Source organism: Balaenoptera ricei, chromosome X, assembly GCF_028023285.1.
Source record: "Balaenoptera ricei isolate mBalRic1 chromosome X, mBalRic1.hap2, whole genome shotgun sequence".
NCBI lineage: Eukaryota > Metazoa > Chordata > Mammalia > Artiodactyla > Balaenopteridae > Balaenoptera > Balaenoptera ricei.
The window spans coordinates 75,800,947-75,922,842 of record NC_082660.1 but is presented as its reverse complement, the minus strand read 5'-3'; the positions used below and the strand labels follow the sequence as shown (position 1 = coordinate 75,922,842).

The 121,896-nt window shown below is 36.5% G+C and overlaps 1 protein-coding gene across 1 annotated transcript; it reads right to left on the bottom strand.

Moving 5' to 3' along the window:
- Positions 1–247: 247 nt before the first annotated feature.
- Positions 248–99,922, bottom strand: APOOL (apolipoprotein O like). Its single transcript, XM_059910322.1, has 9 exons — positions 99,818–99,922; positions 64,430–64,534; positions 36,250–36,369; positions 33,291–33,345; positions 31,716–31,814; positions 25,519–25,610; positions 12,249–12,362; positions 11,925–12,042; positions 248–804 (listed from the first exon to the last, which is right to left on the bottom strand). The coding sequence occupies exons 1-9, from the start codon at positions 99,830–99,832 to the stop codon at positions 716–718; spliced, it is 807 nt and encodes a 268-aa protein (XP_059766305.1). The 5' UTR covers positions 99,833–99,922; the 3' UTR covers positions 248–715.
- Between the last annotated feature and the right edge of the window lie 21,974 nt (positions 99,923–121,896).

Genomic DNA, 121,896 nt, shown 5'->3' with positions numbered 1-121,896 from the left:
TTATTTTTTTCTCTATGTAATAGGAGACACAGTCATCTTTGGCAGGTATAGGAGGCTTGAGAATAAAAGGTCTGTAATGCCTCTCCTGGAGAACAGAATAGGAAACCACCCAGGAACCAGTAGAAGGAATGCTAAGCAGCATTGGGGGTCCCGTGTAGCATATGTTCCTCTCAAATAGTTAGAGGTATTTTGGGACATTTAAGAGGAGTTAACATTAATAAAACAAAGAGACAAAGCCAAGCCCAAGTGTCATAAAATATGGATATTTTATTCTAGCTCTGGGAAATGAAAAACAGAGAGGGAGGGAACACATCCTTCCACACACAATTCTAAGTTAGCTGACATTAATTCTTAAAAGCTAAAGCAAATATATATGTGCATATGTATACATAATTATATATACACACGTATTTTTTCAGATTTTAGTCTCATCAGTGTTCATATATTTATTTTTATTTTTTTATAAATACTCTTAAAAATCACAAATGCATCCTAATACTTCTATCTCTGCCTCCTCATCGATCATTTAATATTGTTCGGATTGTATTCAATTTGAGTTTTAATCACTTATGTGATTTGTCTAACTGTACATTAGAAGATGTAAGGGAAAAACTTGGCTTAAACTATACTCCATGCATCACAGTTACCCATTACATGTTTTTTTTCATTGTTATTCGCAACTTCACACATCTTGTAGTTCTCTATGCAGACTATTTCAGCTTCTAGTGCTGTACATATCTACATCTTCTGGATGGGACTGCCCGTGATCCATGAGCTTGGGGTCAGGCATAAACTGTGTAGCACCTGATAAAGTATTAAAATGAAAAAAATTAGTCATTCATTTAACAAATTTCTTGTTGATACGGGGCACACATCAGTGAACAAAACAGATAAAAATGTCTGCCAACATGGACGTAACATTCAAGTTGGGTGAGAGAGACAATAAACTAAATGACATATCAGAAGGTGGTAAATGCTATGCAAAAAAAAAAAATCAGGAAGGAGGGGCATATGGAGTGCTTGGGTGATTTGCAGTTTTAAATAGGGTGGCCAGGGAAAGACTTCTATATTTGAGCAAAGAACTGAAGGAAGTGAAGGTGTGAGCCCTGTAGATATCTGAGGGAAATGCCTTACAGGAAGAGCAGGCAGCAAGTGTAATAGAACTTAGGCATGTCTGAGGAGCCATAAAATGGCCAATATGGCTAGAACAGAGTTGGCAAGATATGCTAATGGTGGGTACAATGAGAGTGGTAGGAGGCATGATCAGAAAACAATGGAAGGCCAGGCCACATAGGGCCATGGCAAAGTTTTTCTCCTTATTCTAAGAGATGAGAAGTCTCTGGACAGTTTTGAGCAGAGTGACATGATGTTATGTTTCTTAAAAGATTACTCTTGGCTATGGGGAGAAGAGAGTATAGGGAAACAAACATGGAAGTAGGGAGAGCAGTTAGGAAGCTATTGCAGTACCCCAGGAGGGAGATGCTGATGGCTTTTATTAGGGCAGTAGCAGTGGAGGTGGTGAAAAGGTATTGGATTCTGGATAACTTCTTAAGGTAGAATGGACAAGATTTCCTAAATGGACTCAATATGTTGTGTGAGTGAGACTCTTTAACTTGAGAAACTAGAAGAGTGGAGTTGACATTTACTGAGATAGGGGAAAGTGTAGAACCATGTTTGGGAGAAGGCAAATGAAGTGTTAAGTTTTGGATGTGCTATATTTGAATTGCTAACTAGACATTTGAATACAAATATTGAGTAAGCAGTTAGAAATGTGAATCTAGAGTTCAGCACAGGAGTAGCCTGTGCTGGTTTATAAATTTTACGTTCCTAGCCTATATATGGCATTTAAAACTATGAGACCATATGAGGTCTTCCAGAACATCAGAAAAGAGGTCCAAGAAATGAGCCCTTTGGATACTCCAACTTTTTGAGGTTAAGAACATTAGGAGAGGAGATTCAAGATGGTGGTGGAGTAGGTGTACGTGGAGTTCACCTCTCTCCACGGGTGCAGCAGGACTACATCTATAGATGCAACAACTCTCATGGAACACCAGCTGAAAACTAGCATAAGACCTTGGACATTGGAAAGGACTATAAAGATCCCTGCATAACTAGGTAGGATGGAAAAAAGAAGGGAGAAGGAGGAGAGAGGAGGCGGGATGGGACCAGCACCCCGGGGTTGGAGAGCTGAAGCAGAGAGATTCCTGAATTTGGGGAAACCCCCTCTCTGATGGGGAGATCAATTGGGACAGAGGGAAGCATTTGAGGCTGTCGGAAGAGGGTGATGCAGCCTTATCTGTGGCAGACAGGACAGAGTAAGAAATACAGATGGTCCATACCATGGCCCTACGTACCCCAGACTGGGACATATGTTCACAGGTGTGCAAGGGGGCTGGGAGTTGGTGCGTGGGGATTGGAGAACAGGCCCAGAGCGAGAACTGCTGTTGGCTGTGCAGAGATGGACTGAGGAGACAGGAGGGAGGAAATCCACAGCAGGGAATGCCTATGGAGGAAGACCAGACTACCATGGAAGCAGGGCGCTATTGCTGAGTCACACGCAAGGGGAGGAGCCAGTATTGTAGCCTCTCTCTCCCAACATGCCAAAGCCTGCCAATGACAATAAAAGAAGCCTGCTCAGAGATGGCTCCTGTGCACTGGCTGCTGAGCAATAAAAAAAGCCCCCTTAGAGCTGGTCCTCACGCACTGGCTGCAGGGTAATAAAAAAAAAGCCTTCTCAGGGCTGGCCCTCACACACATGCTGCCAGGTGCCAGAAAAACCCCAGTGAGGGCTGGCCCTCATACATCTTACACTGGGTGCCAGAAAAGGCCCTCACTAGGGCCATATCTCTTTTGCCTGTAGCCGCTGGCTTCCCTGCGCATTTGGTGCCACCAGGGCTCCTGCGATCCAAGCAGTCATACCACCTCTGTGCCTGGTCCTCCCAGGGATGACCCAAGAGCTCCAAGGCAGCCTCAGGACCAGACATCTGTGGGTGGACCACACGTAGAGGTGGGGATAAAACCAAAGCTGAAACTCAGGGATGGGGTGACTAAGGAAGAAGACTGAAAATCTTTCCATTAGCTGTACAAGCTGCAGATTAAATCCCCACAATCAGCTAGGTAGACCCTGCATCTATGGAATATCTGAGTACACAGTGAGTGTTCCCACAAATGAAAATGGTCTAGCTCTGGCAGCTGTGGAATTTGGGGGCAAGTGCACACAGGAATTGGGCCAGATCAGAGTCAGAGTGGTACCCACAGTGCCCACAGCAGGTCCAGAGACCAGTCCAGAGGCAGAGGAGAGCCTCTTGGGCTGTAGTTCACAGCGTGTGCAAGGACAATTACCGTGGAGACCCCAGGGAAACATAATTATTACTATTAATTTTATTATGTTTTGATTCCTTCTGTTGTTGGTTCTAGCTTTTTTTTTGGTTTCTTTTTCTGTTTTTGTTTGTTGTTGCTTTTTTTTAGTCTTTTGGGATCTCTGTGTTTTATAACATATTTTTTAATATATTTCTATTTTTACTTTGCTTTTCTGTTGTGTTCTTTTCCCTTCTTTTCCTCTTTTTCTTTAATGTGTTTTTCTTTTTTTTAAAATATATTTCCATTTCTACTTTGCTTTTCTGTTGTCCTGTGTTTTTTCCCTTTTTATTTTATTTTATTATTATTATTTTTTAAAATCATTTTTATCGGTTTGTTCTGTTTCCTTCCTTTATTCTTCAGTTGGCTGGCACACTGCTTTGGTTTGTGTTTTTGTTAGTTTTAATCCTAATTGTTTGATTTCATTTTTGAGTTCTTCTATTTGTCTGGTTGTTCTCTTGCTTTTTGTTGTATTTGGCTCTGTTTTTGTTTCTTTTACGTGTGTGTGTTTCCTTGTTTCTGTTTTTGTTTGTTTGATTTTGCCTTTACTATTTCTCTGGGGTTTTGTTTGTCCCTTTTTTTTCTTTAATATATTTTCTATTTTATTTTTTTTTATATTTCTGTTTCTACATTGCTTTTCTGTTGTTCTGTCTTCTTTCCCCTTTCTCTTTTTCAAATATCATTTTTGTCAGTTTGTTTTGTTTCTTTGCTTCATCCTTCAGTTGGCACTCTGCTTTGGTTTTGTTTTTTGGTTTTGAGTTTTTGTCAGCTTTCTTCTTAATTCTCTGATTTTGTTCTTGGGTTCTTTGGTTTGTCTGGTCTCTTGCTATTTGATTTATCTGGCTCTGTTTTTGTTTCTTTTGTGTGTGTGTGTGTGTGTGTGTGTGTGTTTGTGTGTTTCCTTGTTTCTGTTTCTGTTTGTTCGATTTTACTCTTTACCATTTGTCTGGGGTTTTGTTAGTGTTTTTTTTTTTAATCCCCTTTATCGCTGGGACGAGCGACTTGTGGGGTCTTGGTCCGTCGACCGGAAGTCAGGCTTGAGGCTCCGGAGTGGGAGCACCGAGCCGAGGATGCTGGACCACTAGAGAATTCCCAGCCACAGGGAAGATTAATCACCTAGAGCTCTCATGGAGGCCTCTATCTGCATCTAAGACCCGGCTCCACCCAACTGCCAGCAGCTCCCAGTGCTGGATGCCTCACACCAAACACAAACAAGATAGGAACACAAACCCACCTGTCAGCACACAGACTACCTAAAGTCATGCTAAGCTCACAGACACCCCAAAACACACCATCTGACATGGCCCTGCTCATCAGAGGGAGAAGACCCAGCTCCACCACCAGAACACAGGCACCAGTCCCTCCCATCAGGAAGCCTACACAAGACACTGAACCAACCCCACCACCAGTGGCAGAGAACAGAAGCAAGAGGAACTACAACCCTGCAGCCTAGTGAAAGGAGACCTCAAATACTGTAAATTAGACAAAATGAGAAGACAGAGAAATACCTTACAGGCAAAAGAGCAAGATAAAAACCCACAAGACCAAATAAAGGAAGAGGAAATAGGCAAACTACCTGAAAAAGAATTCAGAGTAATGATAGTAAAGATGATCCAAAATCTTGGAAATAGAATAAAGACAAGAACGTTTAACAAGGACCTAGAAGAACTAAACAGCAAACAAACAGTGATGAACAACACAATAACTGTAATTAAAAATACTCTAGAAGGAATCAATAGCAGAATAACTGAGGCAGAAGAACGGATAAGTGAGTTGGAAGATAGAATGGTGGAAATAACTGCCCCAGAGCAGAATAGAGAAAAAAGAATGAAAAGAATGGAGGCCAGTCTCAGAGACCTTTGGGACAACATTAAGCACACCAACATTCGAATTATAGGCGTCCCAGAAGAAGAAGAAAAAAAGAAAAGGTCTGAGAAAATATCTGAAGAGATTATAGTTGAAACCTTCCCCAACATGGGAAAGGAAATAGTCAATCAAGTCCAGGGAGCACAGAGAGTCCCATACAGGATAAACCCAAGGAGAAACACACCGAGACACATATTAATTAAACTAGAAAAAATTAAACACAAAGAAAAAATATTAAAAGCAGCAAGGGAAAAGCAACAAAAAACATACAAGGGAATCCCCATAAGGTTAACAGCTGATCTTTCAGCAGAAACTCTACAGGCCAGAGGGGAGTGGCAGGACATATTTAAAGTGATGAAAGGGAAAAACCTACAACCAAGATTACTCTACCCAGCAAGGATCTCATTCAGATTCGACGGAGAAATCAAAAGAGAATTCAGCACCACCAAACCAGCTTTACAACAAATGCTAAAGGAACTTCTCTAGGCTGGAAACACAAGAGAAGGAAAAGACCTACAAAAACAAACCCAAAACAATTAAGAAAATGGTAATAGGAACACACATATCAATAACTATCTTAAATGTAAATGGATTAAATGCTCCAACCAAAAGACACAGACTGGCTGAATGGATACAAAAACAAGGCCCGTATATATGCTGTCTACAAGAGACCCACTTCAGACTTAGGGACACACACTGACTGAAAGTGAGGGGATGGCAAAAAATATTCCATGCAAAGGTAAATGAAAAGAAAGCTGGAGTAGCAATTCTCATATCAGACAAAATAGACTTTAAAATAAAGACTATTACAAGAGACAAAGAAGGACACTACATAATGATCAAGGGATCAATCCAAAAAGAAGATATAACAATTGTAAATATCTATGCACCCAACATAGGAGCACCTCAATACATAAGGCAAATGCTAACAGCCATAAAAGGGGAAATCAACAGTAACACAATAATAGTAAGCAACTTTAACACCTGACTTATACCAATGGACAGACATCATCCAAACCAAAAATAAATAAGGAAACACAAGCTTTAAATGACACAACAGACCAGATGGACTTAATTGATATTTATAGGACATTCTATCCAAAAACAACAGAATACACTTTCTTCTCAAGTGCACATGGAACATTCTCCAGGATAGAGTACATCTTTGGTCACAAATCAAGCCTTGGTAAATTTAAGAAAATTGAAATTGTATCAAGCATCTTTTCTGACCACAACACTATGAGACTAGATATCAATTACAGGAAAAAAACCTGTAAAAAATACAAATGGAGGGTAAACAATATGCTACTAAACAATCAAGAGATCACTGAAGAAATCAAAGAGGAAATCAAAAATTACCTAGAAATAAATGACAATGAAAACATGACGACCCAAAACCTACGGGATGCAGCAAAAGCAGTTCTAAGAGGGAAGTTTATAACAATACAATCCTACCTCAAGAAACAAGAAAAATCTGAAATAAACACAACAACCCTGGCTCTTCTGTAAAATGCGGCTTAGAGCAGTAACAATGTTAATTATTTACTTTTAGTATTCAACATAATGCACACAAAGTGGTACATACAATACCCTGTGCATGGTAAGTAGGTAAGAACAATTTTTATATTTACTTTGTGACATAAGACTAAAAATATTTTTTTCACAAACTTGTTTTTATTTTAAATGTTTTTCAAACTCTGATTCATTTTGAAATGATTTTTTTTTTAACATTTGGGAGACACACCTTTTTTCCATAGAGGAATTTAATTTCCAGTTTTATGATGAAAATGAAGGGGAACAATTTACATACAGTTATTTATTTTACACCTACCTTTTCAGAAACAGTTTCTGCTTTATAAACTGGGATAGACATATATGTAATTTCACCACTAAGTATATTTTAAAAACAGCCAGATCTTAAATAATCAGTATCTATGACATTAATACAGTTCTCCACAGACAGATTTTTAACCTGGGATCCCTTTGGGGGAGGGAGGTCTGTGGATAGAATTCATGTGATCTACGAACTTGAATGGGGGAAATTTGTCTTTATTTTCATTCACCTTTGACTGAAGATGAACGTTTTCTTCGATAATGAATGCAGGCAACAAACCACAATAATATTGACGGTACCTTAGACTTTGTCACTAATAGAAATCACAGATAATCACACTGCAGTTGCAGGTATCTTGAAATATTTACACTTACTACTACTTCAAAATTATAGCCTTAATCAGATATGTTGTTAGATACTGTTGATTAACACAATTAAGGAAGCTCATACATTACTATGTATTTTAGTTTATGCATTTAAAACATTCTGAGAAGGGGTCTGTAGCACACAGAAAAGGTTAAGCTTAGTGGTTCTGTCTGCTTCTTTCCCAAATGCATCTTTACTGCCACCTGGTGGAAGCCTTTGCTCAGTACAAGTGAAAAGTATACTACGAAATAGTTTAATCAATGGTTTTTTTTTAATCAAACAGACATACTATAGTAAGTATTGACAAATAATTATTTTATATAAGTCTGAGTGTGTCTAATTTTCTTAACAATGTCCACCAATTGACTAAGTTCTCTAACACTTCTACTCACTACCTTAATTTATATTCTTGTCCAAAATCTGGTCAAAAGGTCAGATCACCTAAATTTGAAAGGCTCCTTTGCCTTTAGGGCTCCACCTCTCAAAATTTGTTGAAAGGCTTCAAATTTTTAGTTTATCCATAGCTTATGTCAGATATTATTAACTAGAGGAATATACATAGAGAATTCCCTGTGGAGCTTTTCCTACAATCCACCTGCTTGGAGGCCTCACCACTGGAGATTCTGCTTTATAATTCTTGTTAGAGTGAATTTTAGAAAAAACACAAACAAAAACTCAAGAAATTGTGATGTGGATCCCTCTGGTTTAGAACCATTCAACCTAGGTCATTTGATTTCTGCCTTTTTTTTTTTTTAAAGGGTCATCTCATGCTATTCTGAGTAATTAAGGATTATATCTTTCCTCTTAGAAATTTCCTCATCCCTTTTGATCCAGGGCTCTCTGTCCTCCCAAAGAATTACCAATCATAAAAACTCTTCTTGAATCTCAATCCCCTAATCATTGTAATGATTTTCTTTGTTCTTTATCATATTTTAAATCTCTAATAAAAAACAATTTATGCTTAGTTTTTTTTTAGTAGACTTTAAAAAAAGCTGGTGTTATACAAACAGGAAAGGAATAAAGATATTTAAAGTTATAAAACAGCAATGAATTATTATCTCAAATAGCCATTAGGTGTTATCTGTTCACTGATAATTTAGTTCACGCCTTATCTCATTTATATTTTAAGCAAGTTAGGTACAAAAAAAATAGGACAGATCACTAATAAATTGCTGAGTGAAGTTACGAATGTTAGAGATTCTATTTTTATTTCTTTTGTATAAAATTGGGATGATATTCAGTATTCAGCTTTTCAGTAACTGAAACACTAAAAGATATTAGTCATTGCAAAGTACTTTCACATGCTGTTCTATTCTTTCCATTCTTTTTTCTCTCTATACTTCAGTTTGGCTATTTTTTTATTGTCCTGTATTTGAGTTCATTATTTCTGTCCTCTTTTTTGTATACGATCTGCTATTAAACCTGTCCAATGAGTTCATAATTTCATGTACTGTATTTTTCACATCTAGAATATCCACTTGATTTTTTAAGATTTCAACTTTCTGTGAAATTCTCCATCTTTCTATCCATTTTGTTCATCACGTTTTCCATTTGACATATTAGTCATAGTTAAAGTGCTTTTCTGCTAACTTCAATATTTAGATCACCTGTGGGTCTGCTGTTATTTTTTTTTTTTCTCTTTTGTTAGTCACATCTTCCTGCCTCTTTGCATGACTAGTATTTTATTTGTATGGTGGACACTGTGTAAAAAAGAACTGAAGAAGCTCCAGATGATATCATCGGCCAGAGGGGGGACCCTTTTCCTCTTTTAGGAAGGGTGAAGTACTTAACATATCACTCCAATCAGGCACTGAGCTGAGCTGCAGTTATAGTAAGAGTCAGTCAACCTCTGGTTCCTCCCTCCTCCTCAGGTATGATACTCTCTAGCTTCTGATTGACAGCCTGAGTTTCTGTCTCCCTCACACTAAAAGACTGTAGGAAATTTGGTTTTGCCCTTCAGGGTTTTGATTTTGACTATTTAGTGTTATGACCCATAAAATAATCTGGGAAATATCAAGAGGGGAAGATGAGTCATGTATGTATGGCACACATCATCCCTCTAAAACAGAAATCAGCAAACTTTGTTTGCACAGGGCCAAAGTAAACATTTTCAACTTTGTAAACCATAAGGTCTCCATCACAACCACTCAACTCTGCCATTTTAGGGTGAAAGCAGGCACAGACAAGACAATACACAATGAGTGTGGCTGTGTTCCCATAAGACTTTATTTATTTATGGACACTGGAATTTGAATTTCATATAATTTTAACTTGTCATGAAATATTTTTCTTTTGATTTTTTAACTATTTTAATCACATAGGAACCATTTGTGGAATGTACAAAAATAGTCCATGAGCCAGATTTGGCACAGGGTCCATAGTTTGCCAACCTCTGAGAAGGACATTAATCTTGTGAGACTGTGAGAGATTTCATTCTGCTCTCATCAGATTTTGAAGAGGTCCATGTCACCAAATTTCCAAATTTGTGATTCCCAAAATAAGTTATTGGCATAAATGTATATGGATGATAGAGAACAACCAAACTCATATTCAGAACCATGATATATAGTTGGACAGTACACCCAATGTATTCTGTATGGTGAGAAGTGGTGGCCATGGCTAGGTTCCCTAGCTAAGTAATGTGCTCCCAAAGCGTGCTCAGTGACAATAAATTTGTTTATCGGTAAAATGGCTAATTACTCTAGGCCAATGATAATGATATCTTCTAACACTTACTGAGAACTTAGTATGTGCTTGACATTGTACTTTTTGCTTTACATGCAATATCTCATTTAATCCTCACAACAAGTGTGTCAGATAAACACTATTATTGTCCTACTTTTACAGATGAGGAGACCGAGGCTTGAGGTATTAGATAACTTGCCCCAGGCAATAAAACTAGTAAATGTTGGATTTAGGATTCAGATCCAGGTTCTATTCTAAAACCTGTACTCATAACCACTACTGTTTTCTGTGTCTTGGACCTTTGGGATTGCATGTGAAATGTGGAAATAGTGAGTCTCAAGGGTCTCAAGTATAATCAACTCTGAATACTATATGATAAGGATGAATAGTACTGGGTATCTCTCTCCTCTACATGTCTCCTTAGAATGCTTTTCATATACCACATTACCCATGACAGGCAGGCAAAATGTTCCAGAATCCAGATGTGTGAAGAAAAGACATTGGCTGGGGATGGTTTGGTCCCATTGTGAAGTTGCAACATCTCCACAAAGATCTCTGGAGTTGACAGGCATGTAGAGAAATGACCAGATATATTATATGCCTGTGGGAATACGATCAACTGGGGATTACTCAGAGAGAGTCTAAAAACTGTATAACTTATCTTGATTAGAAAGGAGACGTGACAGGGAATAGTAAAACTCAAATCCGGTTTGTTACTCAGTGACAGCTTTTATAAAGATTAAGTAAGAGAGGAGGAGGCTGAAATTAGAGACTAAACTCTGGCTTTGAATTAGATAATCTATATGCAATGGAAAGAGCTGGGACTTTGCTGTCAGGAATATCTAGACTATAAACACAACTCTATTCATAAACTATAATTTTGGGCAAGTTACTTAAGCTCCCTGAGTCTCAGTCTCTTTATCATAAAACAACTATAATTACATATATACCAGAGTTCTTTTGTTTCGCTTTTTGGGAGAGAATTGAATAACATAACATACTAACAGCTCTTTGCACCACTGTAGTTGCTCAGTAAAGGGGAGATATTTTCATTATTCCCTAATTCTCTACCTCTGAGTTGGTCCTGTTTCCTTTGTAATAAGACAACTTAATGCATAGTACCATTTACTTGGTACAGATAAACAAACCTACATAAACCAGTGACTGGTGAGTTTATGTGAATACACTACTGAAATGGTATTAAACACTCTGTTACTTTCTTTTTGATCACAGTAAAACCATGGTAGTATTTGCCTAGGAAGTATAATTGTCACTATTTGGTCCCACAAAGTATTAATTGCCTGAATCTAATACTAGCAAAGATATTAGTATTATATAACTTATGTTATTTTTACTATTTGATGCTGAAAGTTCTCCTAGTATCTAAACTAAATAAAACTGATGGTAGAAGAGAAGACTGATAGGGGTATATAGCACAAGAAATGGAAACCTGATATTTCTTCTATGTAGATGTGACTCGTTATAGCATGTAAACTGGTAGAATCCAGAAAGACACATTTTCCTCCACCTGATTAAAAATCTCTCATCTATAAATTGATTAAATGCTTCACTCACCCAACCAGCCAGTGCTATTCTCTACTCCCATATGCCAAGAACTATGTTATGAGCTATGTGGCAATTAGAAAAAGTTCCACGTACCTGAGTACCTCATAACCTAAAAAGATACACAGACTACAGATGAGAAAGACAAAGCATTTATGAGGAAAACACATAAATAAGTTCAAACTATTAATTATAATACTATAAAATTATTTAAGAAAAGAATGAAAACAAAATTGAATTATTCCAAACAAACCTGAGGTGGATTCTGATTTGGTCTTTGTTTCAGAGCTGAGTTCTGCTGACAAAGGCACTGCATGTTTCAGGTTGTGAGTTGTTTTTGCAGGTATTTCTATTTCATCAGAGCTTCCTAGCTGTTTACCAAAAAGGATTTTTCCTTCATAAGTAAATTATTTTACTAAAATAATAAAATATCCTAAAAAATTATAGCATGCAAAGGTAGTATATTCCTTCATCTCTTTTCAATCCATCCTTGACGTCTGTCTAGGACTCTCATTACAAGCTAAAACCCACCCAAACAAAACTCAAAATCTACCTTTTTGGTCCATTTAAACTCTACCTTAGTTTTTTCTTTAGGTTCAGGAAGTGACTCTTTTTTGTTGTTTTTTGTCCACAATGATTTAACTGCTTCATAAATTTGCTGGCTTGCAGCATATGCCTTTTTCCCAGTTACCTAATTAAAACAAAAAGTGAGTCAAATAATATACACTTTTAAAAGTTAAAATAACAAATACTAAAAAATTTACACCTGGTATTTTATATGAACACTCAGGTCAGAATCAATAATAAAGATATAAATCTCTAGATCATGATAACACAAAGCCTTATTTTCTATATCTTATATGAAAAATTATTTGCCTCATGTAAAAGGCTAAAATATATATAGTTAGTACAACACCAAGAGTGAATCCTAATGTAAACTGTGGACTTTGGGTGATAACAATGTGTCAGTGTAGGCTCATCAATGGTAAAAAATTACGTGACTCATTAGTGCAGTAGGTAGTGTACAGCCTCATAATTGTAAAAAATGTATCCCTCTGGTGAGGATGTTGATAACGGAGGAGGCTATGCATGTGTGGGTGCAGGGGTGTACCAGAAATCTCTGTACTTTCTCCTTAATTTTGTCGTGAATCTAAAAGTACTCTAAAAAAAATAATAAAGTCTTAAAAATGTATTGTTTGCATTCACACTGTAACGTGAATTTAAAACTATGTCTGTTTAACAGGAGTTTGGGAAAGACAGTTTGAGATAACAAACAGCTGACTGAGAAAATGAGATTTTAAGATGCTACAAAGTTAATGCTTTTGCTTAAATTTTTATGTTGCTTTCTCCAATCATAAAGAAAAATAATTAATGTATTTCTCTAGAGAATAAGACTTTTTTGGTAGAAACGTGAAATAAACAATGAACTACAAACACACTAAAGCAGAGGCTAGGATGCTGACTGAATTCCTGAAGCTGCTATTATTTTCATTCATATCTCTTTTCCTTTGGAAAAAATCTCTGATTCCTCCTTTCTATTCTTTTCCCACCCTTTTCTTTCTTAGTTAAAGTAATGTTAATAGCTATTGATTTTTCAAACTTTAAAGAGGTTTTGAGGCGCTTTCTAGTTTTACACTTTCTATAAACATAAATTTTTAAAAACTATGTTTTTCTTCCTTAAATAGAAATATTTTTATTATTTTTGCTAAGTATATATCTATACTTAAGAAAAATCAGTCAATCCACTAGTAATGAAAGTCCTCTTCCTCCTCTCAGTGTAACCTTTGTTAACAACTGTATGGATATTCTTCTTGAATTTTTACTCTTTTATGTTCATTATATATGCACACACATAGCATTTTAAAACAAACAGAATGTTGATACTTATACATCTACCAAAGGGATGACGTAGATCTATATGCACTGACATGGATAGAAATCCATGATGAACCACTGAATTGCAAAAAAGAGAACAAAGAATAGATTATAAACTACAATCTCAATTATGTTTTAAATTAACATTTAAAATAAACTGCCCACACATACACTTTTTTTCCTTTTTAAACACAAATGGAATCACGCGATATATATTATTTTGAGGTGTGATTTTTTAAAAGCTTAACAATATGTCACAGGGATGTTTCCATATCAGTTTATATGCCAGTAGATCTGCTTCTAACAGCCGCACAGCTAGTATTCTATATGGATACATCACAATTCGTTTAACAAATCCCTTGTTGATGGGCATATGGAATACTTCCTTTTTTATCCTGGCAATTATAATCCTGCTGTAATTAGCACCCTTACACAAATAACTGGGAACATATACCGTTGTGGTATTTCCTTGGAAAAATTTCTAGATGTGAAATATCTGGATTAAAGATTATATACATTTTAATTTTTGATAATACTGCCACATTGCCTCTAGAAAGTCAGCTCTATACTGTAGCAATTTACACTCCCAGCAAGAGTATATATGTTTTCCAACCCCATTTACCAGCAGAAGTGTTATGATTTTTAAAAATCTTTGTCAAAAGGAAAGGCTAAAAACCAGTATCTAAATGATTATTTAAATTTTCATTTATTTGATTGCTGATGAAGTTAAGCATCTTTCATGTATTAGGCCATTTATGTTTCTTATTTTGTGGACTGCTTGTTCATATACTTTATTTTCTTAGAGGGCATTCATCCTTTTCCTATCGATTTATAGAAGCTTTTAATATACGGAAGGATATTATTTAATCCTTTGTTAATATGTTGCAAATAGTTCTTCCAGTTTTTCATTTATCAATTAACTTCGTATATGGTATACTGTGGTCAACAGAAATGTATGACTTTGATGTAGTAAAATATATTCATTTTTTTTTTCTTTGATGGCTTCTGGATTGTGTATTGCTTAAGAAAGCCTTTCCTATCTCAAGATTACACAAAAATTCCTCTTTTCTCTTCTAACATTTTATAGCTTTATATTTTATCATTAGATCTTTATTCCACCTGCAATTTATTTTGCATGATTTTTAGTAAAGGTCTAAGTATTTTTCCGAAAAGCCAATTATTCCAACACATTTCTTGAATAGTCCATCTTTTCTTTACACATTGATCTGAAATGCCACTTGTACCATAACCTCCCCGTCCCTCCACAACGTATACGAAGACATACTCCACATATTTGTTCTTGGACATTCTCTTTGTTCTCTTGGTATATTTTATTATCTATGCTATAGCTTAGTATCATTCCCAATACATGGTACATGGACAACAAATACTGGTTGAATGAATGTCACGTTTCCTCCAAATCCAGGAATTTTGTAAGAACCGAATTAAATATATAAATTTGAGAACATCTGCCATATTCTAATATTGAGTCCTTTCATCCAGAAAACTACACATATCACTAAACTTATTGAATTAAAAAAAAACGCCCTACAGTAAAGTTTAACAGTTTTTAAAAAATATGTTTTAAAACACTATTTAATAAGTTTATTCCTAGATATTTTATAGTTTTCAAATAAAGATTTTTTGTTACTCTTTACATAAGTTAATAATGAAAATATTGTGAAGAAAAAAATATAAAAAAGCAAAGAGTAATTCCATTCTGAAGTGTATTTCCAAAATAGTGAATAACTGGAGTGTGACTTTCATTTTTCAAAGAACCTTCTGGACTATCATTTTGTAACCTTTTTAACATCATAGACCCCCTTGGACAATCTCTTGAAATGTATGAGCCATTTCCTTCCGAAAAATACACATATACCTGACGCTCTTTTAAGAGACTTGTCTGATTAACTAAAGCTGTTTTAAAAATGTATAATAGGAGGAGCTTCAAGATGGCAGAAGAGTAAGACGCGGAGATCACCTTCCTCTCCACAAATACATCAGAAATACATCTACATGTGAAACAACTCCTACAGAACACCTACGGAACGCTGGCAGAAGACCTCAGACCTCCCAAAAGGCAAGAAACTCCCCACGTACCTGGGTAGGGTAAAAGAAAAAAGAAAAAACAGACACAAAGAATAGGGACGGGACCTGCACCAGTGGGAAGGAGCCGTGAAGGAGGAAAGGTTTCCACATACTAGAAGCCCCTTTGCGGGGGAAGACTGCGGGTGAGGGAGGGGGTAAGCTTCGGGGCAACGGAGGAGAGCACAGCAACAGGGGTGTGGAGGGCAAAGCAGAGAGATTCCCGCACGGAGGATTGGTGACGACCAGCACTCACCAGCCCGAGAGGCTTGTCTGCTCACCCACCGGGGTGGGCGGGGGCTGGGAGCTGAGGCTTGGGCTTCGGAGGTCGGATCCCAGGGAGAGGACTGGGGTTGGCTGCGTGAACACAGCCTGAAGGGCGCTAGTGCGCCACAGCTAGCCGGGAGGGAGTCCGGAAAGAAGTCTGGAGCTGCCGAAGAGGAAAGAGACTTTTTCTTGCCTCTTTGTTTCCTGGTGCGCAAGGAGAGGGGATTAAGAGGACCACCTAAACGACCTCCAGAGACGGGAGGGAGCCACAGCTATCAGCTTGAATCCCAGAGTCAGGCATGAGGCGCTAAGGCTGCTGCTGCAGCCACCAAGAAGCCTGGGTGCAAGAACAGGTCACTATCCACACTGCCCCTCCCGGGAGCCTGTGCAGGCCACCACTGCCAGGGTCCCATGATCCAGGGACAATTTCCCCAGGAGAACACACGGCGTGCCTCAGGCTGGTGCAACGTCACGCTGGCCTCTGCCACCGCAGGCTAACCCCCACTCCATACCCCTCCCTCCCACCGCCCTGAGTGAGCCAGAGCCCCCGAATCAGCTGTTCCTTTAACCCCGTCCTGTCTGAGCGAAGAACAGACGCCCTCAGGCGACCTACACGCATAGGCATGTCCAAATCCAAAGCTGAACCCCAGGAGCTGTGCGAACAAAGAAGAGAAAGGGAAATCTCTCCCAGAAGCCTCAGGAGCACCGGATTAAATCTCCACAACCAACTTGATGTACCCTGAATGTCTGGAATACCTGAATAGACAACGAATCATCCCAAATTGAGGAGGTGGACTTTGGGAGCAACGAAATATATATATTTTTTTCCCTTTTTCTCTTTTTGTGAGTGTGTATGTGTATGTTTCTGTGTGTGATTTTGTCTGTATAGCTTTGCTTTCACTATTTGTCCTAGGGTTCTGTCTGTCCATTTTTTTTTCCTTTTTTTTTTCCTTAAAAAATTGTTTTTGTTAATAATTATTTTTTAATTTTTACTTTAATAACTTTATTTTATTTTACTTTTCTTACTTTTATTTTATTTTATCTTCTTCTTTCATTCTTTCTATTTTTTCTCCCTTTTATTCTGAGCCGTGTGGAGGACAGGCTCTTGGTGCTCCAGCCAGGTGTCAGGGCTGTGCCACTGAGGTGGGAGAGCCAAGTTCAGGACACTGGTCCACAAGAGACCTCCCAGCTCCACGTAATATCAAATGGTGAAGAACTCCCAGAGATCTCCATCTCAATGCCAAGACCCAGCTTCACTCAGCGACCAGCAAGCTACAGTGCTGGACACCCTATACCAAACAACTAGCAAGACAGGAACACAACCCCATCCATTAGCAGAGACGCTGCCTAAAATCATAATAAGGCCACAGACACCCCAAAACACACGACCAGACGTGGACCTGCCCACCAGAAGGACAAGATCCAGCCTCATCCACCAGAACACAGGCACTAGTCCCCTCCACCAGGAAGCCTATACAACCCACTGAACCAACCTTGGCCACTGGGGACAGACACCAAAAACAACAGAAACTATGAACTTGCAGCCTGCAAAAAGGAGACCCCAAACACAGAAAGTTAAGCAAAATGAGAAGACAGAGAAACACACAGCAGATGAAGGAGCAAGGCAAAAACCCACCAGACCAAACAAATGAAGAGGAAATAGGCAGTCTACCTGAAAAAGAATTCAGAATAATGATAGTAAAGATGATCCAAAACCTTGGAAATAGAATGGAGAAAATAGAAGAAACACTTAACAAGGACCTAGAAGAACTAAAGCACAAACAAAATGTGATGAACAACACAATAAATGAAATTAAAAATTCTATAGAAGGGATCAATAGAAGAATAACTGAGGCAGAAGAACGGATAAGTGACCTGGAAGATAAAATAGTGGAAATAACTACTGCAGAGCAGAATAAAGAAAAAAGAAGGAAAATAATTGAGGACAGTCACAGAGACCTCTGGGACAACATTAAACGCACAAACATTCGAATGATAGGGGTCCAGAAGAAGAAGTGAAAAAGAAAGGGACTGAGAAAATATTTGAAGAGATTTTAGTTGAAAACTTCCCTAATATGGGAAAGGAAATAGTTAATCAAGTCCAGGAAGCACAGCGAGTACCATACAGGATAAATCCAAGGAGAAACACGCCAAGACACATATTAATCAAACTCTCAAAAATTAAATACCAAGAAAACATATTAAAAGCAGCAAGGGAAAAACAACAAGTAACACATAAGGGAATCCCCCATAAGGTTAACAGCTGATCTTTCAGCAGAAACTCTGCAAGCCAGAAGGGAGTGGCAGGACATATTTAAAGTGATGAAGGAGAAAAACCTACAACCAAGATGACTCTACCCAGCAAGGATCTCATTCAGATTTGATGGATAAATTAAAACCTTTACAGACAAGCAAAAGCTGAGAGAGTTCAGCACCACCAAACCAGCTTTACAACAAATGCTAAAGGAACTTATCTAGGCAAGAAACACAAGAGAAGGAAAAGACCTACAATAATAAACCCAAAACAATTAAGAAAATGGGACTAGGAACATACATATCAATAATTACCTTAAATGTAAATGGATTAAATGCTCCAACCAAAAGACATAGACTGGCTGAATGGATACAAAAACAAGAACCGTATATATGCTGTCTACAAGAGACCCACTTCAGACCTAGGGACACATACAGACTGAAAGTGAGGGGATGGAAAAAGATATTCCATGCAAATAGAAATCAAAAGAAAGCTGGAATAGCAATTCTCACAGACAAAATAGACTTTAAAATAAAGACTATTACAAGAGACAAAGAAGGACACTACATAATTATCAAGGGATCAATCCAAGAAGAAGATATAACAATTGTAAATATCTACGCACCCAACATAGGAGCACCTCAATACATAAGGCAAATACTAACAGCCATAAAAGGGGAAATAGGCAGTAACACAGTCATAGTAGCGGACTTTAACACCCCACTTTCACCAATGGACAGATCATCCAAAATGAAAATAAATAAGGAAACACAAGCTTTAATGATACATTAAAGATGATGGACTTAATTGATATTTATAGGACATTCCATCCAAAAACAACAGAATACACACTCTTCCCAAGTGCTCAAGGAACATTCTCCAGGATATATCATATCTTGGGTAACAAATCAAGCCTTGGTAAATTTAAAAAAATGAAATCGTATCAAGTATCTTTTCCAACCACAACGCTATGAGACTAGATATCAATTACAGGAAAAAATCTGTAAGAAATACAAACACATGGAGGCTAAACAACACACTATTTAATAACCAAGAGATCAGTGAAGAAATCAAAGAGGAAATCAAAAAATACCTAGAAAAAAATGACAATGAAAACACAACGACCCAAAACCTATGGGATGCAGCAAAAGCAGTTCTAAGAGGGAAGTTTATAGCTATACAAACCTACCTTACAAAACAAGAAACATCTCAAATAAACAGCCTAACCTTACACCTAAAGCAATTAGAGAAACAAGAACAAAAAAACTGCAAAGTTAGCAGTAGGAAAGAAATCATAAAGATCAGACCAGAAATAAATGAAAAAGAAATGAAGGAAATGATAGCAAAGATCAATAAAACTAAAAGCTGGTTCTTTGAGAAGATAAACAAAATTGATAAACCATTAGCCAGACTTATCAAGAAAAAAAGGGAGAAGACTCAAATCAATAGAATTAGAAATGAAAAAGGAGAAGTAACAACTGACACTGCAGAAATACAAAGGATCATGAGAGATTACTACAAGCAACTCTATGCCAATAAAATGGACAACCTGAAAGAAATGGACAAATTCTTAGAACTGCACAACCTTCCGATACTGAACCAGGAAGGAATAGAAAATATGAACAGACCAATCAAAAGCACTGAAATTGAAACTGTGATTAAAAATCTTCCAGCAAACAAAAGCCCTGGACCAGATAGCTTCACAGGCGAATTCTATCAAACATTTAGAGGAGAGCTAACACCTATCCTTCTCAATTTCTTCCAAAATATAGCAGAGGGAGGAACACTCCCAAACTCTTTCTACGAGGCCACCATCACTCTGTTACCAAAACCAGACAAAGATGTCACAAATAAAGAAAACTACAGGCCAATATCACTGATGAACATAGATGCAAGAATCCCCAACAAAATACTAGCAAACAGAATCCAACAGCACATTAAAAGGATCATACACCATGATCAAGTGGGGTTTATTCCAGGATTGCAAGGATTCTTCAGTATATGCAAATCAATCAGTGTGATACACCATATCAATAAACTGAAGTAGACAAACCATATGATTATCTCAATAGATGCAGAGAAAGCTTTCGAGAAAATTCAACACCCATTTATGATAAAAACCCTGCAGAAAGTAGACATAGAGGGAACTTTCCTCAACATAATAAAGGCCATATATGACAAACCCACAGCCAACATTGTCCTCAATGGTGAAATACTGAAACCATTTCCCCTAAGATCAGGAACAAGACAAGGTTGCCTACTCTCACCACTATTATTCAACATAGTTTTGCAAGTTTTAGCCACAGCAATCAGAGAAGAAGAAGAAATAAAAGGAATGTGAATTGGAAAAGAAGTAAAGCTGTCACTGTTGGCAGGTGACATTATACTATACATAGAGAATCGTAAAGATGCTACCAGTAAACTACTAGAACTAATCAATGAATTTGGTAAAGTAGCAGGATACAAAATTAATGCACAGAAATCTCTTGCATTCCTATATACTAATGATGAAAAATCTGAAAGTGAAATTAAGAAAACACTCCCTTTTACCATGGCAACAAAAAGAATAAAATATCTAGGAATACACCTACCTAAGGAGACAAAAGACCTGCATGCAGAAAATTATGACTCTGATGAAAGAAATTAAAGATGATACAAATAGATGGAGAGATATACCATGTTCTTGGATTGGAAGAATCAATGTTGTGAAAATGACTCTACTACCCAAAGCAATCTACAGATTCAACGCAATCCCTATAAAACAATCACTGGCATTTTTCACAGAACTAGAACAAAAAATTTCACAATTTGTATGGAAACACAAAAGACCCTGAATAGCCAAAGCAATCTTGAGAAAGAAAAACGGAGCTGGAGGATCAGGCTCCCTGACTTCAGACTATACTACAAAGCTACAGACATCAAGACAGTATGGTACTGGCACAAAAACAGAAATATAGATCAATGGAACAGGATAGAAAGCCCAGAGATAAACCCACGCACATATGGTCACCTTATCTTTGATAAAGGAGGCAAGAATATACAGTGGAGAAAAGACAGCCTCTTCAATAAGTGGTGCTGGGAAAACTCGACAGCTACATGTAAAAGAATGAAATTAGAACACTCCCTGACACCATACACAAAAATAAACTCAAAATGGATTAAAGACCTAAATGTAAGGCCAGACACCATCAAACTCTTAGAGGAAAACATACGCAGAACACTCTATGACATAAATTACAGCAGGATCCTTTTTGACCCACCTCCTAGAGAAATGGAAATAAAAACAAAAATAAACAAATGGGACCTAATGAAACTTAAAAGCTTTTGCATAGCAAAGGAAACCATAAACAAGACCAAAAGACAACCCTCAGAATGGGAGAAAATATTTGCAAATGAAGCAACTGACAAAGGATTAATCTCCAAAACATACAAGCAACTCATGCAGCTCAATATCTAAGAAACAAACAACCCAATATAAAAATGGACAGAAGACCTAAATAGATATTTTTTCAAAGAAGATATACAGGTTGCCAACAAACACATGAAAGAATGCTGAACAACATTAATCATTAGAGAAATACAAATCAAAAGTACAATGAGATATCATCTCACACTGGTCAGCATGGCCATCATCAAAGATCTACAAACAGTAAATGCTGGAGAGGGTGTGGAGAAAAGGGAATCCTCTTGCACTGTTGGTGGGAATGTAAATTGATAGAGCCACTATGGAGAACAGTATGGAGGTTCCTTAAAAAACTAAAAATAGAACTACCATACGACCCAGCAATCCCACTACTGGGCATATATCCTGAGAAATCCATAATTCTAAAAGAGTCATGTACCAAAATGTTCATTGCAGCTCTATTTACAATAGCTAGGACATGGAAGCAACCTAAGTGTCCATCAACAGATGAATTGATAAAGAAGATATGGCACATATATACAGCAGAATATTACTCAGCCATAAAAAGGAACGAAACTGAGTTATTTGTAGTGAGGTGGATGGACCTAGAGACTGTCATAGAGAGTGAAGTAAGTCAGGAAGAGAAAAACCAATACCGTATGTTAACACATATATATGGAATCTAAAAAAAGAAAGAAAAAAAAAAGGTCAGAAGAACCTAGGGGCAAGACGGGAATACAGATGCAGACCTACTTGAGAATGGACTTGAGGATACAGGGAGGGGAATGGTAAGCTGGGACAAAGTGAGAGAGTGGCATGGACATATATACACTACCAAATATAAAATAGATAGGTAGAGGGGGGCAGCCACATGGCACAGGGAGATCAGCTCGGTGCTTTGTGACCACCTGGAGGGGTGGGATGGGGAGGGTGGGAGGGAGGGAGATGCAAGAGGGAAGAGATATGGGGACATGTGTGTATATGTAACTGATTCACTTTGTTGTAGAGCAGAAACTGACACACCATTGTAAAGCAGGTATACTCTAATAAAGATGTTAAAAAAAAGGTATAATAAATGATGGTCATAGAATGCTGAATATTCATCATTAGTAGGTACTCTACAATATACGCAACTACTGTCTTTCACAAGTGATTTGTATGCTTATCAAGAATAAGTTGTATTTGTTTCCAGATCTCTAATCAGCTTTACTATAATTAAATAGTTTAAATGTAACATAACAGGATGAAATGTAAGTGTAAAGAGAATTGTTCTGTTTACAAAAATTAAGTGGTTTGTAAAGACTCAAAAGTGAATTACTAAAAAAAAAAAAAAAACTACTGTCAAATTAGAGGTGCTCAAGATAACTGTAAAAGGCTAGGAGAAATAAAAAATTAAACAGGATTCTGCACTCATATTATTTAAAAAATGTTTTTAAGTGTTCATTTGATTTCTGGGACTTCCCTGGTGGTCCAGTGGTTAAGACTCCTTCCTTCCACTGCAGGGGGTGCTGGTTAGATCCCTGGTGAGTGGAAGTAAAATCCCGCGTGCTGTGCGGGTGTGCCCCCCCGGCCAAAAAAAAGCGTTCATTCGATTTTAAAGAAACCTCTAAACTGAAAACAGTAGAAGACATATTACATATATGGATAATTATAAGAAAGATGTTATGGACCTTCAACTAGGAGACTCATACTCATAGAAAAGTCCTACTTCAAAAGACAGAAAAATGAACATACATTTATGTTTTAAATTGAAATATAATATTTAAGGTACATATCTATGATTTTTAAAAAACATCTTGCTTTAACAATTTCAATTAATTGTTAACTACTGGTCCTGACAATATCAAATTAGAAGGCACCTATTGTATACCTACAATTTTTCATATAGTTTTGGGCAGGGGAGTCACAGATTCTCTGAAGTCTATCATGGATCTCAGGATAAGAACCCGTGTTCTCTCTCTCTTTCTCTCTCTCTCTCTCTATATATATATGTATATATATATATATATATTAGAATTCACCAAATATTACATGTGATGCTGTTATATGACAGTCAAAGAAAAGCAAAGGTCTCAACTCTAGGAATTTAAGTAACAATCATTATTTAACTACAGAAACTTTTAGGAACTCATATTAATATCTTTTACCATAGAAATTTTTATTTGAAGTCCTGCAATTCTTTTGTTTTTATTTTCCTTCTGTTAAAGTAAAATTAAACTTCATAGTTTATTTTTAAAATTAAAAATAAGATGCATACTATACTATGATCCTGTTCTTACGAAACTGTATCTATTCATCCATCTATCTTTCTATGTCTATGTATGCATGAAGAAATGTCTAGAATAACATTCTATCAAATTTTAACACTTATTTTTCTGGATGGAAAAATTTCAGGTGGTTAGTTGCTTTTTTTCTTATACTCTTTTGTAATGCTTAAATTATTTAAGAATAAGTAGGTACCAATTTTATTTAAGAAAAACCCACAGGGCTTCCCTGGTGGTGCACTGGTTGAGAATCTGCCTGCTAATGCAGGGCACACGGGTTCAAGCCCTGGTTTGGGAGGATCCCACATGCCACGGAGCAACTGGGCCTGTGAGTCACAACTACTGAGCCTGCGCGCCTGGAGCCTGTGCCCCGCAACAAGAGAGGCCACGACAGTGAGAGGCCCGCACACCGTGATGAAGAGTGGCCCCCGCTTGCCGCAACTAGAGAAAGCCCTCGCACAGAAACGAAGACACAACACAGCCAAAAATAGATATAAATTAATTAATTAATTAAAAAAAAAACCCCACAAAGTCATTATTCTAAACAAACAAAAACAATCAGTGGCAGCATCATGCACTGGGAAGAGAAATGGACAGGGAAGCAAGATGTCTGAAGCTGAATAGAACCCTGGAGAAATCAGTCACAGAAACTTCTCTGGGCCAGTTTCCAAATTGGCAAATGAGAAAATGAGGAAGTTGAACGTAATGAGCTCAAAGGTTTCTTTTAGTACTAACATTATATGAACTTAAGTGGCTAATTCCTATGTAAATTCTTAGAAAATATTAAAAAAAAATAAGTTTATCATTTTATCCATCAATTACCTCAAGTTTAACTAGATTTAATGAATAATGCTCTCTTCCTTTGCTGTAAGCTTTTATAGCTTGATCATATTAGAAACTACATAGGGCACTATATCCTTGACATTCTCAAAATACTAAATAGGCAGCTTTATCTACATCAATAATTAAAGAGATGAAGTAATGAGAATACAAGTACAGAAAGTCCTGGTAACACCACACAATACTTCAAGTGTGAGGGGGAAATGTTAAATGTTGGTAATTAAAGGAAGAAGGAATGGAAGAAAAAAAACTATATCTCAAAGCTCTCCTTCTCAATCCAAATATGTATTAAAAATAAAATAAAAATACTGACACAAACTCTTCAAATCATTAGGAGAATCTTTGGATTTGTAGGGTAAACTCACAAGAAAATGACAAAACAACTATAATATGGATTTCAAAATTGAGTGTGCATATGTGTATGTATTTTTTTTAATCCTCAGAAGCCTCTGTTTTCTATCAGTTGGTTATTTCTTGCATTATGTTAATCTGCTGAACTGACAACTGCCAGCAGGTATAATTTTCTGTTAATTAAAAACTGAATTTTACACAGCTCAACAATGGAGCAGTATTTCTCCCCATAAATTCCAATTCACTGTCTCTGAACTTAAACCTCAAATCAGCATTTACTTCCTTGAATTACATTTAAACAAATTCATCCTATTTATTTGTGATAATCATGTAATCAACCATGGCATTTACCACGCTGAGATGTTAATGTGATTTTGCCAACATAAGAGAATACCAACCATATTTCTCTGAAAATTAAATGTTGCAGGTGCTGTATGACATTTAAACATTGTCACACTGAGAGTTTAAACAAGTACTGAAATGAAGCTATCGCTTAAAAAGAACTTACCTTTGCAATTATTACTGATTGAACAGGGTAGCAAACAGTTGCTCCTAAAGTGGCCAGTCCCAGTGGATAAGCAATTCTCTTAAACCTAGAACCTATGACATTCAAACAAACTATTAAACTCCAAACAGATGCTACCAGAGACTTGATGCTTTTATAACTTTCATGCTTTCTTTGTTCCTCTTTAAGCCATCACCCTATGTTAAATTTTCTTTAGGTAATAATACCAATCAAGATGATAGGTAAAATGTCCTTAAGTATTACAGTTCAATTAATACTCCTTAGTTGTCATGTCCAATTTAAGAAAAGTATTCTCAATCTAACATTGATAATTACCTACACAAAAGGGGTTGATGATTTTCTTTTTTTTAAAAACTAGGTATTTTTTCATGTCCTAAGAAACCCAGAGTTGTAACCACATTTTTTTCAAGTATCTAATAAAGCATGATGATATAGAGAACTAATCAACTACCATGTTTGTGACACCATGTTAAACTGAAATGGACTCTTCAGAGATCCTTTTTTGATTAAGTCCTTAGATAGCTAAAGGATCCAACTAACTAATCAGCTAAGGATTTTAAAAGGGACATAACTCCTTCGTGTCACTGATTTCGAATACTAAAGTAATAATTTAATAGAGAAGGAGAAATATCATAAGATGTCACTTATATGCAGAATCTAAAAAAAGTGACACAAATGAGCTTATTTACAAAACAGAAACAGACTCACAGACTTGGAGAACAAACTTATGGTTACCGGGCGGGGATGGGTAGTGGGGAGAGATAGGGAGCTTGGGATTGACTTGTACACATCAACACTGTATTTAAAATGGATAACCAACAAGGACTTACTGTATAGCAGAAGGAACTCTGCTCAATATTCTGTTAATAACCTAATTGAGAAAAGAAATTGAAAAATAATAGATACATGTATATGTAAAACTGAAACACTTTGTTGTACACCTAAAACTAACACAACATTGTTAATCAATTGTACTCCAATATAAAATAAAAAGTTAAAAAAATTGCAAATAACTTGCAATAATTCATTCATTTCCAAAAGTGCCTTAACTAAGCATCTGAGTCATTTTCAAACTTTTTTTTTTAAATAGCAAAATCCTTGAAAAAAGTCTTTCAAATAGAATCTCACCTGGAACTTCATATATAAAACTTCATATATAAAACCTTCAAGTAGACTTGAAGCTACTCTGGTTAGCCTGAGGGAGTGAAGCTCATTATCAAGCCCTACCTACACGGCTTTTCCCTTATCCCTATACAACCCCTAAACACTTCCATGGAACCCTAGGTTCTACAGAATAGTGTGAAACCCACCACTCTAAGCCATAGCTTAGTTCCAACAGACTGTTGGTTGAAAACAATATGTATTTTAAATGCTTATCTGGGTACCCTGGACTGTAAATGTGATCTGGACAATTAGATGATGGGATTTCTAATTAGGGTAAGTACTTTTATTTTCTGGAACAGCTCTTACAACCCTTAATTTAAAAATGAGACACCCTATCTGGTATATCAGTAAAGACTATGGTGAAAAATACCTGGCAATGTTTGCAGGCAACTTTACAGTTTAGGGTAGGTAAAAACAAGATGTATTTCTCTGTCTGGTTTAACTATTAGTAAGGAGGCCTTCTACAGTCATGTCTACAACAGACTGAGCATTGAGGGAGGTGGGTAGATAGGCTGCTTCAACCTTTACTGTAGCTTTCCTTTAGATATTGACAGGTTTTTGTGATACTGGGAAAGAGGGTCTAGCTATATTAAAATATGTCTTGCTCACTATTATTCTAGTATCTGTAGTTTGGTTCTTGATTTTACTGACCTAGCATCCCTTAATGTAGGTTTCCTTGACTCAGCCAAATTCCCCTAATTGTGCTGCTCCTAAACTTGGAAGGTGTCAGTTTTTCCTTGATGTGTCATCTTATTTTATTTTTTATTTACTTTTTTTGTAGTTGCTATACTTTTTTGAACCATTTTAACACATTTTTGACCAGAGATGTATTATGGCCACAGGCATCAGTTTCTGCGAAAATCCCCCAGTCAATAATGTGTTAAAATTGAAGTATAGTTAATTTACAATGCTGTGTTAGTTTCAGGTGTACAGCAAAGTGATTCAGTTATATATATTCTCTTTCAGATTCTTTTCCATTATAGGTTATTACAAGATATTGAATATAGTTCTCTGTGTTATATAGTAGGTCCTTATTGTTTATTTTACATATAGTAGTATGTATCTGTTAATCCCAAACTCCTAATTTACCTCCCTACACCCCCACCTCCGCCATCCCCTTTGGTAACCGTAAGTTTGTTTTCTATGTCTGTAAGTCTATTTCTGTTTTGTAAATAAGTTCATTTACATATTTTTTTTTAGATTCCACATATAAGTGATATCATATGATATCTGTCTTTCTCCGTCTGACTTACTTCACTTAGTATGATAATCTCTAGGTCCATCCATGTTGCTGCAAATGGCATTATTTCATTCTTTTTTATGGCTGAGTAATATTCCATTGCATACATACATATATATATATATATATATATATATATATATATATATATACACACACACACACACACACACACAATGGAATATTTCTCACACACACCACGTCTTTGTTATTATTTTCAATATTAAAAAGACTTACATTCATCCTCTCTTTACTTGATATGAAAGGCCAGTTTACAAGAAAATAAATTTCATTTGGGTTCAATAGCCCTACTCCCATAAGTAGAAAGGGACTCTAGACATAGACACTAACTAGCTATGTAATATGTACTATGAAATCATTGAATGATTTCCTTTCTCTGGACCTCTAGCTGTAGCATTATAGGATTAGACTAAACCAACATCTTTCATACATTTTTGACCATGACTCATACTAAAGAACAAATTTTACATTATGACCTCTCTCTCTCTCTGTTTCTGTCTCTGTCTGTTTCTCTCTTTCACACACACACATACACACTCCACTGAAACAGAAGTTTCACAATATTTATCCATACTGAGTACAAAACACTCTGATATTTGCTATTGTCCTCTATTTTATTTTTTAATAAAATGCTTCCTGAGAGTCACCATATTTATTTCACTACCTACTTATAAACTGAGCTCTGTAATTTGAAAAATACTGGGTTAGATTATTCTAGCTCTGACACTTGGAGTCATTGTGAATGACCTAAGGAACATTTTCTCTTACAAGTGGATTATGAGTTTCTCACTGAGAACTGAGTAATATGTTTTGGCCAGTTTCATTCAAAATTTAATTCTTTCTCTTATTGTTACATGTGGTGATCCTGATTTTCAATGTCTTTCCTAATGAATAATTTATAACATGTATTCAATTAGAAGTTGCATATAGTGTTAGAATAAAAAATATGATACAAGCTATGATTAATACTAGCTATAGGGAAGGTCTATTGGGATAAGATATGTGGGCTAGAGTTAGAATGCTGGAATGTTCTTATAATTCAGAGGTTTTGTATCTGATTAGGTGTACTTGGGTTAAGGCTACTTTAAGGACTAAAGCTGGGCAAACCAACCATAATGTATCTGATGTCAGATTCCAGGTTGGTTCAGAGCTGTGACTTGCAACAACATGTAATTTAATTTGGGGACAATGACTGCCACTGGGGACAGAGGATGAATGGAAGGTGCCCCAAATGGCTACTGACCAGAGAACTGCACCAGCTTAGTAAGGGCTTAGGTGAGGAGGGGAGGCAGTAATCCTACTGAGAGAGATTTCTATACCCAGAGATGGAAGATGGGCAAATACAAAATTCACCATGTGCTTATGAAAGAGTTATTTAGTGATGTGCAGGAAAGAGTTAACGTATGCCCAAGACTGCCATTGTTAGAAAGGCATGCTTACAAGACTGGCCATTGGCTGGCATCTGGGAACCTGACTGGTAAGCAGTTCACTACACTAATAGAAAATGTTCCCTGAATCAGAAGAGTGGTACAGTAAGTCCCCTACATACAAACGAGTTCCATTCCAAGAGCGTGTTCATAAGTCCAATTTGTTTGTAAGTCCAACAAAGTTAGTCCTAGGTACCCAACTAACACAATCAGCTATATAGTACTGTACTGTAATAGGTTTATAATACTTTTCACAGAAATAATACATAAAAAACAAACACAAAGAATTTTTTAAAATTTTAATCTTACAGTACCTTGAAAAGTACAGTAGTACAGTACAACAGCTGGCATACAGGGGCTGGCATCGAGTGAACAAGCAAGAAGAGTCACTGACTGGAGGAGGGAGAGGAAATGGGAGATGTAGAGCTGAAGGATCATCAGCAATAGGAGATGGAGGGCAAGCTGCAATTTCACTCATGCCTGACGTTGATGGCACAGGTTCTGGTTCCTTGCTGGATTCATTTCTATCTACCCTCTAAAAGAAACGATCCAGTGATGTCTGGGTAGTAGCTCTTTTTTTCTCGTCACAGATGACACTGTAGCACTGGATTGCATTCTGAATGGCTGCCGCAACCTTTGTGTACCATTCTACGTTAGGGTCCTGTGCCTCAAAAACTAAGAAAATCCCCTTGCCATTTCCTGTGTCGTGAATCTCTTCAGTTCTTCAGTTACTTCTTCCTCTTGTCTCTCTTCATCCTTTCCTTTCTCTGGGCCTCCAATTCCATCAGGTCTTCATTACTAAGCTCCTCATGTTGCACAGAAAGGAGTTCAATGATGTCGTCCTCTTGCAGATCTAGCTCCAGCTTCTAGCTGAGGGTCAATAAGTTGCTGAAGACCTCTTTGGACTCCTCATCCACCTTCTCAAATCCACGAAAATCGTGAACAAACTGCGGGCAAAGGTTCTTCCAAACCCCATTCATGGTGATGGCCGTAACCTCACGCCAAGCAAAGTCAATGTTTTTTATGGTTTTGTAGAAGTTATAGTCCTCCCAAAATTGTCGCAAGGTTGTTCCTGATTCGTCACTTGCCTTTACTTCCTGACGAAAAGTGTGACGTAAATAATATTTCTTGAAAGTCGCTATAACTCCCTGGTCCATAGGTTGGATGAGCAATGTAGTATTCGGTGGCAGATGCACTACTTTGACATTGGGATGAAAGTCGTCCATGAATGGAGGGTGGCCTGGAGCACTGTCGAGCAGCAAAAGAATGTTGAATGGGACGTCCTTCTCCAAGCAATATTTCCCTACCTCCAGAATAAAGTGGTGGAAAAAGCAGTCCTGGAAAATGGCCTCTGTAACCCAGGCTTTGGGGTTACTCTTCCACACAATAGGAAGAGAGCCCTTGGCTGTTTTAAAGGGCTCTTGGGTTCTCTGAATGATAAACTAAGAGAGGCTTCAGCTTCATCCTGCCAGAGGCACTGCCACCAAACAACAGAGTTAGCCTATCCTTTGCTGCTTTATAGCCTGGCATCAACTTTTCTTCCTTGCTGATATAACTTTGGTCTGGCATCCTCTTCCAGTACAGTCCTGTCTGATCCACATTAAAAACCTGCTCGGGTAAATACACGTCTTCATCAATAATTTCCCGAAGCATTTTAGGAAATTCCCAGGCAGCTACCATATCTGCACTCACGGCCTCGCTACTTACTTTTACGTTGTAAATGTTGGCTCTAGCCTTGAACTGATGAAGCCAGCCATGGCTGGCATTAAAAGATGGGCCCTCTGATTCTTTGCTGTGTTTCTTCTTCAAGTCTTTATAAAGGCTGTTACCTTCCCCTTGAACCAGCATTAAGCTGAGTGGGACTTAATGCTGATGCTGATCCTGCATCCACACACTGAGAAGTTTCACCATGTCCTCCATCACTTTTCCACGTTTCTTTGATATTATTGTCCACATCACTGGCACAGCAGACTTCACATGTTCCACGATCTTGTTCTTGTTCTTGTTCTTTAGAATCTTGTTGATGGTTGAATGATTCATGTTATAAGAACGAGTGACGTCTACCATCTTTTCGCCTCACTCCACTCTCTCAATTATTTTCACTATTATTTCCATCGTAATCACTTGGTGCTTCTTAGCAATGCCAGACACGTGAACTAACTTACATGATTGGACATGCGAATGCACGTTCGCATCTCTGAAAGTTTGCAACTTGAAGTTTCATATATAGGGGACTTACTGTACACTGTGCTTAAACTGTTTATATAAATAAATTCAGAAATTAATATAATGGCATTAAAAGAGAGAATATATATTTTTAACCCTACCTTTTCTTGCTGAAATGAAGCCTGCCAATCCTGAAACTGTAATCACTCCAATTTTCGGAAGAAAATCTCGAGGTGGATTCTTCAAATAGACATATGCATCTCAAGAAATCATTTAAAAATTAATATAAATAACTTACTATAATTGAGCATTCTATATAGGTATGATGAAGAAAAGTTAGAGATTTGCTAAGATAATAGCAGATGGTTTAAACATTCTTCAAAAGAACTACACAAAATAATGATTTGAGCAGCAACTTAAAATGCCAGTTGTTAATAGTTACTTGTTACAAAATAAAATCTTCCTTCCACAGCTGATTTAATGGTATTTGTTTTCTTAATACAGGCGATTATTATACTTTAATGAAATATAATGCTAAAGTGTACACTAGCATTATATGGATTAAGATGGATTACTATAAAGCAAATTCCTCATTGTGTATGTATTATATTCTTATAATGGAAATGCTTCTGGCCTTATCTGTTCAAACATTGGTAGGATCTAGTAAGAATTGAAATAGATACTTTAGCAGGAAACTTTGAATAACAGTCTAGGGAAACATGCAGCTATCACTCTGCTTGCCACTACTCCCCAGTAAACTCAGAGAAGCCGTTGCTCTTGGTTAAAACCAATGATCAGAATGAGAAGTGAGTCTAGACAAAAAATAGATGGAAAGGGAGCAGAGGTCCAAATTTCTTGGCTTTTTATAAATTTAAATGGTTTCTGGTTCCATGCAATCCAAAAAACACACTCTTCTATCATAATTATTTATTTAATTATTAATTATTTATTTAATGGAATTTAATCATATTCCTCAAGGTTGATGAGGAATATAATTTGGAATTAATTGGAATTAATTCTTACACACATTAAATAATGATAATACATACAGGTCATCAACATCACAGAGGCATTTAAAATTTTAGGTGTTCTTTCTGTCCCCCAATACACATTTATTTTGACAACTGGCTTAGGCTAAAAAAATATTAGGGAGCTATACCTGATGCCAAACACCATTATCAAACTAACAAATCAAATACAGTTGTTTTCCAACATTAGCTCAAATATTCTAGGGTGACTAATTGATATCGTGTTTCCTAGCAACCAACAGCAAAATACTACGTATTTTAACAGCAAATAGTACTTATTTAAACTAATTAATAACAATGGAGATATATGTTTAATTTATGCTGTATGAGTATACAATATGAGTTTTGTACCTAAAACAGCCAGTTTGAGTCCAGGTGTTGCCACTTACACCTTGGTAATCTACTTAACCCTTCTAAACCCCAGTTTCCTCATCTGTAGAATGGGAGTCATTATAATACCAACATCCAGAAATTTGCTACAAAATAAAATTAGATGCTCATCATAATGCCTCAACATATAATAATTGCTAAATAAATAATGGATACTATTGCTTTGTTATTATTATCATAAACTGCTATATAGAGTATCTTCTGAGTTGGTAAAACATGATAATGGTAACATACCAAGTTTATTTTTCTCACATTTAAACCTTGCAAGTTAAAAAGACAATAGAACATTTCTAATTATAGACAGTTCACTCAACCTACCTTTTCCAAATTGTACTGTATCCATTATCCCATATTTCACGAAGACATAAACACCCTAAGTAAAAAGGGGGAAAAAAGGACATCTGCATTTTTGAAGATGTTGATAATTAGGTCAAATAGCCCACATCTTTGAGATTATATGAAATTGCACCAAAATCTAAATCTAGTTTTCCTGTTTCTTCTCTATGTGGACACTTGTTGAACTTAGCTTCTCTTCACTTCTTGCTTTTCATTCTATTTAACATGGATAATACTTGTTTGCTATATTCCTCATATAAATGGGTAAAGTAATGCCAATAAAATAATCAGAGCAGCTCACAGAAAAGCTATTACAGAAGTACAAAGATTTATCATCTTATTTTATGATAGTGTAGAAAAATGAATGGAAATTTTTAGAAGCATGAAGAGAGGTATATTTCAGCTTAGAAGCAACATCTGATTAATAAAGATGTGGCAGCAACAAAATAACGATTTGTGGAGAAAACAACAAAAAGCCTAAAGAAAAGTGCTTCATCTTCTCCCTTTTTCTTAGTGTTCATTAGAATAAGAAAAATAAATCTAAATAAGACATTTATCTTAGAATAGAAATCATCCTACACAGACTAGTGTCCATCTTGTTTTCAACAGGAACATAAATTATCTGCAAATCAAGATTATATTAGCCCACTGAAGGGATTAAAGCTTTAAATCAAATGATTCTTTTTACCTGTTTCTAACTATTTATTTTAATGCAAGAAACATTGTTAAGCATATTTTTTGATATGTACTATCTTAAGTACATCAGAAGAAAAATGAAGGCATGGAATAATTTACCCATAGTAATTGCCCATAGTCATGCTGTACTCTATTGATAAAACTAGAAAACACAGTCTAAATATGTGGTCTCCATCTCTGAACTAGCTGCTATGAAACCATGGGATAAAAACAACAAAAGAGATTTTCAAAGCAAAGACAATAGAAATGATTATATTAGATAGGAAAGAATTAAATTATTGCTATTGATATACCTTGGTATTAGTAACTTTATCTCAGACAGATACTTTCATGATGATCACATGCAGAAGTTCATCCTGTTCATCATGGTTTAAAGCTGTACAAAACAACACAGACCCTAACCGCCACTGAGCTACTTCTCCTTGGGGACTGTCTCTTGAGAAAATTTCACCTCAAAGTTATAATGCTTACTGATCAGTTGATTGGGAATAATGTAACTGTTGAGGAAGAAAACTTTGGGGAAATTTTCCTTAGCTGTGTTTAGGAACTCACTTTTACCAATGGAGGTCACTGCTACCTAAATTTCGAAACACTAAGGAGTAGGAATAGAAATTGAATTTGCCCTACATGATTCTAAGTTTAATGCAGAACGTAATTTGAGCCGGAGGTAATTTTTAAAGAATAGATTACATTTTAAGGAGAACATTAGAGAGGAAATGTTTACATTGAAGATGAAATGCATTTGGAAGCGCCCTTCTTCAATCTATTCATTTCAGCATATTAACAGAGTAAAAAGTCCTTTTAGTCTTAAATTGGGTGATAGTAACAATAGCAATTTAAAGATCTCACAGGAACAATTAACCTCACTGAAAACAACTTTGAGAACACTATGGAAAATTAGGTGTCAAGAGACTTCAGTCTGAATCATCCAGCTGTTGGCATACAGCCTCAGAGGCATGACTCAGACCCTAATTAGTTAAGCTATTTCCTGCTGAGACCAAACTATTAATAGTGTGTAGTACAACTAGTCAAACTATTAAAAGTGTATTATTAGAATTATAAAAGTCTATTAGAATTGTTTGACAGGCACAAATTTAAAAAAAATAACACCATGTATTCATCAGATGTTTGAAATATCTGAAATGACCAGAGTTCACAGATTTGATATTTCATAAGACCGTTAAAATTTTCTTTTTAAAAAGAATGGATTAGAAACAAAAAAAGCACAAGGGTTCACAATTGGATAGGTTAGATTTGAGGAAATGTTGTGTGGTTATTAGGTCAGAATGATGAAAACAATGGTACCACCATTATCATTATGACACTGACACTGGAGATGTTGATGTTAGCACACATCTATGTTGATGCTATGATTATGAAACAGCAGTATTGTACTAGCTTACTCCACCCCTCTGCTGCTGGATAATGCTGATTGAAGGCTAAGTATTAAAATAAGGTGAATTCTATTTTGCCCAATAGCTGACTATAGCCAAAATGGTCTTATGAACTAAACCTAACAAGTGAATATTTTACTCAGCCAAATAAGTAACAATGCAGAAGTAATATCAGAACTTCATATAAAAGGTCAAGCAATGTTTTGTACATGCCATGTGACATAAATGCTTGATGAACTACTTTAATCTATGCAGTAGTGGTAGAGTAGATTAAATATGGCCACAAATTCTTTGCTGCTACTCATATTGAGAGATGGTATCTAATTCCCCTCCCATAAAAACTGGGTTGGCCTTAATGACTTGATTTAACAACAGAATGCTGTAGAAGTAACCTTCCTGGACACCTGAAGACAGGTAAGAAGCTTGGCAAATTCTGACTAAGGCCTCTTGCAACATTTTCTCTAGGAGCCCTGAACTGTCCATGTAAGTTATCTGACTACCTGAGGCCAGGTGTAGATGCTTCAGTCAACATTCCCAGCTGAGCCCAGCCTTCTAGCCATCTGTGACAAGGTGCCAGTGAAGAGAATGAAGCTGTCTTGGACCCTCTTAATCAGCCCATTCACCGGATGAATACCACTGGGTGGCCTCTGTCAACACCACATGCAACAGAAGAATCAGCTGTCTGAAGTCTGATTAAATTTCTGACTCACAAAATCATGAGATAGAACAGTTGCTGTTTTAAACCACTAAGTTTTGGGGTAGTTTGTTACACATCAATGAATAACTGGAACAATTGTTATGTAATAAAATGAGAACCCTCTGATATGAAACCACTATCAGAATTCACTTACCTTGCACCAGCCAATATAATGAGCAGTTGTAGTGCGAATGGACGCAAAGCCCATTTGTAAATGACCAGGCTGCTCATCAACATATTTAGACTGGAGAGGTGGTGCAGTATATATGGGGAGCTAGAAGGAAAAAAATTCATGTCAAAAATATAAAATAGCTGAACTTCCTTTTCCAGCAGTATGGCAGAATAAGAATCCTCATCAACATTCCTACTGAAAACAACTAAAAATGCTGATAAAATATATTCTAAACCAGCTTTTACCTTGATGTCATTTGCTGTAAAACAGATGGTTCATGGAGTATGGGATCAGGAAACAAAACCCAGAATGAGCTTGAGGTGGGCAATCTTACTGGAGAGCCTATAAAATTGGCATCTCAAGGTGCTGCATCCTCAATTTAAGGTTGAACTAGAAATAAACAGTTCACTCCAAGGAACTGTTAGGAAAACTGATTGTCTCAAAGATTGGGCACTGAGTAGAGAGGAAAGAAATATTTCCTAAGAATTGGCAATCACAAGTGAGAACTCATAATGTGCAGCATAAAACTATCTTGATAATCTAAGAAATCTCAAATTAAGTATACATTTAAGGTGCTCCCAGGCTGGTATCCCCCACAGATGCTTGGCAGAAGCAAATGAACAGCTCCTCTCTGGAGGAAGCTGCCCAGACTTCAAAGATTTACAACAGATAAAGGCCCAAGAAATATGAGACCACAATTTCAAAAAATTAAAAAACACAAAGAAGCAAAATCAGAAAACACAAGGAAGCATCTGGACAAGAGCTAGCAGGAACAACAAAGAGCAGAGTCAGAGCCACAAAAAATGTATATAATAGAACATATGGTATCAAATACATATATTTTTATTTTTTAGAGAAATAAAAGGGGAAATTTGAGTTAAGAGCAAGAGACTACAAAAATTACCAAAGCTAATGAAAATAAAGAGAAAGAGAACTTCTAGAACTGGAAATTAAAACAAATAAAGAACTCAATTGATAAGTTTTGATAGATTGGATACAGTTTACAGTTGCTGAGAGATTTTGTGAATTAGTAGACCTAAAGAAATTTTTATGCAAAGAAATGAAAAAAAATATGAAAGAGATACGTATAATAGAGTGAGAAATATTAATATATGTCTAATCAGAGTTCCAGAGGAAAGGAGAAAGATGGGGCAGAAGTAATATTTGAAGAGAATAGTCAAGATTTTTCCAGAACTTATGAACACTTGACAGGTTCAGAAATCTAACATATCCCAAACAGGATAAATAAAAAGTAATCCACAATTAGACAAGTCATAGTAAAACTCTATAACACCAAGGACAAAGAGGGGATATTAAAAAAAAAAAAAAAAAGCCAGAGAGAAAAGACAGATTACTTTCAAAGGAATAAAAATTAGATAAACTTTGACTTTTCAAAAACAACACTGGAAGGCACAATATAATATCTTCAATGCGCTAAAAAATGTAACTCAACTGAGAATTATATACTCAATAGAATATCTTTGTTTCAAAAATGAGGGGAGAAGTAAGGACACAGACAGACAAAACCCAAGATAGTGTGTAACCAAATGACCCTCAGTGGGAAATTTTAAAACATGTACTTAAGGCAGAAGAAAAATATTCCCATTGAGAAGGTCTGTGATGGAAGAAGGAATGATTAGCAAAGAAAGTGGTAAATATGTGGGTAAAACTAAAACAATGAATATATAACATAATAATTTTTATGCATGTGTTTAAAAATAGAACTACATCCCTGAGTATCAATATAGTATAAGTTAGGAAGGGATGTCAGAAATTAAAATGTTCTCGGTTCTTAATATGGTTTGGACAGAGGGTAAATATACTGATGAGACTTGAAATAAATGCAGGTTAAAATTTCTAGGGTGACCAATAAAAGAAAATAAAAAGAAGGCAGAATTAACAAACTCTGTTATAGAAAAAAAAAAAGAGAAAAAATAAAGCAAAGAAAGGAAATAAAAGAACAGAAGAGGTAAGAAAAACAAAAACCACAAAAACTTGGTAGAAATGATTCCAAAGATATCAAAAATTATAATAAATGCAAATGGATAAAATGATCTAGCTGAAAGCCAAAGATGACGAGATTGCATTTACAAAATACAGCCAACATGTTGTTTATAAGACATTGTTAAAACAACTATTTAGAAAGGTTAGGGAAAAAAAAGGAATAAAAAACACATATTGGGCAAATAGCCACCAAAAGAAAGCTACTATAAGCTATATTAATATTAGACAAAACAGACTTTGAGACAAAAATCATTACTAGAGATCAAGTGCCTATATTAAGACAAAAAGTTTAAATAATGAGGGAGAGTACACTCTTAAACTTGTATGCATCTATTAATATATTCTCAAAATACATGAAACAAGGGGAAATAGACAAATTCGCCATCATAGAGGAAGTTTAACTTATTCTCCATGATGGTTGATCAAAAATAAAAACTAATAGTAATGAGCAGAAGTGGGCAAACTATAGCCCATGGACTTGTCACCAGTTTATGTAAATCAAGTTTTACTGGGTCACCAGCTATACTCATTCATTAACGTATTGTCTACGGCTGCTTTTGTGCTACAACAGCAGTTGAGATGATGTGACAGAGTTGCATATGTTTAAAATATTTACTATAGGGCTTTTTAAGAAAAAACTCTATTGACTCCTGGTACAGAAAAATATAATCAACAAGCTTGATCTCACGGACATATATAGCACAGTGCATTGAACAACTGCAAAATACATAATATTTTCAAGCACAAATGGAAATGTATAAAAAACTGACTGCACCCTGGTCCATTTCAGGAACTGAAAGTCTTAGGAAATTTCAAAGGACTAATATACAGAATATGTTCTCTTAACACAAAACTCCCACAGCTAAGTCATACTTACTAGTAACAGAATGAATGTTTTCTCCTTTACATCAGAAACATACAAAATGCCACTCTCACCACTTCTATTCAACATTTTACTGGAGGTTCTAGTCAGTGCATTCAGAAAAGAAAAAGAAATAGAAGACACTAAATTGGAAAGGAATAAATAAAACTATGTCTATTCACAGATGACATGACCTTGTATATAGAAAATCCTAAGGAACCCCCATAACCCCTACTACAACAAATAAACACATTCTGTAAGGTTGCAGGGTAAAAGATCAATATACAAAAATCAATTGTATTTTTATACACTAGCAATAAGTGATCTGAAAATGAAATTAAGAAAGCAATTCCATCTAAAATAGCATCGAAAAATACAATACTTAGGAATACATTCAACAAAGAAGTGTAAGACTTGTACACTGAAAACTACAAAAATGTTGAAAGAAAGAGAGAAGATGTAAATAAATGGAAAGACATCACAGACATCCCATGTTCTTGGATTAGAAGGCTAAATATTATTAGAATGGCAATATTTCCCAAATTGATCCACGGATTTGAAGGAAGCACTATGAAAATCCTGCTTGCCTTTTATTTCCCCATAAAATGAAAATTTGATGCTAAAATTCATACAGATGTGAAAGGGAAACAGAATAGCCAAAACAATCTCGAAAAAGAAGAACAAAATTGGAGGACACATACTCCTCAATTTCAAAACTTTTTACAAAATAATAGTATGGTATTGTTATAAAGATAGATATATAGATAAATGGAATAGAATTTTGAGTCTAGAAATGAACCCATGCATTTATGGTCAACTGATTTTCAACAAGGTAACAAAGAAAATTCAATGGAGAAAGAATAGTATTTTCAACAAACAGTACATGGACAACTGGATATTCACATACAAAAGAAAGAAGCTGGGGGGAGGAGAGAAGATGGCGGAAGAGTAAGACGCGGAGATCACCTTCCTTCCCACAGATACAGTAGAAATACATCTACACGTGGAACTGCTCCTATAGAACACCCACTGAACGCTGGCAGAAAACGTCAGACCTCCCAAAAGGCAAGAAACTCTCCCCGTACTTGGGTAGGGCAAAAGAAAAAAGAAATAACAGAGACAAAAGAATAGGGACGGCACCTGCACCAGTGGGAGGGAGCTGTGAAGGAGGAAAGATTTCCACGCACTAGGAGCCCCTTCGCGGGCAGAGACTGCGGGTGGCAGAGGGGGGAAGCTTCGGAGCCACGGAGGAGAGCGCAGCCACAGAGGTGCGGAGGGCAAAGCGGAGAGATTCCCGCACTTCCCGCACGGAGGCTCGGCGCTGACCAGCACTCACCAGCCCGAGAGGCTTGTCTGCTCAGCCGCCGGGGCGGGCGGGGCTGGGAGCTGAGGCTCGGGCTTCGGTCGGATCGCAGGGAGAGGACTGGGGTTAGCGGCGTGAACACAGCCTGAAGGGGTTAGTGCACCACAGCTAGCCGGGAGGGAGTCCGGGAAAAAGTCTGCAGCTGCCGAAGAGGCAAGAGACTTTTTCTTCCCTGTTTCCTGGTGCGCGAGGAGAGGGGATTCAGAGCGCCGCCTAAACGAACTTCAGAGACGGGCGCGAGCCGCAGCTAACAGCGCGGATCCCATAGCAACAGGGGCGCAGAGGGAAAAACGGAGAGACTCCCGCACAGAGGCTCGGCGCCGAACAGCGCTCACCAGCCCGAGAGGCTTGTCTGCTCCCCCGCCGGGGCGGGCGGGGCTGGGAGCGGAGGCTCGGGCTTCGGTCGGATCGCAGGGAGAGGACTGGGGTTGGCGGCAGGGAGAGGACTGGGGTTGGCGGCGTGAACACAGCCTGAAGGGGTTGGCGCACCACAGCTGGCTGGGAGGGAGACCGGGAAAAAGTCTGCAGCTGCCGAAGAGGCAAGAGACTTTTTCTTGCCTCTTTGTTTCGCGGCGCGCAAGGAGAGGGGATTCAGAGCGCCGCCTAAACGAACTCCAGAAACTGGCGCGAGCCGCGGCGATCAGCGCGGACCCCAGAGACGGGCGTGAGACGCTGGGGCTGCTGCTGCCGCCTCCAAGAAGCCTGTGTGCGAGCACAGGTCACTCTCCACACCGCCCCTCCCGGGAGCCCGTGAAGCCCGCCACTGCCAGGGTCCCGTGATCCAGGGACAACATCCCCCGGGAGAACGCACTGCGCGCCTCAGGCTGCTGCAACGTCACGCCGGCCTCTGACGCCGCAGGCTCGCCCCGCCTCCTCTGTACCCCTCCCTCCCCGCGGCTTGGGTGAGCCAGAGTCCCCGAAGCAGCTGCTCCTTTAACCCCGTCCTGTCTGGGCGGGGAACAGACGCCCTCAGGCGACCTACACGCAGAGGCGGGTCCAAATCCAAAGCTGATCCCCAGGAGCTGTGCGAACAGAGAAGAGGAGGGGAAATCTGTCCCAGCAGCCTCAGAAGAAGCGGATTAAAACTCCACAAACAACTTGATGTACCTGCATCTGTTGAATACCTGAATAGACAACAAATCATCCCAAATTCAGGAGGTGGACTTTGGGAGCAGGATATATTAATTTTTCCCCTTTTCCTTTTTTTTTGTGAGTGTATATGTATATGCTTCTGGGGGAGATTTTGTCTGTATAGCTTTGCTTTACAATAGCTTTATTTTACTTCACTATATTATAGCTTCTTTCTTTCTTTCCTTTCTTTCTTTCTTTCTTTCCTTCCTTCCTTCCTTCCTTCCTTCCTCCTTCCTTCCTTCCTTCCTTCCTTCCTTTCTTTCTTTCTATTTTTTCTCCCTCTTACTCTGAGCCGTGTGGACGAAAGGCTCTTGGTGCTTCAGCCAGGCATCAGGGCCGTACCTCGGAGGTGGGAGAGCCAACTTCAGGACACTGGTCCACAAGAGACCTCCCAGCTCCACGTAATACCAAACGGCAAAAATCTCTCAGAGATCTCCATCTCAACATCAAGACCCAGCATCACTCAATGACCAGCAAGCTACAGTGCTGAACACCCTATGCCAAACAACTAGCAAGACAGGAACACAGCCTCATCCATTAGCAGAGAGGCTGCCTAAAATCATAATAAGGCCACAGACACCCCAAAATACACCACCAGACGTGGACGTGCCCACCAGAAAGACAAGATCCAGCCTCATCCACCAGAGCTCAGGCACTAGTTCCCTCCACCAGGAAGCCTACACAACCCACTGAACCAACCTTAGCCACTGGGGACAGATACCAAAAACAACGGGAACTACAAACCTGCAACCTGTGATAAGGAGACCCCAAACACAGTAAGATAAGCAAAATGAGACAACAGAAAAACACACAGCAGATGAAGGAGCAGGGTCAAAACACACTAGATTTAACAAATGAAGAGGAAATAGGTAGTCTACCTGAAAAAGAATTCAGAATAATGATAGTAAGGATGATCCAAAATCTTGGAAATAGAATAGACAAAATGCAAGAAGCATTTAACAAGGACGTAGAAGAACTAAAGAGGAATCAAGCAATGATGAAAAACACAATAAATGAAATTAAAAATACTCTAGATGGGATCAATAGCAGAATAACTGAGGCAGAAGAAAGGATAAGTGACCTGGAAGATAAAATGGTGGAAATAACTACTGCAGAGCAGGATAAAGAAAAAAGAATGAAAAGAACTGAGGACAGTCTCAGAGACCTCTGGGACAGCATTAAACGCACCAACATTCGAATTATAGGGGTCCCAGAAGAAGAAGAGAAAAAGAAAGGGACTGAGAAAATATTTGAAGAGATTATAGTTGAAAACTTCCCTAATATGGGAAAGGAAATAGTTAATCAAGTCCTGGAAGCACAGAGAGTCCCATACAGGATAAACCCAAGGAGAAACACGCCAAGACACATATTAATCAAACTGTCAAAAATTAAATATAAGGAAAACATATTAAAGGCAGCAAGGGAAAAAAAACAAATAACACACAAGGGAATCCCCATAAGGTTAACATCTGATCTTTCAGCAGAAACTCTGCAAGCCAGAAGGGAGTGGCAAGATATACTTAAAGTCATGAAGGAGAAGAACCTACAACCAAGATTACTCTACCCAGCAAGGATCTCATTCAAATGTGATGGAGAAATTAAAACCTTTACAGACAAGCAAAAGCTGAGAGAGTTCAGCACTACCAAACCAGCTTTACAACAAATGCTAAAGGAACTTCTCTAGGCAAGAAACACAAGAGAAGGAAAACACCTACAATAACAAACCCAAAACATCTAAGAAAATGGGAATAGGAACATACATATCGATAATTACCTTGAATGTAAATGGATTAAATGCTCCCACCAAAAGACACAGGCTGGCTGAATGGATACAAAAACAAGACCCATATATATGCTGTCTACAAGAGACCCACTTCAGACCTAGAGACACATACAGACTGAAAGTGAAGGGATGGAAAAAGATATTCCATGCAAATGGAAATCAAAAGAAAGCTGGAGTAGCAATTCTCATATCAGACAAAATAGACTTTAAAATAAAGACTATTACAAGAGACAAAGAAGGACACTATATAATGATCAAGGGATCGATCCAAGAGGAAGGTATAACAATTGTAAATATTTATGCACCCAACATAGGAGCACCTCAATACATAAGGCAAGTACTAACAGCCATAAAAGGGGAAATCGACAGCAACACAATCATAGTAGGGGACTTTAACACCCCACTTTCACCAATGGACAGATCATCCAAAATGAAAATAAATAAGGAAACACAAGCTTTAAATGATACATTAAACAAGATGGACTTAATTGATATTTATAGGACATTCCACCCAAAAACAACAGAATACACATTTTTCTCAAGTGCTCATGGAACATTCTCCAGGATAGATCATATCTTGGGTCACAAATCAAACCTTGGTAAATTTAAGAAAATTGAAATCGTATCAAGTATCTTTTCCGACCACAACGCTATGAGACTAGATATCAATTACAGGAAAAGATCTGTAAAAAATACAAACACATGGAGGCTACACAATACATTACTTAATAATGAAGTGATTACTGAAGAAATCAAAGGGGAAATCAAAAAATACCTAGAAATAAATGACAATGGAGATACGACGACCCAAAACCTATGGGACGCAGCAAAAGCAGTGCTAAGAGGGAAGTTTATAGCAATACAAGCCTACCTCAAGAAACAGGAAACATCTCGAATAAACAACCTAACCTTGCACCTAAAGCAATTAGAGAAAGAAGAACAAAAAAACCCCAAAGCCAGCAGAAGGAAAGAAATTATAAAGATCAGGTCAGAAATAAATGAAAAAGAAATGAAGGAAACAATAGCAAAAATCAATGAAACTAAAAGCTGGTTCTTTGAGAAGATAAACAAAATTGATAAACCATTAGCCAGACTCATCAAGAGAAAAAGGGAGAAGACTCAGATCAATAGAATTAGAAATGAAAAAGGAGAAATAACCACTGACACTGCAGAAATACAAACGATCATGAGAGATTACTACAAGCAACTCTATGCCAATAAAATGGACAACCTGGAAGAAATGGACAGATTCTTAGAAATGCACAACCTGCCGAGACTGAACCAGGAAGAAATAGAAAATATGAACAGACCAATCACAAGCACTGAAATTGAAACTGTGATTAAAAACCTTCCAACAAACAAAAGCCCAGGACCAGATGGCTTCACAGGTGAATTCTATCAAACATTTAGAGAAGAGCTAACACCTATCCTTCTCAAACTCTTCCAAAATATTGCAGAGGGAGGAACACTCCCAAACTCATTCTACGAGGCCACCATCACCCTGATACCAAAACCAGACAAAGATGTCACAAAGAAAGAAAACTACAGGCCAATATCACTGATGAACATAGATGCAAAAATCCTCAACAAAATACTAGCAAACAGAATCCAACAGCACATTAAAAGGATCATACACCATGATCAAGTGGGGTTTATCCCAGGAATGCAAGGATTCTTCAATATACGCAAATCAATCAATGTGATACACCATATTAACAAATTGAAGGAGAAAAACCATATGATCATCTCAATAGATGCAGAGAAAGCTTTCGACAAAATTCAACACCCATTTATGATAAAAGCCCTGCAGAAAGTAGGCATAGAGGGAACTTTCCTCAACATAATAAAGGCCATATATGACAAACCCACAGCCAACATTGTCCTCAATGGTGAAAAACTGAAACTATTTCCACTAAGATCAGGAACAAGACAAGGTTGCCCACTCTCACCACTATTATTCAACATAGTTTTGGAAGTGTTAGCCACAGCAATCAGAGAAGACAAAGAAATAAAAGGAATCCAAATCGGAAAAGAAGAAGTAAAGCTGTCACTATTTGCAGATGACATGATACTATACATAGAGAATCCTAAAGAGGCTACCAGAAAACTCCTAGAGCTAATCAATGAATTTGGTAAAGTAGCAGGATACAAAATTAATGCACAGAAATCGCTTGCATTTCTATACACTAATGACGAAAAATCTGAAAGGGAAATTAAGAAAACACTCCCGTTTACCATTGCAACAAAAAGAATAAGATATCTAGGAATAAACCTACCTAAGGAGACAAAAGACCTGTATGCAGAAAATTATAAGACACTGATGAAAGAAATTAAAGATGATACAAATAGATGGAGAGATATACCATGTTCCTGGATTGGAAGAATCAACATTGTGAAAATGACTCTACTACCCAAAGCAATCTACAGATTCAATGCAATCCCTATCAAACTACCACTGGCATTTTTCACAGAACTAGAACAAAAAATTTCACAATTTGTATGGAAACACAAAAGACCCCGAATAGCCAAAGCAATCTTGAGAACGAAAAATGGAGCTGGGGGAATCAGGCTCCCTGACTTCAGACTATACTACAAAGCTTCAGTAATCAAGACAGTTTGGTACTGGCACAAAAACAGAAATATAGATCAATGGAACAGGATAGAAAGCCCAGAGATAAACCCACACACATATGGTCACCTTATCTTTGATAAAGGAGGCAAGCATATACAGTGGAGAAAAGACAGCCTCTTCAATAAGTGGTGCTGGGAAAATTGGACAGGTACATGTAAAAGTATGAAATTAGAACACTCCCTGACACCATGCACAAAAATAAACTCCAAATGGATTAAAGACCTAAGTGTAAGGCCAGACACTATCAAACTCTTAGAGGAAAACATAGGCAGAACACTCTATGACATACATCACAGCAAGATTCTTTTTGACCCAGCTCCCAGAGAAATGGAAATAAGAACACAAATAAACAAATATGACCTAATGAAACTTAAAAGCTTTTGCACAGCAAAGGAAACCATAAACAAGACCAAAAGACAACCCTTAGAATGGGAGAAAATATTTGCAAATGAAGCAACTGAGAAAGGATTAATCTCCAACATTTACAAGCAGCTCATGCAGCTCAATAACAAAAAAACGAACAACCCAATCCAAAAATGGGCAGAAGACCTAAATAGACATTTCTCCAAAGAAGATATACAGATGGCCTACAGACACATGAAAGAATGCTCAACATCATTAATCATTAGAGAAATGCAAATCAAAACTACAATGAGATATCATCTCACACCGGTCAGAATGGCCATCATCAAAAAATCTAGAAACAATAAATGCTGGAGAGGGTGTGGAGGAAAGGGAACACTCTTGCACTGTTGGTGGGAATGTAAATTGATACAGCCACTATGGAGAACAGTATGGAGGTTCCTTAAAAAACTACAAATAGAACTACCATACGACCCAGCAATTCCACTACTGGGCATATACCCTGAGAAAACCATAGGTCAAAAAGTGTCATGTACCACAATGTTCATTGCAGCTCTATTTACAATAGCCAGGACATGGAAGCAACCTAAATGTCCATCGACAGACGAATGGATAAAGAAGATGTGGTACATATATACAATGGAATATTACTCAGCCATAAAAAGAAATGAAATGGAGGTATTTGTAATGAGGTGGATGGAGTTAGAGTCTGTCATACAGAGTGAAGTAAGTCAGAAAGAGAAAAACAAATACAGTATGCTAACACATATATACGGAATCTAAGGAAAAAAAAAAAAAAAGGCCATGAAGAACCTAGTGGCAAGACGGGAATAAAGACACAGACCTACTAGAGAATGGACTTGAGGATATGGGGAGGGGGTGGGGTGAGATGTGACAGGGTAAGAGAGTGTCATGGACATATATACACTACCAAATGTAAAATAGATAGCTAATGGGAAGCAGCCGCATAGCCCAGGGAGATCAGCTCGGTGCTTTGTGACCACCTAGAGGGGTGGGATGGGGAGGGTGGGAGGGAGGGAGATGCAAGAGGGAAGAGAAATGGGAACATATTGTATATGTATAACTGATTCACTTTGTTATAAAGCAGAAGCTAACACACTATTGTAAGGCAATTATACTTCAATAAAGATGTTTAAAAAAAAAAAAAAAAAAGAAAGAAGCTGGACCCCTACCTCATGCCACATACAAAATATTAACTCAAAATGGATCTCAGAACTAAATATAAGAGCTAAAATTATACAACTCTTAGAAGAAAACATAAAGGTAAATCTTCATGACTTTGGGTTAAGCGATGATTTCTTATATACAACACCAGAAGCACTAGCAACAAAAGCAAAAAAATAAAAATAAATTGGCTTCATCAAAATTAAAAACTTGTGCTGCAAATGATACCATCAATATAGTAAAAGGGCAACCCATGGACAATACTTACAAATCATGTATCTCATAAAGAACTTGTATCTGGAATATATAAAGAACACTTGCAATTCAACAATAAAAAGACGAATTACCTAATTTAAAAAATGACAAAGAATTTGAATAGACATTTCTCCAAAGATGTACAAATTACCAGTAAGCACATGAAAAAATGCTTGATATCATTACTTATTAGGGAAATGCAAATCAAAACTCCAATGAAGTATCATTTCACACCTACTAGGATTGCTATAATCAGAAAAGAGAGACAATAACAAGGGTTGGTAAAGATGTGGAGAAACTGGAACCTTCATACACTGCTGATGAGACTGTAAATGGTGTAGTTGTTTTGGAAACAGCCTGGCAGTTCCTCAAAAGGTTAAAGATACAGTTGCCATATGGACCAGAAGTTCCACTCCTAGGTTTATACCCAAGAGAAATGAAAACACATGTTGACACAAAACTTACACAACAAAGTTCATAGAAGTATCAGCCATAATAGCCCCAAAGTGGAAATAACCCTAATGTCCATCAGTTGATACATGGATAAACACCTACTGTATTTACAGAATGAACTATTATTCAGCAACAAAAGGAAATGACATACAAATACATTCTATAACATGGATGAAACTTGAAAACATTTTGGTAATTGAAAGAAGTCAGTCACAAAAGGCCACATATTATATGATTCTACTTATATGCAATGTCTAGCATAGGCATATCCACAGAGAAAGAAAGCAGATTAGTGGTTATCAGGGGCTTAGGAGAGACTGAAATCGAAGTGATGACAATGGGTATAGGCTTTCTTTCTTTCTTTCTTTCTTTCTTCCTTCCTTCCTTCCTTCCTTCCTTCCTTTCTTTCTTTCTTTTTTTTTTCTCTTGGAGGGGCTTTCTTTTTGTAGTGATGAATTTTTTCTAAAATTAGCAGTAATGGGCTTTCCAAGATGGCAGAAGAGTAGGAGGACGTGAAGTTCATCTCTACCCACAAACACATCAAGAATACATCTACAAATGGAACAATTCTCACAGAGCACCTGCTGAACACTAGCAGAGGACCTCGGACACATAAAAGGAGAAGAAAGATCCCACGTAACCAGGTAGGATGAAAGAAAGAAGAAAGGAAAAGGAAGAGGAGAGGAAGCAGGTTGTGACCTGCACCCTTGGTGGGGAGCTGAAGATGAGGAGAGGTTCTCGTGTCTGTGGAAGCCCCCTCACGAGCGAGGAGATCAGCTGGGACAGAAGGGGAGCTTCAGGAGCTTGGAAGGGAGCCCAGCAACTGGTTGGTGGCAGGCAAGACAGTGAGACCTACACAGAGGGTCCGTGCCAGAGCACTGCACTTCCCAGCCTGAGACAGATGTCTGCTGGTGCACACAGGGGCTGTGTGCTGGAACATGGGATTTGGAGAGCAGACCAGGGGAGGGGGCTGCGGCTGGCTGTGAGGAGACAGCCTGAGGGGACAGGAGTGAGGAGCTCCACAATCAGGAATGCTCATGGAGAAAGCCAGGACCACCACAGAAGCAATGTGCCCGTGTTGAGTGATGCGCAGTGGGTGGGGCCCCCATTGCAGCCTTTCTCCTCAAGTGCCAGCCCATGCCTCCATGAGTACTTGGGAGGGCTCCCGCCAGAGCTGGCACATGTGGCCCTGCAATCGTCTTCCCTGCCCCCCCCATCTCCCTGCCTGGGCAACCTGCTCGCCCCGGTCACTGCCTGACGGGCTAGCGCGTTCCAATTGCTACCCCAGCGTCCTGCCACCAGGGTGGCCTGCTCACCCCAATTGCTGCCTTGGCTCCTTCCTGCCTGATGGGCTCGTGTACTCTAGCAACCTCTGGAGCAGACTCCAGTGGGAGGAACACATGCAGAGGTGGGGCTGAAACCATAGCTGAGCCCCAGGGGTCGTGGGACTAAGGAAGAAGAGCTGAAATCTCTCCTCGCGCTGTGTGAACCACGGAGTTACACCTCCACTGACAGCTTCCTAAATTCAGTGCCTGCGAAACATCCAAAAGGACAAGTGCTCCTGTAGCTGGGACAGGTCTGGCTTTAGCAGCTGTGGGCTTTGTGGGCACGTACACGTGGGGATTGGGCCAGGTCAGAGTCTGAGCTGCCTCCATAGCTCCCACAGCAGGTCCAGGTGCACGACTACTGCAGTCCTGGGACCTGACCTCAGTGGATCTGTGCGAGTGACCAGGTGAAAACAATGCTTGAGAGTCACTACGGCCAAGTGCTCGCACACCCACAGTTAAGGTGGGACCAAGAGCAGTGCCAACAACAGTGTACTTTGTGAGCCCACACAATGGACGAAAGGGGACACAACAGAGCACATTCACAGGCGAACAGCTCCAGAGAAGGAATACACATTGGCTTCTCTCCCAGTGGGAGTGCTCCAATCCCACCCACTTCGCACCGCAGATGAGAAACATAGCTAAGATCTGGAGACATCTACTCCAACAATTAGGGAGCAGACCCTGCCCCTGACAGGGCAGTGACAACCACAGAACAAAGGGGAGGCCCTCTCAATATCCAGGGCAGGCTCTGGTCACCATACCACCAGTCAAATCACGTATCAAGGGGATAAGAGCACAAGCCTCAGGACCAAGCTCACCCACTAGGGGGCAGACACCAGAAGCAACAGGAACTACAATCCTGCAGCCTGCAGAAAGGAGACCACAAACACAGTAAGTTTGACAAAATGAGATGACAAATATGTTGCAGATAAAGGAGCAAGATAAAAACCTACAGGAACAACTAAATGGAGAGGTGATAGGCAATCTATCTAAAAAAGAATTCAGAGTAATGATACTAAATATGATCCAAGATCTCAGAAAAAGAATGAAGGCACAGATTAAGAAGATACAAAGATGTTTAAGAAAGACCTAGAAGAACTAAAGAACAAACAAACAGAAATGAAAAATACAATTACTGAAATGAAAAATACACTAGAAGGAATCAATAGCAGAATAACTGAGGCAAAAGAAGGGAAAGGGCGCTGGAAGGCAGAATGGTGGAAATCACTGCCGCAGAACACAATAAAGAAAAAAGAACAAAAAGAAATGAGGACAGTCTCAGAGACTTCTGGGACAACATTAAATGCACCAACATTCGAATTATAGGGGCCCCAGAAGAAGAAGAAGAAGAAGAAAAAGGGCCAGAGAAAATATTTGAAGAGATTCTAGTCAAAAACTTCCCTAACATGGGAAAGGAAATACTCACCCAAGTCCAGGAAGCGCAGAGTCCCATACCGGATAAACCCAAGGAGTACCATAAAGAGGCACATATTATTCAAACTAACAAAAATTAAATACAAAGAAAAAATGTTAAAAGCAGCAAGGAAAAAGCAAAAAATAACACACAAGGGAATCCACAGAAGGTTATCAGCTGATTTTTCAGCAGAAGCTCTGTAGGCCAGAAGAGAAGGGCAGGCTATATTTCAAGTGATGAAAGGGAAAAACCTACAACCAAGAATACTCTACCCAGCAAGGCTCTTGGTCAGATTTGAAGGAGAAATCAAAAGCTTTACAGACAAGCAAAAGCTAAGAGAGTGCAGCACCACCAAACCAGCTATACAACAAATGCAAAAGGAACTTCTCTAGGCAGAGTAAAAAAAAAAAGAGGCCACAACTAGAAACAGGGAAATCACAAACGGGAAAGCTCACTGGTAAAGGCAAACATATAGTAAAAGCAGGAAATGATCTGTACACAAATATGATATCAAAATGAGCAACTGTGAGAAGAGAATACAAATGCAGGAAATGGGAATTGTATTTGAAATTAAGAGACCACCAACTTAAAACAACCTTCTCTATATAGGCTGCTTTATCAAAACCTCATGGGAAATGTAAATCAAAAATCTACAATAGATATACACACAAAAAAGATAAGTAACCCAAACACAACACTAAAGATGGTCATCAAACCACAAGAGAAGAGAACAAAAGAGGAAGGGAAGAAAAAAGACCAAAAAAACAAACCCCAAACAATTTAAAAAATGGCAGTAGGAACATACATATCGATAATTACCTTAAATGTAAATGGATTAAAAGCTTCAACCAAAGGACACAGACTGGCTGAATGGATACACAAACAAGACCCGTATATAGGCTGTCTACAAGACACCCACTTCAAACCTAGGGACACATACAGACTAAAAGTGAGGGGATGGAAAAAGATATTCCATGCAAATGGAAATCAAAAGAAAGCTAGGGTAGCAATACTCATATCAGACAATACAGACTTTAAAATAAAGACTATTACAAGGGACAAGGAAGGACACTACATAATGATCAAGGGATCAATCCAAGAAGAAGATATAACAATTGTAAATATATATGCACCCAACATAGGAGCACCTCAATACATAGGGCAAAGGCTAACAGCCATAAAAGGGGAAATCGACAGTAAAACAATAATAGTGGGGGACTTTAGCACCCCACTTACATGAATGGACAGATCATCCAGACAGAAAATAAATAAGGAAACACAAGCCTTAAATGACACATTAGACCAGATAGACTTAACTGATATTTATAAGACATTCCATCCAAAAGCAGCAGAATACAGTTTCTTCCCAAGTGCACAGGAACGTTCTCCAGGATAGATCACATCATGGGTCACAAATTGAGCCTTGGTAAATTTAAGAAAACTGAAATCATATCAAGCATCTTTTCTGACCACAACACTATGAGATTAGAAATCAATTACAGGAAAAAGTGTAAAAAACACAAACACGTGGAGGCTAAACAATATGTTACTAAATAACCAATGGATGACTGAAGAAATCAAAGAGGAAATAAAAAAAATACCTAGAAAAAGATGACAATGAAAACATGACGACCCAAAACCTATGGGATGCAGCAAAAGCAGTTCTAAGAGGGAAGTTTATAGCAATACAATCTTATCTCAAGAAACAAGATAAACAAAAATCTCAAATAAACAATCTGTCCTTACACCTAAAGCAACTAAAGAAAGGAGAAGAAACAAAACCTGAAGTTAGTAGAAGGAAAGAAATCATAAAGATCAGAGGAGAAATAAATGAAATAGAGATGAAGAAAACAAAGATCAATGAAACTAAAGGCTTGTTCTTTGAAGAGATAAACAAAATTGATAAACCTTTAGCCAGACTAATCAAGAAAAAAAGAGAGAGGACTCAAATCAATAAAATTAGAAATGAAAAAGGAGAAGTTACAACTGACAGCACAGAAATACAAAGGACCATGAGACTACTACAAGCAACTATATGCCAATAAAATGGACAACCTAGAAGAAATGGACAAATTCTTAGGAAGGTACAACCTTCCAAGACTGAACAAGGAAGAAATAGAAAATATGAAAAGACCAATCACAAGTACTGAAGTTGAAACTGTGATTAAGTATCTTCCAACAAACAAAAGTCCAGGACCTGATAGCTTCACAGGTGAATTCTATCAAACATCTAGAGAAGACTTAACACCTACTCCTCTGAAACTCTTCCAAAAAATTAGAGGAAGGAACATACCCAAGCTCCTTCTACAAGGCCACCACCACCCTGATACCAAAACCAAAAACGGTATCACAAAAAAAGAAAATTACAGGCCAATATCACTGATGAACATAGATGCAAAATTCCTCAAGAAAATACTACCAAACCGAATCCAACCACACATTAAAAAGATTATACACCATGATCAAGTCGGATTTATCCCAGGGATGCAAAGATTCTTCAACACACGCAAATCAATCAACGTGATGCACCCTATTAACAAATTGAAGAAGAAAAAACATATGATCAACTCAATAGATGCAGAAAAAGCTTTTGACAAAATTTAACACCCATTTATGATAAAAACTCTCCAGAAAGTGGGCATAGAGGGAACCTACCTCAATATAATAAAGGCCATACATGACAAACTCACAGCAAACATCATTCTCAATGGTGAAAAACTGAAAGCATTTCCTCTAAGATCAGGAACAAGACAGGATGTCCACTCTCGCTTTCATTCAACATAGTTTTGGAAGACCTAGCCATGGCAATCAGAGAAGAAAAAGAAACAAAAAGAATCTGAATTGGAAAAGAAGAAGTAAAACTATCTCTGGAGATGATAGGATTTTATACATAGAAAACCCTAAAGATGCTACCAGAAAACTACTAGAGTTCATCAATGAATGTGGTAAAGTTGCAGGATACAAAATTAATATACAGAAATCTCTTGCATTCCTACACACTAACAATGAAAGTTCAGAAAGAGAAATTAAAGAAACAATCCCATTTATCATTGCATCAGAAAAAATAAAATACCTAGGAATAAACCTACCTAAGGAGGCAAAAGACCTGTACTTAGAAAACTATAAGATACTGATGAAAGAAATAAAAGATGACACAAACTGATGGAGAGATAGACCATGTTCCTGGAATGGAGGAATGAATATTGGGAAATGACTATACTACCCAAAGAAATCTACAGATTCAATGCAATCCTTATCAAATTACCAAGGGCATTTTTCACAGAACTAGAACAAAAAATTTTGCAATTTGTATGGAAACACAAAAGACCCCGAATAGCAAAAGCAATCTTGAGAATGAAAAATGGAGCTGGAGGAATCAGGCTCCCTGACTTCAGACTATACTACAAAGCTACAGTAATCAAGACAATATGGTACTGGCACAAAAACAGAAGTATAGATCAGTGGAACAGGATAGAAAGCTGAGAGATAAACCCACGCACCTATCGTCACCTAATCTATGATAAAGGAGGCAAGAATACACAATGGAGGAAAGACAGTCTCTTCAATAAGTGGTGCTGGGAAGACTGGACAGCTACATGTAAACAAATGAAATTAGAACACTTCCTAACACCATACACAAAAATAAACTCAGAATGTATTAAAGACCTAAATGTAAGGCTAGATACTATAAAACTCTTAGACAAAAATATAGGCAGAACACTCTGACATAAATCACAGCAGTATCATTTTGGTTCCCCCTCCTAGAGTAATGAAAATAAAAACAAAAGTAAACAAATGGGACCTAATTAAACTTAAAAGCTTTTGCATAGCAAAGGAAACCATAAACAAAACAAAAAGACAACCCTCAGAATGGGAGAAAATATTTGCAAACGAAGCAACCAACAAGGGATTAATCTCCAAAATATACAAACAGTTCATGGAGCTCAATATCAAAAAGACAAACACCCTAATCAAAAAATGGGTGAAAGATATAAATCGGTATTTTTCCAAAGAAGACATACATATGGAAAAGCACATGAAAAGATGCTCAACATCACTAATTATTAGAGAAATGGAAATCAAAACTACAATGAGGTATCACCTCACAGTGGTTATAATGGCCATCATCATGAAACCTACAAATAATAAATGCTGGAGAGGGTGTGGAGCAAAGGGAACCATCCTACACTATTGGTGGGAATGTAAATTGGTATAGCCACTCTGGAGAACAGTAGGGAGATTCTTTAAAAAACTAAAATAGAGCTACCATATGATCCAGCGACCTCACTCCTGGGTGTATATCTGAAGAAAAACATAATTCAAAATGATACCTGCACCCCAATGTTCATTGCAGCACTATTTACAATAGCCAGGACATGGAAGCAACCTAAATGTCCATCAACAGAGGAATGGATAAAGAAGATTTGGTGCATATATACAATGGAATATTAGTCAGCCATTAAAAAGAACGAAATAATGCCATTTGCAACAACATGGATGGACCTGGAGATTGTCATACTGAGTGAAGTAAGTCAGACAAAGAAAGACAAGTATCATATGATATCACTTATATGTGGAATCTAGAAAAAGGTATAAATGAACTTATCTACAAAACAGAAATAGAGTTACAGATGTAGAAAACAATTTTATGGTTACCAGCGGGCAAGGGGTGGGGGAGGGATAAATTGGGAGATTGGGATTGACATATACACACTACTATATATAAAATAGGTAACCAATAAGGACCTACTGTACAGCACAGAGAACTCTACTCAATAGTCTGTAATGGCCTATATGGGAAAGGAATCTAAAAAAGAGTGGATGTATGTATCTGTATAACTGATTCACTTTGCTGTACACTTGAAAGTAACACAACATGGTAAATCAACCATACTCCAATAAAATTAAAAAAAAATAAAATTAGCAGTAATGATCGCACAACTCTAAATATACTAAAACCCAACTAATTGTAAGAAAAGAAAAACAACTAAAACATGAATAAATGCTTGTGACTTTTCATCAGGCAAAAATGTCTTAGACATGACAGCAAAATAATAATCCATAAATTCAAAAATGGATAAATTGGAATTTATAAAATTAAAGTTTTCTGTTCCTCAAAAGACACTTTTAAAAGGAGGTAATGTGTGCAGAACAATGATTCCCCACTCAAAGACATTTATGTCTTAATCTATGGAAGCCATGAATATGTTATGTTACAATGGCAAAGTGGAGTTAAGGTTGCATATGTAATTAACATTAATCAGGTGACCTTAAGATAGGAAGATTTTCCTGGATTATCTGGGTGGGTTCAAAGTAATCATAAGACATTAAAAGTAGAAGAGGGAGGTGGAATGGTAATGCCAGGAGAAGATGTGACTATAGAAGCATGGTCAGAGTGATGTGACATGAGAATGACTTACACTACTTTTCCTGGCTTTGAAAATGGAGGAATTGGGCCACAAACCAAGGAAAGTGGGACAGTCTCTACAAGCTGATAAAATGAAGGAAATGTATTTTCTCAACAGCCTTCAGAAAGAAATGCAACCCTGCCAACATCTTGACTTTAGCCCAGTGTACCTGTGTTAGAATTCTAACTTAACAGAAACTATAATAAAATTTTGCTGTTTAAAATTACTAATTTCATGGTAGTTTGTTACAGAAGCAATGAAAAAGTAATACAGAAGGAAGAGATAAGCCACAGTTTGGAAGAAAATATTTGCAAAACACATGCCTGATATAGGGCTGAAAATCCAGAATATATAAAAAACTTTCAAAGCTCAATAATAACAAAACAAACAACCTAATAAAAATGGGCCAAACATTTTAACTGACTCTTCACCAAAGAAGAATGGCAAATAAACACATGAAAAGATGCTCAACATAATTAGTCATTAGAAAAATACAAGTTAAATGTACAATGTTATACCTATACATAACCACTAGAATGACTAATATATAAAATGATGTTCAACTTCATTAATAACATGGAAATGCAAATGAAAACCACAATGAGATAGCATTTCAACTCCAACTGTTTGGCAAATTAAAGTCTGACAATATCAAGTGTTGGCAAGAATGTGGAGCAACCTCAACATCTATATACTGCTTGTGGGAATGTAAATTGGTAGACATACTTTGAAAAACAATTTGGCATACTATAGCAAATTTGAAAATCATACATATTGTATGACTCAGTGGTTCCACTCCTAGGTATATTTAGAGAAACGATTGTAATTGTGTACCTAGAGATATGTACAATAATGTTCACAGCAACATTTTAATTGCAAAAATCTGGAAACACCTCAAATGTCTGTCAGCGGTAGAATGGATAATTAAACTGGGATCTATCCACAAGATGAAATACTATAAATTAGGGGAAAATATATAAATTACAGCTACATGGAAAAATCTCGATGGATTTCAGGAATTTGAGCATAAAAAAATATTTGTAGAGCAAAAAAGGTAAAATGTAGAAAATTATGCAGGTATATTTCTATCAATATATAGCTCAAAAATTTACAAAACCAAAAACATTGTTTAGTAATACAGACATATAAGGTGAAGTTAAAAAATTAAGAAAGGGAACAATAATCAAAATTCAGGGTAGGGTAGCGGTTATCTCTGAATGGATAGGGAATGGGATGAGAACCAGGGCATTTTATTTTGTTTTTCCTTTAAACTGGGTGGTAGGTAGGTATATGGTTGTTCATCATGTTATTATTTTTATACCTTTCATAAACTGATTAAACAGTCTCTTGGTTCTAATCCATATTTAATAAAAACAAATATAAAACATAAAAGAATTATGAAAAATTTAATGAGGTAAAGACTTACTTCCTTCAAAAATACTTATTTTTTACTTTATGTTCAGGGTATAGCACCTTTCTATAAGGTTTGGTAAAGACATATTTGGGGAGAATCAAGTTTACAAATCAACAGCAAGGGAACTAGATTATTAATAGCTTCAGATTTGATCTTCTACCAGCAACAAATATGAAACAGTGTAGGTTTGGTAAAACTTTAACAGTAATGGGTCACAAAAGTCTTGTTTTTACCATTAGATAGATGACCCTTTGCTACCTGTACCAGGATTAAAGTGCTTATCTTTCCAGACTAATACTTGAAATTTAAATTCACCACATTGGCAACTATGTGTAGTTAGGAAGGTCAGAGGTGCAATTTTATATTAAAGGTGCACTACATGCATAAAAAGCAGGCACACAGTAAGTAAGGAAGTTCCCCAACTCCTCAAGGAAGAATGCATGTGGATGCATGGGTGTTAAAGTAGATAACAGTTGTCCATTATGTCCCCATCCTCCCTATTCTTCATGCTCCTCAATTCCAAACTTTATGAGTCATTAAGTGTTCTTGTTCTCTCTTCTATCCTAGTCAAAACCTATTGATTCTTCATTTATACCCTAGTATAAATTAGACTAACAGTTTAAAGAACAGGTTTGTTATTTGTGGTCTACTGTAAGCAAAATTTTGTATATGTACTTTTCTAGGAAGAGCATCCAAAGTTTTCGTCAGATTCTCAAAGGGGTCAAAATGGTTAAGAACCAGTGCTTTAAAGTATTTTCCTTCTTAGATATGGGCATTCAAGCACACTTGAAAGGTTTATGATAAAAGTATTTATTGAAATGGTAAACAAAATTGACAAACTCTTAGCTAGACTAATAAAAAAAAGAGTAGATTCAAATAAATAAAATTAGAAAGGAAAGATAAGACATTACAGTGGATGCCTCAGAAACAAAAAGGATAATAAAGGATTATTATGAATAAGTATATGACAACAATTGGATAACTTAGAAGAAATTGATAAATTCCTAGAAACTAACAACTTACCAAGACTGAATCACGAAGAAATAGAAAGCCTGAACAGACCAATAACCAATAAGGAGATTGAATCAGTAATCAAAAACCCCTCAACAAAGAAGAACCCAAGGTCAGATAGCTTCATGGGTGAATTAGACATTCAAAGAATACCAATTCTTCTTAAACTCTCCCAAAAAATAGAAGAGGGAACACTTCCAAATTCATTTGATGGTATCACTCTGATATTAAAGCCAGACAAAGGCACTACAGGAAAAGAAAACTACAAGCCAATATCCCTAACAAACACAGATGCAAAAATCCTCAATAAAGTAATAATAGCAAACTAAATTCAACAGCATATTAACAGGATTATACAACAGGAACAAGTGGACTGTATCCCTCAGATGCAAGGATGATTCACCATATGTGTATCAATGTGACACACCACATTAACAGAATAAAAGATGAAAACCACATTTGTGATCACCTCAATAGATACAGAAAAAGCATTTTACAAAATTCAAAATCCATTCATGAGAAAAAGCTCTCGGTATAGAAGGAACTTAACTCAATAAACATCATATATGAAAAGCCCACAGCTAACATCATAATCAGTTGGGAAAAACTGAAAACTTATTCTCTAAATCCAGTACAAGTCAAGGATGTCCACATCTGAAACTTCCGTTTAACATAGTATTGGAAGTCCTAGCCAGAGCAACTAGACAAGAAAAAGAAATATAAGGAATTCAAATCAGAAAGGAAGAAGTTAAATATCTTCAGAAGACACAATCATATATGTAGAAAACTCTAACAACAACCACAAACTATTAGAATTAATAAACAAATTCAGTAAAGCTGCAGGATATAAAATCAACATACAAAAAATCAGTTGTGTTTCTATACACTAACAATGAACTATCCGAAAAAAATTAAGAAAACAATTCCATTTCCAATAGCAATAAAAAGAATGAAACAGTTGAGAATAAACTCAACCAGAGGTGAAAGACTTGTGCACTGAAAATTATAAAAAACTAATGAAGGAAATTAAAGACACAAAAATGTAAAGACACCTATGTTCATGGATTGGAAGAATTAATATTGTTAAAATGTCCATTCTACCCAAAGTGATCTACACATTAAATGTAATTCCTATTAAAATCCCAATAGCATTCTTTACAGAAACAGAAGAAAAATCCTAAATTTTATATGGAAACAAAAAAGACCCTGAATAGCCAAAGCAAGTCTTGAGCAAGAACAAAGCTGGAGGTATCACACATCCTGATTTCAAAATATATTACAAAGTTACAGTAATCCAAACAGTATTGTATTGGCATAAAAACACACATAGACCAATGTAACAGAACAGATTACAGAGAAATAAACCCATGCATTTATGGCCAACTGATCTTTGACAAGGGTGCCAAGAACACAGTAGGGAAAGGATAGTCATTTCAATAAATGGTGCTGGGAGAACTGGGTATCTAGATGCAGAAGAATGAAATTGGATCTTAATTTTGCATCTCACACCATACAAAATATCAACTCAATATAGATTAAAGACTTAAATGTAAAAACTGAAATGTAAAACTACTAAAAGAAAGCACAGTGTAAAAACTTCTTGACATTGGTCTTAGCAATGACCCCAAAAGCACAGACAACAAAAGCAAAAATAAACAAGGGGGACAACATCATAAAAAGCTTCTGTACAGCAAAGGAAACAATTAACAGAGGCAACCTATAGAATGGTAGAAAATATTTGCAAACCATTTATCTGATAAGGGTTAACATCCAAAACATATAAGGAACTCATACAACTCAACAGCAAAAAAATAACTGACTAAAAAATGGGCAAAGAACAGTAATAGACATTTCTCAAAAGAAGACATAAAAATGGCCAACAGGTATATGAAAAGGTGCTCAGCATCACTAATCATCAGGGAAGTGCAAATCAAAACCACAATGATATATCACCTCACAACTGTTGGATGGCAAAAAGTCAAGAGATTAGTGTTGGCAAGGATGTGGAGAAAAGAGAACCCTTAAACACTGTTGGTAGGAATGTAAATTGGTATAGCTATTATGGAAAACAGTATGGAGGTTCCTCAAAAACTCAAAAAGAGAACTACCATATGATCCAGTAATCCCACTTCTGGGAATATATCCAAAGAAAATGAAATCTGGATCTTGAAGAGATACTTGCACCTCCCATGTTCATTGCAGCATTATTCAAATAGCCAAGATATGGAAACAACCTAAATGTCCATCAACAGATGAATGGATAAAGAAAATATGGTGTGTGTATGTATGTGTGTATAGGTGTGTGTGCGTGTTAATACTGAATACTGCAAATTTCATGGTTTAAAAATGTATATACATATATGTGTGCATGTGTGTGTATACACACACATGCATACACATACATACAATGGAATAAAAAGGATATCCTCCCATTTTTGACAACATGGCTGAACCTGGAGGACATTATACTAAGTGAAATAAGGCAGACTCAGAAGAGAAATACTGTATGATCTCACTTATATGTATAATCTAAAATAGACTCAAAAGCAGAGAGAAGAATACTGGTTACCGGTGTGGGGTAAGGTAGAGGGGAAAATGGGGAGGTGTTTGCCAAAGACTACAAAGTTTCAGTTATGCAAGAAGAGTAAGTTCCAGAGATCTAATGTATATCATGGTGACTATGGTTAATAATGTTGTATTGTATACTTAAAATTTGCTAAGAGGGTGGATCTTAAGTGTTCTCACCACATACACACACATACACAAAAAAATGGTAACTATGTGAGGTGACAGATATGTTAATTAGCTTGATTGTGGTGATCATTTCACAATGTATACGTATGTCAAAACATCAAGCTGTACACTTTAAATGAATATTCTCATCCTGGATTGGAGGCCCTGGGCTTAAATGCCATTTATTGTATTGTATAAATACAACTTGTTTGTATTCAATTAGAAATTAAGATTAGATTTAGTAAACTATAAAGCAACATTTAAATTAAATTGAACGAAAGTAACTAGAACTCTCAAATCAATATTTCTGCTCTGTTATTTTTTGCCGAAAACAAGCAAATGACAAGAAAATAAGTCAAACTCACATTATAGAAATACTTTAAAAAGAAACATCCGGTAATGTCTATGGCTGACTGTATACACACAGCCCAACCTCCAGTCATTTTAGTCTGAATACTGCGAATTTTATGGTTTAAGAAAAGGGTAACCCCACAGCTCTGCAGAGTTTTCAAATAAAGAGAGATTTAATTACATTCACGACATCATAATTAATAAGGCAGGAGTATATTGGTACAGTTGAAAAAGATGTTTAACAAGACAGTTAAACTGAAAAAGGATCTTCTCATTAGCCACAAGTTTACCAGAAGAGTCAATTAACCAGAACACCTCATTCATAAAGCATTTTGGCTTAGTACAGACTTATTGTAAATAGATTTAAACAAAGGCATAACTCACTTTACACAATAAAAGTACCTGGGAATAGTTCATGCAAATCACATTTTCATTCCTTCAGCAGTTCTAAGTTTCTCAAGGACTGAATCCTGATTATGTGAATAGTCCCTAGCACTCAGCTGGCAAGTTTATTTAATAAGTAATTCAATTGAATTCTATTTAAAATGTACTGGGGAATACAATAAATACCAAGAAATCCTGTTTATTCCATAATATAGTAAAGAGCAAACATTTATTTTAAAATTCAGAAATATGTAAATTCAGCTATTAGGGACAAATGCTAGTTACTTATTATCCAATCTAGATTTTGAGCTTTCCAAAGATAGGAGTGTCAAGGTAGGCTTAAAAACATCATCTCTCTAAGACTAATAAAAAGGAGAAAAAATACTGAGAGTCAGCAAGTATATAAGAGAGTGAAGCTATTCTAGACTGCTAATGAAAATTAATAAAACTTTACCCAGTGCTTCGTATATGCCTCAAACATATATAAGAAAAGTTCAGGAAATATTTTTTTGTTTAATAAATGAATAAATACCACCTTTATGTATGTCAGTTTGGCAATACATTGATATTTTTCATGCCTTCTGACTTACAATTCCATTTCTAGAAATTTATTCTAAGGAAACAGTTATAGATGTACATAAAGATTTATGTACAAGGTGTTTCGACAAAGCATTGATTACATTAGCAAAATAACTGGAAATATGTTAAATTTCCAAAAATTTATGAAAATTGTACATTTGAAAATGGTATATTCATACACAGAATATTTATGCCACTGTTAAGAATTCTGTCCAATGCCATCCAACTAGTCAGTGGTGGGGTCAGGATTCAGTTTCAGGCCTGTTTGACTCGAGTATATATTTCTAAGCATGTAGGTAAATTCAAGAATAACTTGAGGCTAGAAAAGATGAAAAGTACAACGGTGAGTAGAATCAGTTACTACAATGAGATACCAATAGGCTGGCATGATAGATTAGATCAACAAGATAAAAGTTAAAAAGACATAAATGTACCTGTAACTAAGTCCAAAAAGTCTATATGCCTAAGTACAGACTGAGAAAAGACATAGCTTACCAGTGGCCCATGTAAAAAAGTTTAATGAATTTTAGAGAACTGCACAATCACTATATCATGGTCAAAGGCTGATTATAAGCAAGGTTGATTGTGATGACTCAAAACAAAAATAAATATAAAAACAAATGTGATCTTTGGCAGCTTTAACAGAAATATATTATCTAGAACAAGAGAAGTCAGAGTCTGACTCTATCCTGCAGTAGTCAAAATACTTACACCCGAAGAAAACACTAACCATCCTGAACATGTTTGGCAGAGAATGATCATGAAAATGAAGGAACTCAAAGCTATGACATATGAGGAATGGTTAAACTACTAATACACTTATCCAGGAAGCAAAATTACTTAAAGTGTAACTGACATCTGAAGAGTTGTTTTGTGGAAGAGAGATGAGAATTGTTCTGTATGGCACCAATGCAAGAGATACAGGGCCAATGGGTAGAACTTATAATTATGAGACAGGTTTGTGTTTGACATAAGAAAGGACCTTAAGTTGAATGAGAGCTGCCAGAATATGGAATGGACTGCCTTAGGTTCCTTTATCCAGAGTTTTATTCATGTAGAAGAAAACAGTCAGTTAGCCTACCTACTGTAGAGGGGACTACAGTACCACAGTGAAGACTGAACTAGAAAACATCTAAGATTACTTTCAAAACTGAGATCTTAATGAATTTCTTAAACTAAGGCTTCCAAATATCAGGTGTACCTGTATAAACTTTTTAAGAAAGAGAAGTCAGACTGCTTAGAAGAACTAAAACCCTGTACTACTCATCGATTATTTGTTAAGAAAAATCACCAATTGTTTTTCATTGGAGTTAGGATTTTAGATGTTTGGGTTAAATATAATAGTGTTTACTTTGAGACACCTTGTAACTATTTCTCACAACTTAAAAAACGTGCCTAACAAATACTTCAAAGACGTTTTTGATGAATAGAGCTAACAATCAAACCAACCTCACAGCTTTTACATCATATTTCTGTTATACAAAATTCAAACTTTTGTAGGCAAGTTACCTGCTCTGGTTTCACTAGACGCTTTCTGGACTCCTCTTCTTTGGCCGCATGCACACTTATAGATGCACATATTAGAGCTGCTGGCATGGTTGTCAGCTTTCCCATCTGAGAAAGATATAACAAAAAGGTATTTTTAATTGAGAGCTTCCCACCCTCTATTTCCTGATAAATTTTGGGGGGCATCTGAGGAACACTATTGGTTTCATTTAAATTTATTAAAAACTCAGGCACTCCAAATTATTCATACATTTTTAGGATATAATTCATAAAATTCTTTTCCCATGGTAGATGGTAGAGTCTTATTTTTACCAATTTGTTAACTATCTACTTCATATGTAATATAGCAATATGATAATTACCAGTTAGAAGTGAATATAAATTTTGAGGGATGAAGTGAGATATAGATTATGATATTCACTCAGTCCACAAATATTTATTGAGCAATTACTATATGCCAGACCCATCAGGGAACAAAACAAAGATCCTTGCTCTCATGGAGCTGACATTCTAGTGGAGAAGAGGCAGGAGATAAGCACAATACATATATTATACGGTATATTACAATCGATAAATGCTATAGAGAAAGTAAAGGATAAGGGTGATCTGGAGTACTGGGTGATTCAGGTTGTATCTTGAAATAAATTTTATAATTACATTATTTATAAAAATAACTTCCTACCATTACAAATCTTATGCCCCTAACTAACATATTCCTTTTTACTTATTTCATGCTTGATCTAAAGCCAAAAGTGACCTTAGTTTTAGATATAACTTGATTTGAATTAAGAATGCAGGAAAATTACTGGCTCTAAGAACAAGGCGTTCCAGTGTTTATCCAGGTACCAGAATAATTCCTAAAGATTATTCATTCAACAAGGCCAAATGAAAAGCTTTCCAGGGAATGACTATTTTAAGAGCTTGATTCTTTAGACTCAGAAGGAGGTCTGCTGAAATTGACCAAAGACATCCAGAGGGAAGAGGTCTCTCTGGCTTACACATAAGTGGAATTGTTCAAGAACTGGAAGAAACACTGGCCAAAGGATTCCAAATGTTATCGGATAACAGTGATAGGGTCTGCACTTCATTTCTGACATATTTTTCAATATTTTCTGGGCAGAATACGGGAAGCTACAGGCACTAGTTAAGCAATTTCCTGTTTAAACTAGGTATGATTCTGATTTAGATTGAGACTCCAGAAATATAGGGTAAAATGAAGACTCAACACTAATAAAAGAAATTGTGTTCACTGTTTTTCCCCCTTCAAGCCTCCCTCTAGTACATATGTCAGCATCACAGAACAATTTATCTAGGCCTGCCTTCCAAAAGGCATCACTTCTGATTTCTTACACACAGTTGGTATTCACTAATGAAATAAGATTTCCACTCAGTATCTAATGTCGGGTATCAATAAAAAACATATTAAAATGGATGCCAGCAACGGATGTTCTCCCGTGTACCTGAAAATAATTTTCAATAAAGCTCTGAAGTGATTATTTGAAGCATGTCAATTCTTACAATATTTAAAACCTATTTTAAAAATACCAGAGTAGACCTTACTCCCTAGATAGAACTTTTGAAGTATGCTAATATCTGAAAAAATTTCAATACCCTATGTTCTTAGTATAGTCATTTTATTTCACATAATGGAAAAATAATAGTATGTAGACTATAAAATAAATTCATAGGTATTATTTAATAATTATGATCGATTGCTCCAGAGTGTGGACTGACTAATTGAACTAGTGGCCTAAAAAGTTAATACAGCATACCTTGAAAAATGCTTAAGTATCTTTGCTACATTTTCTACTCTGTAGGGCAGGGTCCATCCACCTTGACTTTTATTAATAAGGCAGTGTGGCATAATGGTAAAAACATAAGCTTAGGAGTTGCACAGACCTGGTTTTGAACTCAAGTTGTGGAACTTACTATCTAAATTTGGGCAAGTTACCTAAGCTCTTAAGAATTATGCTGCCCAATATGGTAATTACTAGATGCATATGGTTATTTAAATTTAAATTTATTAAAAATAAATAAAATTTAAAATGTAGTTCCTTAGTCACATTAGCCCCATTTCAAGTGCTCAACAGCCATAATGTAGGGCACAGATATACAATATTTCCATCACTGAAGAAATTTCTACTGGACAGCGCTATCTTAAGAGTCTCAGGTTATATATCTGAAAAGAAATGGGAATGCCTTCCTTTTTATGATTATCTTGAGGATTAAAGAATTACATAAAAATGGCTTGCACTTGGTAAATGGGCAATTAATTCTAGCTCCCCATTCTTTCTGATTGCTGAATAAAGATGTTAAGTGGTGGTGCTTACTCCCCATTTTTCTTCTCACATGTATTTGATGTTAATCAGGCTCTAGTGAGGGCCATAATAACAATAAAAAACATAGCATACTTATTGCCTCTAAACAAAAAAGGCCAAGACTTTGATCAAAAGAAAAGAGGCAGATTGGCACACTCAGGTCTTTTCAAAACACAGGTTATACTGATGAAAAAGGCATCACTACCCAGAGAGACAGCTGATTATATACCACACTGAAAAAATTAGAATATGGATTGGTAAACTACAGATCTGGGATAAATCTGGTCTGGACTCTGAGCTAAAAATGTTTTTTTTTAACATATTTAAAAATTTATAAAAACAAAATAAACAAACAGAAAACAAAGAAGAATATGTGACCTTTTGTGTCCTACAAGTCTAACATATTTACTATCTGCCCCTTTATAGAAAAAACAGTTGCTAATACCTAATTTAGAAAATAAAATAAGGTATTTAAAGAACATCAGAGCTTGGGGGTATTATAAAATTTACAGGCTCATAGGCTGTTAGTTAAATAGTATTAAAATTGGGCAGAGGCAATCCTAGTTTTAACAAGGTAAGACCTTGAGTTAAAATTATTTGTAACTTCAAAATAATGACTTGTCAATTCAAAATTATGTGCCTTGTTTAAAATCAATTACCTTCCTATTAAAGATAATAAACAGGCCCTAGAACAGAATTCTATCATATAGAGATTTACAAATAGCAAGACTGAAGATGAGCATCAGTTAACTCCCCCATGAGACTCAACCCTTCCAAGTACTTCTGTAATCAAAATATAGTTGATTCGCATTATTTGCAGTAGTTATATTCCATAAAGTAGCCATGAACACTGATTTAGGGAATAATGAACACTACTCCTAGGGAAAACACAGGGTTAATTTCTTGTGAACCTCTGGTTACATTTTCATCAACTGATCAATACATAACCTTGTTTTATATGTGTTTCTGTTTAAAGACACCTTGTTTACTATATATTGTTGATTCAGTAACATTGAACTCACAGCCAACAGCACTATAACTCATGCCACGATGAAGTTTATCCAACATACATATTTTCTCCCTAAGGCGTATCACAGCTTTCTTGCACTTAAGAACACTAGATAGCACTTCTGTACTATGCATGGAGCCATTTCAAATAGCAGCATTTCCAAAAAAAAAAAAAAAAAGTGAAAACACTTAGCACTATTTACCACAAAAGGGACACTTGTTCACAGTATGAGAGCTGGAAAATTAAGGCAGAGAATTAACTGGTCCAACTTTACTTGGGAGTATAAACATATCTGTTTTCTCTTCTTTACTAACAGAATTGAAATTTAAAGTTCTCTTCTATAAGAATTTTTGTTACTTGTTTTGTAAGAAGGAGCATATAATTATTATAGGCTAATCTAAAATCAGTCCTAATCATTAATTCTGCTTTAGAGATATATTATCATGTAGTAAATGCTATTTTATTAAATCAAGAGTCCTGTGATAAGTATAAAACAAAACTGAAATTTAGAAAGGTAAGCCCTAAAAACTAAGAGGAAAATGAAATAAACAATGTTGAGGCAATGATCACACAGACAGGAACAATTCAAAATGAACTTACAACCAGTAATTGGGCTACACCCAAAGGACAAAGAGAACATCAACAAAGAAACAAACCTTAAAACTTAATAATCATATTGTTAGTGGCAGTTTTGGTATTTTATTATGAACCTGCTCTGTGTATGTTATACAAGGAGACATTTAAATATGCTGGCATTTTAAAGATTGGGATTTTCAGTGTGGGAGAAAGATGTAAGATTAATGAAGTTAAAGCAAGATGCTGTAGTTCTGAATTAGAATAAGATTTATCAGTTGATTATCTTATATTATCATGATACAGGAAATATAGAAGATGGAGAAATACATTAAAAGACACCATGGTGTATTGGAATATAGCTATGCAACAAAGTACCCCACACAAACAGCCAGATAGACCTTCAATTTGAGATTTGTAAGAAAATTCAATTGTGCTTGCAATATTGCAAGTGTAAACTGCTTTAAAATATTTGGCTCAAGAACTTGGTGAGTCTATTTCCAGCACCCAATGAGTTGTGACAAGTTGAGATTAGTCATCAAAGTTCAGTACAGCCATCAGCAGCTTAACAGAACTTTGTATGCTGTAGTGCCTTTTGAGTTGTTTACGTGTGAAGATCTGAGAGGAAGTAGTGATACAGTGGAAAGAACACCAGGCTGTGAATTGGAAAAGCTGTGTTCTAGTCTGCGCTCTGCTAATAATTCACTATGTCACCTTTTACAAGTTAATTCCCCCTCACTGTGTGTCAGATTGCCCATTTGTGAAAGGAAGCTGCACTACAAAATGTCTACACTTCCTTCTAATTTTGACAATGCATGATTCTAAAGTTCAGTGATAATTTCCAAGTATATAATTTACTACAGATAAGATATTGCCATTTTGTTTCTCTAAAAACCAGAAGGAAAGTCACCAACAAATAATTACCTTTTATTAAAATAATACTCTAGATTATATAATCAGAATCACACTTCTACTCACATCGAACATCTTAAATGTGAAGACCACAGAGGGAATTTCAAGAATTTAAAAGTCATTTAAAAACATACACAACTAAAAATTACCTCCTACTTAATTAAATAAATGAATTTTAAAACTTCTTCCTAAAAAAAATAAAAAACAAAAACTTCTTCCTAAAGACACCATTTTTTTTCTTAACATCTTTATTGGAGTATAATTGCTTTACAATGGTGTGTTAGTTTCTGCTTTATAACAAAGTGAATCAGTTATACATATACATATGTCCCCAAATCTCTTCCCTCTTGCATCTCCCTCCCTCCCACCCTTCCTATCCCACCCCTCTAGGTGGTCACAAAGCACCGAGCTGAAAAAGACACCATTTTTTTAATGGAGATAATGTAAGTGTGTGTGAAGGAGAGGAAGCAGTAGAAAGGATAGGAAAAATGGGTAATTATTACTAAACACAATAAATGGAATAAAAGTAATAATTCCAATTTGATTAGCAACTTAAAATTTCAAAGTGATTTAGTAATACCACTGACTTGGCCATCAAGACACCTGTATTTAGTCCCAGCTCTGTTCTTGAACAACTATGTAATCTCTAGTTAGTCATGTCATCTCTCTGGGCCAAAGCGTCTTTATTTGTAAAATGAAAGACCTTGAGCAGATAATCTCTTAGGGCCTTAGAATTGCACTATCCAATAAGGTAGACGATATCTACATGTGTTATTTAAATTTATGTTTCAATTAATGAAAATTTAAAAATTAAAAATTCAGTTTTTCCAAAAAAAAAAAGTGAAAACACTTAGCACTATTTACCACAAAAGGGACACTTGTTCACAGTATGAGAGCTGGAAAAATAAGGCCACTTCATTCCCTTGGCCACATTTCAAGGCCTCAGTAGATACATGTGACTCCAGTGGGTACCATACTGGACGGCATAGAAATAGAACATTTTCACCATTGAAGAAAGTTTTACTGGACAGCACTGCCTTAGAGCTCCAACCTTTAGGATTTTCTTATGATTCTATCAAAAAGAAGAGATTAAGATTTTGATGAGGGGACTTCCCTGGTGGTCCAGTAGTAAAGAATCTGCCCTCCAATGCAGGGGACGCGGGTTTGATCCCTGGTCGGGGAACTAAGATCTCACATGCCACAGGGCAACTAAGCCCGCACGCCACAACTACTGAACTCGCGGACATCAACTAGACAGCCCACGTGCCGCAAACTACAGAGCCCACGCTCCACAACTAGAGAGAGAAAACCCACACGCCACAACTAGAGAGAAGCCCAAACGCCACAACAAAGATCTCCCATGCCTCAAAGAAGATCCTGCATGCCACAACGAAGACCCAATGCAGCCAAAAATTAAAAAAAATTAATTAATTAATAAAAAAAAGATTTTGATGAGATATATACACTCTTATGTTTATCACAGCATTATTCACAACAGCCAAGATATGGAAACAATCCAAAAACCCACCAATGGATGAATGGATAAAAAAGACGTGGTACATGTACAAAATGGAATATTATTCATCCATGAGAAAGGAGGATATCATACCATTTGCAACAACATGGATGGACTTTGAGCACATTCTACTAAGCCAGATAAGTCAGAGAAGCAAAAGTACAGGATGATGTCACTTATATATGAAATCTAAAAAAGTCAAACCTGTAAAAACCAGAGAGTAAAATGATGGTTACTAAGGGAAGTGGGGGAGGGGAATAAGATTGATGGGGTTTAAGGGTACAAACTTATAAGTAGTAAATAAGCCACAGAGATCTAATGCACAATATAGACAATATTGTACTGTAATTATGTAATTTGATAAATATTATTATAATAGCAGTCATATTATAACATATAAATGTATAAAAGTAACACACTGTACACCTTAAACTTACACAACATTACATGTCAAATTTATTCAATAAGAAAAGAAAATGATTTATATGATTTTTGCTTTCAAACATACCAGTTTTAACTCTATATCCATCCATTAAGGGCATATATGCTAACCTGAAAACAGCAGAAGAAAGAACTGGACACTGTTTATACCACTGTAGAAGAATATAATGGCATTACATTTTCAAGAAAGTAAAAGGAAAATAGGAAAATGAGAAATTTTATCCTTTTATAGGAATGGTTCTAAAAGATGGTCTAAATGTATAAATCAGAAAACAGTCTCATAAAATCATGAAAACAAACCTATAATACTGTGTCTCCTGTACTACTTCCAAGGGCATTTTACTTAAAGACAAGGACTAAATCTTAGCAGTGTTGTAGCTACTTTACTCCAGCCTTGTATCAAGTACATGTTTTAGTATAAATTAATGATAGCAAATCATCAGGTCAAAGTAACCTATCCTTGGACAAATGTAAGATGTAAGGTTTAAAATATGAAGTAATCATATCATCTTTATCCATTCTTTAGATTTTCATTTGGCCTACAGATCATTACCACTTTCCTGAAGTGTTAAAACTTAGAGCTGGGGATAATAATTAGTATATCCAAGATAACCTCTCTGAAAGGGAACCCTTGTACACTGTTGGTGGAAATGTAAAGTGGTGCAGCCACTGTGGAAATCAGTACAGAGCCTTCTCAAAAAAACTAAAAATAGAATTACCATATGACCCAACAATTCCACTCCTGGGTATATACCTGAAAAAAATAAAAACACTAATTTGAAAATATACATGCACCCAATGTTCATACAGCATCATTATTTACAATTGCCAAGATATGGGAGCAACCTAAGTGTCCATCAACAGATAGATGGATAAAGAAGATGTGGTATGTATACACACACACACACACACACACACACACACACACACACACACACAATGGAATATTACTCAGCCATAAAAAAGAATGAAAATTTGCCATTTGCAGCAACATAGATAGACTTGGAGGACATTATGCTAAGTGAAATAAGTCAGAGAGAGAAAGACAAATATCACTTACATGTGGAATCTAAAAAATATAACAAACTAGTGAATATAACAAAAAAGAAGCAGACTCACGGATATAGAGAACAAACCAGTGGTTACCAGTGGGGAGAGGGAGGGGAAGTGGCTATACAGGGGTAGGGGATTAAGAGGTACAAACTAGTAGGCATAAAATAAGCTACAAAGATATATTGTACAACACAGGGAATATAGCATTTTATAACTATAAATGGGACATGACCTTTAAAAGTTGTGAATCACTATACTGTTCACCTGTAATTTATATAATATTATACATCAACTATACTTCAATAAAAAATAAAAGAGGATAACCTCTCTGTTTATACATTATTATATATTATTCCATAGGTTTACTCTTGGAATAAGCCAGATTTATGCCTTAAACAGGTCTCTCACCTGAAATTTGTTATGGTATGAAACACAAGGCTTATGAAATACAAACATGGTTTAATTTATTAATGGTCATCAAAAGTCTACAAATAAACCCAAAATTAGAGAAACATTTGTTGGCTTATTTGACATGAAAACTGTCAAATCATGAAATTGCTTATTTTCCCCTTAGCCCTGAACTGATATTTTTGCTAAAAACAAAACCAAAAAAGTACCACCTGGGAAAAATTATGAAACCTGTTACTTGTACTATAAACACAAGGCTGCTTTCTATGATAGTTGTCCACTATCACCCAGTGTTTTTCTAAAATAATATTTATAAAATATTTGAATAGCAGTTTTATTACTTCTAGTCTAACAACACTATGTGGACACATGATGATCAAATGCAATCCCAAACTGAAATAACGGGGTGCTGGGGAGACATTCTGCAAGAAAAGATATTTTTTTCCCGATGACATCAAACTTACCTAATGTTAAGATGTAAAAATATACATGGTACTATGGATTGAATGTTTGTAGTATCCCACCAGTTTCCTATGTTGATGTACTAACCCCTAATGTGGTGGTATTAGGAGGTGGGGCTTTTGGGAAGTGATTAAGTTCAGAAGAAGTCACAAGGGTGGAGCCCCCCCCCATAATGAGATTAGTGTCTTTATACGAAAAGGAAGAGACATGAGAACTCTCCCCACCTCCCCTGCAGCATGCACAAAGATGTCATGAGAGCACACAGCTTGATGGTGGCAGTATGCAACCCAGGAAGAGAGCCCTCATCAACAACCAAATCTGCTGGCACCATGATCTTGGACTTCCCAGCCTCCAGAACTGTGAGAAATAAATACCTGTTGTTTAAACCAGCCAGTCTGGGGTATTTTGTTATAGCAGCTGGAGCTGACTAAGAAAAATGGTGTGACTCCAAAGTAAGATTAATTTTCCTGCGGCTTTTAGAAATCTGTCTCTTTCATAAACCATGCTTATTATTAGGTACAGTATGACCTTTGCTACCTAAAACTTTTAGGTACCTAGAGGAGTTCTAAAACGTGGGTAGGGGGAAAAGAAACAAGACCTCATGTTGTAGAAACTCTTGTGGCCAAAAAGCTGTCCCTGAACATCCAGTAACCGACAAAAGGGAAAAGAACCAAAGAGCTGAGTATTATAGGCAAGGGTATTCCAATTGGCTAGTTGTGTTTACAAAAGGCTAGATTTATTATACAAAAGCCAAAAAGTGGAAGAAGTAACAAGAAATGTAAGAGATAAGAAAGAATAAAAGCAGAATAAAAGATAGTAGCAGAGGCACACACCATGGTTGGGAAAGAAAGAGAATCAGCAATGAAGTTAAAAATGCAACAGCTCTACAACCTGGTAGTGGTACCTGTTCTATGCCTTAATATAATGTCCCTGAAAATATAAGCGATCCCTGAAGACAGGGTGTTCTGTGTTTAAGGAGCACTTACTATGTGCCAGGTGCTTTGCATCCATTGAGTTTTATAATCTTTACAAAAATTCAATATTGGGGATTTAGGATGGTTTTGGCTAAAGTTTTGGAATCCCCAACTTAAACAGGCTTCAACAATGACAAACATTATTCTCTCATGTAATAGGAAGTCTGGAAGTAGACAGAACTTTAGGATTGATTTGGTGACTTATCAAAAACCCAGGTTCTTCCACCTCTCTGTTCTGTTGCTTATATTTAAAATGCCATTTTAAATGGTACATAGGATCTGGTCTTTTCTTGGAAATTAAATATCAAGGAATACTAAGAGGAAGTAGTGACCTATAGCGCATCTGTAAAAGTGGAATAATCTGAAGATGAATGTGCTGACAAAATAATACTTCTACTCTAATACATTAGTAACAGGAAAGGGATAAATAATGTTTTTTGAATGCCTACTACTATGCATCAGAAAGTATCTTATGTTAATGGTGCAGGAAACATACAGAATATTTTCAATGGGGCAGACAAGGAAAAGGACACAAGTATCACCAGTGACCTTTGGAGGGCAGAAAAACACTTGGAAAAAGGCTGCCTTCAGTTTATTGAGCATGTGACACTGCCCACAAAGCTAAGAAGTTGCATATATTTTATTTCAAAAAAAGAAAATGACACCAGAAATGTTTTCAAGATAGCATATCCTAAGGCTATTTCCGCATTCAATACCATTCACTATCTATATAGTATCTTCATTAAGAATAACAGCTATAGCATATTAAAATTGGCAAAGTTAAACAACAAACATACCGAATGATGATGAATAGGTTTAAGATGGATGGGAAGTACATGGTACACTTGAGCTCTGATCTTCATCAAAATTAAAGTTCCAGCACTTAAAAGGCCAGTCTTAAATTCGACAAAATAAATAACTGCCCGCCTCAGTGTGGCTTGGATAGGTATGGTTTTTACTGTATTATTAAATTATAGAACATTAATTAATGTTAAAGCATTTCAAGCACCTAGTGCTTTAATTATGATGTATGAAAGAACAAAATTATTTTGGAATTTATGAACACTCAATAATTGTGATGTAATTGTTACTGAGTACACTTGAAAGTGTCAAAAGTTTACCTTAGATAAGTAAAAATTTAAGTAGAAAATTAAAAATAAAAACAGGGAATGTAGCAGTTACGTAAACATTTTTAAAAAATCCTCCAGAAACAGTAACACAGATTGGCATAATTCAATTTTAGTCAGTTTATGGTAATCAGGGTCAGACAAATACTAACTTATTGTCAAAATCAGTAACTAAATTTTAAAAAACACCTAACAGCTCCCTTTCACGATACATATTTACAAACATGTGTGCTATCTATAGCAAAGAAATTAGGCTATATCTACCTTGTAGTGATGTGGGAAAGGAATATTGACAGCATTCTATTTACTTGAGAAGACAGTAATACTCCAGTAAGAGTTGATTTTCAAGATGTTGTCCATTTAGAATTCAGTTGCTGCTAAATTTCAAAATAGGATTAAGTAAACTATACAGGAAATGAAATGAATCTTTCTAAAATACTGCTTTATTCTCCTGGTTCAACAAACAAATAAACCATCTTAGTTTATCCTTCTCTATATACCCTCTGGGGTTAGCAGATATTTGGTGTTGTGCAAAATGTCCAAAAGACATGCCAAAAGGTCCTTGATATTTGGTCCTGTCCAAAACCACTTGGCACAGACCAAATATGCTCATGGACGTTTTAGATAGGACCAAATTTCAAGGACCTTTTGGTGTTGTCCAAATGTCTTATAAACCAAATGTCTTATGGACCAATGTCCTGTTAGGCTCTCTGGCTCTAGCCAAATTAATCTTCCTAGGCCGAAACATGTCAAGTACATTCCTTCCTCAGTGCCTTCACTCATTTCATTTTCCCTGCTAGAATGTCTTCACCTCTCCTGCACCTAACAGTGCCTGGCACGTAGCAGGTACTCAAAAACTATTTGTTGAATGAATACACTGCCTAAACTCTGTCCTTCCTTGAAGGTTTAGCTCAAGTCCTACTAGATCACTCATAGTCATCTCTCTGAGTTCATAAAGTTATTTGTATGAAACACTAACCTGGAATTAAACAAACATAATGTTATATTATTATTTACCCAATGAAATATATATAGCCTATTTTTCTACTAAAATGCAGGTTCCTTGTGAGTAGTCTTATGCCTCTTTGTATTCAAAGGGCTTTGCAGGACTAAGGATCTCAAAAAAAGTAATAAAATCATTCACAGGTTTAAATAAGGCAGTATACATAGGTAATCTAGCAAGTTCTTCTATGTAACATTTACTGACTACCTATGTGCCAAGTATTTGTGAAGGCAAATGATAACTAAAAGTCCTAAAGCTGATCTGAAATTGTAAGACTGATTTAATGATCTTAATTTTTTGAGAATCCAATGAAAATTATGCATTATGGTCCCCCAAAATGTAGTTATTCTCAAAATTTTGCATATGCTTGCAGGCTCCACCACACTCTCTGAAGCATTTGGGGACCCAATTAAATCCAGGCCCACCACAACTAAAATTTATCACAAATGCATCCTATCCTGATACAAGTATAAATGCAATAGAGAATATTTCTCTTCTTACTAAAAATTCTCACAAGAATGTTCCAAGAATCAAACACTATAATACATGAAAATTTTATAAACTGTTTAGTGCTAGATAAATGGAATATAGTATTCTTATAACACATTTCTTGACTAAATTTCAAACTTCTGAAGACTATATCTAAGTGGACAACAGAGCAAGCGTGATTATTTCTTACTAGAAACAACATTCTACTTTCAATGTGCCATGACAAAACTTTTTGGTCAAATTAATGTGGTGATTATTATACTAAATCAAATAAATACCTTAAAATATAATACTTTCTAACTAAATTGATACATTTTTAGCTAGAATGGTCAATAATACCTTGCTTAAGGAATCCCTTAGGAAAAAATATTCCTTTATACTATAATTGCTTAAATATAGTTTTAAAAAGGCTTCATTTTTTGGAGGTCAAAAGATTCAGAAATGGGGGGAGTTGGAAAGGCATGAAAAGAAGTATTCTTTTCAGTGTGGGGCTGGTGCCTGAGGAGCTGTTCACAAGGAAAATCTCATCACCACAGGGCTGTTTCTGATTTGAGACCACTAGACTTGGGTAGGGAAGAGAGGAAAGTTACAGTCTTCCATCCCTGGTAGAAGAAAAAGTAGCTTACCCATCTCCAATCGCTCCCACTTTTTGCTCTTTCTTGTCCTCACCTCTTTCCCCCACCCTTTTATTTTTTTCAGTGACTATTTGTTCCAATTATTTTTCAATACTTATTTTACCTCCATTTCCTACTTTTCCTTCTTTCTCCCTTTCCTTTGCTTGGTAGATCTGAAGGGCTAATAGCGTGCCTTATCAGCAGGGGAGAGAAGACTGTGACTTACTGGGTGATTTCTGGGTGATTTCCTTTGTCCACCGAGCTAAACTACAAATACTCCAGAGGAAACCAAACACAGGGGCATAACTATACAACTAATAAAGTTTAGCCTCTTCTGAAATATTAGGTAGAAGATGGGAAGAACAGAAATTGGCCTGGAAGATCAAGTACTGCTCCTGAGTAAACTAATGATTATTGAAACCAACATAAAATGGTAAAAGAGAGATTGGTTTCAAAATATAGTGCTGCGTTTCAGGCATACTACCTTCTTTGTACTAGAGTTTTAGTCTCAGAATGCAAAGGGACCTTAAAGGTCTTCTGGTCCAACCATTCCTCTGATGATAGAATCCCTTCTGTAACACACTATCAAGTGACCCTCAAGTTTATGTATGACCCCCTTTAGTAATGGGAAACTCCGCTAATAGATCATGCCATCTTTTTACAGCTCTTTAAGCAAGTTCCTCTGTAGACTGAACTGAAACACATATCCATATAATTTTCACGGCTCCTAGTTCCACTCCTTTGGGTCACGCAGCACAGGTCCAGCCACTCCTGCCAATGAAAGCATATTTTAATTCCCCATTATTAACTTCTGGAAGGCACTCCTGTGTCTCCTTGTACTACTTCCAAGGGTAATAAATTTCTGACAATGGCAAGTGCTACTGAACTCATCTTCTGCTTTAACAGAGATATTACCATATCTTTTTTTCTGAGTAAAACTGCAACAAGAAAAGGTGCTAATGCTTCATTTTGTAGCTATCGCGTAACAGCTAATATTTCTCGACAGCAACATAAAACTCTTACACAAGGATGCCTTGTTTTAAAGTAATCACCAGTGAGTCACTAACAAGTCTGTATATATCATGGTGCTTATTTTCTTCAGAAAATGAGTGGGTGAATCATCTTTAAGAGAATAAACTATCATTAAATCTACTGAGAACAGAGTCTATCAGCTACAGCATTATTTATTATACTGGTACATGAAAAGCAGATACTTTGCTGAAATAGGGAATTTTAAAACTTTGCCTGTATTTTTTCATAAAACTCTTGAAAAAGATAGTGGTACTGAAGAACAAATAATCAAACTATGAAAATGTATCTGTACAATTTGGGCCTTCCATGTCAGCATTTCAAACAGTCTATTTCAAAGGACTGAAATACTGAGATCAAAAATAAAGAACCTGTGAAAAAGCTATAGGGGTAAAACAGCCACAAACTATAAAGCCTTTAGCATCTCAATCCTTGAAGGTTCAAGACTCTAGTATGCCTTAATTTACACTCTTATCAGTTAGGCTTTTATAGATGATCAATGAAAATGGTAATCTCATTCCCACTCTACTAGAATTTTACCAATGGAATCCTTAAATCTGGGTTATTCTTTTTTTTTTTTAATTAATTAATTAATTAATGTATTTATTTATTTATTTTTGGCTGTGTTGGGTCTTCGTCTCTGTGCTAGGGCTTTCTCTAGTTGCGGCGAGCGGGGGCCACTCTTCATCGCGGTGCGCGGGCCTCTCACTGTTGCGGCCTCTCTTGTTGCGGAGCACAGGCTCCAGACGCGCAGGCTCAGTACTTGTGGCTCACGGGCTTAGTTGCTCCGCGGCATGTGGGATCCTCCCAGACCAAGGCTCGAACTCGTGTCCCCTGCGTTGGCAGGCAGATTCTCAACCACTGAGCCACCAGGGAAGCCCTGGGTTATTCTTAAAAGAAACTTAAGTCATGTTTCACAGGATAGTTTTTTAGTAAACAATCTCTGCAACAATCTCTGCATTCAAATTACATATAAATGGTATGGTAACCAAATAAACAGATTATATTTTATACTTTTAAAGATGATTTCTGTTATTAAAAACATCATGAATAACCATCAAGGGTCTGAAAGAAATCAAAATAAGTCTAAGAAGAAACAAGGCTATAAATATATACTCATTTTAATAAAAATTGATAATATAACACAACAAATTCCTATTCTACTTGCTTGAGACTACTGATGTTCACTGTCATGAAAAACAGGTTATCAGCCCACTGGCATGAAGGAGGTGTGACTTAAATTGGGATCTGAAGGTCAAAAGAAATGTAGCATTATACTAGGTGCTGGGAATATAAAGATTCTTTTAAATACTGATAAAAACAGCAGCTAGAAATTACTGGGCATTTGCTATAGCCCGGGCATAGCATTGTGCACAGCATATATTATCTTTTAATATTTCCTAGTATAAAATGCTACAGAATAAGGTTTAGACAGGTTAAGTGATTTGACCAAAGTCATACAGCAGGTAGAGCAGGGAAACTCTCACACGAGCCCAAGGAGACTTGCATATGATTGTTCATAACGGTCTTATCTGTAACAGAAAAAGGTGTGGGGGAAGTCATCACAACATCCATTAATAGAGAAGTAAATGTGTTATATTCTTAGAGCAGAATACTACGCACAATGGAAAGGAATGAACTACAGCTACACATACAAACATGAGTAAATATCACAAACAATGCTTTGATAAAAACAAGATGCAGGAGAACATAAGCAGCAAAAATAAAATTCATATAACGCTTAAAAACAGGCATAGCAATGTTAAATACAAAAGTGAGGAGAGTGGCTATGGGGAGTTCAGGGAGCAAGGGGAATGCAATCAGAGTTGGAAGGATACACAGGAGGCTTCAACTGCATTTGCAGTGTTCACTAATACGTCTTTGTACATCTGTAATATTTTACATTAAATTTAAAAAATCATAAAGTATTTTGGATCTGTTTCAATGGCTTTTGCTGACTTCAAAACAAAATTCCAACTTATCCTAGCATTCAAACACTTCACCATTTTCCTATTTCTAATCCAATTGTATCTTCTATAAGTAAACCCAAATTAACCTTTCTGACTTAGTCAGCCTAACTGCCTTAAGTTCCTAGAACATATAACAATGTTAACCCAAAGCCATTGCTGACAAGCTAACTGCTTCATTCTTAGTAAACTAAATGCTATCATTCAAGGTCTGAGAGGCCTTAAACTATCATAATATATGTTGGTTACTTCTTGAATTGCTAAGTATTTTTATATATATTATATGTTTTACTATTTAAATATATGCTCTCTTATATTATCCATTGCATGTGGATATGTCTTCCGTCAACAAAACAGTAAGCTCCTTTAGAGCAGAAATGACGTCATAGAATTTGTGCACATCTGTACTGTACTTGGTGTGTAATCAATACTATTTCAGCAGTCGAATAGAACTTGAAGCATTTTGTAGAGCTAGAATCTTCAGATAATTCAGGCTTTAACGCAATAAGAAATTCCTAAATACAAGTTCATAACAGAGGTTCAGGACAAATCAAACACCCCACCATGGAATGATGTTAAAGATACAGTCCTAAAAAAAGTAACTACATACCTCTATTTGATAAGGAAGCTGAAGTGTGATTACCATGATATAAAATCTGGTATAGGGCACAATTAAATATTTCCTTTACCAGTATAAGGTGCAGATTTTGGAGTTGGGGGTTATTTTTGCTTTTAAAGATGAGAAGTCTCAATTGTTCAAAAGAAAAGCAAGTAAGAAGTATAATTTAACAACTCTGAGTCACAGGCACAATCACAAAGAATACTCTCCTTAAGAAATATTATTTAGTTTATGTACTTTCTGAGAAATATACTGTAATTCTCATCTCTTTTACTCTTTATGTAATGCGGTCTTTCTTCTCTGACTAGATTTTCTCTTTTTTTCAGAAGTATGGAAGTGATGTGTACCGGGGAGTGGGATGTGTGTGTGTGTGTGTGTGTATGTGTTCTATTTATTTTACATGAGGTTTTTTCTGATTCTTAGATCTGTGATTTGATGTATGTCATTATTTTTGGAAAATTCTGTCATTATTTCTTCAAATATTTCTTCTGGACTGCAGAAATATTATCAAAAATATCAATAAAGGTTAAAACTTCAAATCACTAGAAGAGTCATTTTTTAAAGAAATTTTTTTCAAATGAAGTTTTGAAAAAAATGCGTAAGTATAGCTCATGTTAACATTACCCTTTTAATCAATTATTTTAAAATCTATAGTTATGATAAATTTCCCTCTAAATATATTTAAATATAAATACCTAAACATAAAAATTTTAATCTTATATTTGCTTATATGGGTGTCACAGAATACACTCATTCATTCATTCAACAACCATTCAAGTGTCTACCGTATACTATATCTCAAGAGCCTGAGAGACTTGAGATACAAATATGAATAAGACATGGTCCCTGTTTTTAAGGAAACTCTCAGCTTAACGTGGGAGAAAAACACAAAAATAAATGCAATACATGGTTTTAAGCAGTATAACAGAAGTGTGTACAGTGGGGACACAGAGAAGGAGTTGATCTATTCTATTTAGGGGCCAGAGATAAGGAACATATCCTCATTTTCAAGTATTTCAAAGAGATGGAAAATTTTACCTACAAAGGACATAAACTGCCCAGTCTATGAAGGCCTGGGATAATTTAGGATTTAACCATGTACTATTATGAACTATTACTTAATTAATATTTCTCCAACCAGGATACTTTGTTCTTAAGGGCAAGAAGTCTAAAAGTTATTTAAAGTTTTAACTCAGTCAACAAATCTTCCTGAAGAAACACTATGCTCCAGGCAGGTGCCCTCTTAGGCCATGAGGGGTATAAATATGCAAAGACATTGTTCTTGTCCTCAAGTATTGTATAATCTCTAGTGTGGGAGTCAGACAAATATATCACCAGTAAAGGATGATAAAAGTATATGATGGAGGACTTCCACTTATGGAAAGATGAAGTAGATATACTTTTTCCAATTCCGTCCACTGAGTACAGTTCAAAACCCTGGATATTATATAGAAAATAAGTACAGGAAGACTCTGGATGGTGCAGAGAAGACGGCAGACCAGTTATTGACGACAGGACCTGAGGAATGACATGGCAGTGAGGTCCCTGGATTTTCTTTTTGCCTCATATGTCTTAGACTGGGTGCTGGAGAAGCTAGCAACACAGAAATGGCAACCAGTGAAGACAAAGACCCAAGAAAAGCCTGCTCTCTCTAGCCAAAACACCAGGAAAGGGGCGGCCTAGCAAGACACAAAACTTTTATACAACAGCCACTCTACTATAGCCAAACACCACAGACAAAACTGAGGCCATAACCCCACCCACACAAGCAAAGCCTGAGGGGAGAGCCTACACTTCCCCTCTGGCTCGGCTGAAATAAGGCATTCTAACACTCCCCATCCCACCAAGGTAGTGTTAAAGAAGGTGGGACTTTCATCTCTGCCAGGTGGTAATGAGCCCTGGCCCTCAAGATATTAGTGGAGACCATATAGGGAACATGAATATCCATCACCACCTGATGTTAATGAGGCAGGCCCTCCCCTTCCCTGCTAAGGTGGTATCTGAGAAGGCCTAGTGGAGAGTCAGGATTTTCATTATCATCAAATGGTAACAAGGTCACTCCCCCCCACTGCCCCAACAGTGGTCATTAGTGGGGAGCACTAATGAGGTACTCCTACCTCTCCCAGCCAGGATTGTAAGAGCAGAAGCCTATGGGAGACCTAAACTCCCACTCTTGCCCAGGAATAGCAAAGGGGCCCTCCTCTCCTTGGGTGTCAAGAGACTGAGCAGGGAACCTTGACTTCTACCCTCCACCTGGTAGTAACAAAGCAGCACTGCCCTTTCCTTTGCCAGAGTAGTGTTAGAGGAAGCCAACTGAAACAGAAGTTTTGAATAAGATTATATCATAATATCAAAACATACAGATATTAATTGAAAACTACTCATTATAACAAGAACCAGGAAAATCTCAACTTGAGTTTAAAAGGACAATAGACAAATACAAACAATAAGATGACAAGGATGTTAGAATTATCTAACAAATATTTTAAAGCAACCATCATAAAAATGCTTCAACAAGCAATTATAAACATATTTGAAGCAAATTAAAAAATAGAAAGTCTCAGCAAAGAAACACAAAGTCTTGGCAGAGAAATACAAGATATAAAGAAAAACCAAGTGGGTAATTTAGAACTGAACAATAAAATGACAAATAAAAACTCAATGGATGAACTCAAAGAACCCAAAGAAGTTCATACCAAGACACATCATAGTTGAACCCCTGAAAACTAAAGAAAAAGAGAAACTATTGAAAACAGTGAAAGAGAAACAACATCTAAACTATAGGGGGAGAATGATTTGAGTAACAGCAGATTTCTCATCAGAAATCACAGAGTCCAGAAGGAAATGGCACAACATTTCTCAAGTGATGAAAGAAATGGACTGTTAACCTGTACTTCTATATCCAGACAAGATTTCCATTAGGAATGAAGAGGAAAGAAAACTAAAAGAATTTTTCACCAGCAGACCAACCCTAAAAGAATGGTTAAAGTAAGTTCTCTAAAGAGAAAGAAAATGATAAAAGAAGGAACCTTGGGACATCAGGAGGGAAAAAATAACAGTGGAAAGAGTAAAATTATGGATAACTACAAATAAAATAGCTATTCCTAGAAAAATCACTAAAGAGTTATACAGGAGATACAGCCAAAGTACTACAGATAAATCAAAATGGAGTTACAAAACAAGTACAAAAAACCCATAGAAAAGCAGGAAAAAGAAAACACAGTAATCAAAAGAAAGCAGGCTATATTAATATCAGGTAAAGACCAACTTAGGACAAAGAAAATTACCAGTGTCAGAGACATTTAAAACGATAAGAGGACTGTGATAGACTGAATAATACTCTACCCTCCTGCAAAGATTTAGATGTCTGAATGCCCAGAAGTTGTGAATATGTTCCCTTAGATAGTAAAAGGAACTCTGCAGATGTGATTAAGTTATAGATTTTGAGATAAAGAGATTATGGTAGCTTATCAGGGTGGTCCCGATGTAATCATGACTGCCCTTATAAGGATGTTGAGGGAGTTTTGACTACAGAAGAGGAGTACTGAAGTAATGCATCATGTGAAAGACTTGAGCAGCCATTGATGGGTTTCAATATGGAAGAAGAGGTCATGAGACATGGAATGCAGGTGGTGTCTAGAAACTAGAAAAGGCAAGGAAATGGATTCCCCCCTAGAACCTCCAGAAGGAATTCAGGCTTGCCAACACCTTGATTTTAGCACAGTGAAATTGATTTTGGACTTCTGACCCCCAGAACTGTAGGGTAATAAATTTGAGTCTGTGGTAATTTGCTACATCAGCAATAGGAAACTAATACAGGGGTCAATCCACCAAGAACCCGTTTTTCAAAAAACTAAACGTAATTACCAAAGAACACAGAAATCACACTTTTGGGCATTTATTCCAGTGAAATGAAAATTTATATCCACACAAAATCATGTACATGCTTCTTCATAGTAGCTTTATTTGTAACAGACCCAAACTGGAAACCTGCATTTGGTTCTTGTATGTAGTGTGAGGAGCTTGGTGAAACCTCTCCCTCAAAGAGACATCTATTAAACTAGTCAAATTAGCAAATTCTCTGGATATGGATCAAAGGACTTACAACAAATTGAGATGCTTCTTTCCACAAAATCTACAGAACATGGTAAGAAGAGTGAGAGACAGTTGCACTCAGCTTAGAGCCTGTAACCCTGCCCCCCCACCAGTGCTGTGTTATAGAAGAGCTATTCTAGAAAGCTCTCCAGCAGAGTGGTAACTCTCATCTTCCCCTGAGCTAAAAAGAGGTATTCCAGGTGGATTTGGCAATTGGTGAAAACTGGCAGATACCATACACACTGATTCCCCATCCCCATATCCTGCTCCATGGAGAGGATTCAGGAAAGCAGCTGGTGAAAATCCAGTCCCCTATTCCCTCGTATCTCTATGCTGCTAAAGAGCTGTTCTGATACTCACAGTACCTGATTGGCACAGCATAAAATATCCACTGAATACATGAAAAGGCAGTAAAGAAGGAAGAGAAGAACAAAAAAGACATGAGGCATAGAAAATGAAAGCAAAATGGCAAAAATAAATCCAATCACACTAATAATTACATTAAATCTGAATGAGTTAAACAATTCAATCAAAAGACAAAGATTGTCAGATTTTATTAAAAAAACAAAATCCTGTCCAAAGGAAACACATTTTAGATTTAAAGATATATTTAGGTTAAAAGTAAAAGCATGGAAAAAGATATACCAGGAAAACAGCCACCATAATTTGACTTTGAGTCAAAAATTGTTACTAGAGTTAAAGAGACATATTATAATGATAAGAGGGTAAATCTATCAGAAACATATAACAATTATAAACATATATGCACCTAAAAACAGAGCCACAAAATACCTGAAACAAAAACTGACAGAAAACACAGAAAGGAAAAGCAGAACAAACAGAAAACAAAGAACAAAGAAAACAGAGGGAAAAAACAGACAATGTAATAATAATAGTTAGAAAATTCAATACCTCATGTTAATAATGAATTCAACTAGGCAGAAAGTCAGCAATATAGAAGATGTGAACAACAATATAAACTAAGTAGACCTGACAGACTTCCATAGCACGCTTCCACCCAACAGCAGAATATACATTCTTATTAAGTGCATATGGAACATTCTTCAGGATAGACCATACAGTAGGCCATAGGACAGGTCTCAAAAGATTTAAAATTGTACAAACAAAGCATGGTCTCTGACCACAAAAAATTAAATTAGAAATGAACAATAAAAAGATCTGGAAAATGCACAAGTTGTGAAAAATAATTAAAAAACAAAATACTCCTAAATACCAATAGGCCAAAGAAAAAAAGTCACAAGTAAAATTAGAAAATACTTTTGAGTTGAATGAAATGAAACAAAATGAAAACAAAAGACACCAAAACTTATCGTGTAGTGAAAGCAGGGCTGAAAGGGAAATTTATATATAGCTGTAAATGCTAAAAAAAAAAAAAATACCTCAAATCAATAATTTAATAATTTACCTTAGGAAAACAGAAAAGCAAACTTAACCCCAAAGCAAGCACAAGGAAGGAAAGAGTGAGGATTAGAGTGGAAATAAGTGAAATAGAGGAAAGAAAATCAACACACCCAAAAGTCATTTCTTTGAACTGATCAACAAAATTGACAACCCTTTTGATAAGGTAACAAAGAAAAAATAGAAAGAAAAGGCTCAAATTACGAAAATTAGTAATGAAAAAGAGGACATCACATACTGACCTTACAGAAATAAAAAACATTTTAAGTTAATACTATGGACAACTATACAGCAACAAATTAGATAACTTGGAAGAAATGAACAAATTCGTAGAAAGACACAAATTACCAAAAGGATGAAAGAAGAATGGAAAATCTGAATATGTAACCAGTAAAGAGACTGAATTAATAATCAAAAATCTTCCTATAAGGAAAGCCCAGGCACAGACTGCTTCATGGGTAAATTCTAGCTAAAGTTTAAAGAAGAATTAACACTAATCTTTCAAAAACTTTTCCAAAAAATAGCAGAGGAGGCAACACTTCCCCTCTCATTCTATAAGGCTAGTACTGCCCTGGCACCAAAACCAAAGTCGTCATAAGAAAAGTACATTAATTTTGTATCCTGCTACTTTACCAAATTCATTGATTAGCTCCAGTAGTTTTCTGGTAGCATCTTTCGGATTCTCTATGTATAGTATCATGTCATCTGCAAACAGTGACAGCTTTACTTCTTTTCTGATTTGGATTCCTTTTATTTCTTTTTCTTCCCTGATTGCTGTGGCTAACACTTCCAAAACTATGTTGAATAATAGTGGTGAGAGTGGGCAACCTTGTCTTGTTCCTGATCTTAGTGGACATGGTTTCAGTTTTTCACCATTGAGGACGATGTTGGCTGTGGGTTTGTCATATATGGCCTTTATTATGTTGAGGAAAGTTCCCTCTATGCCTACCTTCTGCAGGGCTTTTATCATAAATGGGTGTTGAATTTTGTTGAAAGCTTTCTCTGCATCTATTGAGATGATCAAATGGTTTTTCTCCTTCAATTTGTTAATATGGTGTATCACGTTGATTGATTTGCATATATTGAAGAATCCTTGCATTCCTGGAATAAACCACACTTGATCATGGTGTATGATCCTTTTAAGGTGCTGTTGGATTCTGTTTGCTAGTATTTTGTTGAGGATTTTTGCATCTATGTTAACCAGTGATATTGGCTTGTAGTTTTCTTTCTTTGTGGCATCTTTGTATGGTTTTGGTATCAGGGTGATGGTGGCCTCGTAGAATGAGTTGGGGAGTGTTCCTCCCTCCACAATATTTTGGAAGAGTTTGAGAAGGATAGGTGTTAGCTCTTCTCTAAATGTTTGATAGAATTCGTCTGTGAAGCCATCTGGTCCTGGGCTTTTGTTTGTTGGAAGATTTTTAATCACAGTACCAGAAAACTACTAGAGCTAATCAATGAATTTGGTAAAGTAGCAGGATACAAAATTAATGCACAGAAATCTCTTGCATTCCTATACACTAATGATGAAAAATCTGAAAGTGAAATTAAGAAAACACTCTCATTTACCATTGCAACAAAAAGAATAAAATATCTAGGAATAAACCTACCTAAGAAGACAAAAGACCTGTATGCAGAAAATTATAAGACACTGATGAAAGAAATTAAAGATGATACAAATAGATGGAGAGGTATATCATGTTCTTGGATTGGAAGAATCAACATTGTGAAAATGACTCTACTACCCAAAGCAATCTACAGATTCAATGCAATCCCTATCAAACTACCACTGGCATTTTTCACAGAACTAGAACAAAAAATTTCACAATTTGTATGGAAACACAAAAGACCCCGAATAGCCAAAGCAATCCTGAGAACGAAAAATGGAGCTGGAGGAATCAGGCTCCCTGACTACAGACTATATTACAAAGCTACAGTAATTAAGACAGTATGGTACTGGCACAAAAACACAAATATAGATCAATGGAACAGGATAGAAAGCCCAGAGATAAACCCACACACATATGGTCACCTTATCTTTGACAAAGGAGGAAAGCATATACAGTGGAGAAAAGACAGCCTCTTCATTAAGTGGTGCTGGGAAAACTGGACAGGTACATGTAAAAGTATGAAATTAGAACACTCCCTAACACCATACACAAAAATAAACTCAAAATGGATTAAAGACCTAAATGTAAGGCCAGACACTATCAAACTCTTAGAGGAAAACATAGACAGAACACTGTATGACATAAATCACAGCAAGATCCTTTTTGACCCACCTCCTAGAGAAATGGAAATAAAAACAAAAATAAACAAATGGGACCTAATGAAACTTAAAAGCTTTTGCACAGCAAAGGAAACCATAAACAGGACCAAAAGACAATCCTCAGAATGGGAGAAAATATTTGCAAATGAAGCAACTGACAAAGGATTAATCTCCAAGATTTACAAGCAGCTCATGCAGCTCAATAACAAAATAACAAACAACCCAATCCAAAAATGGGCAGAAGACCTAAATAGACATTTCTCCAAAGAAGATATACAGATTGCCAACAAACACATGAAAGAATGCTCAACATCATTAATCATTAGAGAAATGCAAATCAAAACTACAATGAGATATCATCTCACACTGGTCAGAATGGCCATCATCAAAAAATCTACAAACAATAAATGCTGGAGAGGGTGTGGAGAAAAGGGAACACTCTTGCACTGTTGGTGGGAATGTAAATTGATAAAGCCACTATGGAGAACCATATGGAGGTTCCTTAAAAAACTAAAAATAGAACTACCATACGGCCTAGCAATCCCACTACTGGGCATATACCCTGAGAAAACCATAATTCAAAAAGTGTCATGTACCAAAATGTTCGTTGCAGCTCTATTTACAATAGCCAGGACATGGAAGCAACCTAAATGTCCATCATCGGATGAGTGGATAAAGAAGATGCGGTACATATATACCATGGAATATTACTCAGCCATAAAAAGAAACGAAATGGAGTTATTTGTAGTGAGGTGGATGGAGTTAGAGTCTGTCATACAGAGTGAAGTAAGTCAGAAAGAGAAAAACAAATACAGTATGCTAACACATATATATGGAATCTAAGGGGAAAAAAAAAAGAAGGTCATGAAGAACCTAGTGGCAAGACGGGAATAAAGACACAGACCTACTAGAGAATGGACTTGAGGATATGGGGAGGGGGAAGGGTTAGATGTGACCATGTGAGAGAGTGGCATGGACATATATACACTACCAAACGTAAAATAGATAGCTAGTGGGAAGCAAACGCATAGCACAGGGAGATCAGCTCTGTGCTTTGTGACCACCTAGAGGGGTGGGATAGGGAGGGTGGGAGGGAGGGAGATGCAAGATGGATGAGATATGGGAACATATTTATATGTATAACTGATTCACTTTGTTATAAAGCAGAAACTAACACACCATTGTAAAGCAATTATACTCCAATAAAGATGTTAAAAAAATAATAAAACTATAGACCAATATTGTTTATAGATATAGATTAAAAATCCTCAATGAAATAATAGAAACTGAATAGAGACATATAAAAATAACTAAGCATTTGATCAAGTGGGATATATTAACATATCAAGAATGCAAGGTTAGTCCAACATACGAAAATTAATCAATGTAATATACCATATTAATAAAATAATGGACAATACGTACATGTCCATATCAGTAGACATAGAAAAAGCATTTGACAAATACTAGTACTCTTCCATGTTTAAAAAAAAAAAAAACACTCAAGAAACTAGGAATAGAAAAGAACTTCCTTAACTTGGTGAAGGGGGTCTATAAAAAATCCCACAGCTAACATATTTCATGATGAATAGCTGAAAGCTTTCCCCCTATGATTAGGAACAAGAACAGAATGTCTGTTGTCACTACTTCTATTCAACATTGTACTGGACGTTCCAGTCAGGGCAATTAGACAATAAAAAGAAATAAAAGGCATGCAGTTTAGAAAAGAAGTAAAACTACCCTTATTTACATATGACATGATCTTGTATGTAGAAAATCCTAAGGAATACACTCACTCACACACACACACATGCGTGCACTCAACTATTCAAGCTAATAAACGAATTCAGCAATGTTGCAAGGTACACAGGAAATAAATCAGTACACCAAAATATATTTTATTCCTATTTGCCAGTAAGGAATAATCTGAAAATGAAATTACAAAAAACAATTTCATTAACAAGAACATTAAGAAGAATAAAATAGGAATAAATTTAATGCAAGCCTAAATTTGAAAGTCTTGCAAGACTTGCAAAATAAGTGCAAGACTTTTAGACTGAAAACCACAAAATATTGTCGAAAAAAATCAAAGACCTAAATCAACTGAAAGACATCCCAAGTTCATGGATTGTCAGACTTAGCATTGTCAAGATAGCAATACTCCCCAAAGTGATCTACTGATTCAAGACAGTTACTATCAAAATTCCAGATGCCCTTTTTTTAAATTGACAAGCTGTTTCTAATATTCATATGGAAATGCAAGGAACCTAGAAAAGTCAAACATCTTGAGAAAAAAGATCAAAATTGGAATTCTCATCAAAGGAAAAAATTTTTTTCTATTTCTTTAATTTTGTATCTAAATGAGATGATAGATGTTCACTAAACTTACTGTGATAATCATTTCATGATGTAAGTCAAATCATTCTGTACAACTTAAACTTATGCAGTGCTGTATGTCAATTATATCTCAATAAAACTGGAAGAAAAAAACTGTCAAGGTCACTCATGAAAGATAGGAAAGAGTACGGAAATATTCCAGATTAAAGCAGATCAAAGAGATATGATAAGGAAACATAATGCATGATCCTAGATTTGGATCCTGGCCTAGAAAGGAAGAGGAGACATTGTGCAGTGGGTGAAATTTGAATGGCATCTGTGGATTGGATGATAGTGTTGTATCAGTATTAACATCCCAATTGGGAGGCTTGCACAAAGGTTATAGAACAGTATACTTCTTTTTGAGGAAATATACAGTGAAATATTTAGGGGTGAAATAGCAACATGTCTGCAACTTGCTCTCAGATTGATCAGAAAAGGAATAATTATAATAGAGGAGAAAGGGAGAAAATGTCAAAAGTTAACAACTGTAGAATCTGATTTAAGGAGATGAGTTCTTTGTACTCTTCTTGCAACTTTTCTGTAAATTTGAAATTATTTCACCATAAATTATACTAAAAAAAGGACCAAGTTAGAGCACTCACATTTTCCCATTTCAAACTTAATAAAAAGCTACAGCAATGAAGACAGTGTAATACTGGCATAAAGACAGAAATATAGATCAATGGAATAGAGTTAATTGAGAGTCCAAAAATACATTTAGGGTCAATTAGTTCTCGACAAATGTGCCAAGACAATTCAATGGGAGGATGAATTGTCCCTGCCAGTTACATGGCTCTGTGAATTTTTGTCACAAGAGCTCTATTGTGAATTTTGTCACAGGGGCCCAAAATTTCAGCTTTTGCTATAGGCAGAAATATAAGTATAAAAATACATCCCAAAGTTAAGTGCAGATATTGGTTTTCAATTATTTATGCTGTTCCTTTCCTTCCATTAGTCCAGATGAGTGAATGGATATAACGGTATTTTCTCTGCTTACAAAATTAAGTTCTGTTTAACTCTACTGGCTCTTTCATGATAAACAGAAGGACTTGTGTTTCAATTAGACTAAGGTAGAGTAAATATTTTGCTTTAACCATATTTTGATCAGTACCAAAATATGCCAAAAACAAATTATAAAATTATTTACCTAGTAAAGTAATACTAGTCATTCTTGAGGTAGAGGGAAAGAATAAGAAATCTAGGCAGGGGTGTATAATCCTCTCACAGGAAGAGAAAGCAAATATTTGAAATCAAAAATACAATCTACCACCACATGGCAAGTAGCAGTTCTTAACCCATGGTAGGTGCTTAATACATACTTGTTGAAGAACTAAATGAATGAACTAAAATGAACAAATATTATGAAGCAGCCTTATGTTCTGTAGGCATTTAAGCTACTTCTTCCTCTTTTCTCTCATAGTAACTTTTAGATATCTTTTATTTTGAATACAACTTGTGTTTACTTATCAGTTTCGCCCACTAGAGTCCATTCCTTGAGGACAGTACTTTGGTCTTGTTCTTCTTTGCCCTCCCTCCTTTAAAATTGATTAATACATTCATTTCCTTTAATCGCCAAATTTCACTCTAATTCATCCACCATAGGTAGCTATTTTCATATATTTAATGATTATCTTTTTGTTTGAATGTTTACAAAATGTATATTGTAGTAATGTGTACATGTATTTTTAATTTTGTTACACATCTCATTTTTTCTGTTTTCACAAAGTAAATGGTGTATTACAGTTGTTTTGTTTCTTATCCTTTTTCATAAAACATAGCCTTTTATATCCATCTGTGTTCCTATGTGTACATATAACCCATTTCTTCTAGCTGCTATATAGTACTATATGATGTACATCCACCACATTTCACCTATCCCTGTCAGTGTTGGACACCTATATTGCCTCAAACTCCCCATCATCATAAAAAAACACTGTGATGAATATCCTCCTATAAGTGCCCTCATGAACTTGTATATCTTTGTGATATACACTCAAGAACAGAATTGCTATGCCATAGAACATGTGTATATACTTAATTTCACTAAATAATATCAGATTGATCTCCACAGTGGCTGTACCAGTCAATACTCCCACCAGCAGTACATGGGGGCGCTTACATTCCAATATCCCTAACAACATTTGGACTAAACCAGCATTCTATTTTCCTCTAGCTTAATAAAATGTTATCTCATTGTTCTAATATGTAGTTATCTGTTAATTATTTTGAGCATCTCTTCATGTGCTTATTAGTTTTAGTGTTTTCTCTTCTATATACCTCTTGTTCCTATCTTGTTGATCTTTGTATCCCCAATGTTTATCACCATCTCCTGCACATTATGGGCATTAAGATTTTTTTTTGAAAGAATGTATAAAAGAATAAGAATGTATGAAAGTAAAAAGTATTCACAAGACTTGTTAACAGTGTGGATGTAGAGGATTCTTTAAAATGATGGAATACAGCAGAAAAATCAAATGTGGTAAAGATAAAGGAATTTTGCACATGTTGAATTTGATGCACCTAAAGATATCAAGTAGGAATTTGGATGTATGAATGAATGAGGTGAACTATAGAGCCAGGCTGAGGAGGGGATATGGCAGTAGCAGTTAGCCTAGTGATATGAGAAGTCCCTAGTAAGTTTCAGAATGACTGAGAGAAAAGATCCAAAAACAGCCAGGCCAAATCTACATTAAGTATGCAACTCATGCCTTAGCTTAAGAGTATTAATATCCATCAAGTCTATATAACTCAGGAGAGATTACAGAAATGGGTTACATTTTCCCTGAATATGTTCAAATTATACTAAGCAAATTTTATTATCTACCACAGATTGCTACTTACTGGTTGTCTCGGTGTTTTTTTATCCTTGGGCAACCAATTTCCCAATTTAAATTACAAGATCTTAAAAAGTTAGCTTTTAATAACAACTCTAAATATATCCTACCATATTTTCAACAACTTTATCACTTCTGGAAAGTATTCAAAAGTAAATTGTACCAGACCATGAACCCCAAAAGTATCCATCCATTGCCTTGCCCCTTCTAAGAAGTCCTAGAGCATCTGACAACTATATTGCTCCCTTCTGTGATTTCTAACATAGGTCACTATGCTGTTAACTACAGGACTGATGCACTGGCCAAAACTGACTGGACCAGGGATTGGTATCTGAGCCAAAGGCAGCCAACAAGAGACTGCCTTACAAAGGGGCCCGATGTGCAATTTCTGCCTAAGAAGGGTATTTTGCAGTGGTTAGTGACTAGCCAACCTGATCAGATCTTCTCTCTAGGGAAGTCTGGATGTGAAACACATAGAGTTAGCAGTAGCAGAACAGTCATGAGAATGGTAACTACTAGAGTTGCTATGGTATCCTGAACGGTTCTTCTTGAGATTTGTTTAGCTGATGAGACAGTTTCCTAGGCTTTCTTCCTAACCTATGCAACTTTCCAATAAACTACCACTTAAGATGACTTGAACTTGCCTCTGTTCTTCATAACCTGAAAAGCCTAATACCCTTTCTTCTCTAACCTGTATAAAAGCCACAAATTCTCCCCTAAATCAGTGGTTCTCAAACCTAGCAACACATCAGAATCACTGGTGGGCTTTTAAAATATTAAAATGCCCCATCTGGGGTGGGGCTCAGGCAACAGTACCTTTTCTAAGCTGCCCAGATGATTCTAATGCACAGCTAAGATCAGGAAATATTGACTTACATGCACCTGTTATGCAAACATTTTAGGGTCCATGTCAAGCAATTTTTAATTTCCATATTAAATGAGGTTCACAGAACACCTAACAGCCACCTGTGAGGATGGCATCACAGGGAATAGCTCAGTCATATAGGTGTGGTAGGAGGCAAGGCACAGATCATTTTCACTCTATGGCATAAAGCAACATCCTGGAACCTATACCAAGTATGGTTAAGGGTTTCAAAGCATACTTTCAAAGTTGCACTGAAAATACAGATGCTCAACAATGCTGAGTGGAAAGTGAAAAACTGATTTTGCTGGAGATAACCAACCATCTTCCCAAGAATGAACTTCACTTTGTTAGGTTCCAACTACTTTCTGATATCAGTCACATGAAATAAAAGAGGAAAGAGACAAAGACTAAAGTTGACACGAAGGCTGGTATTATCAAGGATTTTGAAACCTTTACGTCTATGGCATCCATGTTCCTTCCCATCCCCATCATCCTTGACTCAAGGCCCAAAACACAATTCCAGAGTCATGTATCATCTCCTGTATTCTAATTTCTACAGCGATCTGTATTTTCTCTTCACTGACCAAAGTTCCTGCTACTCTACCAAACTCCAAAAGCCCTTCCATTGTGTCTACCCTCTTCTCTCCTTGCCTGAAATGAAACATGATTGTCCCCTGAGGTCACTGCAACTCTCAAGTGGAGGCTATTCAAAGTGTCTCAGGTATAGGAGGTAGAGTTTGTCTTCTTCTGATTGCCAATGCTGCTTCTAAGCCATTACTTCCCCAGCCTTAGGTAAAAATCTCTGTTCTTGTTAGTGAGAAAGTGGAACAACTGGAACCCTCATGAATGGGAATGTAAATTGGTACAACCACTTTGGAAAACTATTTGGCAGTAGCTACCAAAGCTGCATGCCCTATGACCTGGCGATCCCACTCCTAGGTATATACTCAACAGCAATGTGCACTTATGTGCGCCAAAAGACATATACAAGAATGTTGATGGGAGCATTATTTGTAATAGCTTAAAACTGAAAATAATTCAAATGTCCATTAACAGTAGAATGGATAAATAAATCATGATATATTCACCCTCTAGAATATCACAGAGCAATAAGAATGAATGAACTAGCATACATGTGTAATGGCTGAATCTCAAAAACAATATTGGGTGAAAGAAGCCAGACATAGAGTAAATACTGCCTTATTCCATTTACATAAAGTGAAAACTAGGCTAATTAATCTATGGTGGAGAAGGAGCAAAGGGGAGGGCTTCGGGGCTGCTGGTAATTTTTTTTTTTTTTAATTTGGCTGCTGGGTGAACAAGTATGATCATTTTTTGAAACTTTACCAAGCTGCTTATGATTTGTGTACTTAACTGTATGTATGCTATACTTCAACTGAAGAAAGTTTTCATAAAGGAAAGAAAAGTAATTCTCGTCTGAGACTCATACCACCCATCTATTCATCCTTAGCACCTGCCTCCTGGTCACTTCATCGCATTGAAGATTTAGGATCCTGGTTAATAGTCTTCTTCTATACTCTAAATCCTGCCATAACTCTGAGTGACTTTAACATCCATATGGCTGAACCACTCAAAAGCCTCACCTCACTCTTCTTTGACCTCACCTTTTTAGACCTTCATATTCACTCCACTGCAGTTACCCACTCCATGAGTACACCCTGAATTTACCATTTCCCAGAACTTGTTAATAGTTAAAATCATAAACTCAACAAGCTTTTCTCTGACTATAACCTCCTATTTCAGCCTTGTTTTCCTTACTGCTTTACTCCTGTTCTTTAAGCCAATAAAGCTATCTACCACAGAAAACTTTTTGTGAGAATTAAATAAAATAATGTGCATCAACAGCATAATACAGCGTCTGACACATAGGAAATACTCAATACATGGTAGCCATATTTCAATATTAAGTATTCTATTAGAAACAAATATCTTTCAGGATGAAAATTTTCCTCAAATTCACTCAATCTCTGGCATTAATGAAATCTAGCTTTTGACACTACATTCCTTCCAATCCTTTTAAATGAAGGCCAGTCCTCCAGCCATTCTCTCTGATTCAAGAGGTCTGGAGGAGAGATCAGTACAGTACTTGTTCTCAAGGCTAATTCCACATCAGTGTTCCACCATCACATCTGCTCAAAAAGTTCTTATCTCTCAAAATGTACGTAAACTATTTTCAGAGTTATCTACCAACTTTCAGGACTCCTTTCTACCTTATTCCTTGTTATTAATCTCTGGGGCTTCAAAATTAACACAGATCAGCATTTTTGTACCTTGGCCTCACAGATGCTTCCTCAAGCTTAAGCCTCACGATCTGAACTCAGACCATAGCAATTTCAGATACAGATCTACCACTTCTGACTGAGTGACTGTGGGAAAGTTACTCAACCTTTCTAAGCTTCAGTTTCTTTACCTGTAAAATGCTGGTAATAACAGTACCTAGATATAGGGCCACTGTGAAGCATAAATGCAAAAATTCACATAACGTGCTTAGCAAAATGCCTAACACAGTAAATGTTCAATAGCATAATAGCTGTGATCACTATTATTAATTCTTACCAGTTCTTGGCACATTTCCACTTGTCTCCAAACCTGCTCAGGTCTCCTGACATTTTTTTTTTCACCAGTTTTATTGAGATTTAATTGGCATATAGTCTCCTACTTTTTTAAATGAAAAGAAACCTTCCCGGAATTTGCTACCCCCATCTCAAGATTTCTTCCCTACCTTTTGCTGCAACATTTCTCTAAAGAGTAATGTACACTTCCCTTCCAGAGGAGGCAAGGAGTAGTGGAAATATCAGGGACTCTGAAGCCAAATATACCTGTGTTTGAACCTGGTTCTTCCACTTGGATAACCCGAAACAAGCACTTTTTCTAAACCTCAGTTTTTTCATATGTAAAATGGGGATACTACCCATTTCTTAGGGTCATCAAGAAGATTAAACTGAAATAATACATGTAAAGCAGCTGGTCAAAGTAGGTGCTAAATGAATGCCAGTTTCCCACCCCTTATCCTTTCCCTAACCCCTTACAATCTAGGTTCTCACTCTACCACTTTACCTCACTTCAGCTCTTATTAGCATTGTGACTTTGGACAATTTAATTGAATTTTCTAAACCTTAGTTTTCCATTTGTAAAATGGTGATCATTAACATCTACAACATAAAGTTATCTTGAGAATTAAGTGAAATAACATATGCAAAGTATTTTAGCATGGTGCCTGGCCTTGCAGTAAGCACTTAATAAATGGCAGCTACCAGTGACTTATTAATAGCCAAATCAAAAGACTGTTCAACTCGCTCCTTCTCTAGGCTTCAGTGACAACACACTATTCAGGTCTGCTTTTTAACCACTGACCATTCCTTCTCTCTCTGTACTCCCTCCATGATGTCTTTCTTTATTCTCTTCAACCAGGTGTGAACTCTCTCTTCTGAACCCTCAGATCACTTTGTACTTCTCCTGAGACAAGGCACTTCCTCTACTCTGAATGACAATCATTTGTTATATGATACATCTCAACTACTTAATTTAATATCTTTTATGTCCATTGCCTGGCACTTATTTATTCATGTAGAATTTATTGAGTCCCTAATATAGCTCATACCTGTGCTAGGTACTAAGGATACAAAAATTAACATATTATAATTACTATCCTCAAGTAGCTTATAGTTTAGGAGGATAGAATACACAAGTAAGTAGTCTACTATTTGCAGTATGATAAGTCCTATGGTAAAAGTATGCCCAGAATCCTCTCGAGCACAAAGAGGAGTTATTTAAATCAGACTGGGGAGATCTGGGACACTATCTTGGAAAAGGCCTTTTGTATTTAGCATACGGGGAGGCAGTACACAAATCCCTGTTAAATGAATGAGTGAAATATGAATAGGAACTAACTAGATGAGGATGGGAAAGGGCACTTCAGGCCCAGAGAAAGAGCAGGGAAAAAGGCTTGGAGTACAGATATTAGGAGAGTTTCTGAGAGACAGGAAATGAAGCTGGAAAGCCAAAGCAGAGTCGGCTGTTCCAGACATAGGAGTCTGACCTGACCCTAGAGGGCAGATGATAGAGTGCCAATAAAGATTTTTAAGTAGTGGAAGGGCATAATCAGATTTACATTTTAGTACTCTGGCAGTGCAGGGGGAAATTAATTCCATGAGAGCCAGGCTAGAGGCAGCGAGTCCAGTTAGAAGGGTGTTGTGATAATTCAAATAAATTCTGAAAGCAAAAATGGAGTGAGAATGGCGAATCAAGACGGATACTGAGCCTGAATTATTCATATTTGTATCTCCTGCAAGCAGTGCATTTTACACTTAAAACCCGTTACAAATATCTACCCATAGATATTTGTCTACTCATATTTGTCGACTACTGTTACTGAAACCTACTTAGGGAACTGCAGCTAGCAGCCACTTGTGTCACTTCCTGTACACAGATTTCTAAGTAAAGGCACCTTTTCCCATTACAGAACTCAAAAGAAACTTAGGTTTGTCATTCAAACCCGTAAAGTAACAACAGTGAATACAAACCCAGGCACTGCAGAGAGACTTGAGATGTCTCTATCCTGGTCTATTTCACCCGAAATAATGTTTGAACAAAGTCCTTCAAAGGGTCGTGAGGCCCCGCCCTGTGCACCCAGGCAAATGCCCAGGATTCTTTTCTCTTTGTTTCATCTCAAGACCCAAGTCTGTTCGCTGCTCGTCGCCTGGCGGGCCATTTTCGCCCAGCTGTTTCCCAGTTTTAACCCTGCCGCTGTATAAACAGTCAACAGCAGGGGATTGAGGAGAGAGAACTGTCCCAGGTTGAGGAAACTCTAAAGAGGAGAAGCAGGTGGCTTGAGGCTTCAAACGTTAAAGATTCCCTGACCTTGCCAATTCTCTCGCAACCCCATCTCCACCTCGTCTCTTGCTGTGGGACTCCCTTCTGAAGTTGGGAGGATCCCTTCTACAGTTATCAGAGCGCTACCAGCATCCAGAGAAACTAAGCAAAGTATTTTTTACTTACGCTAACGGCCGCCATAGCTGTAGCACTCTCCGCCCAGGTCTTCGCACGGAGAGCGGAAAGGGACAAAATAGCTCAACTAGGCACCGCTCAAAGTAGTCCCACCCAGTTCCGCCCCTCGTCGGTCGGCTCCGCCCTTTCTCCGCCTTCCTAGTGCCGCTCTAGGAAGCTGCAAAAGTTGGCCCTCTTTCTCCGGGGAAAACGGTTCAACCCTGTGGTTGACTGTCGTTATCCCTGATGACACCTTTCAGAATATTCTCCATAGTCCATTTGAAAATTACTTTGCTGGGTGCAGAACTTTTCATTATGTTCGTTTTTTCAGGCATATGTGATTTGTCTAGTTGAGGACTTAAAATCCAAGTCCGGCTGCCTTAATAAATAACTGTATAGTCACAAAAAGAACATGTTACCTCTGCAATAATTGGGCAAGTTCATACAGCCTAAGAGTATGTCACTAAGCGCCTACTACGTGCCAGGCACTTGTTCAAAGTACAGAACATAACGTAATGCCTTCCCTCACGGAGATTGTGATTCCAGGAGGAAAAGAGAAACAAATAAATGTTACAAAGTGCCAAATGCTATGAAGGAAAATAAAACAGTATGGGGATGGGGTGGGAATTTATTGATTTAGATAGATTAGGGAAAGGTTTTCTGATAAAGTGACATTTGAGGAAAGTCCTGAAGGAATTTAGGGAAGAACCTTCCACGCAGAAGGAACAGCAATAAAAAAAGGCCAGTGTGTCAGAAGTGGCTACGTCTGATGGCACTGACTAATTTAACGTGAGAGGAAAAGTATGTGCAGCTTCTTAAATTTGCCCCTAGGCATATAATAAATCTCAGGGACCTCTGATGGCCATACTAAAGAAAGCCCCTTTACTTCTCACGGTCAAAAAAAGCTGAGATTTTTAAAAGCTAAACTCAAAGACTGATTCTTTTGGTTTCTAAAATTATTTCAGTTGAATTTATACCTAACCTTGATAGGTCACTTATGTAAAAATTTAGAGCTTTGAGCAGGAGAGAGTGGTAGTCTGACATTTTAAGGGGGCTATCTGGGAGGATCTGGAGGGCTAAGAGTATTCAAAATCCCTACACCTTTCTCTCTGAACTACTCTTTATTCCTGATACCAATTTCTGTATTGGTCAGTATTCTTTGATTACAAGCAACAAAACCCGGGCCCCCTGCACTGGAAGCACGGAGTCTTAACCACTGTGCCACCATATTTCAATTGGCCATTTTGATGTTATCTTTCATAAAGTGCTTATTCGAGTTTTTAGCCCACTTTTTCTATTCTGTTGTCCATCTTTCTCATTTATTTGTAGGTGTTCCTTCAGAAGACTGTATACAAGCACTTTGCCAGATTTATGTGTTGTTAATATCTTCTCTCACACTGTGGCTTGCCTTTTTATCCCTTCAGTGGTGTCCAGAAACCAACCCTGCTGGACCTGGATCTGGGACTTCCAGCCTCCAGAACTTAGAAAATATATTTCTGTTGTTTAGGCCACCCAGTCTATAGTATTTGGCTATGGCAGCCTAAGCAGACTAATACATTATTCTTCTTATATATTGCTTAATTCCATTTGCTAATATTTTCATTAGGATTTTTACATCTATGGCCATGATGGTTATTGGTTTGTAATTTTCTTTTAAGACTTTGGTATCAGTGTTTTATTAGCTTCATAGACAAATTGGGAATTGTTTCCTCTTTATTTTCAGGAAAAGTTTGTTTAAGATTGGCATTATTACTTCCCTAAATATCTAAAAGATTTCACCAATGAAGCCATCCAGGCCTGGAGATTTCTTTGTAATAAGATGTTTCATTATAAATCCAACCTATTTAACATGCTCTCAGATTTTCCATTCTTTCTTGTGGCTGCTTTGCTGAGTTGTGCACAGTCAGTTCTACAACAACACTTATTTAAAAAGGTGAATTTGTTCCAATATGGTGGATATATTAGGAAACAATTTGAAAATTACATAAATTTCATGTTCACTCATGCACTATTTCGTCCATAAGAAACACGATGTGAATGCAGAAAACAGCACCCAGCTCAATCAGACTGTGTAAGAATGCACAAAACACACACACAGACTCCTCAAACATCTACCAGATACCTTGGTTCACTCAGGTGTTACCTACAAAATTGTGTTTTGTTACTATTTTTTATTTGTGAATTTTTCTATGTAAGTAAACAATATCCTAAACGTGTCTAAGCACTCTCGCCCCAAAACACCAAGCACTGCATGAGAAAGGAAAGCTTTAAATATTGAGGTGAAGTTTGAAGTAACCAAGAATTTTGAAAGAAGTGTGAGAATATGTGATATCTCCTGAGCAGTAGGTATAAAGAAATATGCATTTTTGGACCTTCTGATACAATACAGTGAAAATAAAGGAAACATCTATGTCTGGAAAAACTTCAAGGAATACAAAATCAGTAATGAGACCTAAAGTAATAGAAGAAATGAAAAGATTGATGAATCTATGGATTGAAGACTAGACAGTAAAAAAAATTAGGAACAACCTTTCTCACATTTGATGAGAAGGCACTATCTATACACAAAGGCCTTAAATGAAAATTGTCAGGCCCTGCAGAAGTGGCTCTTTCAATGATGGTTTGGTGATTTAAAACACTGTTGCAATTTCCAAAGCTTTCAGCCTTGGGTGAAGATGTGATTGCAGATCTAAAACTTGCAGAAGAACTTCTAGCAATGAAACACATAATAATTGAAGAAGAAGGATTACATTGGATTACATTTTCAATTTTAATGAAACAGTTATCTATTATATATGCATCTCTTGAAAGGCCTACATTTGAAAGAAAGAATAATATGACCTAAGATTTAAGGCTGTGAAAGACTGCAAATTTTGATAACCCTGCTTAAAACTACTTCACAGTGACTCACAAGCTGCAACCCTTCCTACATCCATTTCCATAAGCAAACTTCAGTTGACTTTCCTATGTATTGTATGTAGTATTTATATATTTCTTAACTGTTTAACATGCATAAAAGTGTGCTACCATGTTTATTAAGTTCCTATCTTTTTGTAATGGGTCACTGATGAAGTGTTTGGGTGCTGCACCTCTAATCTCATTTTCCCCATAAGATCTTCAGTTTTTATTACATGATTTCATGGTGCATTGATTTTTAGGGATTCATATGTTGAGCTATAGTAGTACTGACATCTCATTTCATCTTAGTTGTCAAATATGTTGGCACAAAATTATTCATAATCTGTTAACCTAAATGAGTGAAGAAATATATAGCTTTTTTTGGTCTACCTTTTATTTTCCCATTTTTGGAAAAAAGGATACAAAGAAAACAACACTAGTGCAATGATCAATGGCCCCTGGTACTCAGCCTCAGCGTCAGGAAGACAATAGAAAGAGAGAGATATTCTGACAAATATTACAGCAGTCCCTTCTACTCAATTCCAAGTTTTCAAGACAAAATATTATGATATTTAAATATTTAGACCACACTCATAGTCTGCAACCTAAATTCTGGACGTTATGAGTAGTAGGAAGTGGCAGGAAGTCCCTAGTCCTGTGCTCATTTTGTATTGTTACCGACCAGGGTTCCTGGACTCTTTAATCAATAGAAATTGATAAAAGGCCAGACAAGAAAATTCAGGCAAGGCTTTATTGGGGTTCATGCTGCTGCATGAGGGAGTGAGAACAGGAAACATGTTCCCTTGCTCGCTCCCTGAGGGGGGGCAAGCTGGTCCCTTAAATGGGGTGAGGGTGGGGGCAGACTCGTGGGTTAGGCAAGAAGGGTGGCTTAGGTGGTCTGCTCACTCCTTTGGTGGTGTTATCTGCAGGGATCTTGTGAAGTATCCTGCTTTTGTCCCAACACCTCAGAAGTGGCAGTTGGATTTTGGTCTTTTTGTATCTTGTTGCTCATAATTTGCCTCAACTGCGCATGTGTGCAGTTATTTTTAGTCCCTTACAGTTTCTTTGTATTCTGTTGCTCGAGGAGATATTTGTCTAGGTGCAAGCACTGCAGCAAAGGGTCCCAGGTCCCAGCCTGTCTCATTGCAATACCTTGAGGCACAATATGGCAAGGTTTCCACTCAGGTTGAGTGGCCTAACCAAGTGAGTCATCTCCAAGCTATGGTTCTGGTATGAATTCTCCATTTAATAAGAGATTCTGGGCACTTGCACAGTGCCCTTCATAGCAACCCACTAGCTGCAGCACCTTCCAGACTACAGTTTATGGGACTTAAGGATATGGCCAGGCATATGAACTTCAGGACACAGAGCCTCTTCTATCTGTCTTTTGCCCTGCTCTTTCTACTCACTTTTTCTTTAGAATCTTATTCATAAAAGCCTTCATTCTAAAATGTCTCCCCCATAATAGGGTATGACGATCATGAGAAAGAGCCTGATGTCCCCAGTCCTTCACAACACATTAACTTTTAATTTTTTACATCTTTTCCCAAGTCCTTGGAAATAGAATTTTCCTTCACTGGAAGAGAGGAATAAATACTCCACACTTTGTACAATTAGTGTCCCTCAATCTAGGATAGAAGAGAAGCTCATCGTTAAAGCAGAAAACCAAATCCTATAACTGTTATGCCCTGCAACAGTTGGGTTTCATGAGATGAAAAAAATAAATGTGATCAACCTTGAGTAAATTTCTGTTTATTACAATCAAATGTGCCCAAGGACAGTTGTAGAGTGGAGCAAAGGAGGATGTGAGTTGATGATGAGTTCAGTTTTGGATGTGCCAAATATGAGATATTTGTGGGACATTCAGTTGCATATTGGAGCTTGGATGAGAGGTCTGAACTGTCTACAAAGATTTTGGAATCTTGTATATAGGTGATCAATGGATGAGGTTGCTCAGAGTGAGCATAGAGTGGTCTTTCTCCTAGTTATCTCTTAAGGCTATTTGGAAGCTTTAGAGTAAAAATATGAGAAAATAATTTTGTCCACATATTCACAAATTTGAGATTTTAGATTAATATTTTCATAGAAATCTCTTTATAGTCTTAATAATAATTGTAGACTCAAAGGTTATGTGTGCACATCAAGGACATTTTATTTCATTTAATTTCTAGTTAATGGTTTATTTTCTCTTGCTTAGTATATTTTCCAGTATTTGCATTTTATCTTTAGATTTGTTAAATTTGCATTTTATTGTTACTAATTAGGTTGCTTTAGGTCTTCAATTAACAAAAGTTAATCATTGGTGGAAGAGTGTGTCAATAATATGTAAAAGAGTTGTTAAGATAGTCTAAGTACTACAATGAGTAACCTGAAAACCATAAGCCATAACAATATAAATATGGATAGTGAACATAACTTTTATGTTTTTCTCTATTTCTGTATCAGTTGAAATTTCTTCTGATGAGAGTGTATTCATGTATTACATATTTAATAAAAATAAAGATATAAAAAGGTGAAGAATTGGTGAAGAGTTAGAGAAAACAGTATAAACAACTCTTTTCCTATGGACAGAGGTAAGACATTATTAGTTAATTAATAATGAGACATTAAGTATTAATAAGACATCCTTATTATCTAGAAGGAAAAAAAATAGTAGTATATTTTTAGTATACTTTTTGAGCAAATATAGACTATTGGTCATTATGCACTTAGACACATGAATCTGGAAATGTGATAATTTTGCATAAGTAGCATAAGTAGCTTTTAAAAAAAAGGAAAAAAAGGTACAAGGAACTACAATGGTAAATATCTAAAAATTAGATTTCATTGGACCAGTGATGCATTCACTCCGAATCCTTAGGATGTTGTCCATTATGAGAATTATGAAAATAATGGATTGATTTTATTGATGCTTTCGTGCCATGTTCAGAGTACATTCAATGTAAACTGAGTTTTTCTAAAACAAGTACAAAGTAATTATTTATGAAATAAAATTGATGACTTTTTTCTCTAAAAGTTGGGAAGAGACCAAAACAAAGAAGCATCATTCAAAGATGTACTTATCATAGGAAACAGAGGAAAATACTTCCTTTTGCTAAGAACTGTGTAAATCTAGCTGCTAAGAACTGTGTAAAGCTAGCCACTAAGCATTTGTACAGAGAGAACAAACTGTTGGTAAAATTCCTCTATGAAACCATACTGTTACACATTGCATAATATCAAAGATATATACAAGACAGGAGAGAAATTATTATACAGGATGTGCACAAGGCAAATCTTCATGACTGTGGGTTAGGTATTCTATATTTCCTGTTTATAGTATTTCCCAGATATAATACCAAATATGAAAACACAAAAAGAGAAGATTAAGTTGGACTTATCAAAATTATAAACTTTTGTGCTTCAAAGGACACCATTGAGAAAGTGAAAAGAAATGTAAAAAAATATGGAGAGAGAGAGGATGGGAGAGAAAATTTTTGCAAATCATATAGCTGAAAAAGGGACTTTTATCTAGAATATGTAAAGAACTCTTACAACTCAATAGACAACCTAGTTAAAAATGAGAAAACAACCTGAATTGACATTTCTACAAAGGAGGTTTACAAATGGCCAACAAGTGCATAAACAATGTTCAACACCATTAGTCATCAGGGAAATGCAAAACCAAATTGCAGTGAGACATCACTTCACACTCACTTTTTGATTAGCTATAATAAAAAAAAATGGAGAATAACAATTGCTGGTGTGGATGTGGAGAGAACCCTCCTACACTGCTGATGGGGATATAAAATGGTATAGCCACTTCAGTAAATAGTTTGGCAGTTCCTCAAATTGTTAAACCTAGAAATAACTTATGACGCAGCAATTCCACCATTAGGTATCCAATCAAGAGAAATGAAAAGTATGTGCACACAAAAACTTGTGCACAAATGTTCACAGCAGCACTATTCATAGTAGCTAAAAAGTGGAAACAAGCCAAATGTCCACCAATTGATGAATGGATAAACAAAATATGGTATATACATTAAATAGAGTATTATTTGGCAATAAAAGGTAACAAAGTACTTATATACACTACAACATGGTTGAAACTTTAAAACTTTATGCTAAGTTAAAGAAGCCAGTCACACTAACTGGAATAAAATAAGAAGTGAATTTTTGTGAAGTCTAATATTCACTTGTATGTTTTCTAAATGATGATTTAAATTATTTGTGTAACTGGCAAGTTTTATATATATATATGAATTTTATATATATGTTAAATATATGTAGACATGAATTTATAAAATTCATGTTATCTAGTAGCCATCCATACTTATCACATAGGAAGAACTGCATACCATTCATTTTTAAATGTGTTACAAATAAATGCAGTTTTAAAAGTATAGGGATGAATGTAATCACATTTCCCCTAACTGCTCATCTCATGATTATTCATACTTTTTTTTCCTTTAAACACACAGCCTAATTCCAAAATAATTGGTCACAATTATCTTTCCTCTCTCCATATGACTGTGTATAATGAGGTCTTCAAAGGGAAATAACCATATTAATAAAATGTTTATTGTCATTGTTTTCTTATTATAGTCTTTCAATAAATATTTGTTGCCTAAATAAAATAATATCTTTTTAAAATAAAAGGGAAGCCAGTCACAAAAGTCCACATATTATATGATTCCATTTATATGACATATCCAGAATAGGGAAATCTATAGAGACAGAAAGTACATTAGTGTTTTCCTAGGGCTGAAAAGTTGGGGGGAAATGGAAAGTGACTGCTAATGGGTAAGGGCTTTCCTTTGGGATTATGAAATGTTCTAAAACTAGATTGTGTCAATGTTTGCACAATTCTGTGAGTATACTAAAACCATTTTATAAGGGTGAATGTTTATATAACTTGTATCTTAATAAAACTGGTACAAAAGAGTATGGGCTAGCATACATTTTCTTTACAGTGGAGTGAAACCACACATATGCAGAACATGAACTATTTCTTGAAATAAGTCCAATTCTTATAAGAGAGAAATGTTCTACAACCTTGTTCGGCACATCACTGAAAGTGTATTACACAGAAGAGATCTTTTCATTAGTTAATTATATTGTGAGTTAATTATATATATAAACTTGAAAACAACCATAGAACTAGGACATCGGTGGCCATGTGAATCTAAATGTTTTCATATACCCTCCAACAAAGGAGTAAAATCAGCTAGGGGTGTAAACAGAACCACACATGACTCATGTCTTAAACATTACTAGGAGAGCATACCACAAATCACATTGATTGATTTGCATATGTTGATCATCCTTGCATCTTAAATAAAAATCCCATTTCATCATGGGGTTTAATCCTTTTAATTCACTTTTAAACTCATTTTGTTAGTATTTTATTGAAGATTTTTGCATCTATGTTCATTAGGAACATTGACTTGCAGTTTTCTTCTGGTGTCTTTGGCTTTGATATCAAGGTGATGCTGGCCTCATAAAATGTATTTGAAAGTGTTCTCTCTTCTATTTTGGAAGAATTTAAGAAGAATTGATATTAATTCTTCTTTGAATGTTTGGTAGAATTCACCTGTGAAACTATCTGGTCCTAGACTTTCCTTTGTTGGGAGGTTTTCAATTACCATTTTAATCTCCTAATTTGTTATTGGCCTGTTCCGGATTTCCAATTTTTCTTGTTTTAGTCTTGGAGGGTTGTATATTTCTAGGAATTTACCCATTTCTTCTAGGTTATCCCATTTGTTGACATAAAATTCATAATAGATTTTTATGATCCTTTTTGTTTCTGAGGCAGCCATTGTCGTATGTCCTCTTTCATTTCGAATTTTATTTATTTGAGTCTTTTTTTTCCTTAGGTAATCTAGCTAAGAGTTTGTTTATCTTTTCAGAAAACCAACTCTCAGTTTTATAGACTGTTTCTTACTGCTTTTCTAATGTTTATTTATTTCTACTCTAATCTTATTGTTTCCTTCCTTTTGCCAACTTTGGGCTTAGTTTGTTCTTTTTCTAATTTCTTGAGGTGTAAAGGTAGGTTTTTTATTTGAGATTTTTCTTCTTTTTTAATGTAGGTATTTATTACTATGAACTTCTCATTTAGCACTGCTTTTACTACCTTTCATAAGTTTTGGTGTGTTGTGTTTTGTTTTTGTTTTTCTCAAGATATTTTTAAAATTCCCTTTTGATTTCTCTTTGACCCAATGGTTGTTCAAGTGTGTATTGTGTATTATCTATGTATTTGTCAATTTTCCTGTTTTCTTTCTGTTATTAATTTCTGATTTCATTTTACTGTGGTCAGAAAAAGTACTTGGTATGATTTTAGTCTTCTAAATTAGTTAAAACTTGTTTTGTGACTTAATATGTGATCAATCCTGGAGAATATCCCATGTACTGTTGAGAATAATGTGTTTTCTTCCACTCTTGAGTGAAAATTCTGTATATGTCTGTTAGGTTCATTTGGTCTATAATGTTATATAAGTCACCTGTTTCTTTATTGATTTTCTGTCTAGATGTTCTATCCATTATTAAAAGTGAGGGTATTGAAGTGTCCCACTATCATCGTATTGCTATCAATTTCGCCTTTCAGATCTGTCAATATTTGCTTTATATATTTAGGTGATGTAATGTTGGGTGCATATATATTTATAATTATTACATCTTCCTGGTGAACTGACCCAATTCCCATTATAATGACTTTGTTTCTAGAGACAGTTTTTTTTTTAAAGAATTTTATTTTATTTTATTTTATTTTTAACATCTTTATTGGAGTATAATTGCTTTACATTGTTGTGTTAGTTTCTGCTGTAAAACAGAGTGAATCAGCTATATGTATACATGTATCCCCATATCCCCTCCCTCTTGCATCTCCCTCCCACCCTCCCTATCCCACACCTCTAGGTGATCACAAAGCACCGAGCTGATCTCCCTGTGCTATGCAGCTGCTTCCCACTAGCTATCTATTTTACATTTGATAGTGTATATATGTCAACGTTACTCTCTCACTTCGTCCCAGCTTACCCTTCCCCCTCCTCGTGTCCTCAAGCCCATTCTCTACGTCTGCGTCTTTATTCCTCTCCTGCCCCTAGGTTCTTCAGAAGCATTTTTTTTAGAGATTCCATATATATGTGTTAGCATATGGTATTTGTTTTTCTGTTTCTGACTTACTTCACTCTGTATGACAGTCTCTGGGTCCATCCACCTCACTACAAATAATAGAGACAATTTTTGACCTAAAGTCTATTTTGTCTGATATAAGTGTAGCTACCCCAGTTTTCTTGTTACCATTTGTGTGGACTATGTTTCCTACCCCTCCACTTTCAGTCTATGTGTGTCCTTGAATCTAAAGTGAGTTTCCTGTAGACAGCATAAAGTTGGATCTTATTTTTTATCCATTAAGCCACTGAATATCTTTTTTTTTTTGATTGAGGATTTAATCCATTTGCATTTAAATAATTATTGATAGGGAATGATTTACTATTGTCATCTTGTTAACTGTGTTCTCTTTGTGTTATAGGGGGTTTTTTGTCCCTCTTTTTCTCTCTTGCTATTTTCTTTGTGTTTCTTTCCTTTCTTTTTCTTTTCTTTTTGTATTGATAGGCTTTAATTCCTTTCTCTTTTTCTTTTGTATAACTTCTATAGGTATTTTTTGGGTGGTTATCATGGGGCTTACATAAAATATCATGTATTTATAACAGTTTTTTAAACTAATAACAAATTAACTTCACTTGCATACAAAAACTCTATGCGTCCAAACCACAATCTTTGTTCTTAGTGGTCCCCAGGAGGCTAGAGTATGCTAAGTCCCATCAGAGCCCTGAGACAGATGAGATAGATAGAAGCCAGTCCTTTGAGTCATAGCAAGAAAAGCTGGGGCACTAGATGTTTGGTCCAATTCCTTCTCTCCCCAGGAGAAGATAGGAGCTGGATTTTATCTTCCATTCACTGTGCACTGAGCCAGAAAGAGGAGTTGTTGCAGATGTCTGCACACTTGTTCAGACCACATGCTGTTTTAAACTGTTGCTTGGCTCTCTGTCATCCACAGGGACCTAGCTAATGCTGGACAGTATCAGCTCTCAGAGATTTGTGGATTAGAAGCCAGCCCTTTGGGTAGCAGCCAGAAAAGTTGGGGGACTAGACGTACAGTCCAACTAACTCCTAACATGCTGGAGGCAAACTGCCTTCTAGAGTGGCTGTATTATTTTGTATTCCCACCATTAGTGAATGAGAGTTCTTGTTGCTCCACATCATCCCCAGCATTTGGTGTTATCAATGTTTCAAATTTTGGCCATTCTAATATGTGTGCAGTGATATGTCATTGTTGTTTTAATTTTCAGTTCCCTAATGACACATGATGCTGAGCATCTTTTCATATACCTACTTGTCACCTGTATATTTTCTTTGGTGAGGCATCTGTTCAGGTTTTTTGCTCATTTTTAAATCAAGTTGTTCATTTTCTTATTGATTTTCAAAAATTATTTGTATATTTTTGATAATAGTCCTTTATCAGATGTGTCTTTTGCAAATATTTCCTGCCAGTGTGTGGCATGTCTTCTCATTCTCTTGTTGACTAATGATTTTTTTTTTACCAAGGTACAAAGTCAGTTGGGTGGCAAAAGGAGAGCCTTGTTAACAAATGTTGCTGGGACAATGATGGGATATCCAGATGCACAAAAAAAGAAAAAAGAAAAAGAAAAAAGGAAGGAAGAAAGAATTTTAACTTTAATCCATTTCTTGCACCATATACAAAAATTAACTGAAATGGAGAATAGACATAAATATAAATCCTAAAACTATAAACTTCCAGATGAAAAAGAGAGAAAAAATTTTGTGACCTTAGATTTGGCAAAGATTTCTCAGATATGACAAAAAAAGGAGTAGAGGTGACATTAGTGGTGGTGGTATGAAGTAAATATTTATGTATCTTAGCATGAAGTCAATAGATAATATCTAAAAATGTTTTTAAATAGTAGTATAAGCATATGATTTAAAATTAATTTTTGAATTTTATTTAAAGAAAAATGTTAAGTAATGACTATTAGAAGAAACAGCTAAAGTATTTAAAAAGTGGTTGCCTCTGAAGAACTGGACTGGTGATAGGAAGAACTATTACAAGAAACGGTCGGTTTGGAGCATGACAGATGTTTGGATGCTGTTCGTCACTTTAAGGACAGCATTCCTTGTGGAAATGTCAGCAAGGCTATTTCAGTTAGTTTCCAGAGAGTGAAGTTTAGAATGCCCCAGAATCTTAAGAATAGCTAAATGGTGGGTAAAAGTACTGTATCCAATAATTCCTGAACATAGGGGCTATTTAATATTTTATTTATGCTGGAAGTAAGTAAGTCACATGGTTTCTACAACATTCCCTCTGAAAGCATATCTACTATTAGTATAAATACTGGCAGATTTGCTCTTAGCTAAAGTGCAAGCTGATGTAAGAGTGTATAATTTAGCATGTTGGGCTGAAGCAGTTGTAGGCAGAGATGCTGCCTCAATAACATCAAACAGAGTTGGAATAGCATACGCAGCACAAGATTTGCTGTTATCACCTTTTAAATATGAACCATCAGTGAACCATGAGTGTTACTCAGAGGAATTTCCTGTAGATCATCACGAGGAGTCAGGAGGTGATCCGTCAATATTAAGCAGTTGTGAGGATCTCCATTGGTGACAGAGGGGAGAAGAGTAGCAGGATTAAGGTTATTACAACATAAAAGAGTTATGTGAGGGGTAGTTAACAAAAGGACATCATAGGAGGTGAGGTGGCTGGCTGAGAAATGTTGAGTGTGATAATAATTCAGGAGACCTTCTACCGCATGAAGTACACAAATGGTTAAAGGGGATCCCAGTGATTTTCTCAGTGGCCTTAACCAAAAATGGCAGTGGCTATAATGGCTCTAAGGCAAGAAGGGTATCCTTGTTCCACAGAGTCCAGTTGCTGGCTATAATACCCTAGGGGTTGATGGTGGTCCTCGTGCTTTTGGATGCATACCCCAAGGGCATTTTCTTTCTTTTCATATACAAAAGGGAAAAAGGGATCTGGGATGCTGAGGGGCAAGCAGGTTCATCAAACTCTCCTTTGAGGCCTTAAAAGCTATGTCATCTGATTCTTCCCATAAAGTTTTTGGGTTAGGCAAGTTATTCTTTAGTAAAACATACAGGAGTTTGGTCATAAAAGAGAAATTTGAAATTCAATTACAGCAATAACCAACTAGCCCAAGAAGACCTCCCAGCTGACATTTAGTTTTGGGTTTTGGGAAACTTAGGACATCATGAAGTCTATCTGGATTTAGACGTAGCCCTTGTTCTGATATCTAATGCCCTAAATATCAAAACAGTTTGGGAAAACTGCAATATTTTTGGTCAACCTTATGTCCCTTTAAGGCTGAAATCTTTAGCAAATGGATGCTGTCTTCTTCTGAGGAGTCTTGAGAAAGAGAGCAAAGAAGCAAATCATCCATATAGTGCAACAAAGTAGAACCTCTAGGGAATTTTATATCATACAGATCAGCTTTCAGGATTTGTGAGAAATAAGAAGGACTCTCAGTAGAACCCTGAGGCATTACAGTTCAGGTGAATTGTTTTTCTTCAGAAGTGAAGGCAAAAAGGTATTGACTAGCTTCATCAACTGTAATACTAAAGAATGCATTGCATAAATCAATTACAATAAATAATATATTTCTGGTGGGAATAGATGTTAGTAATATACAAGGGTTAGGAACAACAGGGTGTTGAGAGATAATGTTATATCAATATATTTTTAAGAGGTCCTAGACAAACTTCCATGCTTGACCCTTATGTTTTCTCATCAGTAAAGTAGGAGCATTACAGGGACTGATACAAGGGATAATGAGGCCTTGAGTCTTGTAATCTTCTAGTATGGACTTTCTACCTTGAAGAGCTTCTTTACTTTCATGGTATTGATTAATTCTGCGAAGAGATTTTGACGGGTATATTTGAATTTTGATGGATATGTGCTGTGAATTTTGCCAACATCAGTTGGAGATTTTGCCTATAAATAAAATGGTACCTGATTCAACAGGGGCAAATGATCAGTGTTTCCAGAATCTGCTCTAGTACCGTCAGAGACAGAACAAATAAAAGGTGTCAAAGGGTCTTTTAATTCATCTGGTTGGTTACTTTGAATGACTACTGTTAAATTCTAGAATTATTTCTCCCTTTTGGGAGAAAGGAATTCTGTCATGATACTTCTTTAAGAAGTCTTGACCTAATAAATTGATGGGGGAAAGGAACTAAGGAGAAAAGAATGTGTCTCTCAAAGAGCCTAAACAAAAGGGAATAGGTTCAGAGACAGGAATCTCTTGAGGTTCATTAGGGATCCCCACTATTTGAACTATTTTAGTATTTTGAGGTAGGGGCTGCTTTATAGTAGTGGAGTTGAGCACCAAGAGTGTGGCTCTGGTGTCAGTTAAGACTGGAAAAGATTCATCCCCATCTGGCAAAATGCTTCTCCAAGCTGATTAGAGGGAGGATTGGGAAGAACCCTTGTAGTTCCTCATAGCTCCATCATTGAGATTTGGGAGGATGTTGGAAAGGCTGGTTAGAAGGGTGAAAGTGCCTAAGACACTTAAATTTGTAACTATTTCTGTTCCATTGTCCTGGCTCTTTGCAGTAATAGCAGAAACCAGGAGAATTTTGGTTTTGTTTAGGGGCCTTCAACTGCTGTAGTTGAAGATTTTTTTTTTATCATTTTTTTCTTTTATCTTTTTGATGGAGCTGACGATTGAGAATCTTATTGGTCTTTTTTAGATGACTCATCTAGAGTGTGAGAGAGCTGGTTTGCTAGATTAACTAAATCTGGAGTGGACATAATTTCCCATTCCATCCTGGTCTTTTTACTGGAAGGGAAAGGCCTCAGTTCAGCTCATTAATAAAGCAGAATTAAAAGCTACCTGAGTGGAATCAACATTTGAAGGAAGACCAGAATTTTCTTAAAAATTATCTGAAGTCAATTGTAATAGTCATGAACAGGTTCATCAGATTTTTGTGTGTAAGTCTGATGTTTTTTTCTAATCAACAAGCCTTGGAAAAGCCCTAGGAATTGCTTAATAAAGTTACCCAGTGATTGCCTGAACCTAATCATATAGTAAGTTAGTGGGCTGGTATCCTGGTTGTCTCCTGCAGACATTTCAAGATTTCCCAGTTGGTGGTCTTCATCCAGTGTTTGTCCTGGCCCTCACTAACAAGCATATGAACTAGCTAATATAAGTCAGAGAAACAATGTTGATAAGTTTAAATGACTATATTAAATTGCTCAGCAAACCTTTGAGGATCTTTGGTTATTTTGGGAAAGTCTTTGATTATGGCTTGCAGTTCAGCTTTAGCTCAGGGAATATAAGAAATTAAGGGCTTAGTGCTTGGATCCTCAGAAGGCTTAACTTTAAAGGGACGGTTTCTGGTAAGTTCAGAGAAAAGGGAGTGGGGAGAGTTTCAGAGAAAAAGGAAAGTTCAATGAGAGAATTAGTATGAGGGGACTCAGGGTTTAAAGGAGGTGCAGGGTGTATAGAAGGAGAGGAGGAAGATGGTGCCAGAGGTGGAGCCTGATGATTAGGAGCTGAGGAAGAAGACAAGACAGTGTTGAAGGTGGAACCTGAGACAAAGAAACCAAGGAAGAAGAGTCTGAGGTTTTGGGAGTCATTTTGCCTTTCATTAATTGTTTGCTTCAGTTAATCTTAAAATCTCATTTTGCAGAGAGGCAATTTTAGGTTCTTGATAACATTTGGAAGCCTCAAAATACCCATCAAAATAGGCATAACATTCAGGTTTGGAAGTTTTTGAGCTATTGTAATCCAATTCAGTTTTAAAAAAATAAAGTTTGGGAATTTCAGAGGTTGCCCATAATGGACACTGATATTCTAAATTGCCTTTGGTCAGGTCAGTCCATTTAGTTAGAAATGTGCATGAGGAAGAACCACAGTTTTTTGTTTTTGTTTTTTCTAAATTAATTCTTTTTTTTTAAACATCTTTATTGGAGTATAATTGCTTTACAATGCTGTGTTAGTTTCTGCTTTATAACAAAGTGAATCAGTTACACATATACATATGTCCCCATATCTCTTCCCTCTTGCGTCTCCCTCACTCCCACCCTCCCTATCCCACCCCTCTAGGTGGTCACAAAGCACCGAGCTGATCTCCCTGTGCCATGCGGCTGCTTCCCACTAGCTATTTTACGTTTGGTAGTGTATATATGTCCATGCCACTATCTCACTTCATCCCAGCTTACCCTTCCCCCTCCCCGTGTCCTCAAGTCCATTCTCTAGTATGTCTGTGTCTTTATTCCCATCTTGCCCTTAGGTTCTTCATGAACTTTTTTTTTTCTTAGATTCCATATATATGTGTTAGCATACGGTATCTGTTTTTCTCTTTCTGACTTACTTCACTCTGTATGACAGACTCTAACTCCATCCACCTCACTACAAATAACTCCATTTCGTTTCTTTTTATGGCTGAGTAATATCCCATTGTATATATGTGCCACATCTTCTTTATCCATTCATCTGTGGATGGACACTTAGGTTGCTTCCATGTCCTGGCTACTGTAAATAGAGCTGCAATGAACATTTTGGTACATGACTCTTTTTGAATTATGGTTTTCTCAGGGTATATACCCAGTAGTGGGATTGCTGGGTCGTATAGTAGTTCTATTTTTAGTTATTGAATGAACCTCCATACTGTTCTCCATAGTGGCTGTATCAATTTACATTCCCACCAACAGGGCAAGAGGGTTCCCTTTTCTCCACACCCTCTCCAGCATTTAATATTTCTACACTTTTTGATGATGGCCATTCTGACCAGTGAGAGATGATATCTCACTGTAGTTTTGATTTGCATTTCTCTAATGATTAATGATGTTGAGCATTCTTTCATGTGTTTGTTGGCAATCTGTATATCTTCTTTGGAGAAATGTCTATTTAGGTCTTCTGCCCATTTTTGGATTGGGTTGTTTGTTTTTTTGATATTGAGCTGCATGAGCTGCTTATACATTTTGGAGATTAATCCTTTGTCAGTTGCTTCATTTGCAAATATTTTCTCCCATTCTGAGGATTGTCTTTTGGTCCTGTTTATGGTTTCCTTTGCTGTGTAAAAGCTTTTAAGTTTCATTAGGTCCCATTTGTTCATTTTTGTTTTTATTTCCATTTCTCTAGGAGGTGGGTCAAAAAGGATCTTGCTGTGATTTATGTCACAGAGTGTTCTGCCTATGTTTTCCTCTGAGAGTTTGATACTGTCTGTCCTTACATTTAGGTCTTTAATTCATTTTGAGTTTATTTTTGTGCATGGTGTCAGGGAGTGTTCTAATTTCATACTTTTACATGTACCTGTACAGTTTTCCCAGCACCACTTATTAAAGAGGCTGTCTTTTCTCCACTGTATATGCTTTCCTCCTTTATCAAAGATGAGGTGACCATATGTGCGTGGGTTTATCTCTGAGGCTTCTATCCTGTTACATTGATCTATATTTCTGTTTTTGTGCCAGTACCATACTGTCTTCATTACTGTAGCTTTGTAGTGTAGTCTGAAGTCAGGGAGCCTGATTACTCCAGCTCCATTTTTCGTTCTCAAGATTGCTTTGGCTATTTGGGGTCTTTTGTGTTTCCATACAAATTGTGAAATTGTTTGTTCTAGTTCTGTGAAAAATGCCAGTGGTAGTTTGATAGGGATTGCGTTCAATCTGTAGATTGCTTTGGGTGGTAGAGTCATTTCCACAATGTTGATTCTTCCAATCCAAGAACATGGTATATCTCTCCATCTATTTGTATCATCTTTAATTTCTTTCATCAGTGTCTTATAATTTTCTGCATACAGGTCTTTTGTCTCCTTAGGTAGGTTTATTCCTAGATATTTTATTCTTTTTGATGCAATGGTAAATGGGAGTGTTTTCTTAATTTCACTTTCAGATTTTTCATCATTAGTATATAGGAATGCAAGAGATTTCTGTGCATTAATTTTGTATCCTGCTACTTTACCAAATTCATTGATTAGCTCTAGTAGTTTTCTGGTGGCAGTTTTAGTATTCTCTATGTATAGTATCATGTCATCTGCAAACAGTGACAGCTTTACTTCTTCTTTTCCGATTTGGATTCCTTTTATTTCTTTTTCTTCCCTGATTGCTGTGGCTAACACTTCCAAAACTATGTTGAATAATAGTGGTGAGAGTGGGCAACCTTGTCTTGTTCCTGATCTTAGTGGAAATGGTTTCAGTTTTTCACCATTGAGGACAATGTTGGCTGTGGGTTTGTCATATATGGCCTTTATTATGTTGAGGAAAGTTCCCTCTATGCCTACTTTCTGCAGGGCTTTTATCATAAATGGGTGTTGAATTTTGTTGAAAGCTTTCTCTGCGTCTATTGAAATTATCATATGGTTTTTCTCCTTCAATTTGTTAATATGGTGTATCACGTTGATTGATTTGCATATATTGAGGAATTCTTGCATTCCTGGAATAAACCCCACTTGTTCATGGTGTATGATCCTTTTAATGTGCTGTTGGATTCTGTTTGCCAGTATTTTGTTGAGGAGTTTTGCATCTATGTTCATCAGTGATATTGGCCTGTAGTTTTCTTTCCTTGTGACATCTTTGTCTGATTTTGCTATCAGGGTGATGGTGGCCTCGTAGAATGAGTTTGGGTGTGTTCTTCCCTCTGCAATATTTTGGAAGTGTTTGAGAAGGATAGGTGTTAGCTCTTGTCTAAATGTTTGATAGAATTCGCCTGTGAAGCCATCTGGTCATGGACTTTTGTTTGTTGGAAGATTTTTAATCACAGTTTCAATTTCATTGTTTGTGATTGGTCTTTTCATATTTTCTAATTCTTCTTGGTTCAGTCTCGGCAGGTTGTGCATTTCTAAAAATTTGTCCATTTCTTCCAGGTTGTCCATTTTTTGGCATAGAGTTGCTTGTAGTAATCTCTCATAATCCTTTGTATTTCTGCAGTGTCAGTTATTACTTCTCCTTTTTCATTTCTAATTCTATTGATTTGACTCTTCTCCCTTTTTTTCTTGATGAGTCTGGTTAATGGTTTATCAATTTTGTTTATCTTCTCAAAGAACCAGCTTTTAGTTTTATTGATCTTTGCTATCATTTCCTTCATTTCTTTTTCATTTATTTCTGACCTGATCTTTATGATTTCTTTCCTTCTGCTAACTTTGGGGTTTTTTTGTTATTCTTTCTCTAATTGCTTTAGGTGCAAGGTTAGGTTGTTTATTTGAGATGTTTCCTGTTTCTTAAGGTAGGATTGTATTGCTATAAACTTCCCTCTTAGAACTGCTTTTGCTGCATCCCGTAGGTTTTGTGTCGTCGGGTCTCCATTGTCATTTGTTTCTATGTATTTTTTGATTTCTTCTTTGATTTCTTAAGTGATCACTTGGTTATTAAGCAGTGTATTGTTTGGCCTCCATGTGTTTGTATCTTTTACAGATCGTTTCCTGTAATTGATATCTAGTCTCATAGTGTTGTGGTTGGAAAAGATACTTGATACAATTTCAATTTTCGTAAATTTACCAAGGCTTTATTTGTGACCCAAGATATGATCTATCCTGGAGAATGTTCCATGAGCACTTTAGAAGAATATGTATTCTGTTGTTTTTGGATGGAAAGTTCTATAAATATCAATTAAGTCCATCTTGTTTAATGTATCATTTAAAGCTTGTGTTTCCTTATTTATTTTCATTTTGGATGATCTTTCCATTGGTGAAAGTAGGGTCTTAAAATACCCTACTATGACTGTGCTACTGTTGATTTCCCTTTATATGGCTGTTAGCATTTGCCTTATGCATTGAGGTGCTCCTATATTGGGTGCATAAATACTTACAATTGTTATATCTTCTTCTTGGATCTATCCCTTGATCATTATGTAGTGTCTTTCTCTGTCTCTTGTAATAGTCTTCATTTTAAAGTCTATTTTGTCTCATATGAGAATTGCTACTCAAGCTTTCTTTTGATTTCCATTTGCATGGAATATCTTTTTCCATCCCCTCACTTTCAGTTTGTATGTGTCCCTAGGTCTGAAGTGGGTCTCTTGTAGACAGCATATATATGGGTCTTGCTTTTGTATCCATTGAGCGAGTCTGTGTCTTTTCCTGGGAGCATTTAATCCATTTACATTTAAGGTAATTATCGATATGTATGTTCCTATTCCTGTTTTCTTAATTGTTTTGGGTTTGTTATTGTAGGTCTTTTCCTTCTCTTGTGTTTCTTGCCTAGAGAAGTTACTTTAGCATTTGTTGTAAAGCTGGTTTGGTGGTGCTGAACTCTCTCAGCTTTTGCTTGTCTGTAAAGGTTTTAATTTATCCATCAAATCTGAATGAGATCCTTGCTGGGTAGAGTAATCTTGGTTGTAGTTTTTTCCCCTTCATCACTTTAAATATGTCCCGCCACTCCCTTCTGGCTTGCAGAGTTTCTGCTGAAAGATCAGCTCTTAACCTTATGGGGATTCCCTTTTATGTTATTTGTTGTTTTTCCCTTCCTGCTTTTAATATTTTTTCTTTGTATTTAATTTTTGATAGTTTGATTAATATGTGTCTTGGCATGTTTCTCCTTGGATTTATCCTGTATGGGACTCTCTGTGCTTCCTGGACTTGATTAACTATTTCCCATATTAGGGAAGTTTTCAACTATAATCTCTTCAAATATTTTCTCAGTCCCTTTTTTTTTTCTCTTCTTCTCCTGGGACCCCTATAATTTGAATGTTGGTGCATTTAATGTTTTCCCAGAGGTCTCTGAGACTGTTCTCAGGTCTTTTCATTCTTTTTTCTTTATTCTCCTCTGCAGTAGTTATCTCCACTATTTTATCTTCCAGCTCACTTATCCTTTCTTCTGCCTCAGTTATTCTGCTATTGATTCCTTCTAGAGAATTTTTAATTTCATTTATTGTGTTGTTCATCATTGTTTGTTTGATCTTTAGTTCTTCTAGTTCCTTGTTAAATGTTTCTTGTATTTTCTCTATTCTATTTCCAAGATTTTGAATCATCTTCACTATCATTATTCTGAATTCTTTCTCAGGTAGACTGCCTATTTCCTCTTCATTTATTAGGTCCAGTGGGTTTTTACCTTGTTCCTTCATCTGCTGTGAGTTTTTCTGTCTTCTCATTTTGCTTAACTTACTGTGTTTGGGGTCTTCTTTTTGCAGACTGCAGGTTCATAGTTCCCATTGTTTTTAGTATCTGTCCCCAGTGGCTAAGGTTGGTTCAGTGGGTTGTGTCGGCTTCCTGGTGGAGGGGACTAGTGCCTGTGGTCTGGTGGATGAGGCTGGATTTTGTCTTTCTGATGGGCAAGCCCATGTCTTGTGGTGTGTTTTTTGGTGTGTCTGTGGCCTTATTATGATTTTAGGCAGCCTCTCTGCTAATGGATGGGGCTGTGTTCCTGTCTTGCTAGTTGTTTGGCATAGGGTGTCCAGCACTGTAGCTTGCTGGTCATTGAGTGAAGCTGGGTCTTGGCATTGAGATGGAGATCTCTGGGATTTTTGCCGTTTGATATTACGTGGAGCTGGGAGGTCTCTTGTGGACCAGTGTCCTGATCTTGGCTCTTCCACCTCAGAGGCACAGCCGGACTCCTGGCTGGAGCACCAAGAGCCTTTCATCCACACAGCTCAGTATAAAGGGAGAAAAAATAGAAAGAAAGAAAGAAAGAAAGAAAGAGGATAAAATAAAATAAAGTAAAATAAAATAAAATAAATAAAATAAAGTTATTAATATAAATAATAAAAATAATTATTAAGAAAAAAATTTTAAAAAGTGAAAAAACAAACAAACAAAAAAAAAACGGACGCACAGAACCCTAGAACAGATGGTGAATGCAAAACTATACAGACAAAATCACACACAGAAGCATACACATACACTCTCACAAAAAGAGAAAAAGTGGAAAAAATAAATCTTTGCTCCCAAAGTCCACCTTCTCAGTTTGGGATGATTCCTTATCTATTGAGGTATTCCACAGATGCAGGGTACATCAAGTTGATTGTGGAGCTTTAATCCGCTGCTCCTGAGGCTGCTGGGAGAAATTTTCCTTTCTCTTCTTTGGTCACACAGCTCCTGGGGTTCAGCTTTGTATTTGGACACGCCTCTGTGTGTAGGTCGCCTGAGGGCGTCTGTTCTCGCTCAGACAGGACGGGGTTAAAGGAGCAGCTGATTCAGGGGCTCTGGCTCACTGAGGTTGTGGTAAAGGAGGGGTACGGATGTGG

Excerpts from the sequence above, each read along its gene's own strand:
- APOOL (XM_059910322.1), bottom strand. Across the intron at positions 31,815-33,290 it reads TACAGTACAATTTGGAAAAG|ATGCATATGTCTATTTGAAG; the intron begins GTAGGTTGAGTG and ends TGATTTCTTGAG. Across the intron at positions 12,043-12,248 it reads AACCTAAAGAAAAAACTAAG|CTAGGAAGCTCTGATGAAAT; the intron begins GTAGAGTTTAAA and ends TTTGGTAAACAG.